This window comes from Poecile atricapillus, chromosome 4 (genome assembly GCF_030490865.1).
Source record: "Poecile atricapillus isolate bPoeAtr1 chromosome 4, bPoeAtr1.hap1, whole genome shotgun sequence".
NCBI classification, from domain to species: Eukaryota; Metazoa; Chordata; class Aves; order Passeriformes; family Paridae; genus Poecile; species Poecile atricapillus.
Window position 1 is genome coordinate 52,015,135 of NC_081252.1, and position 144,179 is coordinate 52,159,313.

The following is a 144,179-nucleotide window of genomic DNA, read 5'->3' on the forward strand; positions in this document are numbered from 1 at the left end:
CGGTTATGGAATAAAGCCCATAGTGACCATGTGACAAAGGTGATTTTCTAACTTTAGGATATGATCCTTAGTTTTGATCTGTTGTTGCAATGTCACAAATTATAAGTGACTCTTGCATAAGTAAACAAACAGGATTTTCATTTCTGTATCCTGTACAGCAAGAATACACAAAGATAAATCAAGCAGCCCAAATGAACACAGAATCATGTAACTTGTTTCATTAGGGTAGAGTGACCCCAAATATCTATGCATGGAGGAGGCATCCCAGCAAAGCTTATATATTTTCATTTTGTATTGTGTTAGTGTTCTATGTATTCCACACCTGTTTCTTCCATACCAAAATATAGCACAAAAGATAGTACAAAAGGAGTGATTAATGTTTGTCCATTGCTGGTTCAGCCTATTAACTTATCTATTTATTTGCCTGTATACACAGATTTTTTCATATGAAGCCTGTGAAAGTAGTATCTAAGCAACAGACTGAACATTTCAGCTTTGTCCTGAGGACTCTATTCAACATTTAGAAGGGAACATAAATGCAGGCAAGCTGTAATAGCTATGGGGAATTTAACCATATATTACCTGGGTTTGTGCTGAGCAGCTGTAAGCAGCGTGTGTTTTGAATGGATACTATTTCCACCTTGAGACACACTCTCCCTGTTGTTACCACTAAAGAAATTACCCCAGAGGTGCTAACCTAAAGAAATGCTAGATGGAAGATAATACTAGAAGCAAAATAACCCGGGGGGGAAAAAAATTGAAAATTAGTGTTTTACTTTGTTAGAGTCTCTGCATGTGCTTGCAGGCATATGTGAGATTTAGCAGGATTTGCTTTTCAGCTATTCAAAGAAGGCTAATAAGTTTTGAGAGCTTAACATGCTATTTGAATTCATATATTTCAGAGCTGCTGTATTTTTCCACCTGTAACTCAGTGTTTCTTGGAAGTCTTCTCACAATTTCTGTCTATTCATGCCATTCCCCTAAAACTAAAACCTGAGACAGTCTGGTCCTCAGTAGCATGGCAGATTTGGCTTTCTCACATAGAAGGGTTTTGCAGAAAAAATGAGCACTTTCAGCAAGCCATCTATAGTGAGAAAGTTATTTGGATGACCCATCTTGAACTTGTACCAATTTTGATAAATAATAAAGGGAAATATTTTGAAAGAAGACTTGAAAAGAACTATCAGTCTGATATGTGTTTTCTCTTGTTGAATTCAGTTGCCACTGTGTTTGAAGAGAATAAAAACCCTGCAGTAATTAAGCAAGCAGCAATAAAAATTCCCCATTAGTAGATCTTATCTGCATTAGAAAAGTCATACTGGTTGTATTGCATGATCCATGATTTTTGCTACAAAATGCAAGGACATCAGATGTAAATATTTCCAGTTTAGAGAAGGACTGGAATATTGTATTCAAATCCTGGCCTTAGGCTAAAGCAAACCTGAAAATTTGCAGTATTAAAGGTGAGGACATGAACTTAGTGGCTTTAAGCAAGAGTTTCTTCTACAAACAGTGGGTTTTTCTCATGAAAGAGGAGTAGTACTAGTAGTAATTTCTTTCATATTAAGTAACTCATTGAATCCCAATAGATAAGATACCAATGTCTTACTGCTGTGAAATAGAAATGGAAGATTTATTTATGAGAGAGCTCTGAAAGACTTGATGTGATGTGCTCATCTGTATTTGCAACAGGAATTGATGTCCTGGAGATTTTCACCTGATAAATTCCAAGTTGCTATATGACCCTGGGACACTGGTAATTCTCTGGATTCTGTTTTAGGCTTTAAGGTACAAATTCTTAGTTTCTACATATACTGTGAAGGACAGTACAGAAATACACGTACACTTCTGAACAGAATGTAGTTTGTTCAAAGTTTTCTGAGAGAAAAAGAACTACCAAAATTTTCATGGCCACAGTGTTACTCTTGTGTATAGGACTATACATAGAAATACATTTCTACAAAGCACAGAGTACTTAAAGATAGCTAAGAGAAATGAGATTTGGAAATTTGATCTTGAACATTTTGGCAAAGGTCTGCATATTCACTGTTCCTAATTACATCTTTGTATATATTGACAAATTTCGATTACAGCTATTCTCTCTTGCAATAATTAATACTTTTATAAAAAGGGTTTGATTCTGAATTATTGCTCATCCCTGGCTGTCCTCTTGTTCCCAGGTCAATGAAAACTATGTTGTAGTTTCAGATATGCAAAAGTAACTGTGTTACTAGTAATGCTCATTTCATTTGAAATAGATTGCAATTATTTTTGTCTTTCGAGTCCCTGTTATTATTTTCCATCCATTTGATCAGGAAGAAGAAATCCTTTAAAAGAGATGTATTAAAACTAATGATCTTAGTAGATATCCAGAGACTGTGGCCATTGTACTATGAATAAAACACTGCACTGATGAATAGTGAAGATTGATGCACCACAGAAAAAACTAGAAATGAGAGGATCCCCCAATAATCTAAAAAAATAATGCTTAAGACACCTGGCTAAAAAGTAAAAACAAAAAGTTATTAAAAGGGGAAAAAAGTATGGCAAAAAATTTAATTGGTACAATTAAAGAAAATACCAAGGAACTGAAAAAAAAAATAGGAGGAGAATTAATTGACCAAGTTTTCTTATCTTTTTGTCTTTCTGGCAACTATATGTCAACATAACATAAATAATAATATTTGAATATATATTAAATGTAACCATATAACACAATAATATTATTTATAATATATTACTAATATAATAATATAACATAAAAATATTTTAGGATTTAGAATAATTATTTTCCCATTTTTTTCATCAATAATATCCTTTTAAGAATTTTGGTTGTGGATACTTGCTGATCTTCTGTTTGCTTCTTAATGTCTTGTTTATTCTCCTGTTCCATTGCCATATTTCTTTCCTTTTTTTTTTTTTTTTGGCTGGCATCCACAGAAAATACTGCAGTATTTTTTTTATACTATCCTTGACTAAGAGAAAACAAGCTGCTGCTCTGGAGGTGGCTAGAAAGCTGGCATAATACCAGTGAATGGGATGGAACAAACTAGACTACCCAAAAACTTTTCCTAATATTGAACATCGAGGTTTTTCTGGAAGTAGTAAGAGAAAGGGAAAGATTCCAGAATACTAAAATCTGTCGTGATGTTTTAATTGTGAAGGGCTTAAGGACTCCAGGGATGTTCTATTCTAAACCACGTGCTTCACTCTGTACATTTTGCTTTTCATCATGTTTTAAATTAAATAAGATGACTGCCTTAACTACTTCAGCTTAACCCTTCCCTTTTCCTACGCAGATGAGAAGAGCTTCTGTGCCAGGGGCAAAGGCAGCCTCTCTTAAGAAGGCTTTCCTCTGGGAAAAAGCAGTGTGAGTCCTGGATCAGCACTAGAGTGCAGTGCACAAGGGTAAGGCTTCTGGCAGTACAGGTAAGGTGGAGGAAGGGCAGAGAAATTAATACCTTGGGGATTGGAGCATGTCCATGTATTTTCTTTTGTTTCTTGCTTTCCTGTCAAGCTCAGATGCTTTTTCTAAGCAGTGACTTCATGACTGTATACATGTGTGGAGGAGTCTGAGGTTTTTCTTCTTGCCCTTGTTTTATGGATCCATGGTTTGTTTAGCCTTCCAGAAAACATATTAATGTATATGGTATGTTAGGGTATGAGTATTTAATTATTTCAATTATTGTTTCCAATATTTTGAAACACACACTTCTGAATGACTGCAGACTTATCCTATATTTAATAGGAAAAAAAATATCCCCTCTTATCCAATATATCCTCTTATCTTATGTGTCAATCCCTCAGGAGACATCAAGCTCATATCTTAGCACAGGAGCCATAAGAATACATTCTAGAACCCAGCACTGACACTGGCACATTAAACAGTCTTAAAAAAAGTTTAACACACCTTCAGACACAGTAATTTGATGCTTTAGTTTTCTTCCTCCTTGGTCAGCTATCCATTCCTATGTAAATTAAATATAAACCAGCCAATTGATTAAGAACACTTATTAATAAGTACTCAAGACTAGAAAGTATGGAAAAAACCCACAACCAACCAATAAGCTAGCAGCACTTGAAAAAGTGAAGCATTCATTCCAGATATGGAGTTAGTTTGCATTGCCATTTCTAACAAATAGTACTGAGCCTTTTATTTTCATATCTTGCTGTAAGTCTTTGCCAGCCTCTATTTCCCAAATAGCTTCTGCTTCACTACATTTCCATCTGTACAGAAAGGGCACGGGCATAAACACTGATAAACAGTGAATGAAATCTTCCTTACCTCCCAGCTAAGGCAGGATACTGGCAGGCTGTATTTTTCTTTTCAGAAAGTATTATCCTAGGGATTTAGTCTTTTATTGTGATTTAAAAGGGATTTCTACCAGGAAGCTGGCAGTATCAAGTTTTTTTTGCTAGATGTGGCACTGCTTTATGATATATAGGTGTGGGATTTTTGGCTGCTGTAAAAACCTTCCTCAGAACCAAAGAAGAACCATTATCTATAACTTCACCTTTCAATCACTGCAGTAGTGATTAAATAGATAATTAGCCTTGCATTTTTCTTTGCCTGAATTCTCCTCTGATTAAGAACAAGATGGAAGATTGCCATACATGTGCCTGTATGAAAGAGGGAATGAAGAGCTGGACTTTCCTCCATGGACCAGAGAAATATCATCTGGCAGTAGTTTAATCCATCCAAAAAATGGATTTTGTGAGGATGTTATTTCCAGCATTAAATAAGCAAGAAACACTTGAGAGGTTAGAACTTCGTGCAATCCTGAGTCTGTTTTCCCCTATACCATTACTATGCTGGTAACAACAGGTAGAAATTTATCTGAGCCTGCTGCACAATTAACACAGCTATCCATCTAGAAGAAATGAAAATTCTAGATTAGCAGAACTTTAGGACAACATAGGTATAATGTGTGGTTAAGGAACTATAACTGTAGATAATAACAAATGGACTGTTTTAGAAATCAGTAGCAAGAGATGAGTCACTGAAAACAACCATTTTGCATCTCTAGTTCTGTTTTCTATAGAAGGAAATTTTCAATATGAGAACAATTCAATGAGGTACAGGTATATCACATAATCAGAATTAAGTTGTTCCACATGGTGAAAATACTGAGGAAAAAATAATTGTTCATGTTGTGTGTTAAATAAATACTATATTGTATTTAGCTAGTTTTCCTCTAAACCACAAGAATATCTATTGATGAAAAAGGGTGCACATATGTCCTAGAAAACTACCATTACATTCCTTGGAGCAATATTTTTCTATAACTAAATTAATGTCATCACAACTAAGTTTACATAATTGTTATTAACATCAATAGGAAGCTGATGCCTAAAGAGTAGATAACAGAACCCTTACACACTTATAAAAAACAGATTTGCAGCTGATTAATGAATAAAAATTATTAAACCTGCTTTTATCCTCTGATCCTATGCAACACACTTGCAAATGCATACATATAATATATGCAATATACATATAATGCAAATCTGTCCCTTGCATTCTCACAGGTCAGCATCTACTCCTCAGTTCTGAACCCTTTTGTAATGCAATATGATGGCAGAAATCTAGGAAGAAGGGTAAATAATGATCTCTTCCCTCTGTTTGCCTTTCTCTTCCAGGCTGTTCATCAGAGCTGCTGGAGTCTGGAGGTGCTTCCCCACGTGTCCTTCAGCCAGGTTCAGCCTCCAGGAGTCCCACGCTGAGCAGTGGAGGCACCTGTAGCAATGCACTCCGGAATGTGCAAGGGAGCATCTGCAAGAACAGGAAGATGGGGCAGAACTGAACTGAAAACAATGTTCAGGAATATTTTTTCCTTAGTAACTGTAACAAAGGAAAAACACACTGGGAAGAAGAAGACTGCAAGAAAAAAATGTATCCTTCAATGATAGCTGCACAAATTATAACAAGTAATTGGAAATTTAACTCTGATTTGTAATGAGAACAAAACTGTCATTGGAGAGACTAAAAATGACAGTTTTAGCAAAAGGTTTAAATTGTCTGAAAGACAGATGCCTGAACTTTGGCTGTTGTCTGCCATGACCTTACGATATAACTTGGAGGAAAACAACATAAGCACTTTAAAGGTACTATCTTAGCGCTGCCCATTTTTCAAAACCATGGTGACTATAAATCCCCACACCAAAAATCCATGTGGATCAAGCTATCCTTTGGATGTGATTTGTAGTTACTGGGAGTACATGAATCTCATGTGAACAGAACTCTGGCATGCAAACATTACTTTAGTTTTTCTGAATGTGACATTCTGCAGTTGTCCAAGAGCAGCATGCATGAAAAGCATGTGAAAATTTGACAGTGTGGGCAATGGCACTTCAGGAATTCCTACAAGATTTCTGTCTTGTACTGGTGAACCATTTGACTGTTGAAGTGGAAGAACTCAGAGGTGATCAAAATTCTTGAAGGGACAAAGAAAGCAGAAAACTCCCCACTCCCTCCATGAAATTTTGCATACCTCACTGTTTGGTAAAATACCAGACAAAGTAATCCCAAAGAGCATTAAAAGGTATCTTAGAAGGCTTTTGACTTTTCTGACTTCATATGTCATGAAGTTAGTCTATACTAAGGAAAGAGAAACTTACTTCTTCTGGGCCAACTCTCCCTTCCATGCAGGTGCAAAAGGAAGTGGAGAGACAGAGGAAGGATTTGCCCTTCTTACAACAACTTGCTCCAATTTTTTAAGCAAAGAGGCAAGAGAAAGCATTTTCACCTGCTGCTTCTAACAAATGCCTCCAGACACTTCCATAGAAAAGTGGAAAGTCCATGAAACTTAAGGAAGAGAAGACAGTAAGGGGGTAAGGCAGGGAATGACAGCAGATGAAGCTGCAGAATGGGAGAATAGGTAAGGCAGATATCAGAGGAAATGCAGAAAGGATCTTGCACATTATTTCACACATCCTTCTGTTGTGTTACCATCTTACACCAGTTATCCATCACTTGATTGATGAGTTTTATATCTGAACTCGATTGATAAATTGATATTTACCAATATTTTAAGAATGTATGCAGGATCTGCTTCTTGGACAAAATATATTCAGTTCATATTAAGTGACGTATTTGGATTTTAATTGGTTTGCCCACTCTTTCGTATAGTACAACATATGTAAAATAATTGACATTTTCATTTTTAAGTGTTTATGAAAAACAGTATTCTAAACTAGGAAAAATGAAAAAAAAAATAAGATGAAATAGTCAGAAAAAGGAAATGTAAAATGAAGTGATTTAATCACCAAATCTGGAAGACAAAGTTTTTCTACAGATTTATTGGCAAATATTAAGCCCCATGTCAAAATATTATGATGCACACAAAGCAAAGGAAACCTTTTGCAGACTTTATAGTTGGGGTCCTCCCATTAGAATGGCTAGTCCATGATTGTTGGTAACTCACTAGACACTAATTAAATTCACTCTTTAATTTTTATGAAATCCTTTTCCTGTACTATCTTAAAATTTTCCAAAATGCAGGAAACTTTGGTGAAATTAAAATAATATCTAAATATAGTTTTACTTCCTAGTTCATTATAACGTTAGTTTATACAATAAGAATAAGGAAGATGGGCCGATACATTGTAATTTTTTATCTGATTTTCTAGATTTGCATTTAATAAGATGTGCTAAATAAGTTGGACTGAAAAGGGCAATTTTTCTGTTTATGTGTTTGACTTCCACTTTGAAGAACCTGTGGATTGGCTTGGTGTGCTTTCTCCTCTTTTTTTTTTTTGTTTTTTTTCCCAAATGGTACTTTAAAAGGAGATCAGGCAAACTGGGTCAGTTAGGACTTTGAAGTACCTCAGGAAGTGCAGTACTTTATTTTCATGTAATAGCCCTTTGGATTTGTATAAAATAACCCCACTTAGTGACATGATGTTGTTTTAGATGTCTTACCTTGACAGTATTCCAGACCATACTTAAATTAATCCTGACCCTATGTTCGTAGTTTTCAAAGCCAGTTAGGTTGGGTTTTGTAAATAAACCCTCCAAGGTAGCAGGAAGCCGGTGCTTTGGCTCCTTAGTTAGCAGCTGTGCACCCAGCTGGGCGTGCTTATTATAAATGAGGACAACTCCTCAAATTTCCATTCTCGGCATGATCATGACTGGCTTCAGTCTCTGTTTCTGGACGTCACTGAAGATAAACATTAAAGGCAGTTTCATTGTTGCCTCATAAAGATTTGGTCGACATAATGTACGATAATGATATATTTCTAATCAGGCTATTTAGAATTATCAAACAAACTTTTAAAATATGAATCATAACTTGTCATTTGAATATAAATGTAACCTAACTCAGACAATTCTCTGTATAATGAGTCTATACAGTATAGCAACTGAACATGAAATTCAATATTTGCCTAAAGCATGCAGGTGATAACAAAACAATGGGACATATTTGACCCATGGAGAAAGCATTTCACTGCTCATTTGAAGAAAAAAATTGCTCGTATTTCAATCTCATTGTAAAAACAGGAAAATGAGCTCTATGGCGTTATTCACAAAATACAAAGCATTTTATTGTCTCACACCTAATTTGGAAGGTTTAAGTGACATTTAAGGAATACACAGGCCAAGTACTATTTCTTAATATGAAAATTTCATCATTAATAGATATAGATCAGATATAAACCTCTATTTAAAAAAAAAAAAGTTATTAAAAAAAACCCCTACATTTAAAACAAGTTTTTCCTAAAGTCTCTGTAGTGTGTTTTTGTAGAACTGGAGGTTTTTGTTTCAGTTGATATTTTTACGTATACAAAAAATGAGTCCTTTCCACACTCCTTTCTATTCAATTCTCTATATAGGCAATCTTTCCTTCTGCACCTCCTAGCACTTTCACTGGTTTTTTGCATGATTCATTTAGCCTTTTGTCTCACATATTTCATCCAAGGGTAACAAATCCCCTCAAGCCAACATTGGTCTAGAAAAGGCTGAGGATGGGAAAGAAAGCTATTTCATATCAGGTAAGAAACTTTATTGTTTTGCATTATTGTAACATTGAATTTGTCTACTTAGATTTATTTTCTTTTAAATTAGAGTTCTAGTTGAGATAAGCTCTAGATTTCTGAGTCAAAATCCCATCACGGTAGATGAGAATTTTACAGCTGATTTCGGGAAAGCTAGGTTTTCACTTGATTTCTTTGCTTTTTAAGTTTCTAACATATGAAGTTCTGTTCCTTTGATCTGATGTGCTGCATTCTCTTTTTCTGTTTCTACACAGTTAGTCATATAGATCAATGGAATACAAAGCTGCTTTCTTCCAAGGTGACTTCCACGCTATTGAAAGCAATCACTTTCTTCCCTACAAATATACATCCCAATGATCAGGTAGTCTCTATCAATTATTTAGGAAGTTTTACTACTCATCATCATGAAAATATACTGGTGTACTGCTGTTAGGAATATATCTGGTCCAACACATAATTTATTACCTCTCCTCAAGAGTCAGCTCTGGCTAATGTCCATTAAGTTGTATGTCCTGAGCCCATTATCATCACTGAGCTAATATAGGTAACACTAAACACAGCCATAAGAAAACTAAACTGAAAAGCTTTCAAGAAAAAAAAAAATGTACTTTGTTTCTGCCTCTTTCCAAGTGAAAGAGTTTAAAGGTGTTGAGTGTTTGGACATAATTGTTAAAAGGTAGTGTTGTGCACTCCTAGGTAGGATGCTCTGAAGTACAGATAATTTGAATTTAGCACTATCATCAAATTTTCTTTTAATGCAGTAAAAATTCTTGGATGGCAGCCAGCCTCTTTACCTCATACAAAACTAGCCTCTGTGACTACCTATGTAGTGGAAATCTAATAACATGTTACAACATAGTGCCTAAAAGATGAGCAAAATGGCTGAGAACACAATCTCCACACGTACAAAGTTTGCTCCCACTCACTGCTTGTTTGACATTACTGGTGAAGATGTGCTTTTTCTCACAGAGATAAATATAGTCCCATAGGCCAAATTCTCCTACAATTTACATGCAGTGTAAATCTCTGGTCTAACTAATTAGAATATGCTTCTTTACCCTATTGTGCCTTAGAAAAATTCTCTTTTTCTATCATACATCTTAGAAGCAAGGTATATTTCACTTCAGAAAGGTGACGTTGCTCTTGTGCATGCCAGCAAAACCTGTCATCAGCTAGGCAGACACAAATTAAACCAAGAAAAAGCATGTAACTATTCATTTAGGTCACTATTCATGTAGGTCACAGTCTGAAAAAATAATTCACAAAATTGCAGTAACTGAATTATTTTCTGTTTCCATCCCAAATTCAGTTACTGCAACAGAACTGAAGGCCTTACTTGATACTTTTTCATTATAAAAAGCTCTAAGATTATAAAAGTAGGTGACTGTTGTGAGGAAGATAGATCTTATATTCAGTTAAGGTGGTGATTTCAACTTTTTCTGATTAACATCACCTGCAAGGGGTTATGTCCTAATATTTAGCATATTAGTATATACTTTTAACCTCATAGCAGTAATTTTGCTGGGTTGACCCCAGAAGCTGAGAGAACACAGGTTGTCATGACAGATCTGAGATGCATTTGTGATATACACAAAGAATAAAAAAAAAAAGTATTAAAAAAAAGGAGTAAGACTTCAGAAATATGATTCTTCAAGTCCCAATTTCTAGCAGATGGAAAAATGAGCAACACCTATAATGTTTCATGATTTATAATGTGAAGTGCACTTCATAAAACTGTTTATGTTTAACTGTTTCTATTTTTAAAATATTAAGACAACATTTATTAGTCAAATCTAAAATTAGTTGGCCATGTTCTTAATTCTGTGTTAATACTTTATTAGTGCTGGTATTTATATTACATTTATTACCTGCTTGAAGCACTAAGTATCTTTAGTATGTTCAATAATTGAGATATCTTTGTATTCCCTAGCACCTCAAGACATTGGATTTTAATTATTAGTTCCTGAAAGGCATCGGTTTGATGCTTAACAGGACTCCCTTCTGTTTCACCTCAATTTTTGCTTTTAATTTCACCTTTATGCTTGACATCTTCCATGCTTGCTTTCTCCATATTTGTGGGATTTGACAATCTCAGCAGTATTTGTACTAAAAGTATTTTGAAACTTACGATGTAGGAAAATAGTGGCTGTGTTTTATCGCCTCATATATACTACCAGCTTCATTTCTTCCACTTGAGTGTCTCAAATCTATGACTAGGTTAAGAAAATCTCTCATTACTCCTACAGCTCTCATGACCTTTCCATATGCCTTTTAATTTACTCAGTCATTTCACACTTGAGCTCTTGTTTTGGGAGAAGGCAAAATATAGCCTATTGGTGTAACCAGTTTATTCTCTGAGACCAATTCAGATTCAACACTGAATAACACTGCAGCCTTAGGAATGACCAGGTCATGATTGTTTTTCACTCAAGTAACAAGCAAGTCAATGACTGCATGAAAACCAGCCGTGGGAGAGAATACATAAGGGATGTTTTTACTCCTCTCTGTCTTTTCTCATAGCATGGATTGCACAGCTAGAAGGAAACCCTAAAGTTTTCCTCTCCACATTGAATTTTCTAGCTCATTTAAGTTGGTATTACAACAGTTTTTTACCCTTCTCCTTTGCCACAAAGTAAAAAGGGATGAAGTGGTCCCATTCCTTATGGCTGCTGCTCATAAGGAAGACACAGGTTTCCCATTTCACAAGTTTTCATTTCACATTTCTGCTGATTTCATCTAATCTGTGTCTGTTATTTTTAATAGCCCAGATAATGTAGTCTTCAAGCTAAGTTGTGCCCATGATAGTCTACTCCACCTCATATGACTAGCTCTTTCACTCTACTATCTACTTGGTTAAACATATTTCCATTTTTATTATACTCATTTTAACATCCCTTTATTACTGAGCTTACATTATTGTCTAATAATGTCTATAAATTCACCATTATCCTGTCATATAACACATTTCCACCACAAAAAACCTGCCCAAACCCTTGCTAACATTTACTCTTTTTGTTTTCATCCTCTCCATGTATGCATTTGTTAGAGAGGCCACATTAAGGTAAGACTTCAGTTTGCTTGAATAGGGTCAGCTGACTATAAGATGTTCTTCTAACATTACAATACCTAAGAAATGGAGTTACTGATGAACTCAGATAATTTCTAGAAGTCTTTCCTAGTCAGTCCCAATACTGACTCCTGAGGAACACCACACATCCTTGGCTCCCACTTGGATTTTGAGCCTTCTACCGCAGCTCCTTGAGAGTGAGCATCCAACCAATTCCTAATCAGTCAAGCGGTCCATCCATCAAATCCACATATCTCCAGTTTAAAGACAGGAATGTCATGCAGGACAGTGTCAAATGCTTTGCACAAGTCCAGGCAGACGGTGCCAGTTTCCCTTTCCTTCTACACCAACACTGTTACCCTGCTGTAGGAGGCTGCCAGATTTGTCAGGAACAATTTGCCCTTAGTGAAGCCATGCTGGCTGTGACCAATCCCCTCATTATTTTCCAAGTGCCTTAGCACAGTTTCCAGGAGGATCTGCTCCATGATCTTGCAGGGCAAGAGAGGGTGTCACACTGTCAATAACCAGCTGGAGTGCATGGAGCTTCACCTGGGGGTGGATGAGGAGGCAGGCAATGGGTCAGGATGAAGTACAGGGCAGGGAAGGTGACTTTATCCTGGGAGCCTGCTACAGGCTGCCGGGGCCAAGACAGCTGCACAGGCAAAGGGTGGAAGCAAGGACAGGTAGTCTTGGAGGGATACAGTGAGACTGTCCTACCAGCCAGCAATGAGGTTAGGAAAGATAACATCCTGACAGAGTAAAATGTGACCAGGGCATCAAAGGCAACAAGAAAAGTTTCTATACTTATGTCAGGGATAAAAGCAAGACTAGAGACCCATCACTGCAATGACAGGTCTCAGTCACTATTCCTTCACTGCTCTTACATCCAGGACAGCATCACCCCACACTGGTTCTTCCAGTATCTGTTGCATCCCTGACACCCTTCAGAAAACTCCCCAACGCCTTCCCTTAGCAGCAGGTGCCAGGAGAGCTGCTGCCCATGACCAGAAATTCAGCTGTGCCAGGAATATTGTAGTTCTGTATCCACATATGATGCTCTAATTCAAACAGAGAAACCAGGAATATGAGACTGGGCTAGCAAATCAAATATATTATTTAATTATTTCCCAGAAACATCTTGAAACAAATTAAGGCTGCTTTATTGAGGCTGTTGTTTGGTGCAGGTTTTGCTCTTTTTTTTTTTTTTTTGTCCTTTTGACTCCAGCCAGAAACCCCTTCTTCTGAAAACTGACCTCCTTCCTGTCTCCAGCATAAATATATGTAGGATCAGTTTCAACTCATTTGGCCTTGGGCCAGCCTGGCCATTCAGGATTTCAGAACTCATACCATAATCAGGTACAGTAATTGTATTCCTCTCAGCTTTCATTTTGTGAGACCAAGTATGCCAAGCTTTTGTAGTGTCATCTTCTTTCCTTTTAAGATATAGTTATATCCTTAAAAAGTCTCCCAATTACAACGCAGAATAGTTTCAAACTGTCAATGTGGCAGTAAGGGAAAATAATGGTACAGCATTCAAACCAAAATGTCTTCAACTGTGTTATGTGTCTATTTTTTGTCTATTTTCCTGACTTTTTTTATTGTCTTCTAAAGTGTGGGTGGCAGACACCTCTATGATTTTTACTTTTTTATTTTTCCCTTATGGTCTAATACCATTCTGATAGTGATAACAATTTGATTGGCTGTAAAATCAAACACACATTGTTATTAGTACTACTGACTTTTTCATTCTCATGTGTTAATTTACCGTGCTATTCTTCAGAGCTTTGCCACTTACATATTTTTTTTCTTTTAAAGCTATCATTAATTTATCATTATAACACCTTCTGCAGCGTTCTTTTGTGAATGCAGCCCCCTGCATGACAAAGAAATTCTATCTTTGTATTCTCATTTGGTTTTGCAATGGAACATCAGGAAGAAAATATCAAGTACAAAAAGAAAGAATAAAAACATATGGAAATTACAAACAAATAATCATAATTCATTATGTTATTTTGTCTCTTGTGAATGATATGGGTAGACAGTAATCTCTAAAACATTATGAATTATTGTTTTAAGCTTTATAGAAATACTATTTTATACTAACAAAACAGCAGTATAACTGACACAGAAGCAAAGACTTAGTATAATCTCTGCTCCTGCATTGCATGTGCGTACTTTTTACATTAATCAGTACTCTCATCATAAACAATAGGGCTCTTCAGATACTGCAAAAATGTTTATATGTCCAATGCCAAAATAGTACCTCCTGTTTAGGCACCTCAGTCATATTAAATTTTGTGAATTGGGAAAGGTTTTTGAATATTTTGTTACAAATCTGGTCTTAAGTGTTTTGCATAATCAGAGCCTTGATGTGTCTTTTTCCTTTTCCACTTAGCCAACAGAAACATTGACGTACAATATGGCAAGTTAGGATATTACCAGAATAATAACTTCTCTTGGTTTTGTGTATTTAGAAACTCAAGCATAATATTAAACTGGAAAAACATTTTCTTTGAAATTTTCTCCGTAATGAAGAAGGAAAATATTGTTATGATCATCTATTCCAAATTTAGATAACCTAGAGCAAACAGGAAAAATCTATACTGAATTTAGAGAAGCCATAATTTGCATTACTGTAGGGAGTTCCTGAAATAAACACTCTGCATTCATTTCTGCGTGCTAGACTGTAGATACATACCCACTCAGACACTAAGTGCCTACTTGTCAGAACTCCTGAACACTGCGAACACAAGCTGAAACCAAAAGGAGCTGTGATTGTGTAGACTCTATCAAAATACAGGAAAATCAAAATCTTTATTCACAAAACAGAATCAGACTGTGGCTGCTCTAACACAAGTGTGTACCACTTCACCTATGTCCTCACTGCCTGAGGTTTCTATATTTCATTCAACTTAGGTTCATAAAGAAATGGCATGGCAGCGAGAGAATATGAGATTCCCTGTTCTGATGACAGCAAAAAGGTGTGTAATTGCATAAAAACAGTTGCTATGGCAAGTGACCATATTATACTTCTTAATTTCAAGGAGCCAAGTATTAATGAAATACAGGCTAACTTCATTATAAGGAAACCATAAGATACCACATACATGTATGTGTGTGTGTGTATGTATGTATATATATGTTTACCCTGTCAAACTGTTCATTTTAGCAGGCTCTGGTAAATTGCTGCTTGAGAATAAGAAAGAAATGAGCAGCTGAGCAGAACATCAATAACCAGTAGTTCTATAGAAACGACTTCACATTGATCAACATTTAAAAGACCTTTTTTTTCAAAAAGATAAATGAATGAAAGAGGAAAAAAATAGTACATTCAAATGCTAAATGCAGCCTACACTGAGAAAAGTGAGAAAAATGTCATTGTCATACTTGGAATACACTTGCATAACTGTTCAGGCTATTAGGCCTAATTAATAGCAAGTGAACAGATTCTTGCTATGGGGGTGTTTATAGGCAGAATATGTTAAATGCAGAGTTTGACACATTGAAGTTAGAATTTAGTCAGATTTAGGCTAGTGTAAATTTACATGGAAGACATTTCTGAAAAGGAGCTAAGAGCTAAATATTTTTGGAATGCTAATTCTGAGTGCAAATCTTAATGATGAAAAATAAATTGTGCACTTTTCATGGAATAAATCTAATAACATAAAATATCAAATTACTCTCATATATATCTGGATAAAAAAATGCAATTGAAATAATCTAACAAAGGTAGACTGGTTTATAACTCCTGGGGTTGTTCTTTCATTTAGTTTCACTTTGGTATTGTTAATATAGTGTAGGGAATACTCCAAACTTCTACACTATGAAAGTATAGGCATCATTTTAACTTTCATAAGTGAAAAGTGACTCTGGACCCAAAGAACTTGTCAGGTAAAGTGAATGCAGCTGTTGCCATGAATAATTCAAACAAATCACTTCAGCCACGGTATGACAGGACTGACTTCACAGTGGTAACCTCTGTAAATACTTTCAGAAAACAGATAACTTAAATATTAGTTATTCTTCCAGTCCTTGGGAAGTAAAAGTTGTTAAATTCTTTCTTGATTAACCTGGCTAACAAAACTTCTCACCAGGCCTTTTTCTTTTCCCTGAGAATGCATAATTTTTAAAACCTTAATAGCTACCTGCTAAGTCTCAAATGCAACTTAAATTAGAGCTATGAATTATTATGGACTGTAAAGTAAGTTCCCAGATTCCCAGAATCAGGCCTGCAGGCTAATTTCTTATAATTTAAGTCCCATTACTGCAACTAAATAATCTATAGTCCTAACCTAAATGTATGCAACGCTGTTTAGGTCCTGAATGTACGAATTACCACAGCACATCTACATATATGAGTTCTTCTCTTTAGCTCTGATAATTAACTACATAAATAAAAACATTTCTAAATTCTTGGAGGACAGAATTCCAATCACTTTGGAATAATAAAATGTCACATATAAATACATCTAAGGTTTGAAACAGACGAATCTTAGGGCTGGAAGGAAAGTGTGCTGAATGAGCTAATAAGGAACAAACATGACATATGTATTGAAGTGTTGACTGGTAGGTGGATGAAAAATAGACAAGCTCAAAGTCTTTAGAAAAATCAGTACTTTGGAATGATGTTTTGTTGCTAACAAAGAAACAAGACCTTAATAAGAAGAACTCTTAACAGGAAAATATTAATAACTGTGAAAATGACAGAAATGACAACCAAAAGAAAAGAAGGAATTGTGAAAGTGGCCAAGACTTGTAGGCTTACTGGGCCAGAGTACAGCAGTGTTGGAAATATGATTCTGCTGGCAGTTTTTCACACACTTGTCAATAATTTTAGTATCATTTGTTGTGCTGATGACTACTTGAAAGACAATATAATGATCTTAAATTATTATTAGGTGAATTCTGTAATTATTGCAGACCTGCTCATAATAGTCATCTGGAATTTCTTTTGAAAGAACTCTTCCTTGCTGATCTTGCAATTCAGGACAAAGGACCAAATCCCTTTGACTTCACCAAGAGTCTACCAGAAAAATTTTCTCCTTACTAGAAAAGTTCACTTTATTCCAGTTCTGGGACTACAGAATCTTTGATAATTCTTTCCCTAAGGGAGTATCTGTTATTTTACTACACATTATCCTTTACTTGGTTGTTCACTTTTATAGAGAAATAAGATTTTTTTTACAATTTAGTTTGAAAAGTGGTTACGTATCCTTTATTTCATGTTATCCAAACACCTTGTAATTGTATTAGTGAACAATTTTTCTTTTTTTTTAATCATACTCAAAAATGTCTTTAAAACAAGAAAACTCTCACTTTCACTTCTCTCCTTCTCAGAAACACTGTTTTATTTAACAATTTTACCAAATACAGTTTCACAAGAGACTGGTGTAACATAATTTATATGTAAGAAAGCTACCTTTACCTGGATAAATCAGTTCAAAACCTGGCTGAGCAGTAAGCCAGGTAAACGTATTAATTCCTGATATCCTAATTTCCATTTCAGAACTGTCTGAGCAGCAGTAAGTGCATACTTTTATCTACATGAATGTTTCATTAGAATGACCTGGTTGATCGACATGATGTTGTCCAGATGATCTTCCTGACCCTCTTCTCTGTTTTCCCCCTCTCTCAGCATGATCCTCCCAGGTTAGTCAAGATTTATCACGCAGACTGGTCAAACCAGCACACCAGCTGACTCCAGGGCAGGAAGGACTACAGTGAAAAGAAGTTTTTTATCTGAGGAACTTGTCCTGACTGTGCCCCTCCAGGATACTTCCAAAAGGATTATTGTTGCTGCTTGCCTGCTGCTTGCACCAGTGTGCCTACCTAAGGCACCAACTAACGTGAATTCTTCAGCCCAATCTCAAAACACTCCTAACAGATAAAGAAACAGACCATGACAGATTTTCACCTGCATTTTTTTTCTTTGCTTTAAGCATCATAAACGGTTACATGTCTGAAGCTTAAGGATACTTACCTATGTGCATAAAGATTTACTTTTTTCCATTGTACTGCCCTTAGACTTCACTCAAACAGCACTGCAGGATGCTGCTACAATACACAGCATGAACCTGTAAGAGGATGGTTCCTACTCCACAGAACACAAACAAGTTCTCTCTGTCCATTCTCACAACAAATTACCTTTGGAGTTCATATGGGCTATTTTCATCACCTCAAACAAAGACATTGATGGGGCTAGCACATACTTATTCACAGAAGAAACCATGAGCTGACCAAATAATATGCAGCATACAGGAGATTAGTACAGAAGTGATTGTAACTTTTGGTGTATGGATTTTTCAAGTGTCACAGTGGCTGTTGAGCCTAGGAAGAATGCAGCACAGATTCTCCCTTCCTTCACTGATAATCCTGAGAAGAAATTTCTTACTTCCATAAGTAATACATTAATATTTGTTTTATGCATGATTTCTATGCATGCTGACAAACTCTGGTCAATTCTGTGTGGCAAGTGATCTCACTGTCTTGTCAAACTATGTATTCTTAGATTAGACATCCTTGCAAACACAAGCCACCAGAGACGGTGTTTAAGATACAGTTCTGTAGCAGCTGTGGGTTTCTGGAGGGGAGAAACAAATGTGATTATCCTCTTGCTAATGGCACCGCTCTGACCACAGGAGCAGTTCAGTGCTCGTAAGTGTGGTTCTGCAGTGTCACAGCCATGCAGTACTCTGGCCTGAGTTGTCTTAGACATGGCCAAACTATTATTCTATACTACACAGAAGACAGTGGACAGGAAATCTCTTAGATATCAGCAGAAAGAGTTCATATGAGTCCTCAAGAGAAACAATATCCCTTGCAGAAATGAACAAGACAATGAAAACTGACTCCTCTCATATCCTAAGGAATGGAAGCTACAGAAATATACAGCAAATTTGTGAATAAATAATGATGCACTGCTTTCTTGCCCAGCAGTTTGAATGTTTTTTCTGGCCTTTAAGACCATTTATAACAAAATAAACAAGGAAAGAGACAAAATTTTACTTTGTTTCTTACAGTTATTTATTTCTTCAAAACTATTAATTGGTTTCAGTAAGTGGTTAAGTGGTCAAGGAGGGGCACTGCAGAAATCTTTCCTGAAATCTTTTCTGCACATTTGTTTGCATGCCTTAACTCCCACAAAATTCTCATGTTTGAAGCACAACACATCTAGTTTTGTAGGAGTCTTTTCTCAGTTTAGCCATATAGAAGCTAAAGCAGCTCTCTCTAAACACTGGTTTAGGGTTAGTCTAGAGCAAATGAAGTGAGGAAAGTAGCACCATGGACAGATTCCTTCCACCCTGAAAGAGAGACCGAGGACAGGTCAGATGAAAGTGCTGTAGGTGTGTACGTTACTGCTTTAAAGCAGAGAAGACTTCACTGGTGGTTTAAATCCCTGACCATCCAGCTTCGGATGACTGGTCATCTTGATCACAGCACACTAGTGAGGAAGTGACAGACTGCAGCTATCTGCCTGCAAACAGATGATTTTTACCCCCAGGCCTGAAGTCACTCTTGTTTAAATGAAGAACAAGTTGGGCTCCTGCCTATGTGGCACAATTAATGGTTGAACTCTCACCATTTGAAGGATCATAAAAAAACACAGCTAAAGTGTTCCCATTTATGAAACAGCCAGCTTAACAGTCACACTTAGACCTGGCACTGGTAATCAGAGAAACACAGTCAGGTTTAGGGCCTGGTTTTTACTGGCAAACACCATTGTACATCTCTCAGCCAATGCATGAGAACAAATCTGGGCTCTAATATATTCCAGCAGCACAGCCTGGAAATACATGCACCAGAAATCTGGATGCAGGTGAGCTGAGGCTCTTACTAGAAACAAATAGATTAAAATTAAAAACTATACTGCTTAAATAGAGTACAAATTGAGGTGCTTCAGAGACAAGAATCCAGACACTAATGTGTTCCAAATCAGTGTCTGTCATCTGGATCCTACAGGCAGCTGACATTTTTTTTTTCTGCTCTGAATCACCCCAATTCCACCGTCAATCTAGAGAGCGCACTTCTCTGAAAATCAAGATCCCAGGGCACCCTGCCACAGTGAAGCCTCACAAAAATCAAATAGAGCATTTGTGTCCCACCAGGACCCATTAGATTTGTGCCACCAGCACAGCTGAACGCTGGTTTCTTTTGTGCCCTCAATTAAATGCCCTCTTCGCTCATATTAAAGGCATGCTGATAGAGGGAAGATGGGGAAGAATGCTGTCATATGCATCCTGCTGGATGCTCCTCTTGGAAGGACGACCATCATTCTAGCACTGCAAGTGTCGACCGGAGTGACAGCATAACAGAGACAGACACATTTGGGGGAGGCTGGGAGATTTTCAAGGGGGGGAAAAGAAATAATTTCAAACCGAAGGCAGCCAGCCGAAGCGAGGGGAGGAGCCGGGTAGGGGCTTGGCTCTTCCCTGGGCCGAGCCTGGCAGCGCGGCAGCGCTTTGCCAAGTGGCAGCCGGCTCCGCTCGGCCAGCGCGGCTGCGGGCCCCGCGCCCCGGGCGGAGCAGGCAGCGCCGGGGGCGCCGGGCTCGGCTCGGGCCGGGCCGGGGCAGCTCGGAGCCCAGCCCAGGCCGTCCCACCGCCGGGGCAGCGAGGGGCCGCCCGGGCCGGGGTCCGGCCGCCCCGGAGGGCGGCGGAGCAGCGGCTCCGTCCAGGCGCTTCCGGGCGCGCCGGGCGGCGGGGGAAGGGGGGAAGGGGGGAAGGGGGGGAAGGAGGAGGAGGAGGAGGAGAAGGAGGAGGAGGAGGAGGAGGAGGAGGAGGAGGAAGGGAGGTGTGGGTGGAGGGGAGGGGAGGGAAGGAGGGGTGGAGGGAGGCCGGCTTTTTTAGGAGGGAGACCCTCCTTCGCGGCCGCCCGCTCGCAGCCATGGCTTTGAAGGAGGCGGGCGGCAGCATCCTGCCCATCAGCGACATGGTATCGGGGCCGTCGGGCTCGCCGTTCCCCGAGGTGGTGGAGCTGAACGTGGGGGGCCAGGTGTACGTGACGAGGCACTCCACGCTGCTCAGCGTCCCGGACAGCACGCTGGCCACCATGTTCTCCCCGTGCCGGGGCGGCCCGGCGGCGGCCCGCCAGCTGCCCAGGGACAGCCGGGCGCGCTTCTTCATCGACCGCGACGGCTTCCTCTTCAGGTACGTGCTGGATTACCTGCGGGACAAGCAGCTGGCGCTGCCCGAGCACTTCCCCGAGAAGGAACGGCTCCTGCGGGAGGCCGAGTACTTCCAGCTGGGCGACCTGGTGAAGCTGCTGTCGCCCAAGGTCACCAAGCAGAGCTCGCTCAACGACGAGGGCTGCCAGAGCGACCTGGAGGATAGCAACTCGCAGGGCAGCAGCGACCGGCTTCAGCGGGCGGCGCTGGACAAGCGCTCGGGTTTCCTCACCGTGGGCTACCGCGGCTCCTACACCACGGTGCGGGACAACCAGGCGGACGCCAAGTTCCGCCGCGTCGCCCGCATCATGGTGTGCGGCAGGATCGCCCTGGCTAAGGAGGTCTTCGGAGACACCCTCAACGAGAGCCGTGACCCCGACCGGCCCCCCGAGAAGTACACCTCCCGCTTCTACCTCAAATTCACCTACCTGGAGCAAGCCTTCGACCGGCTCTCCGAGGCGGGCTTCCACATGGTGGCTTGCAACTCCACCGGCACCGCCGCCTTCATCAACCAGTACAGGGACGACAAGATCTGGAGCAGCTACACGGAGTACATCTTCTTCAGTAAGTGCTGCCCGCGCCCCGGTGTCGTGCCCCTCGCCCTCGTTCCGGCGGGTGCATGGTGGTGCGCGCCTGAAGTACAGCTGCACCTCCAGAGCCCTTGCTGTCCCAAAGCAACATGTAGCTGGAGAGAAATGGGGGCTGCCCCGTTTCCCCTCACTCCGCTCTGTCACCGCCATGGTTCAAATTTCATTTTGTGAGTTGTGGGGGCGGGACGGGACTGCCTGAAATGCCCCGTCCGGAGCGCGGCGTGGGAGCGTTTCCCTGCACACACTCCCTGGGGCAGCCTGGGCTGATCCCGCCTTTCCGTGCCGAGGGGAGATGTAGCCCCCACGTGTCGGGGTGTCCCAGGGGAAGGGGCAGTGGTTACGGATCGGGGGGCTACGGCCTTCGGGGGTGGGGGTGATGGTGTCCCTGTCCCGCTGGGCGGGCGCGGTGCGCGGTGCGGGCGGGCACGGCCCCGGCTCCGGCGCGGAGGGTAGCGGTGCTCACCGCCAGCGAGGCGACGCAGACATCCCCGAGCAAGGAAGGGTTTTAATATTTTATCGCTGCGTTTCCTTCAAGTGAGCGCACTGCGCCTGGGCACGGTCCCCGTGAGGGAAGGGACAGCGAGGGCACAACCAACTTCCCAAGGAGCAAGAAAGAGTCTGGCTCCAAGGTGGACGAAAATTAGAAAAGAGAAAATAAACCACTCCATAGCCATTACACAGCTCCTAAGCAACTTCGCTGGTTGGCTGTGGGTAGCCTTAAAGGTTTCGGGTCACTCGCAGATAGGAAAACCGAGCGATGACGAATGAGTTTCAGTCTGGCAAAGTGTGTAGCGCTATGTAGGGCACTGGCTGAACAGCGGGTTAGGGTCATGAAACCGCAGCTGGATCGAGAACACCATCCCCTGGCAGAGATTTGTTTTTGAAAGGCAGAGGCAGTCTTAAACATTACAGATGTGTTTGAGAGTCGAGTGAGCCGGTGGAAGAGAGATGTGCTCTGCATTCACTTCTTTCGTCTCCTGCCTCTGTGGGGTTTCGTGCTCTCTGAGCAAAGAAGGCAGAGCAATTGTGAGGTGGGAGATGCAGCCTCTAACTAACTTCACTCGTAAGGCAGCTGAACAGAAGCAGCTTGTTTGCCCTGCTATCCTGGACTTAGGCAAGGTATTTAATAGAGGAGTGAAATGTGAATGGTTTTCTACTGGGAGAAGAAATTAATTAGTTTATATTGCTCTATATTGTATAGATGGTGACTTCCATTTGCCGAGTGGACTTGAGTACTCAGATCAGTCTTTGAAACTGGATTAAAACAGTTTTTGAAGATTCATTGCATGACTTATCACTGGTCATATTTCAGTAGGATATGTGAAAACTGAGCTCTAGAGGAGCTTCACATTGTCCTGGGTGGAATTCTGTCAAGTGTTTTACTTGATTATTAAACCTTCTTCCTCAGAAAATTTGACATAATTATCTTCTAAATAGTAAAATTTCCTTCTTGAGATAGTATGTACTGTTTGCTTAGAAAAAAAATTGTAGTTGCATAATTTTTTGTGTGCATTTGTGATGCTCATAATGTTTTGGGGTTTTTTTTGTGTGTGTTATGATGAGGTTGCTATATAGAATAGTCCTCTAATTCACATCAGTGTTCCAAATTAATCTGCAGTGTAATACTGGTTTATTTGGAATAATGCCAGAAATGAACTGGATGTATGTTGTGATTTTTGTTTTGGTTTTTAGTCTTCAAGCTTCTGATGTTGTGAAAAGTAAAATAGTTAATTACCTAAACTGATAGAGTTAAGTGAAGATTTATGGTTTTACTTAATTTTTTTGGGTGGGGGTTTTGTTTTACTTCTGAATATAAAAAATGGCAAAGATAAAAATAGGCTGACAAGATGTTAAGCATATTTTAATTTTGGTAGCTTGTTATACATTTAGAAACTTTTTTGTGTAACGACTTTATACCTTGTTTTATGATCAGATACATTTCTCTGAAATATAGCAAGATGAAAACAACACTTAAGAAAATCGCCAAAATGGGAAGAGAAACATGTGAAACAGTGCTTGAAGTAAATACTTTAGTTTTTTTGTTGTCTTTTTTTTTTGTCTGACTAGATGTCCAATTTTTGGAGACTGTTGATTAAACAGCACTTTATTATAATAATAATTATAATAAAGTTTGGATGGATTGTGTATGTGCTGCTACCTTGCCTGACAGCTGCACAGAATCCAGCAAAGGGAGAGTGAACCTTGGAAGCCTTGTGCTCTGCACTAAGAGTGAGAAGAGAGCTACTGGCTGTAAACTCCCCAACAGCATTAGCCAGGACCATGTTCCTTCCTTGCTCATGAGCAGAGTTTAATACACAAGGAGAAGAGCAGTCGCTTTTCAGTTTATTCTTTACCCAATGTCCCCATGAACCCCAAAAAGGAACCAGTTTTAGGTGGGAAGTTGCTGATTTCAAGAGCTCTCGTGTCCAACCCTGGACTGTGTCTTACAGGCAAAAATATCAAGATGAAAGACTTTAGGGAGCCTATTCCAGTTTTGGATGCTGCCTGAGACTTAATTTGGAGCTAGCGAAGAAGAAACCTAGTTTTATATCCCACTGGAAAAAGCTGTACCTGCATTTGCATTTGTTATTCACAGCATGTGCATCTGCAACCAACAGCAGCTGTACTATTTGTTGGTCTATAAGTCCATAGCAGTCACATAAACTTCTTTTTCACCATTTCTCCTGAGGACTGTGGACAATTCTGTTCCCTAGTAATGGTAGATAGTAAAGTGGTTGGAAACATACATGAGGATGCATTCATTCTGTCTGTTTTCTGAGGTCATAAGTGGCTGAATGAGTTTCTCCCCAAGAGCTACTAAAGAAAGACAAAGGTTTAATCTGTGGTTTGTGAAACATTTCAGGTCCGTTTCTAGATCTCTCAAACTTTGTTAAGTTTTTTGAGTTGAAATGTTCATCTATCACTTTTCTAAGAAAAATGGAAATTACTTTATATTCTTAAACATTCTGGAAGATCAAATTCACCTGGGATAGTGCATATATATTTAACTCAGTTATGAACTGCCTAATATCTAGGCATCAATGAGTAGTTACAGACTAATTCTGATGGGAGAATTGGAGGTTGTTTGACACTTTTTACCAGGAAATAATACTTCAGCCTTTGGCAACGTGTTATGACAAATACAAAACCAGATTTCCTTCTTATTATGTATCAATCCTATTAAAAAAAAAAAACTTAAGTTCTTTGCCTCTAGTGGTGTTTGAGCTATCACATATGCAATGACAGATTAATTTGTCTACACAGTACATGGCCAGAATTTAGCCTGTACCTTGCATTGGTGGCTCAGTTCTGGAAAGTGCTCATAGATCTGTTCCACATGTCCATTACAAATCCTGTTTCTGTCTCTTAATAGTCAGTTAAAGGACTGAACTTCTATGTGGTAGTGAGAAGGCTCTATTGGAGAGTACCACAAACTTTTTTTATTTTTATTTTTATTTTTTGGCCCCATTCTATATTAGCACTCTCACATTAACACACATGAGGATGACTTGGGTCAGGTTAGTGTAACATGAAATGCATATACAGTTTGGGAAGGATGCTTGAACTCTTCTACTGCTTAGTTTCACACTGCCATAGAGGATGACAGATTAATTAATTACCTGTTGATGTGCGATAGGTTATGGCCTTCACAAAAGTTGCTTCTAACTGGAGACAGGAGGCCTTGCTTCTTCCTGTGGCTGCAAGCACTGTAACATGTTTTCTGTTAGCTGACATCTTTGTGAGAAAAGGGTGAAATTTACATGTTTAATGTTTTTGAGGGAGTTTTTTTTTTGGCTTTTTTTTTGTGGTTCATGGTATCTCTCAGTACTGTTGCCTGTGCAAGATTGCCCGTGCATGCTATCACTAGTTTTTTTTTCTTCTGTAGAATCTAATTAGTCCTAATGGATTTTACTTTTAACATCTGCTATGCAATGTGACTTAGGGGTGTTGAGAGTCTGTGCTCAGCTGAAAGCTTACTGTGCTGAACTGACATCTTTATTATAAGAAGAATACAGTAATATTTCCTGAAAACTTCGACATGCTTTCTATGTTGACACTCCTGTTTCACATAGAACAGCTTCTGTTTTCCTTTTCTCTTGTTTTTGTTTGGTAACAGGTGACATTAGCATGGATTTATGGTGCTTATTTTCCACTTGAAGTCACAGCACTCTGAGATTACATTGGATGCTGTGGAAATTGTCATAAACAAGTTATAATAATTTTGTAATCAGATGGGGAATAAGCAGTTAGAAACAATGAATTTTTAGGAGGCAATATAGAATTTAGAAAAAAAAAGAAACCCAAGCCCAAACAAAATGATACCAGAAACCTCCTCCCAAAACCCACCCAACAACAACGAAACCTAACCAACGTAGATTGTGTCGTTGCATGTAAAATACTTTGAGATGTTAGTTGCTCTGTAAGTGCAAAATCCACTTCAGCATTCTACTGGGAGAGTGAGGGGTTGGTGGGCTGGCAGATAACCCTAAACTGCTCTTTTGAGGGCAGAGTGGTGGTAACCTGCAAGTGGTTACTGTGACCATGTCAAGCTGTTCTCCATCCATCCCTGCATTTTTGGTGGAGTTTATAATATGTGGAGTGTATCTGTGCTATTTTTTTTTAATCTGGAAAAAATATATGTAAGATATTGAGGAGAAAAAAGGGGACGAAGGAAAAAAAAAAAAAAAAGAAGGGTATTACATCTCTGTGACACATGGAGATAAATTTGGACAATTTACTTTGAATCTGAACCAGAGCCTGAAAGATTAGAATACAAATTTTTGGTGGGGCAGGATGATGTGAAGGAATAAATCAGTACCACAAGCATAGTGTAGAAAAGCTTCAGATTTCTAACAGTTTAAAGAACTCGAAATGTTTCTGACAGAACTATTGAGCAAAGCCCTTTAAAGAGAGGTTTTATAGGCAGTCCTTGGATTTTGGAAAACTGACGCAGAATTTTGGCATGTTCTGCTTTAGGATTTCAGCTCAACTCTTAATACAGCCTAAAGTTAAATAAACAATAGACTGCTCCTTATCTTGTCATTCTTCCAAAATACATGTTCCTGAATGCAAAGGGATGAATCAAAGTTTGCAGTAATAATTAATAATATTACTCTTATGCTGCCACTTGATATGTGTGATAATCTAGTCTACTGAAATTGGTATTCTGATGTTAGTCATCATTTCAATCAATAGACTTCATCTCAGAATTATTTTAAAATATGAGATTAAAAAGAAGTTTGAACAGATTTGACTTTTTAATAAAAAATGAAAATAACCTGCAGTCCTCTACAGCTGATATTAAGACACTGCTGCAGTGAAAAACTGTGCCAGGAACCTCTTGATTTTTTTTACACTTCAATCAAAGTATGCATAAATCAATACAATGATTTGTGCTTCCATTTTATCAATTGTCTCCAGTTTCTGGTCTTACTACAGTAAAATCATATTTTTAAGTATTGTGGAGCCTTTTTAATATTTAAAGCTGAGTGTTGAAACTGTTGTGTGATATTTTAAAAATAGAATTGGAGATTAACTAGAGATAAGAAAATCAACTGTCCTGGAAATTATATACCAGGATCAATGCTAGATAAAGAATAATCAAGAATTGATGGAAGCAGCCGTTATTTTTGACATCGGGAAATGGAAACACACTGGTTTTGTGTTATCCCACACTGGTATTTCTTGTGGATTTCTTGGGGAAAAAAGTGACAGTATTAGAAAAGCTGACTTTCCTGGATCTGTAATATTTTGCAGGAGAACCACTTCTTGGTGTCAGATCATTTCATAGATTTTCAAGGATTTTTGACAGTAGTTGCAGGGAAATGTTTATTTTTCCACAGTAAGATGAGAAAATCATATTTTATTTTTTCTTTAGTGTCAACATGAAATTCTAGTTATCTACTGTTCAAGCACAGAAGTTATGCATACAAAAGCTTTCCTTTTAATATTGTTCCAGGCAGATGATTTAAAATTAAAACATTGCTGCTAATAGAATGTGTTTTGCAAGGTTTGCTTTTGCAGTATGATATGGCTGGAATTTAACTATGGCTGGTCTCCTTTGCTGCAAGTACCACATTTGTTACACTGTGGTGAGAATTTGTGTGGCTAACAAAAATTCACTGAGATTTGCATCAAGAGGGTGTTCACTGATTGCCGCTTTATCCCTTTCTTGCCACAGTTCCACATTTAAACACAGCTCTTCAGAAATTAAAAGCTGCTCAGGCAGGTCTTTTGGGGGTGAAAAGTAAGATCCCGTGGTTGTGAGGAGAGAAGAGGCACAAGAAAGGTCCTCTTTGTGGTCCAGCTGCACACCAGCATGGCCTGGTGCAAGTGGCCAGCAGTTCTGGTGTGTTACCAGTGTAAGGCTGAGCTCAGAATAGCCAGATGGGTCAAGAAGGAAAGTGCACAGAGTGGTGTGTGTCCATCTCACCCTGCTGGGGACCGAAGCAGCTCGAGACTGATGTGGTGCTTAGCGGATCTGGCAGCAAGCTCAGCACTGCCCTGCATTGATTGTCTCAGCAACTCGGCGGGTCCCGGGTGTCACTCGTGCTGCGGGACAGGAGAACGGCACAGCCCCACTCTGCATTCACTCCCAGATTTTATTTCTGATTTTCCATCTCCCATTTTGGAGTGCTTTACTGCTAGAGTCATGTAAGAAGTCTGTTACAGAGTTAAGCTGCCCAGGGTTGTGTTTGCAGGGCTTTTCACACTACAGACTGCTCATTTGGTTGGTGGTTATTTGACTGTGGCTGAAAAAAGTTGGAGGCACTATACCAGCTAAGATCCTAACCTAACAAACCAATGTGATTTTTATATCCAAGGATGATTTTGTTTCACTTCTCCTTACAAGACCTTTATTCCCTAAACCATGTGGAGTAATAATGCCATTCAAATCATAGCTCTTTTATAAACCAAGCCACTGGAAGTCCAGTGGAAAATTCTCTAAAAAAATTACTAGGCAAATTTCATTTTGCTTTAGAAAATCGAATGCTTCATGATGGATTTCCTGGGGAGGTTGTTCACTCCAGCTTGATCAAACTGCATGTTCTTTTTCAGAAGAAGTAATTTATACTCTACTTAAAATTCATATATTGAATAAACGTTAGGAGAAAAAAGTCCTATGTGTAAAATATCATTCTCAGCCGAGATGAAGTACTTCCATTTAAATGTTTTGTATTATTTTTATTTTTTATTTTCAAGCCATTTAGCTTTTACCTCATATAAATTCAAGAATATTCAGTGAATTAATTCCTTTTGTTTTTTTTTTCTTTGACCTAAATGGAACTAATCATATATATAAGGATCAACAGTGTGTGCAACTCAGAATCAAGTTCCATTCAAAATTGCAACTTCACTGAGACTGAAGCAACAAATAACCTTATGCTAATCCCTCACATGAAGGTGAAAATTCAAACTACATGTGTGGTTATTTGGTTTCATAACTGTTTTTAGTACACAAAATCCTGTCAGAAGTTAAGCAGTGATGATTTGTAATTTTTATGGCAACTTTAGAAACCAATGCCATTCCATTTTGCTTGCATTTTATGAGACTGTGGTAAATAGACTTACCATGTTCGTTACTTTTTGGCAGCGTAGCTTCAGAAGACAAACTATAGGGTGCGTCTTGCTGTAAGGTGCAACTCCATTCATATCATCACAGCTCTAAATATTTTGGGGACTTCAACAGTAAAAATCACGGTGGTGTTGATGGGCTTCATGATTCTAGCAACAAGATGAATACAATGCTTTAAAAACTTTTATGCAAATACTATTTCTTTGTGAAATTACTTGTATCTTGTCTTCTCCAGGGCTGCTCAAAAGAGGGGATTTGCCGTCAGAGATAGGGAACAGCATGTTTGCCCATTCTTTGTGCTGTCGGGTCTGCGTGAAGACTGCTCTGAGTTACAGCTGGTACAATGATTCCCTCATCAATATCTTGCAGCTGAGAGAAGCTGGGTCAAAATGCAGTCATGCCTTGTCTCATTGTTCCCCACATGCCTGAACCCTGTGGCAGAGGCTCTGAGCAAGAGGTGCAGAGACAGGGGCTGCTGCCTCTGGGGCCCGCCACTGCCTCTGGCTTGGCTTTGTACTGCTCCAGGCACGTACCCTCCACCTGACCTGTTTTCTCTCCCTATGACATGCACGTAGCAAATGAAGCAAACTAGAGTAGCTTATAGAATAAAAAATAATAGTACTTCCTTTTGAAGGGAATGGTACAACGCTTTAAAATAAAATGCTGTGACTAACTCAATCCAGAGACAGCAATTGGGTTACAAGTGCAACTACTCACGACAACTAGTGCACTGTGGAATTCTGCACACCTCTTGAGGGGTAGAAGGTGTGGGCTGAGAAACTGGGGGGAAAAATCAATCATCATTGACTTTTATAATTGAAAGTAAATATTCCAAGTCTTTGCTTAGCATACATTCAGTTGCACTGTATTTAATACTTATAGAGATGTTCTTTTTGTATTAGCAGAAAGATACTATTCAGAAACTAAGTGTATTTTATTTTTTGTACACTAAACGTCAGATATATTTGTGTCTTTTCTCTTTCACCTTTGCTGGGTTTTACCCTTTATTAGTATTAACAAATATTCCCAAAGAGAGAAGTGCTAGTCCTCAGGGACTAGTCACATTTTGTTGTAAACAGTCTCCTGCAGCTTAAATGAGTAGAAATTGTTCGACATTTTATTGAATGTAGATGTTGAGAGGTTCTTTCAAGGATTATAACTATGTAGGTGTATTCCACAGAAATTAATAAAAGTGTCCTATCATTCCAAAAGCTTTGTATCAGTGAATCTTTTATATATGTCACAGGGATCTGTGAAACTCTTTATTTAATGATAGGAGCAAAAAGTTCCAGTATTTAATATATTCATGAGCATATAAACAATTTTTCTATGAAAGAGTTACTTTCATAACCTCTTACTAACAGTTTAATTGAGATTCTCCCTCTTTTGTTACTCAAATCATGATTAAAATTACCACACCTGCAAAACTTGGAGAGTAATGACAAATGTCCATTCTGTGGACAAAAGTATTCTCTAACACTCTGGTTCTTAATCCAAGTTTTCTCTTGTTTTCAGTTCTCATTGAAACTCATGAATACAAAATAATATGAAAATCAGCTACAGAAGGGCTGGAAGGCAGATAAATCAGTAAAACTGAGTGCCAACAATTTAATCAGTGTAGTGTGTAGATAATACAGTGCAGAAAGATTAAAACTAAACATCACTTTTTGCTAGTTTTGCTTAGTAAACACATTTTCTTTCCCTTTCTTCTCACAGTCACCCCTTTATAGGCAGTCACTCCTCAGTATTGTTCTTTTCAGATAGCTGTTGCTATTTCTGTTGTTAATGCCTACTGTGGCTTTTGAGCAGTTCTGAAACAAAGTAAAGGCATGGCTACTCTTGCCTTTCCATCTATTTTTGTCTCTTTCCAGTGTTTGGCAATATAAATATCAATCATTCTGTCCTAAAAATACCATTATACAGCTTTATACAAATGTGATCAATATTGCTGAAGCTACATGGACTTCGGGAAAAAAAAGAAAGAACAAAATAATTTAGCTATTTATGATGCAAGATAGAATGGGACTGTTGTTCAAGCAAGGTTGTTTCTGTCCTCTTCTAATTTCAAAATTTTGTTATCAAATCCCACACCTGCCTTTCTGCATGACTTATCCATTTGATGTACCCCTTCTCTGGGGAAGGAGTTTTCAGAATCTGTATTTGTAGTTAAGCCTTATCATATTTAGAGAGTAAAACAAAACTCTTTAAGGAATGGAGCTAAGACCACTGTCATTAACAATCCTGCTTGGAATTTTTACTTTGCTAGGACCCATAGACTTCAATTTTCCATGTTACCAATCCCTCAGAAAGCTGTGCTTGTTTACCTATCTTAATGTTGTCATAGCTTGCAAATATAAATTTCTCATCTTCACACAAACATCAGTTTGTTTCTGGGGATACAGGAAATGAATATAACCTCTCTAAATCTTGTAGACAGAGAGAGACACAGTCTGTGTGGTTTTGTTCCCCCCAGAACATATGGAGTAGCAGATAATGACATCCTTTGGCTTCAAAATAACCCTGTAATTATTTAGGATAGAAGGGACAAACTTTTCAGAGCTGTTTGTTATTTAGATACTTGAAGATTATTGGAATTTTTGAAGTTTTACCTCATAACCTGCAAAGTTTATAGTTGTCTAATAGTTCAGCCTCCAGTCATAACAACACTCACATTTTTATTTCTCTACTTTCAGTATTTATTTTTTCCACCTGTAGCTGAAGTAGTTTGGTGTCTAAATTCGTGGAATTATGCCCCTAAATAATTGCATCTGTGATCACATTTGATTACAGGAAGCAGAATATGCTTGTGGCAGAGGAGATTAGGTTAAATGCTCTGTCTAATCAGTTCCCCAGCGACTGTCTCCTGGCAGTGCTTCCTTCCTAAATCCCATTTCCAGGGATGCCATCAATAAAAGCTGCATGGACTGTGCAAGTCCATGTCTTCAGGAGATGCTTTTGCTTTTCTGATATGAGGGGTCAGATGTGGGCTTAGGAGCAAGGCTGAACATTGGTCACCCTTGCCAAATGCACATGTGTGAGCTTTAGGGTGGACTTGGCAAGGTGGGTGTAAGGCCATGGGGAATGGAGAGGGGAGCTGGAGAGTGTGCTGCTGCCTTGGGTCTGCCATCCCGAGGGGGACAGCTGGAATGGGTCCTGGGCAGGGTGGGGAAGCCCAGTGGGCCTTTCAGGGCTAGTACAGCCCTGGAGGTGTATATAGATACATAAAGATATAAATATATATAAACATATGCTGTATTCACTGAGGCCATGTCTGCCCTCAGTGTAAACCAGCAAATAAGCCAAGAGCTGCATCCTCCAAGGACCTCTGGCCAGGCACCATCATCACAGGTCTGCTTCAGTGCCTGAGCAATGAGTCCGGGGTGGGGCATTTTTGAAACAATTTGAAAACTTGTTGTAGCACAAAATATGTGAGCAATCCTTATTAGTGAGTTATTTTTATGCAGGAGAACCAAAGGGTTCTTGGTCAAAGGCACCAGTAAGACCAGAGTTGCATTTAATTAATGTTTTTGCAGTGGTATGACACACTGTGTTCCTGCAGCCATGCTGCTGAAGCATCTTAAATTCGATAATAATCTCAAACTTAATATAGTTAAGCTAAATATTCTTTATTTGCCTCCAAATTATGGAGGGAGAAAGCAGTTGTTATAAACAATAAGTAATCTGAAAAAAAAAAAAAGGTAAAAAAATATTTGCTTTTTGGACTATGGCAAATTGTTTCATTTACAATTAATATTAATGATAATATTAATATAATATTAATGCAAGACTTTTTGTATTGTCACACATAATGCATAAAGGTCCAAAGGAACCTGGAGTGGTTGCTTGGCTGCATTTTCTGAACACAGTAAAAATATCCTGAACATTGAGAAGATATCTTTTGGTTTTTTGAAATATTTCAATACATGGTTTTGCAATCAGGATTATCCTCTGTCATCATAGTGAGATTACTCGCAAAAATATCTAACCTTTTGAATGAACCATGTGTAATGAATCACATTTGAAAATAATAGGAGGCTAAAATTGACCTCCAAATCAATACTTTCAATCTTGAATGTGTTTTCAGAAAATCCAGTCAGGTTCAGTGAAAATTTCTATCTGCACTTTGAGTACCAGGCAAGCAGTAGGGCTAGACAAATTTGAATTTAGACTGTTGGTTTGAAAAATTTAGTTTTTCTTATCACCTCTGTGACTGGCAATAAACTGCATTTACTTCTTTCCTTCCTTACCCTGTGGTTATAGCATAGGTTCAGCAATCCAGAAACTGATATTTTATTGAAGTTCACCTTGATTTCTAGCAGTGGTTAGCTCTCATTCATTAATTTGCCCAATTAAGTCAGTTTGTAACAGTGAAAGCAATGCTAGTAAAAGCTATTTACTTTCTATTCAAGCAGTTATATAACAAGGCTATTGCAAATTACTAGACAATTACTGCTGGTCCAGAGCATGTTGGCATAATTTCTGTTCAAAAAGGTGTATGGTTTTAGACTGTGGATCAGGAAATTAAGAGTGTTAAATGTTACATGTGGTAGGCACGTAACACTCAGCCTTCAAGCTTCTTAATAGACTTAAAAGTTCCTTGATGAAAGGCAAAACATTTTCTGCATTAAGGAGGTGTTGGAACAGTCTGTGCAGTGATGCTGTGCATGTTGTGCATCCTTTGAGGCTTTCAGGACTTGTCTGGATCAAGCCCTGCTAATCTGATCCAGCCTCATAACTGACTGTGCTTTTGAGCAGGATGTTGGGCATCTCCTAAGTCATCTTGATCTCCTAAGTCATCTTGCGGTTCTCTTCTGTGATGTGATTTACCTTGACATTGGCTATTTGCAAACACAAAGGGAGAAATGAACTGCTGCAGGAAAATTAAGTAGATGCTAGAAAGCCATAAATTCTGATTGTTCTCAAAGTCAAAAACTTCAAAGCTTTAGCTTTATGCTGTCTTTTTACTTATCAGTGTGCCCTATCAGAATGGAAACTATAGCTTCGGGATAAAGTTTCTTACAGGACTTTCTGCCCCAAACTCAAAACCATAGAATGTTAAATAGGCCACAGCTAATAAAGTATCTGAAAAAGTAATCAAACTGCATATTGGATAGCACTGTGGTTGTTGATCACATGTTGCTTAAAGAAAGAACTCTCACAGTTTTAGAAAATCACCACTGTTTAAAACTTTAATCATTTTTACTGTCATTTTTTGGACAGATTCTGGTGCTATCTCTCATAAAGGTGACAGCCTGCCTTGGATTTCTTGGGGTTTTTCTCCATTTTGATGGTTTTAATCAGTGTTGAGTTTCTTTATTGTGACATATTTTTTGCTGCTGTTTTTCAGCCTCTGTATTTTTCCCCTAGCATAGCTTGAGTCAATTTATGTAGCAACTGCAAAAATGCTGAAGAGGATTATTTTGGTAGTCTTTTTTACTATTAAAAAAATAATAGTAAAGGAAATATGAACAATATGGAGTTACTAGTTAGCAATACACTGCAGACTGGATGCATAGCATAAATACAAGGTAGTTAATTATGAGGATATTTCAAAAGTTTGAATTTTTTCCTTCTTGAAATTTTAATGTAAGAATAGAACATGAGGCACTAGTAGCTAGGATTGTATATATAAAAGAATGTTGGCTATTCCTCTTGCTTTACCCACATTACTGAAAAGATTGCTGAAGTGATGTAGCTGAAGGTTCTTTGTGCTGTTAAAAATTCCCTTATGACAACAAACTAAAACAGAAATATTGCTTACTTTGACTGACACCTTATATCTATTTTTAAATATAGATACATGGTCACAGAGAAGCAGCATAATGAAAAGATCTTAAGTAAGTTCTTGTGTCAGTTGTAGGTTGTCAAAACACTCAATAATAATGAAATTTTGTCAGTTATGCCTAGTAATATGTTTTCTTCTCAAAAGTTATTCTCCTAGGTGGGGCATATAGTGTATTTCCATCACTGTTTATTGCCATGGAGGGTTTGGGCAGATTGGTACAGATATCCTTGTTATGAGCTCAGCTAGATTCACTTAGAGAACATCTGGATGTCTTGATGGTGTCAGCTAGTCTGTCCCTCTATGTTCACACTAAATCAAAAATCAAAACTTAAGTGACACGGTGTTTAAAACACTTTGGCTTGTGTTGTGTGAATTTTCAGTCGCTGATGTAGCTTGTGTTCTAAAGAGGGTTTTGTTTGGGATGATACAGAATATCCGTACCAGCCTAACATAAAACTGTCTTGCTGCAGTTCTGGAAAGAAGTTGGCAACAGTGTTACTCAAGTGTTTAAAATTCTTGATCATAACAGCAGTAATACAGAGATTACAAAAGTTGTAGAAATACTAAATATAAAGGTGCTTACAATCACTGGTCTTTATGAAGGCTCTGCAACTTTTGTAAATTTATCCTATCTATGCTCCATTGGCTCATGTCATGTGTATTTAACTTCATCTGTACAAAGCTGGTCCAAGCAAAACAGGTCAAATCCTTTTCATGTTCATTGAATAATTGTAGGTAATTTCACAGGACATAAAACAAAGGAAACTGGGGCTGCATGGACAGGAGTGTTTGGAAGGCAAGAGAAAATCTTCAGCTAGTGCACAAAGTGGCAAAACCCAAAAATTTCTAATTTTCTGGTCTTGCAGATTGCTATGTTGCAATGCTTTCCATAGAACATGATTTAGAGAATCAAGTCTTGAAACTAAATTTGCAGTAAAATATGTGGCAATTAAGAAAAAGCTGTTTTTTACCAAGAGATTCCTACCATTAAATACTGTAGAATTTTAGTTTCATAGAGTGACACCAAATGAAGCTACTGGGACTAAGGGCTCTGTTGAGTTTGTCTAACATGATGCAGTACCATCCAATGGAATCCACTGCAGCCTACCAGGTCGGGGATTTTCATTAAAAGGGAGGGTTTCTGTGCTTTACCATAAAGTGGAACGATGAATGTTATGAATATCATGAGTGAGTATTCAAAATTGATGGAAGTCAATAGAATTTCATCTGCCTTTTTGCAAATGCACTTTATCTTTTTTTTTTCCCTTTCTATTTTTCCTCTTTCTTTGTTATATCGATTTTCCACACTAGATGGCAGTGCCTTAGCACTAGTGCATGACAGGGGAATTGATCTTAATTTATCCAGGGGGGAAGAAATCCGTCTGTTTCATATTTCCTTCTACATAGATAGTTTAAAGAATTGCAGGTGGGAAACTGGACTTTGATGAGCTACATATGGATAGGCAAAGAAAAATGCAAAATTTCCCCCTCCTTTTTCTTTGTACAAATGGAAATCTATTAGAGCTGATCGAACCAGGCTTGCATTGGCTGGATGTGAGATGAACTGGGGCTTTCAGTGCTGTCCCCAAGGAATTGCATTCATAGAAACTTCAAGTGAAAAGCTTTATTGAGTTAGAGCTGAGAGTGCAGCCAGACTCTGAGCAGATTGCCTCACAGTTTTGAGCCATATGTTGTCTATACTGAGAAGTCAGTGAGAGAAAACACAGCTTCCTTCTCTTTCCAAGAAAACCAAGTGCTGGAGGGGTGGTGGTGGAGAGCTGAGAGGTGCTGGGGTGCACCTAGACATTGCTGTTTTAGTGCTGGAATACTGCCGGGGCTCGTAATTCCGCCTATGAGCTGGGATGCAATCCTGGATTCCGTGTTAGTTGAAAGACTGGAAGTTTGCTGACTTGAGATATTTTAACTAAAAGGTCGTTGGAATGAGGACTGAGGGGACACCATGATTAGAAACAAATGGGCTCTGAAAGAGTAAATGTGGCAGCAATAGGTGAAGGCTAAAAGTTGGAAGTTTGTAGGTGGACTTCAATTTTAAATTAGGAAACAATCTTCAAAATTTATGGATGAGATCCTTGAAAACAGAGGGTTATTAAAGCAAGCAGGTGTTTTTATTGTTCATATTTTCAACCTTCATGAAAGAAAACCTCCAGTTAATCTTCTGAAAGGAGTAGACAGAAGTTTTTGAAACAATTAACACCAAGAGATTCTGCAGTAAAGACAAAAGTAAAGACTTGTCATTATCAGGAGAAATGAAATACATTAAAATACAAGAGTAGGGAAAAAAAAAAAGAAGAGACCTGACATAGGATTGATTGACTGTATGAGAAAGAAAGCTGAAAGAAAGATGGTATAAAAGCATGTGAAAAAAACCCAAAAAAATTAGAAAGTCAAGAGTTGTTAAATACATTTTCTCTTTGTAAAATTTATGAAGAGTATTCTCATTGTATGGTTTGCTCAAAAATAAGATGGTTTCAAGTTTCAGTCCAATTTATACTTCACAAAGGTAAATTTGATGCAATACCTTCACCTTTTTCATTGGAGTTAAACATTTAAGAATCTGAAAGGCTCTTGCCTGAGGCTGGGAAACATACTGCCATGAATACATTTCCTTAAAGAAAATTTAACTTAACTTGGTGTCTCCTGGGACCTTACTGCATGCAGCTTCTGCCTTATTTATTCAGTTTTATTTTTTGCTATGTCCCTCCTGAATGAGCTGGAGAAAACCAAATTAAAATACAGGAAAACACATTTTCTCTTACTTTTTACTGGATCTGCCATAGCTGAAATTTCATTAATACTGCTGGAAGGAAGGCAGGACAAATAAATGTTTATCTGACTTCTACTGCAGCATTCACAGAAACCGAATATTTTTTTCAAAATATGCTGCTATTTGCTGTCATTTTTTGCATGTCACTGAAAGTGATAGTCCTGTCTATAATTTATTATATAACTCTGCCATAGCAGAAGATGCAGATGGCTTACTATAAAAATGCAATTCAAATTATATTTGATAGTACTGCTTAGATGATTTCTTGCTAGTTAGGGGGAGAAACAAATGGTTCTGAGTTGGAATTTGGTGCTGGAAAATGAGCCTCAGTCTTAGGGCAGTTATTTGGGAGGTATAAGTTGCAAGTTCTTTAAAACAGAGAGAACAAATGATTGAATATAGACTTCCCACCTCCCAGATGAGTTTTCTAACTGCCAGGTTAGATTGTCAAGGGATGTATCTATTCATTTTGTAACAGGGATTTTTTTTTCTTTCTGAATTTGAATATAAATATCTTCCCTCAGACATTTTCATAAAACAGAAACTTGCCTTCCAATTAGGCTTCTTCACATCACTAGAAAGAATGAAGCAGTTATTTGAGAAAAAATTATTTATATGGACAGTATTACGCAGAAATTTGAACTTGGAGATGTTACTTGTTGATTGTTTTTGTGTTCTCTTGTGGTTGGTTCTCTTTCGTCTTGTGGTGGATGGTAAAACTGGGATTTTCCCTTGGTACTAGGAGTTCTGGTCTTCCAGAGAACGCTGTTTTCGAGACTGGATTATAGAGAGTATTCAGAGGTGGGGAGGCCCACTGGATACCTGTAGCTATTTTCCCCTTCTTTTTTAATCAGCCATGCCCAGCACTTTTTTATTGTTCATCCAAGCTGAGGGAAGTTCACTCTAGTAGTAGATTTTTATCTTGCTCATATGTTCTGATTGAATCTGAAGAACAAGTGAATGCCAGGATACTTCAAACCACCCAAATTATTTGTTTTTACTCATAGTCATGATTTAATTGAAAGCAGGAGGTTTGTCTTCAAGAATTGGATTTTGTAAGCATAAGGATTACCCTTGTTTGTTAAATGTAAACACCTCTGATTAAAACTTCCATTTCCTAAAAAATCATTGTGCTCTTCTAGATTGTTTGCTTGGGTTTCCTCTGGCTGTGTTCCTGGAAAACACACCCAAACAGAATGCTAAGTCTGTCCAGTTTTGATTATGAGGCATTCATGAAGAAAACATTCAAGGTGTTTTCTTTAGCTAGTGCTGTTTATGGCTTTGTACTGCTGCTTCCCCTTCCCACTATTTTGTTGGCCTTCTTCTGATTCTAAAAATGTAACTTCGCCACAGGAGCAAAAGAGCTGCTACTCTTGCCAAATGAATGCTAGCCCTTCTCATTGCAGCTTTTATACCATCCTCTTGGTCAAGTGTTATGGATTGCACTTGAATTACTCCAGCCATTGCCTGGAAGATATCCTTCTGACTCACTGGACTTCGGAGAAGTATCTTAATAATAAATTCAATTTTGAATGGCTTTTCTTGTCAGATACTCTTGCAAAGTGCTCATTAAGTACTCCTGCTGTCTTTCTGCTTTTTGTCTCCTCTCCATTACTTGGACATATACAGCTTCTTTTGTTCTCTTGCCCTTACAGAATGATTTGCATTCGAAGTGGCCTTAATGAGCAGGGACATCTTTCACTAGACCAGGTTGCTCAAAGTCCCATCCAGTGTGGTCTTGGACAATTCCAGGGGTGGGGCATCCACAACTTCTCTGAGCAACATGTCCCAGTGCTTCACCGTCCACAGGGTGGAAAAATTCTCCTCAAAACCCATCCTCTTTTAATTTAAAGCTATTCCCCCTAGTCCCATCATATGTTCTTCTAGAAAGTCCCTCTCCAGCTTTCCTGAAGGTCCCCTTGAAGTACTAGAAGGTGCTATAAGGTTCCTGGAGCCTTCTCTTCTCCAGGCTGAACAGCCCAAGCTTTCTCAGCCTGTCCTTCTAGGAGAAGTGCTCCAGCCTTGTGATCAGTTTGGATCTGGACTCATTCCAACAGGCAGTAAGGCCACTAAAACCTCACTTGATGAGACACTTAAAAGTGCTTACTTTTCTTTACGTATTCTGAGTTAGATGCATGGGAGAAACAACAAGATACTCTCAAGAAGTCAAAACAACAAAAAAAAGTCTTTACTGGGAACTTAGAAAATCAGAGAACTTTGGCAAAAGCTTTTGAGCAACATTCAATCAAGTTAAAACATTCCACAAAACATTCGATTATCCTGTTCAACTTAGAAAACTTCAAGCCCATCTGACTTCAGGTTTTTTCAAAATGTTACTCAGAATTCTGAGAGGAGGTAATTAGAAAAAGACAGAGAAGGTACAGAAACGAACAAACATTGACTACCACTTGTGATTCCAGTTGTGTTCAGCTGATAGAAATTCCAGGGGGAGAGAGGATCAAGATGGACAGGATGAGGTTGGCTTTCTGGGCTCTGAATGCATGTTGCTGGGTCATGTTGGTCATACTCCTCTTCAGAGGCTTATAAATTAATTCATTATGCTTTCCACTCTGATACTGTTTTTCTTTTACATTTCTCAATTTTGGGGGTTTTTGTGTGCATTTTGGTGTTATTGTTACTGTTAATTAAAAAATCTGTTTCCTCATACAATTTCTTCTGACTGGAATACATTGTTCTACCAGCAGTTGAAGGCTGGGATTTTTTTTTTGTATTTAGTCCACTCTATCACATTTTATTTCATTTGTAGCAAAGGTAAAACCTTTAGAAGACATCAGCTTTGGTTGTTTCTTAATTGTCTTTGTCTTCTCATTTCTATCATGGCACTCATATGGAAAACAGCTGGTTTCCTTGTTGGCATTCCTTAACTGTTACTTTCTATGGTCACATGCTGGTCTAAATAAATGCAAGTTCTTTGGGTGGCACAATAGAAACAAGTAATTGGTATTTTCTTTATAAAATGCTATGCTTCCTTCTTTTTCTTTCAATTCATAGGTTTTTTAAAATAGGGTCTGAATTACATAATTTCACTGTTTATGCTTTCTTAATTTACTGCATTTATGAGTAAAGTTCTGCAGCATGCTCAGAATCATTTACTACTTTTGTTTGCTGCTGTAGATACAAATCCTCAGTCCAGCTAAAAAGACTGAGTTGTTTTTCAGAGAGAAGGTTCTGATGCAACTGGAGAAGTGAGAAACTTCTTTAATAGTCTGCAGAGCTCCGTGACTGCGTTCTGCTGGGGCATCTACAACAACAGCCAGATTAGCATTTTTCACTGCAATTTCTGTCATTTCAACTGCCCTGGGCTGTTCACAGTCAGTACACTTGGCCTGCAGCTTGTGCAGGTCCCTTGCTGATGCATAAGGACACTTCCTCATCAGATGCAGCCACTTCTCTAAAAAGTTTGAAGGGGAGATTGTGGGCAGCAAGATACCTTGGGATGTCCAAGTTGAATGTCCAAGTGAATGTTTTCCTGCTGTGCAGGCAGATGCCTGTACCATGTAAGTCAAGGCAAGTGTTTGGCCCTCTGGCTTCCCATGCAGGCTGTGGCTGCTATTGAAATCTATGTGTAGGGGCCTTTTTTGTTTATTTAGAAAATGCCTATTTCCTTCAGATGCAGGGCAGTTATGTCACTTTTTTAATGTGGAGACCTGAGGATTGACACAGCATATTTCTCAAAAGTTGGTGCATGTGATAAATTGTGGCTGGCCTTGCAGTGCATAAGTAATAAAGCTTTATGCATTTTTATTTCTTAAGACAGACACACATGCAAAAAATAGGCAAGTGATTAAATAGCAGCTAATAAAATGTTGGAGTCTGTATTTTTGTCCATTTTTTTTGTTTTTTGCAGTTTAAACTTTCTGCCTTATTCCAGAAAGGCACCAGAATTTATGTAAGTGTACTGTCTAATGGTAGGAGCAAAGTTACTGAGGTAGATGTCCTTCCTGCTGTTAGAGGCAATAACTTACAAAACTGAAATGTAATAATATCTGTGATAATATTGCTACATCATTATGTAGTGAATTTTCTTATCTTTAAAAAAGTTTCTAAGAAATGAAAGGGAAAATTTTACTCAGCTTGAAAGTTATTCATTAAAAGAATTTTAAAAGATATCCTAAAAATTAAATATCTATCAGCTATTTCTATTACTTGCACTGTATCCTGTGGACTTGATTTTCCAGTTTTAGGTGTGTAATTTTAGCATTGCCTCATTGTCATTTTAGCTTTGTGAAATTTCGTATTGAAGTGAATGTTTGTGGAAAATACTGTTTTCTACAAAGATGAGAAGAGAATCATGAAGCATTAAAATTCAAGATTAGTTGTCTGAGGGGGAAGGGAACATCATATTCAATCATGCTACTTCTTAAGAAGTCAACAACAAAAGACACAGAATATTTATCTGAAATGATCACAGCAGTGTACACAGACAGAAAGCAAAAACAGATCTGGCATTTTAATTTAAATATCCAAAATGGCTGGTCCTGTGGAACTTGTTTACCACTATTAAAATTATTCCTTTTCTTCCTTTGGAAGCTTGTAGCAGTTTGGGATGCTGCATGTTGGCATCAAACCCTGCCCTTCCCCACTTCTCTGACATTTCTACAGTGGGCAGCCTGGGGTGGTGCTGTTGCTCCTGGGATGGGCATGGGCAAAGCAAGCTGGTGGCTGAGGAGGGCTTGTGAGACACTGCTTAGAGACAAAATGTCAGGGCAGACGTAGAAGGCTGAAAACAAGAGTAGGGCAAGGTGAGAGAAAGCATTTTTATTTTCTAAATGGCTAAGAATGATTTAATTGATCAACTGCTAGTACCAAACCCAGAACACAGTGGAGTCACAAGTACATTCCTGTTGGACTTTGATGGACATGCCTGATATTTATCATTTTGGGTCTTAGTGTACTCACTTTCTTCTCTGACATTTAAAGTATCAGTGGAATTAAATCTTGTAAAATGAAACGTCCACCCTAAAACATTCTCTTCCATTAGCTTTAATCTATACCTTTTAGTACCAGTCACTATTTATTTACTGTATCAGAGAGACCAATTAAAAAATCTTTCAAAACAGCTAGAGAAAATTTGTTCAACACAATGAAGAGACAAAAGCCCAATTTCTGCATGTTCTTCCCAAATCACATTGTGGATTTTCCTCCATTCTTAAACCACATATCATCTATTTTTCTTCCTTTTTGCTTGCGTTTTAAAATCATTATATTTGAGGTGATGTTAATTTTTATTTGAAGCATTTGCTAAAAATCCTTAGGCAAGGGTTTCTGGGTTTGTACTCTGAGTGTTTAATTCTCCTTTCCCTGGCTGGAGGGCGGAGCTTGTTTCTGAGTATGATGTTTTTTTAGGAAAATAAGTAATGAATGCTACCTCACACCTCCTCTCAGTTTACAAAAGATTTTGAATCTTCCCAAAAGACTTGGCTCAGTGGTGGATTTGGCAATATAAGGTTAACTTTATGATCTTAAAGATCTTTTCCAACCAAAATGATTAAGTGATTTTTATGACATTGTTTGATTTTCTAGTAAATGAAAATGTGTGAAAAGAAAAAGCAAAAAAAACCCAAACTGCCTATTAAGTTTCCATAGTAACATGTATAGGATATTTGCAAAAGTTTGATTTTATTTCATGCTTCTGTTTTCTGGTATGAATAGATCAGTCTGGCATAATGAATTTTGCTTCATGTTTTACTGGGTTCTGACTCGTCATGGCAATACAGGCAGCAATCTGTGACGTGCAGATGAAGGCAGTTTAACTTCCCATTGTCACAGAAGTTTTATTCATCTACTGCATTTATTTAAGGGAAGAGCCTAATGAAGAGAGCTTCAATCTTTAGCTTCATGTTGTTACAGTTCTCTTATGAAAAACATAGCATAATATGTTTGAAAACCTATTTATTTTCTTTAACTATTGGTGTTGTATATCTGTGTTTCAAAACTGCTAATATTTGCTGCCATGTTGGTGATGTAAGGATGCTCCTTATTCTGTTCTCTGGAAGTGCAGTCTCTGTAAAGGAACACCTCTGGGGCTGGTACAATTCCTGCAAATACAGCAGTGAGCCACAAACCCACACATTCATGGCAGCTTAAATAGTTCTGCTGAGGAGGACTATGAAGGATTAGCTCCAACTGAGGTCTGCCAGGAATCAGTCTCAGTCTGATTCATTTTTTGCTTTAAAGAGTATGTAAATTAATGAGATACAATAATAATTTTATTTCTGTGAGCTAAAATATAATTGATCGTATCATTATAATGTGGTTTGCAAAGATTAGAGATTCTCAGGTCTTTCTAGTGTGGCTGTGTGGGAGTGGAATGATAGATATTCCTCTTATCACAGGGTAGGTCTTCCATTCTGCAGGTTAGTAGAGAATCTTAATTTTATATATAATTCTGCATCTCCTTTTATAGGAAAGCAATCGATTACCATACATAATTGGATGAGTCGGACTATTTCCTCTCTCAGTCCTCATTTAGGAATGTATTTTGTATCTTAAGACCAAGGGTAAAGATAAAATTACAGATTTCCTCTAGTTACCCATTGAGAGACCTTTAGCTGTTTCTGTTCTCTCTGTGCACCTTCCAGTTTTACTAGTTGGCTTGTAGGAAAGTAAGATGCAAGTGTGGGAGCAATGTTCCAGATTCTAAAGAGCTAATCTTTTGCATTAGTAAGTAAATGTACATCATCCTATATCAATTTGAATGTACATCTGCACGAATTTGAGAACTATCACTGTGTTCACTATCACTACTTTGTTGGTTAGAAAACACTTTAAAATGCCCAGCCTTCGCTTTAGTCAATTTGTTCTTTTTAAGTGCTGCTACTGCTTCAGTTTACATAGGTCTTCTTCCATTAAAAGAAAAATCAGATATTTTATGTGTTTTGGTTTGCTATGATGCACAAGATACAATTTTGTCATGTGGTACTATTTGATTCATCTGATCTCTAGTGGATTTATTTTCTGCATCTGATTCTGTTTAACTGTTCATTTTCTGAAGAAAGAGAGAACTGTATAGATTACATTTAATGAGGTTTTTATTGTTGCTGTGGCTTTTACACATTTTGGGATAATATTCATTATTTTTACAACGCCAGATCATGCAGACATTATTTTATCTGGTGAAGACAGTCAGGTTTTTCACATGCCTTGTTTTCTTCAGATGAGAAGTTTCTTGTCATTAGAGCAGCAATCAGTTCACTTGGTAGTAGTATTACATTTCACCCCATTACATTTCACCCCATTACATTTCACACTACTTTGATTCTTTCATGATCTTCTGGTCCTAGCTTATTAACTCGTCTGAACCCTCTATTGTTGGGAAGGTTTTTCTTCATCTCTTCTGTTTCTGTGTGATTTTTCTAGTCTACAAGCTGCTGTGTCTTTTTACCACTATGTTGCAACCATGCTGCAACCCTCACAACCTTGAGATACAGGACAGTGTGGCCAGGTAAATGCAAAGAAGCTCTCTCTTTTTTTTTTTTTCTTTTTTTTTTAATATAAGATTCACAGAATCACAGCATCATTTAAGTTGTAGAAGACCTCCAAGATAATTGAACCCAACCTTTGACTGACTACTACTTTGTCAACTAGACCATGGTACTAAGTGCCACATCCAGTCATTTCTTGAACACCTGCAGGGATGGTGACTACACCACATCCCTGGACAGTCCATTCCAATCCTTAACAACCCTTTTTGTTAAGAAATTTATCTTGATGTCCAACCTGAACCTCCCCTGGCTCAACCTGAGGCCATGTCCTCTCATCCTATTGCTGGCTGCCTGGGAGACGAGACCAACCCCCACCTGGTTACAATCTCCTTTCAGGGAGTTGTAGAGAGTGATCAGATCTCCTGTGAGCCTCCTTTACTCCAGGCTAAACCCCCCCAGCTCCTTCAGCTGCTCCTCACAAGCCTTGTGCTCCAGACCCTTCCCCAGTTCTGTTGCCCTTCTCTGGACACGCTCCAGCCCCTCAATGTCCTTCCTGTGGTGAGGGGCCCAGAACTGGACATAGGATTTGAGGTGTGGCCTCCCTGCTGCTGGGTACAGGAGGACAATCCCTGCCCTGCTCCTGCTGGCCACACTATTGCTGACACAGACCAGGACACCATTGGCCTTCTTGGCCACCTGGGCACAGCTGGCTCATGATCAGCAGCTCTCAGCCAGCACCCCCAGGCCCATTCCTGACAAGCAGCTTTCCAGCCACTCTTCCCCCAGCCTTTAGCACTGCAGGGGGTTGTTGTGACTCAGGTGCAGGACCCAGCACTTCTGTTTCTATAAACTATTTTTTAACATGTGGTTTTAGTGGCTGCTTGAGTGGGATAGTCCAGATACTTTTTCATATTGCTTTAGATCCACTGTTGTTTGTCATACCATGCAGATATTTTGACAGTCAGCCTTCACTGGGGATTTTTTGAATTATTTTTATAAGGATGTAAATGTAATTGTTAAATAATTGTTAAACAGCCATAGGCTTTGTGTTGGGGAATACATTTAAGAATAACTTTGGGATATTTTATATATATATATATATATATATATATATATATATATATATATATGTGTGTGTGTATGTGTGTGCATATAAACATATATATATATATCTGATCTCAACACCTAAGATTACAAAAGAAATTTGTGAGGAAGGGTTCTGTGAAAGGCAACAGAAAATCACTGACTGGCATTTTTTGGTTGTGCAGCAAAACATCAATATAACACACAGGCTCTACTTTCAGTGCTGTGTTTATTCCATCAGCATATAACACTGACAGGTGTGACAGCTGACATTCTCATTAATCTCACTTTATTTTATGTAGAATTAAAAGGAAATGTAGATAAGAGCTGCTGACTATGGGATTTCGGAAGTTTCTTTTTGACTGTTCTGGTGCATTAGCTTCTGAGCACTCTGTACCTATAAAATCTCCTTGCTCTTTGAAATTGCCAGAGCAGCTATAAGAACAATGCAAAAGACACTTAAAAAAAAAACAAAAACAAAAACAAAACCTCCAGACAACTAAATACTGTAAAAGAAAATTCCTTACAATCAAACACAAAACAAATATTTTTCAAATTTTGAGTGCAGTTTCTTTTTATTCCTTGGGAAACAGTTTTCTATTTTGATTTTTTTTTTTCATTAGACCAGCCCCCTGATCTTGTATCCCAAGTGTTAACAGAAGGTAAGTGAAGCCATGATGAATGCCAGAATGAACTAATGAACTTATTCTAAGCTGAGAATAAAGCACAGCAGAACACTCACTGTCATTTATCACAACTTCCTAATTGACAATTATGTTAGTTATGGAAATCTTACAATAAGTATTTTTTTTTTCAAGATAATTCCTTGTTTATACAATTTGGAAAAATCTCACAACTGGGCACAGTGGCCTGCTATGCATCTGTGCTACATTTGATTTTTAGTCTGTTACCAAATAATGTGTATTTTGTCAAAAAGAGAGCCTCTTACCTTGGTGCATACTAAGAGGTGTGGAATGCTTATGCAGGGATTAGTGCTGTTCTAAGTGGAACAAATAGCTGTCAGGCTTTTGCCCTTTTCTAGTCAAAACAGTGTCTCTTGTGTTCTAAGAATCTAGAAGGTGCTTAATATTGTTACTAATACTTCTTTTTTTTATATAGAGGTCTCTTTAATTAATTTTTTTTTTAAAAAGGTGGGCTATAGAATCATAGAATAGTTTGGGTTGGAAAGGATCTTTTAGAGGACATCTACTCCAACCCACCTGTAATTGCAGGGACATCTTCAACCAAATCAGGTTGCTCAGAGCCTGTCCAACCTGACCTGGAATGTTTCCAGGGGACTGGGCATCCAGAAATCTTTCTTATCTCTGATCACATTTGACCCTTCTTCAGTGTAAAACAATTACCCTTGTCCTATTGCAACAGCCCCTCCTAAAAGCTTATCTATGACACCATAATAAATCATCCAAATCATGGAATCTCAATATAAGCAGAACACCGACACAAGGGTTTCCCCAGGTATTTGGTTTTTTTAAATTTTTATACACTTACTTTTCTATTACTGGTAACTAAGAATATTGAAACATACCATTAAAACGTGCCTTGAATAATTTGTTACTTTCATGCTTTTTGTGATTTAATATTTGCTGCTCTGTGGATAATTTTGTCCCTTAGATTAATATGAAATTACCTTAATTATATCTTGAACTCTACTTTTTCCTTTTACTTGATACTAAAGATATCCATTAGAAAGGGATGCTACAATTCTGACAAAAATTAAGCAACAAATTTGATACCTGCTGTGGGTGTTCAGAAAACTGCTCCCAGCTGTGATATTAATATTGCATTGTTTATCAGGAAGGTAACTTGCAGGGTTATTTCAAGTTAAAGGCCAGGGTTATCTCCCACTGAGATAACAGCAGCATATTTCTTTGTAGAAAATTACTGGTCTAATTATGTTTTTAACTGTGCTTTTAACTATGGTAGCCATACAACTACATACATTAGAGTTAAAATTATTTTACATTATATATTTGGCTCCAAATTGTCGTGGATACAAATATATTTTTAATTTTTTACATATTTTACATATTTTACATATTTTTTACATATTTTTTACATATTGGATATTGTTACTGAATTTTATTGTAGTGATTCAAGAAAATTAGCTGCATAGAATTCTTGAACATTTGAATGTTTTAAAAGCAAAGTATGCATTTTTTGTGGGTTAAAGAATGGTACTAATTACATTATTTTTTAAACATTATTAATTTGAAGGGGAAGTTATAAACTTAGCATGTGTTAGAGTGCAGTAAGTACTTTAGGTTGTAGTCTGTCAGAATTCTACATTTCCCAGGAGTAAATAAAAACATTAAAAGACTATTTAGTCAAATTGGCAGAAACTTCAGCAGCAGTCTGCAGTCATGTTGTGTGTTTCATAGTGGTTCCCAAAGTTTGTAGTAAAAATGTTTCTAGATCCTATGATAGAAGCTAAACAGGCTGATAGCAATGTGTGTCATCAGAGACAATGGAAAGTGCAAATGCTATGAGAAGGTAAAAACAAGCAATTAGTCTTATTTCTCTTGGTGAGTATTAGTAATAATATTTTCAGACTTGTTTCAACTCACAGTTGAAGATTTTAATGCACTTTAAATGATTTAGTGCTCGTATAATCTCCAGAACATGTGAGATTATAATTTCCTTTACATAAAGTGTAATACAATCAGAGAATAAAATACAAATCTGCAAAGCATTTTTAAGGGCTACACTAAGCATGTGAGAAACTAGAAATTGTAGTGCTTTTCAGAATCAAACCACAGGTGTGGAATTACATGAATAAATTTAAGTGTTTGAAACAGAAAAAAAAAGGAAAGAAGAAAAATACTTTTAGTCTTTTCAGTGTAAACTAGTTCTCCATGCTGAGCTTTTGTAAAAAATCAAAAACTAACTATAGCAAAATGACAGGCTAAAGCCACATCCATAATACTGGGTAAAGTCATTATGAGAAGTGTTATCTTAGCTGAACAAGCAGCTAATACACTGAAGATTTCAAGCACTTGAACCTCATTCAGTAAATGGCATATGGCAAGGAAAATCTTCCCTTCACTTGTTATAGCCACTGTTAGAGGTGGCATGTTTAATAAAAGGGCTGAGCCCATCCAGATACAGTCACCTCTTGATTATCCAAGGAAAAAATCTCTCAGACTCAGGGTTCAGTGTGCCGTTGATGTGGAGAAACTGGAGCTGACTCTGCAGGAGCTGGTTTCATTTCAGGAGTGCAGGCATGGCCAGGCTGAGCACACAGGATGTTCTTGACTGTTCGCTGGGTGCCAGCTGGAGGATTTTCCCACTCCACACTGATCAGCAACACTGCCCTATTCCTGCTGCACCCTTGCAGTGTGTTCTTCTGACCAAATTTTACATTTGTCTTGCATTATATGTGAGTTTGAGTTACCCAGGTTATCCTACCCCTTCAGAGTCTGAGAGTGCATAATGAAGACCTGATGGTTGCCTGCTGTTTTTTCTTTTTATATACCAATTTGCTATGAAACTGTATTAAAAGTAGAAATGAAATAAAAAATGTTGATTTCAAAGTTATAACTCACATGTGACTTTAAAATTAGGCTTACTGCTGTGTTTTAGTGATAGGATTCATTATCTCTTCTAGATTCAAAAAGATATTCCTACTACCATCTTCTTATGCATTTTATTTGCCTTAGACTTTTGGAACATGGTGAATTTAAAGCATTCCTGCAGTGTAGTTCTTCTGCCCAAAATTAATGACTGTCCACTCCAGAACTTTGTGTGGAGTAGATGCACTCTGCAATAAATAGGAAGTATTGTGAGATTTAAATTTTGTATGGTTTTATTCACCTCTTTTTCACAATAAGTCCCATTTTGTGATATTTCCATATCTCCATTCAGAATTGAAAACTTCTCTTCAGTTATTTTCAATGCTTCACCATAGCATGCAGTGTATTCTGGAGTGCCAATTGTACACATATGTTCACATATGTAATTTTTGGCTGTGAACTATTTTTAAGACTAACAGAAGGTGTCATTGGCACTGTCAGACCAATTAATTCTCAACCACAAAATCCAGTCTGTGTGTTGTGAGTTGGAATTCTATTTATAGACTAAAATAGACACAGTCATTTGGGAGTAGTCTAATGGAAATCTACTTATGAGAAGTACTTATATTGCTGTTGAATGAAACTGTGTATTTTACTAATAATATATAGATTTTGAACTATCTTTTTGCTAAGGCAAACATTTCAAATGCTTAGCATGGCCATTTATGTTTGAGTAATTAAAGTATAATCCAGCATCTAAGATCTAACCAAGTTCATGTAAAAAGCTTTGCATTTTTTTATTACTTTCATGATGGAAAGTGTTTCAAAACACTGCACAGGATGACTTTACCTTTGGAATCTTTCATACTCTTTCTGTGAAATGTCTATAATTGAATTCTTGGTCAATCAAAGGCATGATGTCTATAATCATATGATGCCATTTGTTTCATCAATATCATCAACTGCCTCACAGAGAAATATGAAAGTGTAATATTACAATCAGTGAAATCATGTGAAGTACGCATCTGAAAGGTTAAAATCTACATTCTCATTATTTCTGGGGAGTAGGTGAGCAAGAAAAAAAAAGAGGGATCATTTTGAAAAGTAATCTTTTCCTCTGGCCTTTAGTTCCACACAATATGCTAAAATGATAGCAGCTTTTGAAATACCAAGCACATTTTTCTTTGAAAGATTTCCAACTTTTTCATCTAATATGTAATATCAAGCTTGTGTTGAAATGGAAATGAGCTGGTATCAGTATTTTTGCTTATTAGTCCACCTGTACTTCAACCCACCTGCATATGTCCCTCTGGACTTGGCTATAATGTGCAAGCTGGTCTTTTTGTTCCAAAGCCAGGGCGTTTTCTTATTAATATATGTAACTGTTCTGGTGATATATTCCCAAAGGCTTTGAAAAGCCTTCCCCTGTGTCTTTGAGCCAAATGGAAAATGTAATACTTCCAGAAAAATTTTAAAAGCTTTGATGTTGCTAATAGCACCATAGGTAGGATTTGTTTTTGAAGCATATGGCAATAAAGATAAGTAGGTGTTTCCTATTTAAATCTTCAGTTTTCAGGATTCCTCATTAACAGCATACAACCACAAGTAAAGTTTCTGCCCTTATAATTCCCTGTTTGTCTTTGATTTCCTAGATGCTTCCACTGGGATCTTTAGCAAATTACTATATATAAAATGGACAATAGAGTGAATGTACAGATAGTTCTGAGAGCACTTCTGTAGTAATTCTCACTCATACAGCTCCTCAGATTTTACACTTCTGACTCTGCTTCACAGCAGAACATGCTCTGCTCATTTTTCCCATGCTACTTTAGGCTGTTGAAGTTGTGACCTATTTTCACACTTGTTTCAAGCAGCTTTAGTATAAATAATAAGTTCACTTTAACTGTGTGTTCACAAAGATTGTCTCTTGCTGAGTAGCACTGAGTTGTTGAATCATCATCCTTCTCAGGCACAACCAGCTGCCTTTCATCTATGCCCGTTTGTTTAATCTGCCTTTTCTCTTCCATCCCTGTTTACAGTCTGTCAGCATTAGTGACTCCTCTTCTAGCTTCAGCCTTTCCATTCCCCTGTGTTGTTGGTAAATTTTTTTTTGCTATGTTTTATACCTTCCTGTGCTCTTCCCTCCCATTAAGATCAATTTCCAAGCACTGTCCTCGACAGTCCCCATCCAGCATGAGTATTTGCAGCTTCTTCTGTTGCCTGTATATGTCTCTTGTAAGATGGGAAATTAGATGCAATTAAAATTCACATGAGCCAAGTGCTACATTTGATCATTATGCAGCTGCTTCAGACAAGACCAAACAGGCTAATTTTACTGTACACAAGATGTACTTGAGAGATCTAGGCATCCATCTCGAGTAATACCTCATCCTTTAGAAGCACCAAAATGCAGAAGCAGCTACGAGCCTGTAAAATTTGCCCAAAACACATAGAAAGCAAGAGTGAAGCTCTCTGTCTCAGTGATTATGTAGTGAGGGTTGCACTGTGTTCTTACTGATCATCTTCACTTTTAGAACACTGCCCTAGCAGACTGGTGAGCTCCACACCATGAAGATGTCACCAGAAGTGTACAGAACATGGCCAAGCTTATAGGAATAGGAGAAACAGGATAGAGAAAGAGGAGGGACAAGGCAGGGTTGAATAAGAACTCTGAGGACCCTGAACCATTTTTCCAATCTTTAGAAGCAGCCCAGATAAAATTAATGAAGATATAAATTTTATCAAAAGCTACCATCAATAGCAAGCCTTCCAAACAATGACTTTCATTCCTTATTTCTTGCACTTGCTCTCTGTACTCATATCTTCACTTGTACTTGCAACTTCTCAACCCTGCTACAGGGTTCTGCACAGATGACTTGATTTGTGATTGTTGTTTCTGTCTGCTTAGGCGTGCAATAATCCTCTGCCTGCCAGCAGCTGGTAAAGAGAGATGCATTCAACTCTGCTCCTCCCTCCTGGCTCTGAAACTATATGGGGCTGAAAACTGTATCTCTCACCAGTGCTCGTTTGGCAGAGGCCCCTTACTGAAAGAAAAGCATGTGGTGGGACTAGGAAGAGACAACATTCTCGCCATCCTTGCCCTGAGTATTCCCACGCTCAACACAAGTACAGAAGAAGGATACAAATCATCTGGGCAGTCTTTCATTCCTCTAAACAAAATTAGGTGAAGAAATTAAGCTCCCTATAATCCTTTCCCTGCCCTCCTAGATTATTTGAAACTTGTAGTACACATGCTGACAGGTTTTCTGCAGCAGTGAGACTCAAATCTCCCCATCTCTTGCCTGTCTCTTAGCCAAGTCCTTGTCCATTGATGACACTGTCTCTGCAGCAGCTCCACAGAGCTTTTTCACTACAGCAACCTGATGATTAACCCATATGCAGTGAGGCTCAAACACATGGTAATCCCAAGCTCTACACCACCACTGAGATGGTCAGCAACTGTACAATTATTCACAGCATGAAAAAATATACCTGGTATGTACCAGGTATGTGTAACTTCCCATTTCCTGCCTCTACTGCACTGGCTGTCTATGAGGTTTCTGGGACAATCTTTAAATCCAGGTTTTACTCTTTCATCTCTGTTTGTATTATCTCCCTAAAAGCTGTATAAACTTCCATTCTATTCACCAAAATTGTATTCTCTCATACATACACATTCCTTCACATTATATGAAATACCCGTCTCTACAACATGGACATATCTGCAATATATCTACCTCCCTCAACTGGGCAAGTTTTCTGGGAGACTGCAAGTCCCCCTGCACTGCAAGCACAGTGGCACTGTGGCACTTTCTTGAGTAACAAGATTAAGGAGGGCTGGGCTGTGAATGGGGCTGCTTGATGGTGGAATAAAATCCCACACATTCAGCAGAGACATAGGTGCAGTCTGTGTTGTAGTACTGCTGCTCAGATATTGTCTTTACCCAGCTATGGGATCTAACAGGTCTTCTTGGCTGGTCTCCCTCGGCAGTTCTTTGTAAGGCACTTTTAACTGTCTACATCATTTATTCAGCCTGATTGATGATGTTAGCTTAAATGACTGAGATTCCTAGCAAAGTCCTCAAATTCATTAGAAATGACGGTCTGCTGCTGGATGTGACAGGACCTAGTAACTTGTTAGTCACACCAGACAAAGAGCAGAAACTGCTGCAGTAGTTTGTGATCTTGACTCATTTCAAGTAAGAGTCTGCTACAGCCTGGGTGTTCTTTTTTGAAAAGCACAGAGGCATCAATACAGATTTGAGACAACAGCTTCTTGGATAGCATCTCATGTGTCACACAGAGTAATCAGTCAAGCGATTCACTCATTTAACCCTTTCTCCTGGATATTCTTTAGATACAGAAGTTTTGGGGTATGGTGTAGCATGGCTAATGTTGTCCAACAACCATCTCTTCAAGAATATAGTGACATGACTTCTCTTCTGAATAATTTTTCAAACAGTTTTTTTCTCTCATTATTCAGGAAGAACATGTTCTGGTGGTGGCTATGTGATGGTCATTACTAGGACTTGATTGGCCAAGGAGGGAAATGAGTATCCAGACTTGCTACAGGGGGAATGGCACAATCCAGCAGCATTTTGCAGTGGCACATCACAAGCATGGTGATTGAAGTACTGCACAGAGGAAGTGCAGACCCACAACATGTGGTTGAAGGAATCACCAGTGTTGCAGCATTCAGAGATTCTTCAGAGCTCAGCAGTGGAAACAGCAGTACCCTTATCAGTTTGCTGAATTTCAGTGGAACTGAAATATCCAGTCAGTGACAGAGGATGTAGTCATAAATGTCTGGACAGAAAAGTGGGTATGATTTTATCTTGTATCTTATTCTTCCATACATCAGGTACAATAAGTGCCTATAATGGCAAACATGGCCAGTTGAAAGAGCAGCACGTTTTGTTTTGGGAACAATCTGTCTTGTTTCAAAATTATTCTTGAATTCAGAGAATTCTGAAATCAAATTCCATGGTACAGAAACACTTATATTGAGTTGCTCAATGTATCTCAGGTATGTTGGTCCAATTTCCAAGCACTCTATTTCAGGGACTGGAGGAGCTTGTTATGCTATGAATGCTTGCAGGACTGCTGCTTCCTTCTCCAAGGAGCGGTGGCACACTCCTGCTGGTTCTGCTCATTCTTCTGCAGGATTATACCCTTCCTGCCAGTGCCCCAGAGCTGTGTTTGTGGAGGGGGACATGTCTTGTGAAGAAGCCAGCAGAAAACAAGCATGACTTCTGGTGGTTAGTAGTATGAGCAAACTCACCTTCACAGCAAAGAGCTGTGTGTGATAGAATATCTTCATAGGCCAGTAGCAATATTTTGCATATGCAGTAATGGCATCTTACCTGAGTATTTATACCCCATATAATTTAAGTGGCCTTTTATGCATCCATAAAATTCTCTGCCTTCTGCCTTTAATTCCATGACTATGTAGGAATCTGGTGTCTTTTTCAGAGAGAAAATCAACAAGTCCGATATGAGCACTATTGATATTGCCTCTTTCTTTGCATTTGTCAATATTGAGATTTTTCTCAAGCTTTCTTTCTTTAGTCATTGCATTTCTATAGAAACCAAACCGACAGCTTGACGTAGCAAGTGCTGACTTAGGTTATTACACTTTGTCCTTTTTACTGTTCGTTTACCCAGTTGCCAGCTACCAGCCTCTCTGGTTTTATGACCATATGTCATTTCTTTGCACTTATGGTATTTCTGGCACTGAAGAGAGAGATTTTTTGCAATAAATAAATTTGCTGGTTACTAATTGCCTTTTATAATTCTTGAAACTTTACAGTATTTATATATTTATATAAATTACTGAAAAAAAATTAATGTTGTTTATATTAATTACACTGCTTTTTTTAGATGCTTAGCTAACAACACCAGTAGGTTACTGCTATAGCTGGACACATACTCTGCATGAAAAATAACATTACAGAATTAAACAAGATACAAAGTACACCTGAGGTTGCACACAATGTCACCTTAAGTGTATCACAAACTGCTATCCTTAGGATAAATTACACAAATGTTAAGTCTTGCCTTTGGTGTTTCAAAACTACACCCTGCTCCTAAATATCAGTATTTTGATATTGATAAGACATTGCACATTGCACACTGGAAGACATTGCACATGCTTTGTTGAATTGTTGCTACAGAAAGCAGTTTATTCGACCTGGAAATCACATACTTATGACTGTTTGGAAATGCTCCAAAACAGTCAGTGGCCTTTTCCTTTGAGAAGACTGAACTCAAGGTACTTGGCTGTTTTTACTTGCTTATGTATGAAATAACAGTCCTAGTTGGGAATAGCTAATGGTTTCTGTTTCCAAGAGGTATATAATAAATAAAAAGGTTCTTGTATGGAATGTATGAGATACCTGAGGAAATTTGAAAAACATCAGTGCTTAGATGACTCAAAAATTAATTTAACTCATGGTTTAGAAAACCTGAAAAACTTTAGAAAACTTGAACCAAGGCTGTTCAATTCTATAGTAGCTTCAGATTTGAGATGTAAGTTCTAGTGATAACAGTGTCACTAAAAACCAATTTACTAAATTGTTTCAACAAGAGTTTCTGTTGCCTTCACAAACTATTTTTATAAAGATTTACTTTTCATTCTATTTACTCAAATGCTGTATTGTTTTAGTACTGCTACATCTATCTTTTTCACTTGTGACCTTTTATACAATGTTTTTCAAAATGTAAGTATGAACCAGCAGAATAGGGAGAGAAATGGAAAGTATAAAGGAACTCAAAAGTTCAAAGCTTTCACAGAATGCCTTAAGGTTCTTGAGCTCTTTCAAGTAGAAAAGTATGAGGAAAATTAATTACTTGCTGGTGAAAAAACATAATTAAGAAATAATAATGAATAACACAATGTAAAAAATCTAAACAAAAGTTATACTATATTAATATCTAAAATGTGTAACCAGAAACAATTTTTCAACCACACCCCAATATTTTTTTTTTTTTTTTAGGTACACAGATACAATTTTTATTAATTGAAAATAAAGATTTCCAAGTGAAAATTGGTGTCTTTGGAGCTGTGATAGTGTTGCATTTAGATCACATTTCATGTAAGACCTTCTTCACCTGTAATTTCAAACCATCTCCAGGAGAGAAACACATCCTCACACATAATGATGATTTGGGAAGACAAATGCTGTCACTCCAAACATTCATTCTTCCTCCTCCTTTCCCCTGCTTTGTACAGTGAGCATGATGTCACATGGTCTGGAACATCCCTCTGGTCAGTTTGGGTCACCTGTCCTGGCTCTGTCTCCTCTCAGGCACCCCCAGTCCCCTCACCAGTGTGGCCATATGAAAAACAGAAAAGGTCTTGGCTCTGTGTAAGCCCTGCCCAGCAATAACAAAACCATCTCTGTGTTGTCAACCCTGTGCTTAGCACCAATTCAAAACACAGCCCCACTCCAGTCACTGTGAGGAAAATTAACTCTACCCCATCCAAAACCAGCACAATCTATTCTAAGACAGTGACATGATCTCCTTTCGTGTTACCTTGATTTCAACTGGGGCTAAGTCATGCTCTCAAAATTAAAACTTCATCTGAATAAAGACTGTAATTTTTTAATAGGTCTAAAATGTTTTTAAGAGGTGATATGAAGCAAATTATAGTGTTGCAATACAAAATGAACTGTTTAATCATTTATAAGAAACAGAGTTTGAAAGTACCAAAATTAAGGTCTGCTGACAGAAGGTGTCATGTAGTAAAATGAAGAACACATTACTACATAAGCCTTAAAGCTTATGCTACAAAAGGGAGAGGCATGAAGAATAGGTAAGATCAATGTCAAATAGAAAATACCCAGATGAATTCTGATGATCTTATAATGGTACATACTCTACTGGTATATAAATGTGCAAAAATATTTGGCTGTTAATATCTGAAATACAGATGCTGGTATACCAAAGCATGGGGCCTGAAAATAGATGTCTGGATGCACTTTGGGAAATAATTTTGCAAGCTATGTATTTTCCCTAGAATGTAATACATCTTGCCCAAAAGAAACTTGAGCAGGAAAAGGCAGACAATTTTGTTAGCAAATGATGAAACTATTCGTTTTAAAGTCAGCATTAAACTTTACCTATCTAAAATACTTTTAAAGTAACTATTATTCACAGATCCTTTGTAATATCTTTATGACTTGATCATTAAATTTTAAAATATGATAATGTTTTATGTTTAAAGCAGAAGAAACTTGGAGACACCAAAGAATGTCACTTGGTGTCCTGAAAAAAAGCTGAGAAAATAATTTATTATTTATCTTCAGGATTTTTTTTATTTCTCCTTCATGAATACTTCACATAGAACACATTTCCACTATCAAAATTCAGGTGTTTATAATTGGGTTAGGCTTAAGTTCATAATTTTGAGCCAGTATGCTTTTTTTTTTCTTAACTATTATTGAATTTACAAATGCTTGACACATTTGGACTGATAGGATATTTTTGACCCTTAATTGTGACTCTGGGCACCCCTATTCTAAAAGAAATAAGAATAAACAATTTTTTATTTTCTTTTTTTGTGGACATTAGCATCTCAGTCTTTAGTTGTCTCTGTAATTTCCTGTCTGGAGTTCTGAGGACCCCTGCTACTAAAATTCTGTCATTGAAGAATGCTCATGTATAATAGAATATATAATAATTTTCCCTTAAAATGAAATACTGTCAGGTTTGTGACAATGAAAAGGAGTGTCAAATGTAGATGTTTATAAACTTCAAATAAGTTTGTTTATTAATCAATGACAACGTGAAAAGTAGAAGGGAAATAATAATACTCAAAGGATGGAGATTGAAGTGCTTTTATAGAATGCAGGAGAAATGGAATTTCCCACCCTCAGGTTTTCTTCACCTTATGAAAGATAATCTATGGCCTAAGATATTTATTGTTAAAGAGAAATTATGGTGATTGAAGTCTTGTGGTTGTACATAATCATCTGACCTTGAGAATGAGAAACAGTCGCCAAGTTCTAAAGAATTTTGCTATGTACTTCAAGTTTTAAATGGCACTAAGATGGTGAAGGACATTAACATCATTTGCATAAGAAAAAAAATTTATAACCCTTTCTGCATTTGATTGTAAAAATGTTTTTTAACCCTAGCCTTATGTACATAGTTATGTAAATTTTATGTATCTTTTTTCAGACACCTACTTTTACTTAAAGGACTATGCACAGTGTTTGTTCCTGTCCTGTGTTTCCACCAGTACCGACTATTTCTTTCTTCTTAACTACCAATAAAAGATTGATTTTTACTTGTTTGCTTCTGAATGCTCAGGGGCAAAGTGGAAAATAATTTTATCTTGCTTCAGCTAGCTGAAAATCCCTGCCTTCTGGGGTAGCCCATCTGTGCTGGAAGGCTTGCCCAGACCAGTAGTTTGCACTTTATGCTTTAATGATGAATGCAGCAGCAGCTCTTGCAAGGACCATTGTAACATAATCTAACCTGGTGTTCTTCAACATGTTGATTTGAAAACATCAAATACACCGTACTACTGGTGATCTGAAATAACGGTAACATGCAGAGCATTTGCTCCTTTGTGAAATGCCCTTCACTGAAAACTAAACCTATCTTGAAAGAGCGAGCTCTGGAAAAAGAAATCAAAGTGACTTTTGAAGAATTAGCTCTATGAAGCAAGTTAAGCAAGATGTCCCCTCTCACAGTTTAAAGACATTTTCCTATGAAAAGTGCATACCTTGGCAATTGGATTCAGATGAGAAGATACTAAAATGCAGAATCGTAGAATGTTAAGGGGTTGGAATGAACCTTAAAGGTCATCCACTCTCCTCCTGCCTTTGCAGCTACAGGAAAAGAAGTCAACAAGTTACTTTTGGTCAGATAGCTGAAAAAGTTGAAATAGCTCTTTCCACTCTTTATTTGCCTTGGTCGTGCTTATGAGAGTGTGATGAAGATGGTAGCAGTGTTTTATCCCAGCTCTCTGGTTACCAGCAGTTCCCTTGGGATCTTGGAGCTCTCTGTTGTGCTCCTGCTAGGTGTGAGGTGACATCATGCAAACATTACTATGGGGGACTGCAACTGACTGTCAGAAACTTCTCTGAACTCTCTTTTGGTACTGAGCACAGTTAGTTTCACAGCTGGTTTAAATGAATAAAAGAAATAAAAACTTATTATTGAAGAAGTTTACAGGCTTGAAATATATCTTATATTACTATAGTAAGGTATTAACATGTGCATGTCCACGTGCGTGCGTATTTGCCCTGCTATTGAAAACTTGTTGTCTCTGAGTACTTAGCTCATGAGATTGCATGCAAAAGCCCCATTTATGACTCTGATTCCTTTATTCTTTGGACTACTGTAACTTTACATTTGATTTGTTTATTTGCATGTTGTGCTTAATATTGTCAGAACAATGCAATTTTTAACCAAACATTTTCTTTGATGTAGGTGACAGATTATTCCATCACTAAAGAAATATTCAGTGCTTTATATTCCTTCTGTTTTCAGTAGCCTGCTTTTGCTATGCGTTCTGTAACTAAAACCATAATGTTGTCGGCCTAATTATTCCATGTACCTCTTTCCATTTGCTCTAATTTTTAAATTAAAGCACACGGAAACTTTGCTTTTCTAGGATTTTGTGACACCTCATTTCTTGTCCTGAGAGCCAAATTCACACTGTGAATAAGCTTATCTGCCAATAGTGAATTGCCTATCTTTCTATCTTGACTGTGTTTTCTGGCTTAATTGCTGTGAGTCAGCAGTAGGAAATTAGAAACATGCTCCATAATGAACGGAAGCTGTTTGTGAATATAGCCTTTTTCCAGCTCAGAGCGTTTGCAAGTATAAGTTGATTTTTATGCTTTATTTTATAGGGCCATGCTTTTTTTCTTTTTTTTTTTTTTCATTTTCAGAACTTAATAGCTTGTCATATGTGAGAGGTCAAAATGAGGCAAGAGTTGTAATCTGTGAATAATCAGCCAAATGATGTTATATTTTGAAGTCTCTGAGATTTGTAAACATGAGCTGTAATTCTGAAAATCTGATTATTTTCATGTCCAGCTTTCCCATGTGAAGTGTTCTTGTGCAGTTTTGGAAAGGATGCCTTGTTATCCCATGTAGTCAGAGTGATCTTCCCAGACAAAGTTCCTATTCCAAAAATAATAAGTGATACATTACTTTATATGGTGACGCACTGGTTTATATCACAAGTATTAAATGGATGATTCAGATGTGATCCTGAAGATTTATGCACACAATAAACTTTAAGCATTGGAGTAAATTTAAATTTTCACATAAATCATCCCAGGATTAAATCATAAGTGCTGATTGCCAGGTGACAAAAGTGTTGTACATGGTAAACGATATTTAATCATATGCCACCCCTTGATTTTTTTCCATGATTAGGGCAAAAACTCTGATATTACCTTAAAATCTTCCTTCTTTTCTCTTTTTATACTTAAATTTTGTGTGTCAAAGACTGAGAGTCAAAGCCATTTGAATTTATTTGGTATGTTTTCACTCTAATTTAAAATCTGAAAGCTTTACATATTCAAAAAGACAAAATGAACAGGTACGTATATTTACCTCACATCTGCAGCTCGCAGGAAGTGGTTCTTACCAGGTGGTTATGCTAAGCATAGAAATAGGGTTTTTAGAAAAAAATGGATGAGAATATTGCACAATACTACACATAATAATAAGCTGCATTCTGTTCATCTTGGACATTTTATTGTCTACGAGTAAAATGTGTAAATGTAGAAATGCCTCTTTTGGGATATTGTTGGGTAAGGAATACTTATGGAATGTTGGATTTTTGAGCTATAAAGTCAATACAAGGGTTTTTCTGGCTGCTTCCTTTGGTAATTTCAGTCTTTTGTGTCCCAGTTTTTCCATCTGTCCCAGTTTTTCCATCAGTAAAGTTGCTGAACAGATTCTGATTATTGTCAAGGAGTGTTTTGACATCTATTTATGAGATGATGTCTTTAGAAGCCACATACTAACTAAACTCATGTATGTTTGCTATAACATACATGAATATATCTCCTTTTTAAAAAACCAAGAAATGTAACATTTTACCTACCCTAAATTCTATGGCAGTTTCTTTGATTTACCAAGAATCCTCATAGCCCACACCATTTTGGTATTTCTCCAAAAATTACAATGAAACTCCTGGGTTCCCCTTAGAATTCAGAATTTAAGCTTTTTTAGTTGTTGTTGTTGTTGTTGTTGGCACTATTATTATTATTATCATTATTACCATTTTATTTTAAAGTGGTTACTGGCTTTTGAAAGAAAGAAATGATTGACAAGTTCACCTCAGTAGGATGAAACAAAGGCAATAAATCCTTTTCCCTTCTTCCTTTCAAGACTTTAATGCCAATGTTATGATTGTGGACTTATTTTTTTGAATGTCAGTGCTTGGAGTTAGTGTTATTTAAATATTCTTTGTCTCCCTGGACTAGCCATTAAATACAGTTCACCTTTGTGGACTTATGTGCCCTTATGTTTAATAAAGGAGATAGAACATAAGAGTACAGCTATTGACTAAAATATACTAGAATAGCTAAATCATTTATGGACACTGTATGAAGACTTGAAATATTCCGTAATGTTTCAATAATCCAAAATGGGCAAACCGCTGTGGAAGAACAGTAGTTATTAGGGAGTAGATACACCCTCAGGGAGAAAATCTTCAAGTTTACTAGAACAGATGAGGAGGCGTGTGTTCAGTGATGTCTTTCATTCTGTAGAATTGGCAAACTCTGTCTTAAGTTGCAACAAAGGTAGTAAAAAATTAGAGCTGCGCTTTTTGGCTTTTTTTCTGAAAAATTGTCAGGTTATTAACCTTTCTTAGTGCTACAGTTCTGTGCCTTTCAGCCTCCCCCTGCTTTTTTGGCAATGTAGTGAGCTGTGAGTAATACCAGCTACCTGTCACCCACTGCAAATCTTGGTGAAATTATGCTGGGTTGCTTAAAAGTAATAAGAGGTAAAATTTAGCTACAGGCATATTTTTCTCTTCTGTGTCTCTTCCTTCTCATTTTGCTTCTGGCTTTCCTCTCTACGGGGGTGGATAACCTACTTGTAGTTTAGTATTTATCCAAGAGGTCAGTGTTGGAAAGTTCAAGCAATCTGCCCCAAGCTGAAACAGTAAACCCTGCTGTGATTTTTTTTAATTCTTACTAAACTGAAAGTTACTTGGAAAGCAACCATATTCATATGGCTTCTGAAACTCAGGGGCTTCAGGAAGGCATGCATGCACATGGAAACACAATTGGATATATAGAGAGAACAGTATTAAGAAGACTTCTTGGAAAGGAAATCTAAAGCTTAAAAAATGGCATTCTAGAAACCCTACTTAAAATCAAAGCCATTGCACACAATCCGATGAAAGAGCACAGAGGAACTCAAGTTGTCACAAACTTATGAGATGAATGAAAAATGCAGAAAAACCAGCAGGTTCTGAAGCCAAAATAGGACTTTTCCAAATTAGTTAAAATTTATTTGAATGTTCTGTTAATGTCACAGCTGAATGAATCAGCTCATTTCATTCTAAAGGCAAATGTGAAAATAAACTGAAATCTCCAGATTCACAATGCTGCTCCTCCCATTTTTACCAAGATGAATGGAACCCAGTCTCCTTCTCATGGCAGCTTTAGTGCCATATTCAGTGCTTTGTAATGACATGTGGTGATATGAATCCTCTTACTCCAGCTGAGCTTCCCATCAAAGCATTTACTGTTTCACTGTTTGTCCTTGCCTCAGTCAAAATGCATCCATTTGGTTCTACTGCTCTTAATTGGTTTCTTTGACCTTCATTTGCCTGCAAGTACCACAAATTCAGCTTTTTTTGGTGAACATGTGGAAGACTGAAACATTAAAAGAAAAAGCTGGTTTAATTTGCTGGCAATTAATATTAGGTTATTCATGCATGTAATAGATTGCTCTTTTTTTTTTCCTTCGGACTAATTATAAAGATCTATTTTAGCTTCAAAGTCTAGAGCATCTTCATAGACACTGAGTTCACATCCTCACAGGCAGTGTTCAGCAGTGCTGAAGGAATGGTCTCAAGGCTTCCCTGGAACCTCTTGGAAAACTTTAATGGAAAGAGAATGTATATTCTGTTCCATTTCTGTGTAGGTATGTTTCTAACTTGAGAACTAGTCAGCATACACCAGAGCTGGGTGATGAGTAATGAACAAGACATATAGTACTTTGGAAAGTCTTCCGGACACTAAAAAGAATAAAATTCCATCTGCTGTCCTCTGATAGCAGGCCTTTGGGAATTATTTCAGAATAAAATACTAACATCATGGACAACACAAATACAGTGTACCTATCTAATGTATCATAAAGAAGCATCATTCACTTCTTTAGAAAAATTGTAGCAAAAGGCAATGGCTTTATTATAAAACAGTGTTAATAATAACCGTAAGTGTAGTAAGATTAAATGGCATATGAGATTTTTCATTTTTGTTAAAGAAATGTTTGTCTTGTGTTGAGGAGCTCTGTAGTAAGGTTGCTTTCATTGGGACATGATTTAATAGGCATTACTGGCTGGTACTATTACATATATTTTTTAATTTCTTTTTAATGTATAAGTTTTTAGCCTGCTGGTTGCTGCTAAACTTTGCATCTATAAATGTAACAAGAATCTGTTTCAATTGAATGATTCATTTACAGGAAAATATATGTTCTTTTTTACAATCTTTTTCTAATGCATACTTGTAATTTCAAGATCTATAGAAATATTGCAAAGAACTTGTTGCAACCCTAATTGAAAAAGGGTTATTTTTGTGGCCATTTTAGATAGTCAAGGTATCCTACATGGTAACCAAAGAATTTTCTTTAACAGAACTTTCCAATCTTACTGCAAGTTACAGTACAAGTAAAAACTAAATTTAAAAATTAAATTTCTATTAATATAAAAAAGGATTACCCATAAAATCACGTACTTCATTCCTTGGTCATCACTTATTTAGAATGCACTGCAAGTGTTTTTTTACAAGGAACTGCAAACAATCCTATGCACATACTTTTATGTCTATTTTAGCAGGCGTTGCAAGTGGAGACAATGATGAATCAAGAAAAAGCTGATTTTGTAGTTTCCTCCTCAGGATGGTCCACAATGACTTTATCTTTCTTCACATAATGAGTTCACTTGCTTTTTTTTTTAGATTTTAGTGAATTTGTAGTGTCTTGTACTTAGAATTCTTTTCCTTTACTGTACGATTTTGCAATTTCAGGGGAAAATAACTATTGTAGAAAATGCATATTTCTGGGAAGGGAAGAAGGGGAAAGGTGGGAAAAGTCCTACAAGAATGCTCAGATGCTGGGAGACAGTAGATGACTGAGACTGAAGTTTGCACACAGGGAACAGATAATTATCATGGTGTCTTCATAGTCTTGTGTTAGAATATAAAGCTTGTACATTAATTGGGAACACTAAATCTGCAGCCCAGAGCTATGGCTGGACACTGTCACCAATAGATGATGGGACACATGAGGTGTTTGTTACCAGAGCACTCATGAGCACTTTCTTTTCTGCTATGGATGTCTTGTTAGCATTCTGAAATCCGGAAGATTGAACTGATTGATTTACAAGTGGATGGGTCAGTCAAAATACATGAAGGATTATGATTTCTAAACCAAATTTGGTAGGAAACCAAATAGTTGTATATGAAATTAATGGGAATTAATGGGAAACTGATGATGTTTGCTGGTTATATAACACACTATAACATATGTATTTCTTACCTACTCTGGAACCTTGTAAAAAAAACAAAACAAATAACTGATAAATGAATTACAGGGAAGTTACGGGTGTTCAGTAGCAGTGTAACCGGTCATTTTTTAAATATTGCATATAATAACCTGTTAGTTTATTAGAGTACTAGAGTGTTGTCTTTGTAGCAGGAACTATATCCCCTTCACTGTTTACTTAATTCTCAGAGCATTAGGGCCTAAACCCTAGGGTTCAGAGCCATTACTCTTCAGTGCTGTAGTGGCATATTAGCAGTGTAAGTCTGTTTTAGTGGCCATGTCATCATGCCTTCACAGCTGACAGAATACCAGTTTAACACCAGATCTGTCCTTCTAACCTCAGGAGTGCTGAGGACTTTACCTCAATAGCTGTGAATAATTTAAAGTTGCTGACAGCTATCATAATTTAGAGGGATGAATCCTGTTCCTACCAAAGCAAATGTGAGAATTCATGGAAACCTTTTCAGATGCTCTGTAAAAGCTTAAGTGAGTTTCATGTGTAGAATGAGAGAAAAAAAAATACATTTAGTATTAGCTTCATCTTATTCTCTTGTAATTATGCAAAATCTCTTTTGTATCAAAACATCGTTAAACTTTTAATCATATGTAATAAGGTGTTCAAAACAAATCATGCTAGGAATGGAAGTTGTTTCATCTCTATGGAAAAAAAGATCTGTAGAGAAAGCTTGATTGGATGGGAAAACATTGTACATAGTCATAAGTTGCTTGCAAAAGTAAATTTTAAGTCAAATTCCTTTATCACTCCATCTCACTGAATTCTGCATGAGAGCTCTTGGGAGGCTTTTTGAATATAGAGTTCTCCTACGGCAGAAGTGGCTCAGAAACATTTTGTACCGAGCAGTGTTGGCCTGTTGGGCAAACACACTGATGATGTGTCTGGGAACAGCCTCTCCCGAGACTTGTCCGTTTGCTTGTATCTGCTTCCCAGCATCTGTGGCCCAGGGTGGATGATGAGTTTATTATGATTTTGTGAGATGGGAAAGAGGAAATACAGAAAGAATGTAATAAGAAGAAATATAAATGCAAAAACCTCCTGATCTTTTTCGTCTTCATAGCTTCAGGTCACAGTATTTGATAACCTGCTGTGACATATACCGTAGATTGGAGAAATGTTGAGCTGCCACAAGAAAGGAGACATACGCCAAGGGACGTGTAAACACCTAGGCAGAGAGGGAGGTATTCAGCTGGAAACTGTCTGCTACCATGATTGCATTTAATGGAATCTAAAACTAGTATTTCTTTAACTTGGAAAATAAAAAACAGACTTGACTTTTAGGGACAAAGTGCACACCAAATATTTCATTTAAATATCATTAGATAAAGTATGTTAATAGCAGAATTGCACATTAGCAGCACAGTTTTAATTCCTCAGGTGCAATTAAGGGGAATTAATCTGCTTTGTATTTGAGGCCAAGACAAATGAAGCAACTTCAGTTTTAATAATTGATTTGGTATTGTTAAGGAAATATTTCCCCCCATGTTTTGATCTCCAGTGTATTAGAGAATAAAGAGAATGGAAATACAAAAATTAAACAGCTGTTCTTAACAGGCAGAAAGGAAAAGAGAAGCCAGTTGGGCAGTCCCATTCTCCACTGTGTCACCATGGATTTAGTCCATGGAAGTAGCTTTCCTGGTCATAGCCACATAGCAGTTACTGAGACTTAGAGTCCTTTACTAGAATGCTCCTTTAAGAATTCACTGGAGCTTTTGAGTTCATTATCTTCTTCAGCTGACAGTAGTGCTATATATTTTTAATGGTATAGAATCAACCCATGATATAACTGACAGTGGAAGTCTTTCTGGTGCTGCACCTCAAATACAAACACACCAAAGTAATATGGCCAGAGGCTCAGCTGAAGGAAATCACTAAAATTACTGTCTATTCTTGAAAAAGAAGTGAAAATACTGTCTATTCTGAAAAAGAGTATGAAAGGGCAGCATTAACCTTCTTTGTAGTTCTTAGTAAATGAGAAGTAATTAAAGGGTGATACATAGAAACCTCTGGGATGCACAGGGATTAGTTATGTGGTTAGAGATATAAGTAAAATTTAAAACACCTCCATAAATTAAAGTTTTACTGTTGTGATTTTTGTGTCAAAATATTAATTATATATAATTACAAAGAAAATTTTAATTTGCATGTGAAAATTCTTGGAACTTGAGAATATTTTTTTAGAATGTTTGTTGTTTAAAATTCATATCAAAATCACATTACTTGTTTCTGTTATTCACTACACAGGGGAGGTCTATACAGGGGAATATGCACATCTTAAACCTTAATTTCAGGATGCATTTTTTTAGGTACCTCTTGAAAACCATTCTGTTTTCTGTTTTCTGATCCTTTATTTCATTACTGATTCTAAGAATTATGCCAAAAATAAGGACCAAAAACAGTCCAGGCAGTCTGTTCTTTATTTTTTTTCCCAGCAAAAGTATATCCAGCTAAATTGTCTGAATCATGAAAAAAATTAACACATTTGGGGAAAAATGGTTTATTGTTTCAAAAGAGGCTTACCTGCATTTGCAATGCATGTTTTTTCTATTGAATATTTAGCTCTGTGGTTTCAGCCACCCAAAGTGTCAATCTACTCTGCCTGTGAGAGTAAAAGCAGGAGGTAGCATTTTTCCCTGCTCTCAGCCAGATATGGCTCTGTTCATTCCCAACAGAGTTCTACTTGTTCCATTACACATTTAGTTTGTTCCTTGTATGGTTCAACTACTATTCTTCTGAGGGTCTGAGATAATTTTGTAATCAGCTTATTATGCATTTTTTTTTTCTCTATAGTACAGTTTTCATTCATTCTTCCTTAAAGTTTTTTCCATAGCTGACAGATGCTATGTGATTGTGAGATTAATTAATAAAAACATTGCCCTAAAATAGCATCCCAAAGTGCCTTGCTCTCTCTTTCTGGGCTGTATTACACTTTGCTTTATTTTCTCCTTGTCTTTTAAGTCTTTCTATTCATTGTAAAAATTCATATAATCAAATTATTTTTGACATATGAATGTGATACAGATGCAAGAGTCCATTCAGAAACAAATGTACATTTTCGCTTTTCTTACTTAGAAAGGTTTGAATATTTGTGGGTTTTCACTCTAGTCCCATATGAGGAAAAAAGCTGCCCTATTACCAGTTTCAGTAAATTTTTGATGAATCTTTTGTGTAGGCAGTCCCAGAACCTCTGTCCTAAAAATGCCAAACCTGTTTTTACTCGTTGTCATGGGAGGGTTTTTTGTTGATCTGAGCTGTCTCATTTGCCTTGAGGGTAAATACTATGCTAATATTTAGAAGTGGTGAGTTCCCCCTTATTTCAGTTAGTCAGAAACCAAGAAATTGCCTCTTTCCTCATCTTAAAAATTTCCCTGTTTTAGTGTACCTGGAAATTTACTCTTTCTGATTCCTTTACAGAGGAACAAGCTAAAGAGGAAAGTCAGACATATTTACACTTGACTGTTACAAGGAACAGTATTTTAACAAACCAAGTGTGTAGGTTTACTTCCCTTTTTTCTTTAGATTCCTTTGGAAAAATCCATGTCCTTTCAGTGACCTCAGGAAGGCACAGAGCGCAGATTATACCCACCTTAAGGAACATCTGCTGAAAGAGACCAGAAAATTGACTTCCTTTTGCCTTTCCAAGTATTCTTCAAACAGTCCAGAAACTTCTCTCAGGGCAAAAATGTGGAAAGAACAGCTGTATTATCCAGTGTTGGAGTTGCTGTTCTTCCCAGATGGGTGCACAAGAGGAGCTAGGAGGTTTTATTCCCTTCTGCAGCCCTATGCAGCTAGGCATCATCTGACCCTTGATTGCTTTTTGAAACCTATGTGTAATGCAAATTTCTCAGCTGCCACATTTTTATTTGAAATACTGATGTGTGTCTCCTGAAACATCTAAAATCAACAGGCAATACAAGGTTGTACTAAAAGAAAAGAAAAATCTAGAAGCAATAAAATGGTGTCATCATCAATGCATCTTTCCCCACAAATTTTCTGATTACTTGTAATGTCAGTCAGGCAGTCTTGGTCTCAGATTGCTCACAGTTCTTAAAAAAGGATTAATCATTGTTACCTATGTATAAAATTATCCGCATGATAAATAATTTCTTGATGGGACTTTCCATGTTCTCTCTCCATAGTCGTATTTTCTGCTTCAGAAACAGGGAGAAGATTGTAAAACTGAATGGAGGAGACCTTGCTGGATTAAAAATGTAAAATACATCCAATATGTGGCTAAGGTTTAAAAAATTATTGGAGTTTCAGGTATTTATTATTTAAATATGAGCTACAAACAACATGACAAAGCTGTTTCTTAAACAGACATCAATATGGTAGCATCATCATAGCTGCAAATAATTTTCTCCTGTCATCCTAACTTCCTGACATTTCACATGCTCCCAAACCTCTCCAAGTACCTATTTTTGATCCATTCAAGAAGGAAAGAGAAACTTTGTTACTTTACAGCCTTTTAGATTGTATTGATTTATACAAAACATAAATTCATTAAAAATTATAAAGATTGCCCTGAGGTGAGCTTTCTTAGATGTTTGTGACAAGTATTGGTAGGGACAAAATGTGACTATGAATAGCTATATAATTGACAGGTTCCAAAAATAGCTTTATGTGAAGAATAAATAATATAGCTTAAAGTTATTTTTTTGTCTCTATGAGTACTTCTACCCTATTAAGAATTGAGAATAGTATTTTGTGTAAACATGGTAATAACAGCTATTTTTTTTCTGTTATATCATTGACGAACTAATAGTCCATGAATATCCAAGTAATCTCAGACATTATGACATTGAAATCTAACTTTCCAGAATTTGGGATGTTACACAATTACACATCAATTTCTGGCAGGTACGAGATATTTATTGGCCTTTTTTTTATGGAAAGAGGATTATTTCAGAGATTCATTTGAAAGTACTTGTCTTGTAAAGAATTTTCTAAGTAGAGAACAGAAAAGGAAATGAGTAGATTTAAATCAAGTGAATTGTAAGGAAAGATTTCCTTCCTGACAAATGTACTGTCCATTTTTGACTCTTCTCTTGAACAAAGATTTCTGTAAGAGCTACAGAAGATATAATCCTTCATTATTTAAATTCAAGTAGTTGTTCCTTGAATGGATCCTGAATTTTCAGCAAGTTCAGGTCTCTGAAGTGGCATAAAATAGTAATATTTGTGGCTCTGCTGTTGGGTTGCTTCCTGTCCCATAAAGACTATTCTATGACTTGAATGTTTTTTTCCATTTTTATTTTTAAATCAATAGAACAGTCAGAACAGTGGTTTATAATTGATGCTTATGTCCTGAAGACTTCACTCTATTCAAATTTAGGACTGGTATTTCAATATTTAAAAAACCCTCCAAGTAACTGATTGATCAAAATTGCAGAACTAAGGTTTAAATATAACTATACCGAAAATACCAGTACTATAAACAAATGTTTCTAAATGCCTGTCATGGTAATTTCAAAATGGAGTTCAAACTTAAGATGTAATTGAAGTTATATCTTTTGACTATATATTAATTTTTAAATCGACTTCATGTGACTTTTCCTATTATCACAATGTTATTTCCTAAACATCATTTTAATGAAAAAAAAGTATATTACTGTTCAGATCTTTTAATACTTTTCCTATATATATGAGATGAAGGAATGTTCTTTTTAATTCTCATTTATGTTGCTAGATCTGTAATATAGTTCAGGCATGACATTTCCTCACCTGATAGAACAGAAGATTTACTTTTCATTGAAGTGTTATTCATAAGCAAATTGACTAAATCCTTTATTGACCTTCCTTTTAAATTTATTTTTGAGATTTCAGAAGCTTTAAAGAGTTGCAGCTCATTCTTATCTTTCAAGGTCAGATATATCTGACCTTTATTCTGTTTCACATTACTTTTAATTTTTTAATCAAAGAATTCCTTATAGTGATACTGCTTTAACTTTTGCATCCCATCAGTCAAAAGTAATACCTGCAAACTGTATTGATAAGAAAGCAGAGGTCATCCCACAAAATAAATTTGTTCACGTTCATATTATTATTAAGATGATCTAGTGCAGTGTTTTTATATTCTGCTTTTTCAGAATGAAGTGAGGTTCGAAATAACTGTCCTGAAATAACCTGACATCCAAGAGTTGCTTAATCATACCTTACATTCCTAAGACAGTCCAACATTAGATTACTGATGTTAATTTTTCAAATTACTACCCACAGTTAAATTCCTTGATTGTTTTTTAGAGGGTGCAGAATTCTGACAGACAATATTTTGATGAATCTTCATTTGAAAACTGTGATTTTCTGCATAACAGTGAAGCCCATTCCAAAGTATTCCATTTCCTCCGTAGCTTTTGACGAGAATCAAGTTATAAAATTTTGTGTATTTGCTCTTCCACCTTTCCTTGTTAGCAGTACAAAAGTGGGTAATACAGAGTGAATAAAAGGAATTGGGATCAATAAATCAGGCATTAATTTCACTGCAGTTACCTCTTCTGCTGTTGTCTGTTGCACTAGTTTTGACTCAATCTGCACATACTCTCTGATGAGCCTTTATTTTTGGCCAGTAACTCCTTGTAGTTGTTAGCATTAGTTCAATTCTCATTCTGCATTACAGTTTTGTTCCACACACAGAACAAAACTTTGGTTCCAGGTTAGGAAAAAAGTGTATTTTCAAACTCCTCTCCTCTGACTTTGTATCTATAACCACCCTTTCAATGCATTCTATTCACATCATTATTGTTATTGTCTTTTGATTAAATTCAAAAGCAGTACTCATTTCCCCATGGCTGCTTGTTCATCCCCAGGCATCCTCAAGCTGTTACAGCTATGTGTTACTGAGAATGGGAAGCTGAAAGCCAGTCTGCTGCTGGGTATTGAACCCAGCAGGTGAAATCTTCCAGGATGTTGAAATGAAACAAAGTCCAATTCAGTATTTAGTTATTGTGACAGGGATTTAATTCAGCCTACTTTAGTTTTGTGCATGACAAGAAGCAGTCTTGCTTTGGTCTTGGGTCTGAACTCAGAATAGTGACCTTAGGAGTGTTCGGTAGCCAGAGAGAATTTTTGGGATGAAGCTTGGGGTGGAAGTAGTTCCACTGTGCTCAAGTCCCATTTTAGATGTCCACTTTGATGGAATAGAAAAACTGAAGCCAGTCCAACTCAATCATTATGCATGTATAAGCACACTTTAAAACATTCTATTTGCAGGTGAGAAACAAGTACAAACAAGTGTCAGCTCACTGGAAACAGGGAAATGGCAAACAGCAGATCCAGGCATATTAGGGGTTTCTGAGAATGGTCATTGTGATTGTCATCCAAGCCCTCCACATCTGATGCTTTCTAGAATATAGAGCAGCAGTGTCCTCAGGTTTGTTCCTGAACACCCTGAAGGTGAACCTTTGTATTGCTGTTTCTGCAGGTGAGATTGGATCCCTGCTAACTGCTTGCAGAAGCCAACTTGTTGTGGTAAATTAAGTTTGTTTCGATAGTGGCCATTTGTGATGGTAGCCCAAATTAATCTGATTATAGGCTGACTTCTCAACATGCCCTTACCAAACCTGCCTGCTTCTAGAGGTTGTTGACTCAAGTATCCATTTAGCTACACATCAAATCAGTAGTGGGAAAGGATTAACTCTGGAAAGACATTTCAGTTCACAAGTAAGCTTAGTGCAATAGCGGAGCTTTTGGAACCTAATCCTTGCAGACACAGGTTTAAAAATGACTCAAGGGAAAGCCTTGGAATTGTTTATAAAACAGATACTGAAAATCATCTGCTTTGTTTTAAGAGCACAGTTGCTGATTTTTTAAAATTCTTTGAAATTCAGCCTGATGGTTCCTGGAATTACTTGCAAATGAATTCTACTGTGGTTTAGTATCATCAGTGGGAAGAGGAGTGTGAAGCTGAGCAAATCTCTTGCCATCTGGAATGTCACCCAAGCACCTGATAGTTCCATTCTGAGTCCCCTCAGGAAGCTTACAATTATATAAAATGTTTAATCAAAGCTGTTATGCCAAGTATAACTGCAAAGCTGACATCAACATAGGAAAAGTTAAATGGCTCCATATGAGCTGTTCTTTTCACTAGAATTTTTGAAAGACAGGAAGAAAAGAGAATGCCAACTTTGCTTCCTTTATCTGTGAGTTACCAAAACCACCCTTTTAATAAACAGTGTCCTTTAGCTCTACAATATTATTGTCCCTTTTTTTAATTGCAGAATTAATGCCCTTATATGTATGGCTTTGTGTCATTAAAACTGAATGTTTTTTCAGTTGCTTAAGACATGCTAATTTCTCTAGTCTAACAGTTAATTGGGCAAAGGTGCCTTAAATCCAACTGTATTAATGTGCATATTTTTATGTTTTTATTTAAAGTTTTTTAACAAAAAAGACTGACACATTAGAAGCAGTGATTAAGAAATGAACACATCTGATGAGCGGTCTTCATGTAATCTGTATTTTAATAGAAAAATAATATTTGGGTATTAGAAATATTGTATCAGAATTGAGAGATGAGAAAAAAATCCCATTTGTTAAAGAAGTTCTATGTAAAACATAATTTAAAAGTATTTGTTAATTTTTTTTTTTTAATTTAAGTCTATGTACGGTGAATTTGTATTTATAAAACTGTTGGAATGTAGGCCTTGGGAACAATATTTTTTCATAAAAGCAAGTGATATTTTTGATAAATTTAGTTGGAAAGTGGTTTTCATAAACAGCTTTTCACTAAAACTCAGTTTAAAAAATTATTTTTGCAAAATAATAAATTAAAAAATATTTTTGAACTTCACTTTTTTAAAGAAAAAAATTAACTGTAGATTTCCAAAGCAAAATATAAATTAGTCAAGAAAAATACTAGCATAAAAGAAGTGATCTTATGGATTATTGTTATTTATGAAATGGAATTCTATGAAGCATTCAACTTCACAACATAGATTCTTCAGATTATTTAAAAATTACTACCACTTAAGTGAAAATAATTCAGGAAAAATCTGAATCTTTTAAATACTTGCTAAAATAACTGTAAAATATAGAATATGTTTTCTGCATTTTTCCTTATTTTTGTTTGCAGTGTGTGTCACAAAATGTTATAGTGTTGAAGACTTCATCCTCCAGAGCAAGACTGAAAATGCTGAAAAGCTTTTATGTCCAGTAATAGATAAATTTCAGCTAACCTTTTCAAAGAACTAATTATTTATATAGCTGTTTAAATAATTGCCTTTATTCAAATTTAAAATACATCATCAAATGGTGGTGTTACCAGCTGAAGCTTTGTCTGCTGTGTTATATCAAATAATTGTTAAAATATGGGTATGAGAAATTCCAGTTCAGGATAATGAAGCTTCTCTGGTGCTTTATTGCATTGTTACACACTTTGGCATTGGCAATGATTTTAAAGATGTGAGAAAGGAGTATAGATCTCATGTTCTCGAGGTCACTAAGGAAGCTACAGATTCCTTAAAGCTAAAGCTTTATTATGCTAACAAAGTTAATAGACCATTGTGACTCTGAAAAATATCAGGATATGCTTAAAGGACCTAAGTAGAGATAAATTCATAATCCCAGAGGTCCCACAGAAAAGGTTCAAATACCTCAGCACCATCTGACACTTCTACAGTTTCAGTTCCTTTTGTTGCCTTAAGGCATCCAGCCTGGCTTTGTGAGAGTACGGAGCTCACAGAATGTTGTAGGTATTGGTTGTGCAGGAACCTCCCAAGGTCATCGAGTTCAGCCTGCTGCCTGAAGCAGGACAGTCACCGACCGCACAGGAGGGCAGCCAGCTTTGTTTATCTGAGTCTTGAAAACCACAAAGGAAAGGGTTTCACAACTTCTCTGAGTAGTGTGTGCACTGTGAAAGTTTCTCCCAGTGTCCAGCCTGAATCTCCCAATGTATTGCTACAAGATTACATCATGTTATTGCATTATCTGTCTCTATCGGGAAGAGTTTTGTTCCATCACATGGATACCTACCCATCATAGCTATGGGGTTAAAAGATCTCTTCTCCTTTCCAGGCAGGTATTGCTAAAATCCTTTCTCTCCAATAACTAGCAGTGAAGGCATAGCACCATGACTGACTTTTGTAATTCCTTGAAGGAAGGCAGAGAAGGCAGAGAAAGAATTCATACAGAGTGCAGAGGAGATGCAGTAGTGACTCTGTTTTGTGAAATATCTTTACATATATATATGTACATATACATATACATATACATATATATATATATATATATATGTCAGGGAAGCTTGATTTGTCTTGGGCAGCAAGGAAATCTTCACCTTTATTGACAGACAGTTTGGTTCAAGGGGGAAAGAGGCTGGCTAGATCCCCACCATGTGGTGGATGAATGGTGCCATCTTAGCAAATTTTGTACAGGATATTGACATGAAATTGTTTAAGTCTTTACTCAGCTCCCTGGGAAATTACATTGGCCTAATTAGAGGTATACCAGATCTTCGGTTACCACCATGCCTTTCTACATACCCCAATTTCTTTGATCAGGAGGCTGAAATTTCTGTTAAGCTAGTTGAATAGCAGGCTTATCCTGCTGCTTTAAGGGTTACTTTTATTTCAGTCAGTGTGAACTCCAAAGACAAACAACTTTCAGAGCAGCTGGAGAAGGTACATTAGGTACACCTGTACTAAAAAGGAAGAGGGCTGCATGAACAGGCTTTCAAAGAAACCTATACACACCAAAGGTATGTTAGCACTTACCTGTCATGAAGCTATATTTGAGAGGTACTAATATTAATAGAAGCTTTTAACTGCCAAGAATTTGAAACATTAAGCTAGTTAATTAGAAGACACAGAACAAAATAAAAAATATGTTTGTGTTTCAAGTGCTAAAGCTTGTGCAGGAAAAGTGAAAAATCTCAAAAAACTTCTCTGGTTCTCTGTGGTTCTCTGTGTCATTGTTTTTTAAATGTAAAGCACCTGATTGCCATGCTAAAAAAAAATAAATGCTATTATTTCTCCCTTTCATGTCTCTGTGCCATTTCAGAAAGTCTCCAAAGACTTGTGAAGTGACCCATTCACCTTAATGAGATACTGCCAGGCAATGAGAACAACTCAGGGGTGTGGATACCAACAGAAACCTGGGATGTCTCATGGCTTCATTTCAGTCGGTCATTTTCCCTACTTTAGTTTCATCTCTTATGAAACTTGCTGGTAATTAGAGCATAAAACTTTATATTTAGATAAACAGTTGGGCAACATAACATTATTTCTTCTGCTGTTTTAATGTTTTATAAGACTGTTGCGTGTCTGTGCGTGCATTGGAGACAGGAAAAAGAATTTGATTTATTTACCATTAAAAAGTAAAATAAAACACTTGGGAGAATGTTCCTCTGTATTGCACAAAAAATCATGAAGAAATTAGTGGGAAAATCAGAATTTAAGCTACTCCATTTTCACTTGCATGGTATTTTTTTACAGCATCTTTTTGCTGACATTTACACAAGATGATGTGAGCACTGTAAGAGGCTCTAAATGTTTTCATTAGTAAGAAAACTTCAGTCACTAGAAACACCTCAACTTAAAACTGAGCTATGTTTGCAGACTGTCCCATCTTCTTTACTGAGTGTTTTTGTTCTTGAAGTTTCTATCTTTCCATTCTCTTTTTTATTATGCTGTTAATAACTATTTCCTCCTAATAGGCAATTATTTTTTATTTGTGAGATACTAGAAATATGCTAGGCAATCACTAAAGTGATTTTATATCTGTCTCTAACTACTTTCATTTCCAGTGCCCTTTCTTTTAACTATAATTTTAATCCTTCTCATTTAGCTCTACCACCTGCAATTGATTCCTTGAATTTTATTCAATTTACTTCATAGCCTTATCATATTCCTTGACAGTCCTTTGTATAAAACATGCTGTCATTTAAATTATGAATGATTCTATTGCTTCTTTGTAGCACTTTTCTGAGTTTTACAGGGTACACCTTCAGGTAAAATAAGTTTGACCTTCTTTCATGTGATCAAAGAGCAAGCAAGACTTTAACTGGAATTAAGATCAGCTTCATCTCTAATGCTGCCAATGGCAAGGTTACACTGTTTGAATTGTTCCTTAAAAAATAAGGTCAAAAAAGTCAGTTTCTGAGTCCAATATTGAATATTGAAAACTATTTTCTAGAGAGCTATGGTGATTGAAGCAATTATAAGGAATTATTTGTTTATTTATATATGTTTAAGGAAATAATATGAAATAAACTAAACGTCTCTGCCAGGCATTCATTTTCACTTAATCCTGCCAATTGATGGTGGTAGGGGTTGGATCAGCTTTTCTAGACACGCTGAATTCAGTCCTGTAAAGACACACACGGGAGGTCATGGCATCAGTTGGGGTTTTTGAAGCATTTAAACCCTTTCATTGTTGAAAAATGGTCATGTACCTATTTGATTCATATTTAGCACACCACTGCCATTTGTTTCAAGAGATTCAAGGACTTCTTAAGCAGTTCCTAGCTAAGCAAGCAGTTGTGATTACTATTCACTTTATTTAGTCAATTGAACAAGACTTGGAAATTGGGGTTTATTTATGAGGATTTTGCTGTCATAAACTTCAGACCCTGATAAGAACTTGAATTCATCTAAAATTTCCTTGGAAGTTTTTGGAAATCCAGAGCCATATGGTATGGACTGAAAAGCTTGAAAATCTTTAGGCTATGATTTTTAAGCAATGTATAGCTTTTAAAAATTAAAAAATTACACAGTTCTATTCCATCGTATTAAGAATCAATTACTCTTCCAAGCTTGTCCCAAACTGGACACAGAAAATAGTGGTCCTCTTTTATCTTTTGCCTCCACTGTGTACATTTCTTAGGGAAAATCCCAAATTTTCAAGAATGCATCTTGCCTTGTATTCATGAAATGTTTTGCAATTTCAATATGATGTCATCACATGGAAGAGGTTTAAAACAAGTTATATAGGAAATCTTACCAAAAAGGAAATGCAGTTTTAACAAAGGCTATCAGAGGTGAAGCTTTTTTAATAAAATGAAGTAGTGTTAATCCTCATATTACAGAGAAAATTATTTAAGTATTCTCCCACTTTAGCATACAAATATTTGAAAATGCATTACAACCCACACTGAACACTGTATAAAAAATAAACCTTCAGAAGTAGTTAACACATTAAAAATATAACTCTTTAGGCCAAAAACTTCTAAAATCCCTGGGGGTTTTTCCATTTTAAGTATTAAGAGATTTTTCATTGCATGAAAGAATTCTTCTTTCAGGCCATCTGTCCCTATTGCTTTTTTGGGGTTGAGTTGGCATCTAGATTAGCATTTTTGCTCCTTTTATTAGGATTTTAAAATTTATTTGTCTTCTGGTTCCAGTAGATAAAGATAGAACTTTTCTAAAAATCATACTGTTTTTTCAGGGGTGTTCATAAATCTTGTAAAATTTAGAGAAAACTACTAAGACTTTGGTGAAATAAAGCATATGAAGACTTTAGGGTTAACATCTTTGTCTCCGTCTATAGCTTTTGCTGCTGTTCAGTTGGGACTTCTTAATCTTCTGTGAAGAAATACTCACATAACTCCTCTGACAGAAAAATCTTTACCACTGTGTATTTTGGTAGTGGAAATTGTACAGGTAGAGGTGCTGATTTCCAGAAGCTGTTCAAAGGCAGGTGGTGGTGACTCAGGTACCTGAGATGAGTAGAAGCTTGAGGCCCCTGCAAGATGCATTAAAGAGCCTCTAGTCTGCACACCCTATTGCAGGTGATCTCTGTACCAGGGTAATTTCCTCTCTGAGGCCAGAGGTGGTAGATTTCAGGCTGATGCACATGTAACCAGTCCAAGTTTTGAGCAAGCTCTGATCCAGACATCGCTCAGAGTTTGGCATTGCAACGGGTGCTGGGCCTGGTTTAACAGGAATGCACACTCTTCCAGCAAAGCTCTTTATTTGGGGCGTGTGCTCCTCTCATGCCACAGCTTCCTGCCTGGTTTTGTCTCAAAACACAGGTGGCAGGTGCTGTGAGTGAGTGTGTGTGTGTGTGTGTACGTGTGAGAGTGTGACTGTGCGTGCGCACACAACCGTGCATCCACAGGAAATTTCCCAGTCTATCATTAGTGGTTCTTGAGGTTCTTGATCTCTTACAGGGAGGGTTCACATGAGAAAATTGGCCAAGTCGTATTGTGTATTGAAAATCTAATGGTGTATTTCTGTATTAACTAATTTATAGTGCTTTGGCTTTGCTGGAGGCCTGCAGATTCCAATAGTTGGGGGGATTTTTTGCCTTCATTACATGCAATGAACTCCAGAATCATCCATTCAGGAGTTATGGATATGGTCCTGTCTATGTTTCACTTAATGCCCATTTTATTTTAATAGTTTGAGACTTTTGCTTGATTTTTTGTTCTTTCTCTTCAGGAAATTCTTTCCTTGTGTGTATATATTGTTCCTATAAAATGTTTTTTCTCTCATGCCACAGCAGAGGATGTGAGATATTTCTCATTCCACTTGTAATAAAAATCCTTTTCAGACAGAAATCACAGGCCCAACAGTTCTAACAAAATCATGCACTCTGTTAATCTTCCTCCTTAGAATGAAGTTGCTAAAAAATTGTCATAATATTATCTGGTGAGAGATAAAAAGGGCTGTTGTTAATTGAACTCTATGATTAAAGTACCTGTAACCATCAGGGCTTTTAACTATTAATAAAAAATGGCAAGACTTTATGAAGTTTGCCACTTAATTACTTTTTCTATACCTTCTGTAAATTATTATTATATAAATTATATTATAAATATATAATATATAATATATAATATATAATATATAATATATAATATATTATATATTATATATTATATATTATATATTATATATAATATATAAAATACTCATTGTATATATAATACACATTATATAGAATATATAATCTATATAATATAGATTATATATAATATAATTATATCTTAATTAATAATTTTATTAATAATTATAGTAATAATAGTAATAATAATGGTAATAATTTATAGGAAGAATTAAAATACATTTCTTGAGCTGGTAAAATGACATAACTGCTTGATTATGTGAATATTGCCTTAGAATTCAATTTTTTAAACATAATTTGAACATGTGTTGACTGAATTCCTTAAGGGGCGGTAGCAGCAGTAGGCATTCATGAAGACTGATTTAGGAGAGAAGATGTGTTGGTGTAACAGTGAAAGACTGTTCTGTGTTTGGGGTTGAAGTACAGTGGGTATCAGGAAAATGAAGTTGAGAGAGACCCTGGAAACACTGTTTCAGACCTGTCTACCAAGTACTCGATCATTTTGGGGTATAAATTGTACATCATAATTTCCTTATTTAAATATTATTTAGGAAAAAAATAATCAATTTGTCATTTGCTCTTCAAAACCTGCCCATACAAACTAGAATTAATGATTTTTTTTTTTTTTTTTCAAAAGACAGTTTATTTTACTGCCTGATCTGAGAGGATGCTTCATTACTGCTTGAATAATAAGAACCAATTTCAGTAGTGCTGGGTTGGGGTGGACAAATAGCTGTTCTTTCTGAATGAATTCTTTAGAGAAAGTCAGCCTAAAACATTAATAAAAGTGAATTATTCATATTTTATGGTTTTTATTTACTTATGATAATTTAAACATTCTTTGTCCATCAATTTTCATCCCAAAAGGGTAAATCAGTTTTGAATTAGTGTGTTTTGATAAGAATATAAAACTTAATGTACCATCCTACCAAACACTGCTTCTTGAGAGTTAAATCTCTCTGACAGCTCTTTTGCTCCTGACTGCAATGCAAGTTGGAATTTACTTCAGAAAGTGTCATTTCAGAGACTTCAACCTAACTACTCCTTCATTTATCAGCACTCTGAAGTCAATAGTTGTCTCTTCTACACCAGAAGGAAGAGCAAGAGGAAATTCTGGATAAATTAAATTTTTTTTCCTGCCTCTCAAACTGAAGTTGTTGAAATGATGCTGCAAGATTTATATCTCTCCTCATTGCTCTAGTAAACTTAACACCTTCAATGCCTTCTTCCAGAAATAGGATTTATTTCTTTTGCTTGCCCTGGCAGCAAGACAGGGCTTGTAGCTGTGAGGTTCACAGCATTATTCAAGGAATACTGGTGTGAGAGTGGGCTCAGCTCTACATGTAATTAAATGTCTAGTGGAATAGGATCTTGGTAGCTTTAAGGTAACTAAGTTGAATTGTGCCTCTACACCACAGTGCAGTCACTACTAACTGGTATTGATCTCTAATGGAGGCTTTTCCATAACCTTGCAGTGTTTAGCATCACCTGTATGTTAGGCAAAGTTGCTTGAGTCAGCCTGACAGCTCAGTCTATAGGTCACACTTGCTATTAGGTTACATCAGGTAGAAGAGGTGGGTTTTTTGGGGGTTTTGTTTGTTTGTTTGTTTGTTTGTTTGTTTGTTTTATTCACATGTGTGTATATTTGCAAATATAGCTAAAGAAACATATGTTCTCCTGTTCTGGAGAGATTGTTCTGTGACTGGAGCTCATGGGATTCAAAGAACAGGGAATTTAGAATTTGAAGCTATGTGCGGAAAATTCAAACTCTCTTTTAGGTATTGCATTAATAACCTGATTTTGAAGAAGGCAAAGTATATTTTGCTCTCACTTGTAGCCACTCTTCAGGAAGAGATTCAGTACTTCTTTCCCATTTGTGTTCTTATTTCCTGACAGCTTATTTGCTGCAGGTGAACTCTGGTAACTGGTGAAATAGTGGGGAGGAAGGGAATTAAGCATTTTGGTGACTCCAAAAAGCATAAGATTATTGAGCTTAATTTCTCAATCATTGCTGTGGTCTAGAAGGTGACTGATGTTCTCTGACTCTTCATTAACAAATCCTATCATGTCCATCTGCTATCAAGGACAAGCATATGGACAAGCATATTTCTTTTTCTTGAGAGGCTGATAAAGCTTCTCTGTTGGGATGACATGGTTGTCAGGTGAGGGAAAGGTTGTATTTCACTGTTTCATCAAATAGGCTGAAAATACTTCTGTATCTAAATGGAAAGGGAAAATATATGATTGCCACTTCTGATTACTGGCACAACATAGTGGCAGGAATGAAATAGATAAGTGTGTATGAGTGAGATCATTTTCAAATAATTTTCAATTGCTTTGTTTTATATAGAAGTGAAATAATTATTGAAATAATTATTTTCAGAATATGCCTCTAGGATATGTTGATGCTTTTCATGCTACTGAGTTCAGTTGTTATAATAAAGGACTTAGTATTTTTGCCATTTGAGTCCAATCAAATTTTATTATTTTGCTGTTTTCAACATCTAGAAAATAACTTGTAACTGTAAAATTCCTGAGGAGGAGACCATATTATTATTACTAGACACTAGATTTTTATTTTTTTGTTTCATAGATAGCATTCACTGTAAAATTCAGTAATTTAAGCTCACTGGGATTCATTCTAGAAGTTTCTATTATCAGACAGTATATCAGCCCCTTAGAGGAGATTTAGTTATTGCTATCATTAAATCTTACTTTTTCTGGGTTTATGCTGTGAGGAATGGAGATTTCTTACTTCTTGCACTTAGCAGTTTTTTAAGCAAAGACTGTTGCTTTCTTTCCCACAGTTTGCTACAGTGGGAATTTTTTTGCCTCAATGCATCAACCAGGATGTGCTAAACAGACCTCACATCCGCTAGACCTGGAATTAGTGTCTTCCAGCTGAAAATTTCTCCTATTTGTGCTTATCTCAAGTTCCTGCTGTCGTGGCTTATCTTATGGCAAGTTCCTCTTGTGGCCTTGGCAGCATTTTGAGACAGACAGCTGTGATTTTTAAGTACTTGGAACCTTGTATATAGAAATTTGGAGTCATGGTCCGCATGATTTGTGTCATCCACCCTAAAAAACCTCCTTCAGGTTTCCTGTAACCTACAATTAAAAAAAAATAAATAAATTCTTTAAACTTTAAAATCTTCTGAACTTCAGAATGTACTAACTTTCAGAATTCCTTAGCTTTTAATAGAAGGATGACTACTGGCAAATTGATAACTCATATCTACAAAACTCGAATCAGTATTCAGTCACAAATCACCAACTTTATGCCACACATGGTTAGTATCAATTTCTCATCATGGAATTTGTCTGGATGCTGATACCAGTTAGGTAGAAAAAAATGAATGCATATGCATCCCAAAGGAAAAGCACTTTCCTTCTGAACACTTATAGGTGTTAAATTTAGCTTCATTAAGAGATACTCATATTATCTGGATGAACAGTCAATGAATAAAAGAAACGAGCTGCTATGTGTAGCATTCATAATATTTCCAATAGGCACTGAATTCAGAGTCACTTGTTTTCCATTTTTTAAATAGATGTTTATTGCCCTTGTTCATCTGTTAGTAAATAAATCACTTTTCTTCACAGTGTAGTAGTAATGCCATATAGGCCGTGATGCAGTGACACATGGTATGATAGATAGCAAAAATAGATATCTAAACCAGAGATATTTTGAATTCTTTTCTGAAGAAGAAATTTCTGATGAAACACAGAAATGTAGGGGTGGGAAAATATGTAACCTTCCTCATCTTTGTATTTATCAGTCATGGCTGTTACAAATGGTTTAATTTTTGATAGAAGTGACAATTCAGAAGAAGTTTTTCTCTATAACTATTAGTTAGTAGAAGTATCAATGTATTTTACTTCTTCATCTGAAGGTAAGTGTAAGGAAAGCACAGGTGATGGGGAGTATACTAATAGAAGTACAGAAAACTTGGAAGTAACCTCTGACCCTGTATATGAAGTTGTAAAGGTCTTGAGGTACAAGTATATAATAACTTACTACAAGACTCCTAAATCTTCTACCCTTTCCCATGTTCTGTACTGGAAATGGAGGCTAAAATAACCTGCTTCTCCCTGGTCTCCCCAAAAGTAACATACATTAATTGTAAAGTTTGATGAATTTCCAGAAGCCCAACAAATGGCAAGAAGCTGCTGTTTTGGTGGCCATCTATGCTGTGACTCTCCATGAGAAAGTAGTCAGTAAAGCTCTCATCTTTTTCCCCTGTCCAAGCTCTTACACTAATGCCAGCTCTGGGTGCACCTTTGGCACTGGGAATGCGAAGGCTCTGTGTCTGTGGCCCTGCTGCCTGCCAAGGGTGGCCCTGATGCAGCCTGGAAGCCTCTGCATGCCGCTGGTTTTCGCTGCAAGCCTGTAGCAGCACGATAATCCTCATTGTGTGATCCAGATCTGGCTAGACACAGGGGTGGTGAGCACCCACCCTCCTCTCACAACAAAGCCCTTTCTAAAAAGAGTTTCAGTAAGTCACATTTGAACCAGAAGGTCATTGGGATGCATTAACTGTGATTGTGTGATTCAAGTTTGGGTAGCTTTGACAGCTCTTCCTTGAGACTTTTATGGTTTTTCACATGGCTCTCTCTAGAAGGATCCTGTGCAAAACTCTTGATTGAGAAAATGTAATAACAAGTTATAATCAATTTTGGAAAGTTTTTTTGTATGATACTTTTAGATGATTCCCATCCTATGTAAGAAAAGTAGTGCCCTCCCTGTACCTTTACTGCTCAGTTCAAAGCATCTAAAATTTCTTGCCACAGTGATACAGAATTTTGGCAACATGGGTAAAAGCAGTATAATATTATTTCAATTGTGTATTTTGAAATTAATTAAATTGAATTGTGAAACTAATTAAAGAGCAGGAATTAGAATAAAATCTATTAATGACTGCATCTTCACAGTCCCCAATTAACCACCTATTGTTTCCTGTAATATCAAGAGATTAAAAAAAAATTCTTTCTATTTTGAAAAAGGAAGTAGCAAGCTTCTTCCATGCCTGAATGCCCAGGATACATACTGAACACTGCCCAGCTGCACAGCCCTGTGAGAGTGCTGTGTGTTGTGGTGGGCTTCCCCCATACTAGAAAGACGTGGACATACTGGAGACACAAAAATTATTAAAGGCTTAGAGCATGTGTCACATAGGAAGACTTGGAGAGAGCTGGGACTGTTTCATCCGAAAAATTAAAAGCTCATGAGGGCACTTATCAGTGTGTATTAATATCTTTGGAAAAAAGTAAAGAAGATGGAACCAGATCCTTCCAAGTGGTGCACAGTGACAGGATAAGGACAACGAGCACAATTGGGAGTAGAAGGAATTCTGTTTAAACATACAAAACCCCCTTGTGGGTGTGTTTGAACACTGAAATAGGCTGCCCTGAGAGGTTGTGGAGTCCCCATCCTGGGAGATACTCAAAACTTGACTGGGCAACTTGCTGTAGTTGATCTTGGTTTGAGTGGGAGTTTGGATTGGGTCATCCCCAGAGATCCATTCTAACCTTAGCAATCCTCTGTATTTACTTCAGTCTTCCCAGGGATTATGAAGGTAAACTATGGGTTAGCTAGACAGCTCTGGGTCAGACAGACACACTTTTCATTCAGTGTTGAGTTTTTTTGTAGCATAGACAGCTTTTTTTCCATTACCACCAAATGCTTTAAAGGTACCAGCACAAGTGATGTGGGAGGTAGATGCTGTTCATTCTCCAAATACAGACTCAGTGTCAGAAAACACCAAATAAGCTTTATTTTGGGTAGTTTCTATGATTATTAAAAGATTGCATGTGTGTATCAACAGAAATAGATGAGCAATTTTGGGTAACCATCACCAAAGTGCTTCCTCAGCTGGGTTACTCTATTCAGTATTGATCAGGTCTGATGCTGTTTGTTTTCATTTCTTTCTTCTACACAAACAAATCAAAATTTAAATGCCAAATTCTCCCCTGAATAACCAATTTCCACTAGACATATGACTTGTAATGATTTTTTAAAAAAAATTAATGTACAGGATGGTTTGCAAGAATCAAATTATACTTAATTCTTGTTCTGTAGCTTGTCAAGAAAATTTCAGTGCAAGGTTGTTGCAGGAAACAAAGACTGATTGGGGTGAGAATTTGATGTTCTTTTCTCAAAATTTATAAAGCAAATTATTTATTTTACAAAATGTGATAGTATTAGTAGGCCTTAATAACACAAAAACACACCAGCAAACCTAGGTTACTGAGCATATTTCTAAACTGAGAAAATATCAAGCACTCTGTCACAGCAAGGTCAATTCTTCTAAAGTGGAATTAGTTAATCTAACAAATCTTTAAGTTATTGCCAAAAATATCCTATCTCTATATATTCTACATGAGTCTAAGGATGTGGCTGCATGTCTGGGTTGCAGATACAAAGTGATTTTGAGAGTCCTTTTAGTAAAGAATTTGAACAGTAAGTGCATTAGTACTGCCAGAAGGCTATGATCTAACATCTAAATTACATTCTAAAAGGTAATAATAAAAAAAATTCCTACAAATAAATTTAAACCTTTCTCAAATGTTTATCCAATAGGGAATCCTCACCAATTTTTACCAAGAAATTTATTGAAAAAATAGATGTTTAGCAGACCTTATTTATCAGAAAATGTCAGAAAAAGGCTCCAGTCTTCCAAACCCTGCACAATACCAAAGAAATCTTTGAGCAAATTTCCCCTTGCTGTGTGGACCTGGATGTTGTCACAGTAATAGTGCATTTAAATACAGCAAATATGCAGAGTTTGCATGGATATGCTACCATTTCTAAAAACTGAAAATAAAAAGGACATCACCAAATTATTAAAAAACAAAATGAAGAATGAGCTGCTGAAGGCATAGTGGATCTTGGAAACTCTTTATCTCCCACAAGACAGGGTCTACACAGGGCAGTGGAGCACATCTCCAGCAAGTGCTGATGAAGCTTGTCTGGTGCCAGAAGTGATACACTTGATGTGTGTTAGTACTGCCCTGGTGCTCAGGTGCAGCTCTGAAAATATGCCACAGATAATTCTTGATGTAATGTGTTAGCTGTCGGTAACTTGGATGGTCTCAAACAGAAGAGTAACACAGAGCCAGTGTTTTGTACCTAAGTTAAGAAAATAAATCCTTACTCTTGGCTATCTACCTACCTACCACTAACTTAATTTCATAGAATATTAATATGCAGTTAAAAATGGCAAGCACAAAGTAATGGTTAAATCTACAAACACTTGGAGTACTTTTCCTCTCTCTTCCTTTATACTATAAAATTTCAAAAGGGCAGATTAGAAGCAGAGGTTTCAAAAAAGATACAATTTTTTCCTGAAAGCCAAAAATCATTGAAGCTTGGTCTTCAACCTTCCACTCTCATGAGTCCCATTCTATTTGTAATATACAAACTAAATGCCTGTCTCAAGGCATAATGCAAACTGTCATAGCATCACTTTTGAATAAAAGAAGACTATTTACTACTTTTTACACATGACAAGAGAAGGTCTGTCCTGTGGGAAATTGCAGGTTGTGTCAGTTCTATCCAAGTTTCATCCAATCAATTTTAAATAAGTAGAATTGACAACTGTTGTGATAAGGTTTCAAAAACAAAACAAAACATTTTAAAAAATCAGTTGTTACTTACTGAGCAAATCTGAACATATGCTGTCTTGCATTGTCTTATTTCTATCGTGCCTTGGCCTGCACCAAAAATTAATCCAAAACCTCCTCTTCTTTTGCTTCATATGCTCTGTATTTCAGGTACTTTTAAAGTTTTTTAAAATGTCACATGCTTTTTTCAGACATCTTTTTAATGAAGAACTGAGAAGTGCCATGAAAAAAATAAAATCCCATCATCAATCTCAGCAAAGAAAGCATAGTTTTTATTCTGAAAGATGCATTAAATTCTGTCATATTTTTGCTCTTCACTGCTGCAAGAACTATTGCTTTTATTTTCTCATCGTCATCTCCCCTTTTCCTGTTCGGTTTTGTGTGCTCAGCCAAGGTGTGTTGCACTGTCTGCTCTTCTGCCCTGATCCTGCAAATGTGGCCACCAGTTCATTTGCATTTCATTTTCCATGCACACCCTGTGAACTGTAGGCTTTAATCCAGCTGATGGAGTGTAGAGGGTCAGTTCCATGGAGCCCTGTTGAACGCAGGGTGAAGCTGCAGTGTCCACGTGCTGCACAATAATTGTTACCAGTTTTCAGAATGGGGCTGTGAATAACCAGCACAGTTTTCCAGTCTAGTGCTTCCTTTCATTTGAGTCTTAATATTTTTTTATGATATCAATAAGTGAGATCATAATTAAAACCTGAGTAGATCAACAGGACCTTTGTGTAATCTCTTAATCCTGTACCAATATTAGACATTGCTCTCCTTTTCAAATCCTCTGTTTAACATGTCTGAGCTAGTTCTGAATTTACTCTAAAGATTAGCCTTGCTACACCAACCTATGAGTGTTTCCCAGCAGTCAGTTGACTTCTTTCTCAATTCATCTTCTACATGATTTATTGCTTGCTGAGAGAGCCTAATTAAATCTAATGGACTGCTGGTATACATCTATTGGAATATTGACATTTTATCACCAATTAGGCTGTATTCCTTATCTTATTGTGCTCTTAGCCGGCTTTATATCACTTTACTTTACAGGATTAGGAAATGCTTCTTCCTCTGTTTTTTAACATATTTGTTTTCAATTAAGGTGTTGAGGTGTTTTATTTGGAAAATAGAAGCTCTGCATGTCAGAAGATAAGTACAGGGCGTAAAGATGTATGTAATTGGAAGGCATAATCATCTTAAATATGCTTCTCCTTTGCTTCATTTGTATTCTCTCTTTTTCCAAAATACATCCCACATTTGATAAATTAAGCTCCTGTATGCAAATCTACTTTCAAGCTAGAATTGCTTTCTTTGTTCTAAGCAATTTTGCAACAGGAAACTCTGAATGATTTCAGCTGTAATATCTTGCTAAAATGTAATGCACATGTGTTGCATTTGGAAATATATCTGGAGAAATGACTGTCCCCTCACTTGTCCTGCGCGTCTTGTACCAGTAGGTATCTTTAGACTTCAGAAGGGTGGCTCTGTGGCACACTGCAGCACTGAAGGCATGGGGGGCTGTTGTGGAAAGCTTAACCCAGTGTCAGAGCTACTGTAGGGCTGTGTAATGCCTGTTAGCTCTCTGTCTCTGCAGCTGGTCATTAGCAAAAAACAGCAGCAAGCAGGTACAGGCAGAAATGCTTGTCCAACACCAATTAGATTGTGTGGTTTTGATCCCTCATGAACTATTTCTTAGGCTTCTCAACAAAGTAGAGGAGAGCTAAGCAGAAGTGAGTGCTGAGTCGGTTTTGGCCATCTGTACTGCATTCCTTGTACCAATTTAAAAAAATCCCAAGCTGTTTCTCAGACAGAAGGTCCCCATTTATACACTAAACATCTCTTCATCCAAAACCATTGTTGCCATGTCATCTGACCTTGTGAGAATAGAACCCTGACCCACACTGTCTTTAAAGCTGTGCCCAAACACTGTCTGAAAAAGAGCTTGTAGGCATTGTATATCACTGTTCAGGGAACACTGCCAAAAGGTACAGTGTCTGGCCAGTCCTTGACCAGTAGAGTTTTCCATGAGCTTTCCTGTATTTATTAATATGTATTTTTCTGTAGAGGTTTTCTTTGCACAGTTCAGCCTTATGCTACAATTCAAAGATTTCATTAAAGTATTCCATTAATTTAGGTTGTAGGCTGAAGAAAATCCACACTGTGCTGAGTAGTGAATGTGGGACTGGGCTACATAAAATTTTGAAAAAGAAAAATAAGTCCAAATGGATATTTTCAACAGTTATAATAGCACTGCTATCAGTAAAATCAATGAAAACTACTTTACGTGGGCACCATCTTGTATACTATATCTAGTGTCCCAATACAAGTCATAATAGATAATCTAACAAGAGCTTTCCATAGTGTATGATATGTTGTTGCATTTATGTCGTGTTTTCTGCACACACTGTGTTGCTATTTAATTAGGTGCTATACCTATCTACATTTTCTCTTAATTGTCAGTAAGCATTAATGATGAAATTATAGATAATAAAAAGTCATCATATTAAATATATTCTGTTGTGGGTAGAGTACTTGCTACATATAAGGAAACCGGCTCACCGAGAATGTTACCTATGAACCACAGGATTATTGAGCAAAACAGCTTCTGAAATATTAATTAAAAGGCTGCACTGTTGTTTACATTAGCTACATGGTAGCTCAGTGATAGAAGGAACATCTCTGATCTACAATGTCAGAACCAAAAAAAAGTGATATGTATTAATGCAACACTGAAATGTTTTATTAATACGTTTGGTTATCAGGCTGTGAATTGAGGTACCAGAGGTGCCAGCACATTCTTTTCTTTACTGTTTCAGGGGGCAGTGACCTCTTCCAGAAGTGCAAAGAGAACAGCAGAGAGTTTAAACTTTAGATCTTTTGTCCCACTTCAGCAAAATCTATCAGAGAATGTCTGCCCTTGCTGCTTATATATGTCCCTTGAATTCTGCTCCTGTTGACAACCACTTGTGTTGGTGTATGCCAGGAATCTGCCTTATAAATATATTACAAGAGATATATTGCTTTGGCTTCCAGAGGGACTTTAAGTTTCCCTCCTGGAATCATAGCACAGGTGTATAAATGTATGTTTTTCAAGAGGAATGTGGAAGAAACCTTAAATGTTCTTCAATGGACAAATATTTAGGGTCTGGTGGCAGTGAATATTCTATTTAGTTGCTTCTGAGACCTTCAAAGGAGAAAAGTGTGTTACTAGTTGTCCCAAAAGTAAACACAGTATACTATTTTTTCTAAACACAGTAGCTGATACTTAATGCAGATAAACTAAGGAAACAGGTTATTAACATAACCCCAAAAGATTTTCATTTCTAAAACAATGAAGGTTTTCATATGTATGTGAATTGACTTCATAACTGTAGCACTAATGACTCTGGATTACCATTATTTGTTTTTGTTTGAGACTTATAGGCAGCTCTATGTAAATTGTAGTGATGATGAAAATTAAATATACATTAAAAATAACGTTACTGAATAAATCTAGCATAATAATTAGCCTGCTTCATAATACATTATTATTCTCATAATGGTTGAGCAACTTGTATCACAGATGCATTCAAGGAAGTGCAACAGCAGTGGAGATAGCAGCATAAACATCATGCTCCACTGCCTGCCCTGTGCTAAAGAAATTACAGTGTGGGAGGAAGGAACATAACATTGCAACTGCTGAGACTGACAGCCAAGTAAGTGATGAAGTCTTATGAAATCAACAGCATGTTGGGTACATACTCTCCAATTATGATGACAGGGTTTCACTAAAAGGTGGACCTGCTATCATTACACATAAACAGACTTGATAAGACAGTTTCCAAAAGATCAAGAGCAGCATATAGTTTTAAATAGATAATAAAAGTTCTTTGAATCTACCAGATCTTCTAGCACGGTCTCATCCTGTCTCCTACCAGTATAAAGTTTGTGCAATATTTTTCTTTGCTTTGGATTATTATTCTCATCTACCTCCAAAACATTTTGCAGCCTTTTCTTGACAGAATGGTACACTGTCTTGATTCCACTTGCTCTTCTGAGAGCTTGGCTGTTAATCACCATGTTTGTAGCACCATGTATACATACAATGCATGTGCTACTTCCAGCTGTAGAGCAAATTCCTGGGAATACCTGCTGGGTGGGGAGTTTTTGTTTGTTTTTCTGGGCAGAATGCAGGATTTATACAATTTTGGGTTTTCTATAATCAACCAGCTTCATTGTGAGTCATGACAGAAAGCAGGATGCATTCATTTTTCTGTAAGCTGGTTCATTGCACTGTTATATAGTCTGGGCAAAGGGAGGAGAGGTTGCTTCTGTCTGGTGCCCTCACTGGGAGTACTGAGAGTGGACGTGTGCTGCAAAGCTGCTAAGTGTGCAACTCCCAAAAAGAAAATCTGTCAGCCCACAGCACAAACAATTCAAGGAAAACCTGGTTTTGATTTTGTTCTTCTCTTTCACCTTAATTTATCAAAAGATTTTGAGAAGTACCTCTAAGGAAATTATCTTTGCAGAACCAACCCAAAGCTGCAGCTAATTTGGGGATCTCATCACAGATGTGGCTGGAAGGTGATTCCCAATTTACTGAATTTGTACTATCCCAAGCAACCATAGGTGTATAAACTTATCAAACTGCAAAACCTTGTTGTTCTGGCTTGTTAGAAAGCTTCTGAACTCATAATTGGTTAAAATCAGCCTATTTTTGTACCAACACTGTCATTTCTCTTTGCATTGCCTTTTCTTCTTTTGGGCTTTCAAATTAAAAAAAAGTATTAAAAAAAGAGGAAAAAAGCTAGAAGCACTTTCTTTGGTTTGAATTGTCTTTCATAAGTGTGAGAAGCCATAATTAAAGACAGTTTTCTGGGTCAGGTCTTACCTGTACCTTGCAGAGCAGTACAGTTTTTCCTTCTGGGTATTCCTCACTTGTTATGTTCTGGAATTGCATACAACTTCTTCTTTAATGACTGTATTACTTTGTTCAGGGGAACGGTCATCAATTAGCACAACCAATTCTTCGCTCTCCTTTTGTTTCCACTCAGATGCTTAAAGAAGGAATTCTTGTTGATAATTTCCAAGATGCATTTTTTTACCATTACCTTTCATCCTGTTTCTATTATTTAGGTCTTCAGCACCCCCTCATTTTCAGTAAGATTTTTTCCTCTGTAATATCTTACAACTTTGTCTTGTCACCTTTCTTCAGCATGCTTCTTTGCAAGGGCATTACTACCGATATTAAATAAGACTCATGTCAAGTACGATTCTGAACAAAAGAACCCACTTTTCTTTCAGCTCAATGATTCAGTTTTCATCTTCACCTCCCATGTGGTCAAGTCTGTGGCCACCTTTGTATTCCTGTATCAGTACTCTTCTTGTCTGGCTTTTTGTAGATCATTACTGCACAAGTTTCACAATACTTTTCAGATGAGTGAGAAATTGTGCTGATATCCTAGCAAAATATTTATTGCTCAAAATTCATCTTTTCATGCAGCTGCGGATTCTATTCCTATCAAAGTATTTATAGCACATCCAGTACCAAAGTCCAAGAAACTGGTGGCAAGCTGAAAAAACATGTTTACAAATAAACCCCCTCAGAGGGGTTACTGCGTTTAAACACGGAAAGTTTTTCCTTCATGTGTGTAGCTTTGCAAAGCACTTACGGATTCTTCATACATAAATGCTCAGAAAAGTAAGGAATTATTTGCATTGAGTCTTGTGTAAAACAGAAAGAAAGTTCAATTGAATAATGAAATATCTCAAGTAGTTTTGTTTGATGATTGTTTATACAAAGCTGCACATAGGGTAGTATTCATTTTACAATCAGAGTTAAAGTAAGTTCTTTCAAAAAACACTTCAATAATAACATAAAAGCAAAATGAAGAGAGTTTAAATTCTTTGGTCTATCTGGTATTTTTAAGCTACATGATAAAATTTGTTAGTACCATTTTACAGCACAGAGAAGAACTCTGCCACTTTTTTCTGTACAGCCCCAACTGAGGAACAGCTTTTTTCTCCTTTGCTTAGTGACATTTCCTTTTCGGTTATTAAAAATAGAAAAGGACAGCTGCATACTTGCATGTGCATTAACTTCATAAATTGTTAATCCTGAAAAGACATGCTGCTCACAGAGGGGGTAAGTTTTATGCTGCAGACTGCCATTCAGTGACTATCACTCTTTCTTATGTTTGAAGTCATGCACATCAGACAATACTTGCTTGTCTGTAAATTGAACCCATTCTCAGGGTGTCCCTTGACACAAGCAAGAGTTTCATTTATTTCTGAAAAACGTCTCATTTATTTTTGAAAAAATAAGAAACATAACTGACATGGTTGTCTAGCTTGTGTCCCTGAGCAGAAGGGAGTGGGAAGCAGGTTTGCAGTGTGTCTTGAAGGTCAGCATGGATGCTTCTCCTTAGAGAGTGCTACCTCCCATCCCTTCCCTGCCAGCTCTTGCCCTGGGTCATGCTGTCCTGACACATCGAGCCATGTGCCAAACATGGGCAGGATGTCTGGCCGCAGCCCTCTTGTGGTCAGCACTGCAGTGCACATCTTTGCAGGGAGCAGGTTTGCATTCTCCTACATGGATGTTCATCAAAGCAGGGTTGCACAGGCACCCCCCAGTGTCATTAGGAACCTGCAGTGGCAGACAGGGCAAAAAAGGAGCATGGCACACTCTTGTAGATACTTATGTACCAGTTAAAGAATTTTTGTGTGGATTTCATCTAGTTTTTTTTTTTGTTGTTAGCTTTGTCTCTGATCAGCTACTGCATATACCATTTCCTAACCTCTTTCACTCATTCACTTCCCAGCTGCAAGCTTTTGCTTGTACTTGATCATTAAATTGAAATGTTTGATGTGCTTAGTAAAGTCTTTATCAAAGAAACATGAGGAGGATAAACCTTGAAATCTTTCATTGCTTACATGACAGGAGAGTGGCAAATATCTCTAAGCTGTATTCCAGCTAAGGTAAAACTGAAATCCACATCAAAAAGAGAAGATTTAGGCATATGCGGTTGAACTTAGATAGCTAAGTGCAGCATGTCATCCTAAGAAACTCAACTCAGCTATCACTTCACTCTGGAAGCACTTGCAATCTTTAGCAGAGTTTCCTGGTTTCCAGGCTTTCAGCTGTCCTTGTGTGTGTGCCTGGACTGCTTACTGAGATTGTTCCACAAGAAGAAAATAATTCATCATCTAAAAATGATGAATCCTTTTCTAACAGCTATCTTTTAAAAAACATATCTAAATAAAGAAACTATAAAAATGAGCTGAAAGGGCAACAGAAAAGTTCTAGTACAGAATATTATCTTAACAGTTTTGCAATGATGACCATGAAAACATTTCCAAGTTTTTCGAAACCAAGAGGTTTTAGCAGATGCTAAAAGAGAGCTGAGAACCTCCTGGTCCAGCTGTAGCATTGCTGAATATAGGAGCATGTCTGTCTTGCACATATTCAGGTTAATGTATAGGAATAAAAGAGACAATAGAAGCTGACCTGTGTTCTTACATGTGAGCATGATGGAAGCCCAGAGCACCTTCCTCAGCACTGCTGGCATGAAGCTGGATTCACAGCAGCATAACTGTGTTCAGAATCTGAGCCATGCTATAAGAGATGTAACTGTATGAGTACCAGAACTAAAATTCTCATTATTGAGTGCAACAATAGCAGTAGGAAGCAAAGAAAAGTGATGATTGTGAAATAATTGCCTGCCTCTACTTACTGAGGAAATAAGTGTCATTTTTGTTATATGGATATATTATATAATGTTTTGCCATTAGTAGCAATGTATTTCTATATTTATACTTCTAGTACTGCATCTGTATTAATGATAGATGCTGCATAATCCAGATACCCTTATTCTAACTGCCTTATCATACACATTAAAATTACTCTAATTTTTTGTTCCTTTCTGCCTTCTATTTTTTTTCATATAAAGACATTGAAATAGCTTCAGACAAACATCATAAAAAGTATCTGTGGAATTATTGTTTCAGTTGTGTCACAGACTACTATAAAATGATGTAAGATGTGGAAAATATATTTGAAGCACTAGTTGTGTTCACAAAAAAAACCACTTAATATTTTTTCAGTGAAAAATCTATGTTTCATCAAAAGCTAAAGTATTTTAAGTACATAGATTTGAATTAATTTTTTCCTAAAATAAGAAAGATAGTTTTAAGAATATAAACAGATGATTTTCTAAAGGTGTTGAAAGTTATTAATTAACTTCAATTTTATTTTTTTTTTCTTTTAACTTACATGGATTTCCCCATTTATTTTACATTATTTTATAAAAATACATGTAGCTCACTTGCTGGAATGAAAAAAAAAAAAAAATCTTAAAACTAAAGACAGAAGTCAAAACCCACCCTGAGCAAGAGAAGAAACAATTGTCCTCTAGACCCTAACATATTTTTAAAAATTCAGTATCTCAACTATGATTAGATAAATGAACCCCCTGTGTTTTCTGTTTTCTTATTATCAGCATCTACAGAGGAGTGTAACTTATAGACAATATCACTGATAGTAGGTTGAAAAGTACAGTCAAAAAAGGTATTACGTTTTCTGTGAAGAATGGTCTTTGTTTTAATACCAGGAGCAGTGGATGGTATTTGTGTCAGAAAACAGTTCATGACTGGTTCATAAAGTCCCCATTTAAAGAAACAGAACTTATAGCCAAGATTGTGCCTTTTAATTCACGTGAGTACAATGAGCCAAAGCACACCCAGCTAGTGCAATGGAATAGCGCCGTAGTGCAGGCATCAGTCCCACTTTGTGGATCCCTTAAGCTTGGTTCTGTGGAAATAAAAGTATATATCAAAGTTTTTCTTCTGTCTCTAAAAGTCCCTGCCAGTGGGAATGTCCCATCTGTGACCTTGCCTGGAATACAGGCAGCTCTAAAGCTCTGCTGCTGGTGCATGCTAAGCATGACACAAAAGCGAGATCTGAAATATGCAAGTTACAGTACCTTGTGAGAAGAATGTAGGACTCTATATCAGCATATTCCTCTTCCTTTCATCGATCTTTGTTTACACTTTTTAAGTCTAATTAAAAAAAAATTGGAAGGGAATATTTAATAAACTTTTGACAAGAGTGAAAATCAAAGTCAATCAGAACGATCCTCAAGAACTGAACTCGTAATTCTTGGGCTTTCATTCATCTTTTCCACTCAAGATTTTGATTTCCTTTGCTCTCCTAAATTTGTCAATGCACAGTAATACTGTGACGTACCACACACATTAGCAGACCAGAAATAGTAGTAAGAATATAAAGGGGGACATCTTCTACAGTCACATGAGATAAAACTGTTACCTAGTTTATGGTTTAGATTTTAATTTCTCTTGGTCCAGTTGTACTATACTGTACCTCTAACTACAAAATAAATTTGGAATTTATTTTGGAAGAAACTAGCGCAATTTAATCTAATAAACTATTAGTATCCAGTTGACATATAATATTTTCAGCAGCAGATCTTGAAGCTTTTTACAAAAGGGATAACTTATATTTTGCAGGTGGAGACACTCAGGGAGTGAGACAGAAGAACCCTGACTTAAATATTGACATTGAAAAGCAACGAAAATTACATTTTCAGGCAAAACACCAATTTGTTCAAAGTAACTGCCTTGAATTTGAAAGCTCAATATACAGCTGAATAAGAAAGATACACTACCACTGGTAAAGGTTGGTTAAAATATTTTAGCTTATCAGGGGATCAAAATAGAGAAAAAAAAATATGTAGGAAGCAAAATGTTACAGTAGATGAAGACTAAGGCCATTTAATATAGCAAGAGAGGAGTATTTTGATCTGGGGTTCCTTTCTGGGGAATACTAAAGATGAGAAGGGCACAGATATCCCTTTCCCTGATTAATCACTGTACAGATTGCACTTGGAAATCTGTGTCACTGAAGTTACATTGCTCGCCCCTCTCAGTCCAAACGCACATACACTGGTCTTCTTTCTCACCTCTGGATGGTGACAGAGAGGAAGTACCACTTCAACTGTCATCACAAACAGATTTCAGATTGGTTTGCTGTGTTGCTTGACTATTTCCCAAGAATAATTAATTTAATAAATTCAGCCTCTAGAGTTTATCTGTTTATGTGTTTATTTATATAGCCATAATACTTTGTTTATATGCATATATAATACTTTAACATAAAAATTATTTACAAAGTATTTTGCTTTCTGTAGAGGAAAAATGAGGTGTCCTGTGCAAAGTGAATTAATTTTCCCTTACATATTGAGTAGACTATTGTTTGGTTTTTTTTCTTAAATATATACCATATAAATAATTTTTGTTTTCTGCATGTATATTCATATTTTCCTAGCTTTGAATGAATGTTTTGAATTACTCCATGAGGGTGATCTAGGAATTTGGATGTAAAAAAAGTGAGTTGTTATTACTGGCATGTGTTTGCATAGCTTAGGATGGAATTCCCCATACATGTAATTTTGTGTTACTTTATTTTTCATGTACCAGACTTTAATGATAAAACAGGTGTATGGCACCACATTAGTTGAAATGTATGTCTCAAATATGCTTCATGCTGCATATGCTGAATTGAGAAGACAGAAAGACCTCACTGATGACCAGCATTACTCAAGAAAGCTTTCAGCAAACATTTCTGGTCTTTTCACAGAATTCTTGCAGATTAAGAATTTTCTGTTATACAAGAGACCATCAAAGAAGGGTATAAACTTTAAAAATATGATCTTGAGTATATTTTGAATTGCTTTGCTCTTAATGCTTGAACCCTTAGGGTAATTCACTGTGAACTCTTACCCAATTCATATATTCACTGCTAGTTCTTGGCAACCAAAAGTTACTGTGTGTGCATTTCCCATTGTTTTGCACTTGCTTATTGCCTTTTTTCATTCAGTATCAGCCACCAAGGTGGTTGATGTCTGAAATATTGCTTTAGTATGAGACTTTTTCTAAGGCCAAAGCCAGTGCATGGTTTTTTGACAACTTCCTACTAGCATGTTTTAGACACATTTTCTAAAGTCACATTAATTTATTTTGCATGCCAGTAGAAAAGAAAAAAAAGAAAATTGAAAGAGCTGGAAGGAAAAAATGAAGATTTCCTATTTTTTTTAAAGCATCTGACAGTGTAATTGACAAAGAAAAGTTATGAGATGATCCTCAGAAAAACAGAAATAAAAATTATCAAGGAAAACTGCTACTATCTGAAATTGAATGGAGAAGCAAGCCACAAACATGATGGTTGATCCTGTCTTTTCTTTCCTTTTGCTGATACTGTTAGAACAAAGTAGCTGAGGCCACTGACAATCCTTAAAGAGGAGAGTTTGCACCAATAAGTTATGAATAAACTTTCCTTCAAAGAAACTATCAAAGCAAATATTCCTGAAAATTTGTGATGGTCACTCTCCTTCTGCTTTAACTCATGCTGGAGCTTGTAAAAGAAGCAGTGATTTTGGACATGACTGAATCCCTGAAGTTCCACTGAAATATGTTTCTGACTCGTTTCTGTCCTTATTTGAGATGGCATTTTTTACATTCCATGTACCCTTTTATTGAAAGTAAACTGTTTGATGGGGGCATTATTAAGTCCATATATTTAACATGTGTGTGTGTCAGGAGAAAGCAAGTAATTGCTTCATGCATGTTTCAAATTGCTGTAAACCATCACTGAGAAGCACAATCCTTTCCAGTCAGTACGCTTTCACATCCCTCCCTCCAGTGCCTCTTGTTCTGGCACAAACATTTATATGGCCACATAGGGAGCTACGTCTGACAGCTGAGAATTTAAAATAAATTTAGGAAAAAAGAAATGAGTGGCTCAAAGAGGTGTGTTGCTTATCTGAGTGGAAAGAGATTCAGCTTCACGTTGCCTAGAAGTCTGATAAGGGCTTTGCCGAACACAGACATGGTGGCTAAGAGACTATTTCACACTTGAGCAGATGCCCAACCAATATTAATATTTACAAAGCAGAATGCAGCAGCCAGTAATGTGGTTGACTACAGACTGAAATGCCCGATTGACCAACAGATAAATGCGTTCTTAGAAGGGAAGGTGAGAAAGGGGAATGATAATAGCTGGCAACCTCAGAGGGACCCCCAGGGAATGGGGGCCTATATCAGGGATAAACAGGGATATAGAAGTCAGTATCCCTCCCCAGCTCAACAGCTACTTTCTGTGAATGTCATCTGAGGATACCAAATAGAATAGGAAATAAAACTGAAAATCTAAACCCACAGGTTAAGCAGTCATTTATAGTTGTCCTGTGAATCATGTGAGGGAGATGCATTTGGGGTGTGTTTCTGTAATGTGAAGTGATTGTCTTTCTTTTTGTCACTTCTGCCCTTTTAGAGATTTTGCAAGTATGCTGTTAGCTTGTAACTCAAGCCTGCATCTGAGGTGAAGAAAGTTATTTAGAAAGAACAGTTTAAAAATACTGAACATTCTTAGCACTGAAATTCTCTGGTACTGTCCAGTATCCGAGGTGTTGAAAGAATAAGTAGGTACGTCTGCTTTTAGCTACAAGGGTTAGAGTAGAAGATGGAAGATGGGTCTGTGTAATGGAACTCTCTTCCAGTGAACAGCATTAACAAAGTAAACTTTCTGCCAGCACTAGTTAGGGGAAAGAAGCACCAAAATTTCAAGGGAATTTACAAGAGCAACATGATCAAATATCCTGCCTTTGATCATTCCCCTAACTCCTTTTTGTGGTATCACTAGATAAGTCTTACTGACATTCAAAGGCCAAATTTATAATTTGATGGCATTTAATATCAATTAACTATTTCAGGGAAAATGCTGCATCTAATAGGTAACTAAAAAGCATTTCTCATGGTCAGAACAAAATATTTTAGTTCTTAACTGATAACCAGTCAAAAATAATGAGTTAAAAAAGATCAGAGCTAAGCGTTAACTAACTACAGTTTATAAATGGATGACAAGCACATCTGCCAGATGTTGCCAAGATGTTACTGAAATAAAGCAATTGGGCCTATTCACTGTAACAAGTAAAGTTATGAAAAGCATGCTTTTTATAAAAGCATTATTTGTCATGTATAATAGTGCATTCATTTCTGAGATTCTCCTTCAAGCATCAAAATTATTTTAAGTACCTACATTTTCAGATCTTGGGCAGGGGAAAAATATTTTTATAGGTGGAGAGAGAGAAAAAAATCAACCATTCTACATGTAAAATACTTTTATATCAAATTACTTTCATTCTAAAATAGCCAAATAACTCAGTCATACTGCTGCTAGTACAATATTTGTATTTTATTGCTATTGCTCTGCTGTTAGTGGAGAGTGATATAGCACATGACCACCACTGAAGAATGTGATGATTTAACAGAATGTAACATGGAAAATGTGAACCATCTGGTTGACTCTGGAAGTTTGTGTTTCCTGCTAGGAAATTGGCTGGTGACTTTGCAATATTTCTTTAGCTAGGATAGACTTCTTAATTTTGCTTCTAGGATTTTGCAGAAGATTGTGCAATCTGTTTGCTAAACAGTGCTCTTTTCAAGGGTAATCAGGAGGTTTGACATCTTTGGCTGCAAAATACTGACCTAGTGATATAATCCAGAAATGGCTAAATCTGTCATGCATTATACTTGGTGTGTGGATGTTGGCATTATTGGTGGTTTCCTGACTTTGCATATTCTGCTACAGATTCAGCTTGTCTTATCTATTCCAAACTTTTCATTTTCTTCTTGTATGTCCAGTAGTGCACTAATGTCATAGCCATCTCTAACTTCACAAATAAAAATAGCATCTTTAATACTGGACTCTGTTTGCAGTTGGATATGAAAACCAGTGGTCTTTCCTGTCATCTTTAGCTTATCTGCCTAGAAAAGACACTTTGCTGAATTTTTTCAGAATTTTCAGATTAATGTATTACATAAAAAACTCTGGTCTCTTCATTGTTTTTACTGGAATGCAGCAAATTGCCTAGGTCAGAATTTCCCTCTCTCCCTCCTAATTAAGTACTGTTTGGCTTAGCACAAAACTGAGCTGGAAAAGTAACAAATGAAAGAATGTGTGTTGGTTATTTGTTCAAAACAAGATTCAGGTGAAATATCTAATTAATTCAAGCTGGGCACAGATTATTTATTATTTATTATTCCGTCATTCCATATAACAAAAATAGTCCCCTCTCTATATATTAATTGGTCTTTTTATGTCATGAATAATGTTAATATTTAAAATACAGCTTGACTAGAAAGGAGCAAAGAAATTTTGCTCATTGATTTATTTCATTCATTCTACTGCACCCTTTCTAGAAGTTAGTTTAACATCAGGTGGTAGTAAATGTGGCAGTAAAATATTTTTATGTTGTTGTGTTCTTTTTTTTTTACTTTTGAGACAAAGCACTTATCACTTACAGGCATGTGGCCCTAATCTGAAAGATGAATTGGTTCATTCCCTTCAAGTACCACATAACCATTCACACACCATCAAGCTTAACACTATTAAAGGGTAATTTCCCCTGTGGGAGCTATGCCCAATACAGATGCTGTCACTACAGTGTCTTTTTATCTTTTCATGGCAGGTAAGGAGATTTAAATAAGAAGCTTCATCAAGAGTGCAGTCACAGACATTTCCTTCCTTTTGAAATAACCATGAAATAGAAAATAAACTCTGCTAAAAAATCCTAGTACTCTGAAACATTACCAAGAAGACTTCAGTGTACAGTTCACACTCTGAAATTTTGTGTTAGAATCAAAGCATGTGAGATGCCTCATGGGCTTGGCAGTAGAGGACAGGAAATATTGTGGGATAATTTGCATGTCCTATTAAATTCTGAATATAGTAAAGCAGTTCCAAGTAATCAAGGAGTATATTTTGCTTCCATCTCTTATAATCATCACAATTTCTTTTTAATTTTCTCATAATTTCTTTATTATTATGAGTTCTATATTCTATCAAACATGACAATTAAGTCTGTGATGAAGTTCTCTTTAGAACATAATATTCATATGTTTTTGCTCCAATATTTGGACTAAAGTTCTATCTGCAGTAATTTTGCCTGGTTTCATCTAAAGATGAATTGTCTAGGGATGCCAATAAAAATATGCTTTCTGAGTAAAGTACTGAAAAGTTATAGAAATCATTCTATTTTTTTCCTATTTTCCCCCCTTTTTTTCTTTTCTTTTTTTCTTCTTTTAGAAGAGACAGTATTTTTTTACCCTACTTCCTCCATTAAATTGGTTTTCTGATAAGGTCTTTTTTTTTTTCATTCACACGAGAATGAACAGGTTTTATTATTTTTTAATTAATTTTGTGTAACTTAAGGTCACAGAGTATGTTGTCTTTGACTTAAATAGGATCAACATTTATGTCTAAAACTTTCTTTAAAATTTTTGCAGTTTTGGACTCACAGCTCAAAATCATCTTATTAGTGAAGCCAAACCAATTTACATGCCCTGTAGATGTGGATTTGAAGTTTTGACAGAACATAGGGCATGTTTACAAACGGTTTTGATAAAGTATGAGTAACCTAAGTGCTATTCTTCATGTCAGGGAAGCCCTGCTGAGATTCACAAGCCTCTCCGTGGCCGTTTCGTTTGCAGGCCAACATGCTTGGCTTTCTTAAATCAGATAAAATTCAGGTTCTGCTCAGAGTACTGAAGCTGATGCATCAGCAGTGCTGGCCTTTTACCCAAGAGGTCAGAACTTAGCACAGTAGTAAGTCAAAGGCTCACAGATACTAATTCTCCCTTCTGCCTAAAGGAAGTTAACTTACTTCTTCCAAATGAATATTTTACCCTGTAGTAATTGAAGGTGAAAGAGACATTATTTTCAGGTTTTTGAAGCTCTTCTTCTTTGCACTGACTATTGCCAAGACCCATTTGGGTCAAAAAACATGAAAGTGAGAGCATGTGGATAACCATAGCAATGTGTCACTCATCTCAAAGGAGGAAGAAAATAGGAAAGACTGAACTTCAATCCTCCTTTCTCAAAAATACTTTGCTGTTATATACTTGATCTTTGGATCAAGCCTTTAATTCAAGAAGCATTTTGAAATTTTGTACCAGATGAAACCAAATTTGGAAACTGAATGATTTTTTTTTTTCACTTGAAGCAATTTAATGCCACACAGCATAAGGACTCCTACACAAAATTTTATTCCACAGAAATTTCTATGCTGAGCTCTTCAATTTTTCCCATAAGTGCAAGCTGTTTAGAGAAGAGCTTGTCAAGAGCATTTAGATATTTCTCACACTATATATTCAGTTATTAGTATTGTTTATTTGGTATGTTCATAATGGATTAATTTCATCCATGGCCAGAGGGACAGCTAAAGTGTCCCTCTGTTAATTCATGTGTAGGCCTGCATATTAACCTTAAAACAGACATTTAATGAGACGTGGCCTTCCTTCTCCCCTCCTTCACCGTTCCCCAGAACTAAGATGTAAATTGTGATTACTAATATGAGTAGTGAAGTTTTCTTGACAAACTCTATGGAGTGAAACCCACATAAACTCTTACTGCTAGGTCCAAGGAATGGGTTTAGCTTTGATTTTTGATAAACAGGACAGAGTCAGGAGGTGCCTTGTAAATTTGCCAGCCATAGAGGTACAGTTTTAACCTACAGATCTAGTGGTAAGAGTCCAGCAGAGTCCTGTGCAGGTCTCGAAGTGAATTCTTGTGTTGAGCTGAACTCTTAAGAACAGGATTTTCTCCTAAAACTGGAAATACTATTAATATGCCACTGGAAATGTCAGGGGTTTAGAGCTATCCTTTCAGAGCTCTTAAAAGTAATCTTTTTTATAAATAAAGTGAAATTAGACATAAAAGGTAATCATTTACCATTGAAGTGTGATATTAAGTACTCAAACTTATGGTAATGAAAGTGTTCCCACAGTAGCCATTATCTGTCATCAGATTTCACAGGTGACTTCTCTCTAAGTTTAGTGTAATATTTCCAGTCTTGGTGAAAGATAATAAAAAACTACATATATTAGATAAGTAAGTTATCAGTAAGATTAGACAAGTATATTTTTTTGTAATTGTATATTAATTTTAATTAATTTTACTTAGATTTTAAATATTAAATCATAAAACACTAGGTTTCGTCTTACATTCCCTCTGTCTATAAGGTAATTTTGAGAGAGCAGGTGGAGAAAAAGTTCATTCAGGAGTTTAACATCTCTGTGTTCCAGGCTAAAGGTCCAGTGTAGCCTCTCAAAATAAGGACTTTTCTCTATGTGAAACAATGTGGAAAAAATTGCATTTTAAGCAGTCATGTGCAACTGCAACTAATATTGTTGAATTAGATAGAATTTCTTCTGCAGATACAAATAATAAATTTTGTTCTCATTGCTATTATGTTCCTGAACCATACAATGTAATGTCAGTTTAAAACAGTGTTGCCCTCATATTTTTATTTTTTATTAAATCTACTAGAAACATGACATTTATTTACTGTTTCAGTATTTTATGTCATAATTTTGTTAACAATTTTTCTGCAATTTTTGGAAGATGTTCTTGAAAGAAAAAATATTCTTAAAGATGTTTAATAAATATAAAATATACAAAATGCTTATTTCATATGCAAGAGTTAGTTTTGTTTATAGATATATAATTTCAGATGAACTGATTTAATTAATTGGATTATTTCATTAATTCAATGGACTGTGTCAAGTAGAGCTGAGTTTGGGTTTTTAAGTGTATTTGAAGAAACAGGAAAGTATGGAGACAAAATACCCTCAAGAACTTTGTTTTCACTAAAATTACATCACAGAAAGACTCAAGATTTTGTGTTCGTTGGTTTGATTTTTTTAATTGGTTTAGGTTTTTACTTAAATCAACAAACAGGCTTTATTTTATAGTGCTCACAAGGGAATTCATAAAACTCAAATCAGTTCACAAATATTCTTTTATGCATATTTTCTGAAACAACAGTAAAAGATAGCATTTTCAGCAGATTGCATCCTTCTTGATTGAGGTGGTGCATATTGAACACATATAAAGTGTTGGTTATGTTTTTTTCCCAAATGACCATCTTTATATCAGCTCAACTCTTATCTACATGTCTTGCATCCAGCTATAGCCATTGTACTCCAGAGCTAAGATTTTCCATTATTCATTTCAACACAATAGTTACTAAAATAGCTAACTGCAGCAGTCTGTGCATATGTTCACAACTTTTTACATTTTGCAGTGAATATAAACTGAATTATAAACCAAAAAATTATCTTTGAGACACTGTAGAAATAAAGTAGCTGAGTGAGGAAATTAATACACTCATCTGACATTCTGCATACAGGAATCCAGGTATTTGACCAAAGAAAGAGGAGAATCCTAAAGTATTATTTGGGTAGAAAGGGACCTTTAAAGGCCATCTAGTCCAATCCCACTGGGTTACTGGCTGGGGTTAAACCATGACACCACCATAGCAGAGGTGATGAGTAAGCCCAGGTAAAGGGCTAGCTCACTTTCTAACTTTCTATGAGAGATGTAGCCAAATAAGAGTGTTAAAGGAAAAATAAGTGGGAAATTCAATGTCTACTGGAACTGCATGGAGGAGAAGTGCTACCTGGGAGCTGTTTGGAGAAGTGGGCAGTGGAGAGGGCAGCTGTACATATCTTTGCAGAGGAGAATGAGTTGGAGAGGACTGAGATGCAGTGACTCACTTCAGACTCTCCAAGTTGGGGAACCAGCAGCTGGTGGAGGTCCTGGAACAGGCAGGAACAGGAGAGATGGGTTGAAAGTCAGTGATTTTTTTTTTTTTAGTGTTACATGTAGACTTGGCATTGTTAGGTTAGCAGTTAGACTTATCTTAAAGGTTTTTTCCAACCTAAATTATCCTATGATTCAATGTGCACAGTAGTGCAAATATAGTAGACTGAAATACTTGAATGTCTTTGGTATTATTGCGGAATGGCTGAGGGGGTACAGTGAAAAGTGTGGCAGCACAAAGGGCAATAAGGAGATGTTTTTTGATTTAGAAATGTATCTAAATTTATCCAATAATCCCTGATGTTGAAAATTAAACAAATCTTTTGTAGATCATTTTGTATATAATTTAAAATTCTACTGGGTTTCAGCAGGGAGAAAATACTGTGAGGAAAACCTCCCCTCTAGCAGAACTGTTGCTTCTGTTAATAACACACTACTGAAAAAGCAGTGCAGAGGCATATAAAGAATTCTTTGTGAGGGAGGATTTGTTAATTTTTAAAAGGAGAGGTGTGGGAGAAACTTGTGTTTTGATTAAAGTCACTGTGAATTTAGGTGATTCAGTGGAGCATACAGAGCTCAGTACTGTAAGAAAGTGAACCTCAGGGCTGTGATCCAAAAAAGCATTTAAATACCTGCCTATTGTCATGCTCCTGAATAATCTTATAGCAGGAAATGCATCTTTTTATATTCTTGAAGGTATATTTCAGTGTGCTTTTCTGAAATAGATCCTTAGTACATTGTGGGTTTGAGCCCATGTGAAGCAAGGAGTACCAATAAAGAACTAAGTACAAAGCAACCAACAAGAGATAACATCTTGATATATGAAGCTGCAGCAAAAGAAATAGGCAGGAAAGAGACTTGAAGACTACTGAGTACTGCAAACAAAAAGCTTTAGTTTCTTAGTCATAGAGTGTGTTGTTATATTTGAAGAAGCCAAGATTGTAAACTAGATTAGATATTGATGTTAATCATGTTACTGAAAATCGGAGTAACAATACTGAAATCACTGTCTGATTAACTACTCAGCTTTATAATTGCATGCTGCAAAGCCAGAGTAGTTCCATAATGCCAGCTGACTCGCAATTTAGCATATTCATATAATCACTTGAGGTATGAAATGAAATGCTAGATACAACAATAGAAGGAAGGCATGTAAATCTATTTAAGAAGGTGATCATACTTGTGAAAGAGAAAGAGGAGGGAAATCGCTGCAGCCATGTGTTAAATATTTGGGTTGAATATAATGAAGTAGAAAATTGCTTCTGTTTTTTAGTGCGCATAATGTAAGTACAAGCCCTGTAGGATTGTTGTCTCTCTTTGGCTCTTGATTATTCATGGGTTTCTCTAGATGGACTACAAAAATGGGACACAGCATCCTGGGATGCTGGGTAAAACAAAAGAAAAGCAGGTTGTTGAATGCTGCTATTGTTAGACTAATCTTTATTTTCCTTTGTGTATTGCTTTATTTTGTTTTCCTCTGTCTCATATAAAATACTGCAATCTTCTTATGTTCCTTTTAGTCACAGAACTGCACTGTCAAAAAGACAACCGGGGTCTTCATATTGCTTCTGCATTCTTTGTAATTGCATTTCTAATTTGTAATTCCGAACAACAAAATGCTAAGTGAATCGAAAATCTTGCAACTCTGTTCCAGTGACCCAAGGTAGAACTATCATACTCTTAGTTTTGATACTGGCAAAGGCTGGTGCTGGTGTTGTCTGGATAAACTGTAGGGATAATCTAGTTTTCATAAGATATTTAGATACACAACCTCTTTGGATGCTTTCAGGATTTGTAGCAAACACACAACTGCCACTGGATCCCCTCTCTACATTTCCATTTAGATCCTTAAACATCTTTGAAATTTTTCTCTTTGGTCCAGTCCAACACTCCTTAAACTCCATTGATATTTCTGTCTTCTTTAGATAGTGTACTAAATTAAGATTGTGACGTTAATATGATGTCAGCATAGCATCATTTCACTTTACAGCTGGAGTTTTGAAATAAATCTTCAAAACTGAAAATGCTTGTACAGATTTAGTGGCTACCACTTAATTTCACATTCATATTCTGCTTAAGACTTCAAAGCAAAAATGATATATGGAGGGAATAAGAGCCTAGGTCTGATTTTCAGGCATGTGATTGCTGAGTTGTGCCTGCCAAGAGGGTGGTGGTCATGGCAGAATGCCTCTTTACCCATAACTTCATAACCTCCTTTTCCCTGCCAGGCTGTGCAGTAGGAGGTGTACAGCTGAATTCTGAGCTTGCACCAAGTCTGGGTAACAACTGACAGTAAGAAGTGCAGTGAAATCATTACAGGATAAAAAAACCCCAAAACCCTAAAGACTCTGACACCAGTGAGCAATCTCTCTGTTATCCTAAGTTTAATAATCCTTCTTCTGTCTGGGGCTTCTGCAGAGCTGACATCTGCAGAGTACAGTATCAGTAGACTGTTCAGAGAAGGTGAATTGAGAGCTTCCAAAAATAAAATCTAAGTCCTTAGAATATTTTTATTCAAGTGAAGAGCTTGCAAATTGTACAGTAGTATCTCGTTCAAACAACAAAATCTAATTTGTCATAATATACTTGTTGCCGTGTAGTAGCAAACCAGTTCATTTAAATTTGTGTGCAAAGATTTCCAGTGCAGGTAATCTGTGAGCATCATGCATGCTTCATTACCTGGATTCTGAGGCAGGCAGTGAAGTTATTCTTGCTGTAAACATTTTTAGGAGTGAGAATTTTGAGGCCCAGACCTTCAATTTGTGTACCAGTTGGGGATAGTTTTGTTACCTACAAGGAAATGACATCAACTTTTGCAAGCTGAGACTCTGAATTGTGTTTTTCTAAATGGTATCTGATCAGTTTTCTGTGTAAAGCAGTGCTTGCTTAACACTTTTTCTCTCCTGCTTTATATTAGGGCCCCCCCAGCGAACCGTTTCCCCCAAACAAGACCACGAGGAAAGGAAGCACGACAAAGTTTTGGACAAAGGCAGTGAAAGTGGGACTTCCTGTAATGAGCTGTCCACCTCAAGCTGTGACAGCCACTCGGAAGCGAGCACCCCTCAAGAAAATGCCACCAGCACTCAGCCATCCACAGCCCACCAGCCAAATACTCTGACGTTGGATCGTCCGTCTAAGAAGGCCCCCGTGCAGTGGATGCCACCACCAGACAAACGCAGGAACAGTGAACTATTTCAAACTCTCATTAGCAAGTCCAGAGAAACAAATCTTTCCAAAAAGAAGGTCTGTGAGAAGCTGAGTGTTGAGGAAGAAATGAGAAAATGTATTCAAGATTTTAAAAAAATCCACATTCCAGATTACTTTCCAGAGCGCAAACGTCCCTGGCAGTCTGAACTCTTACAGAAATATGGGTTATAGTAATCAACTCTTTCCTGACGTATCTCTGAGGCATTCGATGTTACATTGCCTCTAACTTACTGATGTCCTCCTCCTGGCCAACTCTGCCACCAGAGCTATTCCTGCTGCTTATTTCTTTCTGTGAACAGTGGATGTTGGATAGTACATGTTTTTCTTTAAAAATATATATATAAAAAGATAGAAACTTAAAAAATGCAAAAGGTGTCTCATCTAAACCACTTCATATTAGCAAAGAAAAAAATTGCATGGTCAAGAAAGATGGTTTTCAAACCACAGTCAGTTGAGCTTCATTATTGTTTTGGAACTTAACAAATAAAAATCTCAATCATCAGTTAACACTTCATTTTATGTCACCATTAAAAATGACTCAGACTTGCTAAGGATGAAGACAAGCAGGGTTTAAAATTTAATTGAACTGGTTTTGGAACTAATTCCCAACATTCTCTCAATGTTAATGCAATAAAGCAAATACCTATTTTGCATGAGCACAATATTACAAATAAATCACACAAGAACAAGAGGTTATCTGTTGCTTGGAGAATTACTTGTTTGATACCAAGCCTATAAACGTAAAATGTCTAAGGGATTGAATTTACTTTGTTCTGGATCTGTGATTTTTTTGTGTGTACAGTGTTCTGTATGTAAGGATGGTGTAAATATGCCTTATATTGTTTTATTATTGCACCAACAACGTTCATCTATTAGTGCTTGTCAGGATTATTTCTGTGAAATGCAAATTTATGGCAGATTGTGAAAACTGGTTTGATGGTCTGAAAGTTTTTGTTATGTTAGTCGCTAAAAATGGAGAAAAATAAAAGAGACTTTAATGTATTTATTAAAAGAACCATCTGGTAGATTTTCTTGGCTGTTGTTATCGCCTCTCCTTTTTAAATAGAACCAAGCAAGTTTTTACTCTTTGTTCAATATTTTCATAACTAGTCTGCTGGAAAAAAACAAAACAAAACAAAAACATATTTCAAGAGTGGGAAAAAAACATTTAGGGTAGTCTGCTTAATTGGAACTGCCATACAGACCCTAAGAGAAAGAGAGTTATGCTAAGAAGCAGCAGAGGATGAACTAAAAATTTGAGTAGTTTTAGTAGCAGAGAGGAAAGCAGTTCCAATCTGACAAGTTCACAAAAATCAGCTTAGAAATAGAAGATTTAAAATACCACAGCAGAGTGTGCTACATTTACAAATGAAAAGTTTCTGTGAATAGTCAGCTCTGTATGGCAAACCTGTTATCTCAACCCAGACATGGGAAAATAAATTCCTTTCTCATTACAGGAACACCAAGAAGATGACTGTGGTTCAGACAGCCACAGCTGAAATGGGTAAGGACTGCTGGGGTTCACAAAAAGCTGCTGAGTTCTTACAGATTTCAAAGTATTACTGTGAGCACACAAATGTACACATACACATTTAGAAAGGTTAATCTCCATACATGGTCTGTAGCACTAACTGCACAGTTGTGTCAGAAGACATGTTTTACATCTATGCAAATTTTAAACGGTTTAGCTGAAGAAAAGAGGACTTGTATTATAATTTCCAGGATTATTCCTGATACCTGTATTTCTTTTTTGGTCCTCTAAAAGGCCACTTTAAGAAACTTCTAATAGTTTTTTAGAAGCAACTTAATTCAGTGATTCTTCTCTTAACCTATCTAGAACTAGTTGTTCTCCTATTCAGTTAATTAGTTGGCTTCAACATATTTTAACAACATTTTAATAAATTGAAGGACTGTAACTGGGATAAGTCTAGTCTGAACTGATGCAGACCAGTATGAGATCATTTGGCATCTCAGGTTTGCTTTTAAGTTCCTTGCTTGCTTCTTTTTGGCCCAAAAGACCCATTCTTTCTGTGGAAAGTTTAATGCTTCTTAGACAAGTTTAGCATTTACTTTCTGCCTTTTCTAATATTTGGCCTCCTAGTCTTTACCTGATGAAATTTACAACTGTTTAACTATGACTTATCCCCCAGTGGATACAATTCTAGTTTTACTTAGTCCAAAGTTAGACTAATACTAAGACCTTTGTCTCCATCTAGGATTATACATTTTAGATGCAGACAGCATCTTGAGCATTCCTAGTAAATCTTCCTGTTGAATTTGGAGGTTTGTTTTGTCTGCCTAGTTATTGTCAGTATTCCAGGAAGTAACTGCCTGAGGTATGCTTAGGTGATTTTTTGACCAGGTTTTTTTTTTTTAATTTGTCAGTATATAAATATTTTTATGAGCTGTTTTTTTTCTTTTATTATACTGTTTTTCTCAAAACATATTGATTCATTCTTGAGGGGAACAAAGTATTATGTTGATACGTATTTTAATACATGAATACTGTAAGATTTTTGATAACCACTTTCCATGTGTTCATGAGGCATGCGAGTGATGTGGCAGATGAATGACATTACAGTTACTTGGCAACCACAGTGGCATCTTAAGATAAAGTGATTTGATTTTGGAATTAGACAGTTTACACTGTCTTTCTTTCAGAGTGAAAAATTCCAATGTGTTGTAGTCAGAGAGAGAAGGGAGAAACCACAAGTCATGTGAATCCCTCAGTTGTATTCTCTAATTCCTGTCACACTTTCTATCCATTTCACCCAGCTGGAGCTCCAACTCTGTCTGTATAGCTATTACTCTACAGTTTTCAGACAATTAAGGAGAACACAAACTGAGACTTCAGTGGAACAGGAGAGCTTGTGGGTTTGAGATGGCTACGCTTGGTTGGAAACACCCAGGTATTACAAGAAAATTGTATATTAGAAGCACTTGGAGGGTTGATTGTTTCCTATTGTCTTACATTCTTCTTCTTTTCCCATTATAGCTGCATTTCTTCTTTTATTTTCGTCTTCTTTTTCACTTCTTTCCAGCTATTCACTTTGTTACGCACAGGAATAATCTGCCTTTTATTGGGATTCAGCAATGGCGATCAGAACACTAAATATCCACTCCATTTGAAGCTTAATGAAGATCATGTTTTTGTGAAAAAAACCAACAAAACAAATCCAAATACTGATAATGGTCAACCCTCAATTATAATCATAGAATGGTTTAAGTTGGAAGGGACCTTTTAAAGGTCATCTAGTCCAACCCTCCTGCAATAATCACAGACATCTTCAACCAAATCAGGTTGCTTGGAGACCTGTTCCAGAGTCTCACCATCCTCATCATAAAAAGTATCTTACTCATGACTAGTCTGAATCTACTATCTTAGTTTAAAACCATTAAGCCTTTTACTTTCACAACAGGCCCTGCTAAAAGTTCATCCACATCTTTCTTATAATCCTGTATTTTCTTATTATCTTATCAGTGTCTCTCCAGTTCAGAGAGAGGGGGATGTTGTGGGGACTGTAGCAAAGGCCTTACATAAGTAGAGATCTGTAGATCTGTGGCTCTTCCTTGTCCACTGATGCAGTCACTCCATCACAGAAGACCACTGGATTGTTCAGGAAGGACTTCCCCTTGGTGAGGTGTGCTGGCTGGCTGCCATAGCACAGCTTCTAAGAGGATCTGTTCCATGATCTTCCTGGATACAGAGGTGAGGCTGACAGGTCAGTAGTTCCCAGTGTCTTCCATTCTATCCTTTTCAAAGATGGGTGCAAATTTTGTTTAGTGTAATTAAAGACTAGGCAGGTATTAGTGAAATAAAAAATTTAAAAATTTTTGCAATTTAAAAATTCTATGCAAAAATTTTGCATAAAAATTTAGTGGTAGGTTTAAGTAATAATTGCTTTGATAAAATTTATTTTAAAATTTAAAAAAGGAAAAAATACAAAGTAATTTAACATGTTAATTAAGCAGTTATTCTATCTAAATCAATACAATTCCTTACATTATGGTCTTATTGAGAATTCAACATGGAATACATATCCCTTTATGTTTTTCTAATGAGTGTAATTCTTAATATTTAACATATACAGAAATACAGAATGGTATAGTCTAGATTAAACATTTAAAACTGATAAGAAAACAAAACAACTTCCTTGATAAATAATCTCCCAGTTAAGGTAATATTTCATGAGAGTAATGAATTCAAATATGATGCCAAAGTAATGTTGTTATTATTGCCCATATTTATTCACTAAACAAATGAATTTTAAGCCTTCATCATAGATATTACATACACCAATTTTTACTCTTCTAACTGCATGATGGGGACTAGAAATACAGTTTTGCCGTACAGTGATGTTTACACTTTAAAATGTGTGAACAAACATCAGAATGACAGGTTATTACTGAAGGATTATTTCTTTAACAAAAATTTTTAAGTCTTAGACTAGTTGAAATTAATTCTAAAATAGAATTTTAGAATTTACTTTGATTTCCATTGAATGAATAAAATACGATAAATTGCATAAAAAGCATAATTTTATGGCCTCCTGTAAAAAAAATAGTGCTTATGCAATATCGTTTGACTTGCTAATGTTGTCTTTGTTCAAGTAATGATATTTAAAAATATACTTCCTGCTGGAGGTGGAAAACCCAAATTAGTAACAAGAGGGCAATGTTGGGTTCCATTTACAAGTGACTCATGTCCTGAACCAGGCTCTTTGGGATGCTCAGAAATTATCAAGAAATCTTCAGGTTTCTGCAGGATCGCACCACTGGTGCAATCATTATGATGGTGTGGCTCATCATAAAAATAACATTCACACATTACTTCAGCTTATATATTACAGGCCAGCAAGTAGCTTCTCATTTTCCAAGATCTGTTATCTAGAAGAGATTTCATATTTTCCACTCTGCCCCTCTCTTTTTCATTGTTACCATGGACATCCATACACTGTTATACAAGAACATATCAGTTCCTTGCCTGAAGACACATATTCAAGTTCAGAAGAGACTAGACTGTGCTGGAAACTGGTAGGGGAAGCTGAACACACTGGCAGTGTTACTGGTTTGAATAACTTCAGCACTGCTGGCAAGAAGTTGCCATGAAGCACAAACTGGAAGGCAAAGTCACATTGCCCTACAGCTTGTGCTCTCTTTCAGACTGTCAGGTGGACATTCCTTTAGCAAAGACCAGTCCTGCAGTGAAACAAGCCACAAGGACATTATTCACTGATAAATGAACCAGTGATGCTGTCAGTGTCCTGTTGGCCACCTACACCTGTTGTGTCTTGGCACTGCAGCTAAATTGGACCCCCCAGTTCAGAGATGGTGGTGCGGGGCTGCACGGGGCTGGTGCAGGTGAGAGCTGTGAGAGCTCCTCCTCACACCATACACCCATTCATGGGGATATACAGCTTGCTGGGGCTGCTGTACTGGGTACTTGCCTTCATGCCACAACACCTTGCATGGCTATTTAAAGTGGGATTCTTGTTTTATTCTGGTGGATCATTACTGTTTGCACAGAAAACAACCATTCACTGGGACCAAATCCCACTATTCTTATGTGCAGAACCATGGCAGAAGATGGCAATCTCTTCTGCTTTAGCACACCCTTCTTTGAAATTTGGCTTGTGACAGGATGAAATGGGGTGCTGAGAAAACAGAGTACAAATGGTGCCCAGAAGAGAAACTCAGCACCGACAGTGTTCCCATCTGTTTGGAGCCTGGCACCCTGGCAATCCTCAGCTGCAGGCATTAGACTGTGTAAGGCACTTTGGGGAAAAGCACAAATGGACTCAATACAGTTAGTGATGAATATAACAGAAAAAGATTTTGAGAATTTTCTCATCCCCTAAGGACCCTTCCTCCTCTTACTGGGCCATCTCCTCTCCTCAGATAATAAGGAAAAGGAATTATGAAAAGCAATAATAGACCAGATGGATATAGTGGGAATATCCATGTTTCTATGTTGTATTGCCTTTTAAAATTTGTTTCTTCACCATGTTAATGTTACTTTATGCTCTTTTATACACATAAAAGAGAAATGTAGAAATAGCTTGATGGAATTAGTTCCAAGACCCTAGTTCATATAATCCTTCACAGACATATTAGATGAAATCCTAGCAGTGAGCATGTTAAGTGTTTCAATTACAGTGCAGTGTAATTTTTAGCAAGAAGTCACCCCAAAACAGATGCGTACCAGTAACAAGAAGTAAATTAAATTTACATAAAAGGAAAGGAAATTATAAATAGGCAATAAGTAATCTTTCCAGATTCCAAAGCAGCATTTTATTCTGAAATACTATCACTTTACCTCTTATCTGCTTCGCATGCATGTAACTCATTATCTTAATGCTGATCAATTGATAATGTGCTCCAAATTTGGATTCCTCCTGATATATTGCTGAAAGATTGTTTTCTTCATAAATATATACTCTACACAGTAAATGTAAAGTTTTGACAGCAGGCAGCACCTGATTGAATATTTTTCATCTCTACTGGATTTCTAGTTTGTCCTAGGAGGAATTGTGAAAACTATCAATCAATGACCCTTAAAAGCTTTATTCCCTGTTTCTCTTTCTATTTAGGTGAATTGTGTGTTTCATATGGTGTCATTTTTCCGTTGAAGGTAACAATTGATTCAATGCAGCACAAAATAGTCACTGTCAGTGTGGCCCTGAATTGTTCTGATTTACACCTACCCCTGATTTAAATTACATTAGTAAGTTTCTGACACCAGCAGTTTAGGTGACTGCTGAGTGATTGAACACCTGCCACACAGTTGTGAAATGAGCTTAAAGAAGTCGGGGATAAAAGTAGTCCTCCATGCCACTGTGGATTTGGAGGCATCCCAAAGGATTGAAAGCCCCAGCCTCTTCAGGAGCTGTCATGTGATGCTTCTATCTCTGTAGCAGGAGAGATGAGGGATGAGGCATGATTGTGTATCCTTTGAAAAGGGCAAGCTTGCTTTCACCATCTTGCAGAACTTACACCAATCTTCAAGAAAAAAGTTGGTCTTTCACAAGTTTTATTATGCCAGTCTTGAATATCCTCCTGGAAAAATTAAAGAGCTCCTTCTTGCAATCTGATGAAAATGTAGGCTGGACTTCTATTTTTGTCATTAAAGTCACTAAATTTATGTGAACAGTTACCTGAAGCTGCTGTGGCAATTTAAGGACTGGTGTTTCAAATATGTCTCATAACTTTTCTCAAACTTCTTTCAACTGTTCAATAGTGCTTTGGGAAAGAGGATGCACATATTCTAGTTTTGGTCAGTAATGAAAGGACTGGAAAAAATGATTATTCCCTTCCTGCAATGTGTTGGGGTGTTTCCATATATAGAATTATGAATTGATTTTACATTGCAAATTATGTCACTTTTTTCTTTCCTGATTTTATTTCCCCCCATTGCTTTTTCCTGGAAATATACAGCCCAGATTTTCAATTATTTCTAACCAGGCCACTTTCTTCAAATGCTCAGTCATATTTTACTTTTCTCTGTGTTTCTAATTACCTTTGAGTCTGTCTTTTTTTTTTATCAAATTTCATGAACATCCCATTTACTTTAACTTTCAGAAGATGGCAAACAAAACTTATGAAAGAGATCCTCAAAGGCACACAGAGATCCCAAATTCCCTGTGGCATTTACTGGGACTTGAGCATGCAACTCTTTTCTTTCTGAAAAACTCGTGTTATCTCTGCAGTGATCCCAGTGCCCTTCCCCTCATCTCAGTAAGACCTCTCATCATCTTTAACCATGGCTTCCTACTTCCACTCCAAATCAATTTGAATTAATTTTACGAGTAAGCTTTCTTGACATTGAAATCAGGAATTATTATGCTGTCCCATTCCTTTCACCCACTAATTCTGTAGTGCACTTGAATAATGAATCAAGTTTGTCTGAAAAGAGCTATGTTTTAATACTCATTGTGAGCCTGTCTTATTCCTACACAGTGGTAAACAGCAATTGTCTGAGCCAATCTGTGATAGGCATCTCAGCAGGAGGCAAATAATGATGCTGCTCACTCAGATACAGAAATGAGAAGAACTCTTACATATACAAGATTTCAATAAATTGGCTGTACATCAGTGTTTCTGAAAAGCTACAGAAATTTTCCAATCTTCTGTGTCCCTCTGTAAGTTTTCATACATAGTGAAACTGTCATGGAGGAAAGAGGGAAATTAAGTCAAGAACTGGATAAAAAAAATCTTCTCAATGGCTTTGAAAGTGATCTGAGTGGTTTTCTCCCATATTCAAGTACCTGGGTAGCAATGAAATCTTTATGTGCTTTAAATTCATCATCCCCACATGACTACCTTGATGATGTGCTGATGGCCATCCTGTGAACTAAGGCTCCCAGATCACTGAATTGTTCCCAGCTAGTGCTCAGGAGCTGAGATCCTGCTTGAATTCATAGCAGACATCAAGGGCTTCATCTCCAGAGCCACATCAATGCCCCACCTTAGGAAGCACAGACGTTGTTAAGTTAGCTGTTAAGATGGATCATGCCTTAACAATGGTGCAAGAGCAATATACTCCCACAAATATGTTTTTGGGATGTGTGCTACATTCCGTCATGATCTTGACTGCAGAAAATTTCAGCAAAACTGCAATATTATGCAAGGCCTGTGTCCAGAATTTTATCTTGTATTTACTGAAACCATTAAATGATCAAAGGATTCTTTTCAGCTGGTAAGACACCAGGGTCTTAAGCTGTCACATGCTTATACGATTCTCCAGCTGATGCTTTCTCACAGATCTGAAGATGTGTCATTTTCTTTGGGTTCCTCAGTCACCCACAGATATTCAATAAGAGTGACAATTTATGCAGTAGATGTGTGCTGATTTACTTAATATCCCAGAATACCTGTCATGATTTACTTTTATATTTGTTTTGCATGAGCTGTATGTTTAACGCTCTACAGTTAAGCATAAAGGCTTGTCTCCTGCCCCAAGAAAATTGAAAATGGCAAAACAAGAACTGGGACCATTGAAATGAATGTAACATGAATGCAAAGAGATTGTAATTCCTATTTGTATTCCTTAAAATATTTCTGTTTAAATTTTATTACAGTGTGGGGTATAATCACAATCTCTTCATATTCTTTTGTTTTTATATGAGTGAAACCCGCTGTGAATTAAGTCATGTCTAGAGCATGCTTTTTTCTGCACCAAATCTTCCTAATTACCCATCTTCTTTTTTGACACCTTCATATTTGTAAGACTTATCAAATTACTTTGCTCCATTGTTTGCTCATCAACTGTGTGATCAACTAATTTAAAAATCATATCATGAGAATGCAATGACTTTTTTTTTTTGAAAAAAAGTTCTCATGTACAACCAGTTTCCCTACAGAAGATTCTGGTTGGTGTGTGACAGATGAGAAATTTTATCATGTGCCACTCAGCAGGAAAGCTCCTGAATGGCCAATGTTTGAGTGCTAGCAGTGCAGAACAATATTCTGATGCAGCTAGTAGCCAGGGAATCTTAGATCATGGAAGAGGAGTAGATGGAAGAACACCATGTTCCTCAGAAAGACTAGTTAAACAATTTTAAGAAGGAACATAAAAGCTCATCTACCTGTAAGAATGGAGACCCAGACATTTCCAGAGGTTCAAAGCAGAGTCTCTCCACCTTAATGCCACACATCTGAATTCTCCAAGTCCATTCATCAGGCAGAAGTACAGGGGTAGGTGGCTGGAGATGCACTTTTCTGCTTTGTAACAGATGTTCCACCCAAAGTTTCACAAAAGAAAAACTTGAAGAGGTGCTGCCCAGACTCTGTAGAAGGCGGTTGTCTAAAACTCTTTGCTGACCCATCATTGCCATTAATTATTTCAGCACAACATTTCAAGTCCACTTACATTACCCAGCTGCAATGCTGCATGATAGAAAAGGTGCATGCTCCTCTTCAGAGAATAACCCTATCTTTGCCTTCTGTGCTGTTCTGTATGCAATTCAGGTGGGGAAAATGAGCTCCTTTTTTTGAAAGATTTTTGAAAGAAAGAACCATTTCTGGCAGTAGGGATATTTTCTGTCAGTGCCAGAGTGTATTTTCTCTAAATCATCACAGCAAATTCCTATTTTCTTTCTCATTTGACAGGCTCTGTCTCCTACACTGCACAGCATTGCTAAAAGCATTGCTTCCACGGGGATTCTCAGTTTATTGGACACCACTGGAAAAGAGAGAGCAGCTACTGCTGTTCTCCCCATCACAGGAGAAAGTACTTACAGCCTTCACCTCCTCTCAGTCTCTCTCTTTACCTCTTATGTCTTATAAGGCTGAATGAAGCCAACTGCGTAATCTGCAGATTCAGCATGGAATTTGGGTTATTTGTTTACTGGTTTGTGTTTTTTCCCCTCTGTTAGCTTTCTTCTAGAGACACCAGCTGCAAATCTGGGCTGGAAGCCAACTTTGTCTCTCCTTGAATAAAAATAAGACAGAGCTAGTGGGAAGTGTGGAGAGGGCAGCAGAAGATCACACAGCAATTTATGTCAGCCATGCAGTGAACCCCCAAGATGCAGCGAGCTGCGAGGTGCTGCCCCAGAGGAGGAGCCCTGAATAACACCCATGGAGACACAGGCACTTGCAGATACACAGCCCCTTGCCAAGCAGAGCCCAGGTGGTGATGGCAATAAACTGATTTCAGCTTTTCCTGAACTTACAGGGAGCAGAGCTGCAGGATGAGTGGGTTTACAGCCCCTGCACCAGCTGGGTCTGGGCTCTCCCTGCCCACCACAGAGCCTGCGTGAGACAGTGGCTGAGGAGCATCCTTGAGGGAGCAGAAGCAGGCACAGTGTGCTCAGAGACCAGGATTTCCCTAAGCTGTGGTGGGGGTCATCAGCATGTTCACTGTGGGGAAGCCAGGAACCCCTCTGTGCTATTTGTGAGAAGCTGCAAAAAGGAGCTTAGACTGAAGTCAAGGCCATGAAAAAATACAGTGGCTTCTCAGTAAGGTGGTGATGAGACTGTAATGGGAAACAGTAATTTCTTCCCTTACAAAGCTGTGGAGGATAAAAATATGCCTTCCAAAGGAAATAGAGTTGAATAGTAGAGAAAGGAAGAGAGGCATTTCTGAGTGCTGCCAGCCTTGTCTGGTCCGGAAAACTTTCTCATTAAACCACCATTTTACAGAACTAGTAACTTCTTCCCAGCACAGACCTTGCCTTTCCCAGAGGCTCAGGGTGCTGTCTTCACCATCTACCTTTTGACCACGTTTGGCATTGCAATTGGGGACAGATTCATGATGGGGAACAGCTGCTCAGCTCTAGCATCACTAACTGAGCCATCCCTGGCAGCACAAAAGCTGTGTCATTCACCTCATAAAAAAAAAAAAAAAAAAAAGAAGTAGGCTCTCAGGGAAATCCAGAGCAGCAAAGCAGTTTCAAGATGTGACAGATGTGACTGTCCACATGTTCTGCTGGATGAGCTGTGGATGGTTCCTGTCTACAAGACCTGGGGTGTGAGTGTTTGGTGTATACTCAGGTTGCAGCTTTTGTGTATGTAGGTGATGATGGATGGACAGATACCTGAAGGTATAAAGCAGGTGATATACAGTTTGACAGAAGTTTAGGATGTGTGGATTGTAAGCAAATCTTACAATCCCTGTCTGAGGGCTGATGTCCTGGCCTCTGTCTGTCTCCATCCCCAGGGAGGTGCACACTGCTCAGGGCCAGGCCTGTCCCTGTATCCTGGTTGCTCTGCTCCCTGGCTGGGATGCTGGGACAAGTCCTGGCTGCCCATTCCTGCACTGCTCCCAGGGAACCATCATGGTTCCTAACAGAGGGTATGCATACAACAGCTGTTCAACTAGATATGTTCTTAGGAAGAGAATCGGGATTGGAATACTAAAGTAGTAAAAAAAAATATAAAGGAATATTCACAAAATGTACGAACAACAACGTCTGTGTCATCACAGTTGTAGTTGATTAAAAGTAATCTCTTTCCTGTAAGTTTTCTATATTTTTCAGGTGAAGGAACACAAGCTGTGCAAATATCTGCATTGGACAGTTCTGCTTACTGGTCATTCCTACTTCCTTGCGTTAGAAACAGCTCATAATAATTTTGTTTGGGACAAATAGGTTATGTGCTTCAACTAATACAGGACAGCAATGAAGCTTTAACTCTGTATTGGAAGCAATCACCCACAAAATATTCACTTCTTCCAGAATACAATAGTCCAGAGGATGATAAAATGTCAGCATACTTCTGGAAATACCTGTTTGTCAGAGAAACAAACAAAAAAAACCCCTGCTTCTCTGCTCCCCTCCCCTTCAATTTATGTAACTGCTAAGACTGATTTTTTAAAGCAATGGAGTTGGTAAAAGAAAATAATACAGGCCTTAGAAAGTCTTATCAACAGGGAGAACATTAGGTATGTCCCTAGGGTTATGGAGAAAAAAACGTATTCCTGTTGTAATAAATGAACAGTTTAGCAAACAAAATATAGTGTATATACACATAATGAGATCTAAATCCTAGAACCAGCATTTGTCATTCACTGCCCATTTGCTTTTCTACTCACAAAATCTTGTATCTTTGCTCATTTAGAAACTGCCATTACAGCTGTCCCTTCTATCAATAGAGAGGTCTTTAAAACTGGAAACAAAGCATCTTACACCCCTATTAGGCCTCTTTTACTGTCATTCCTTGTGAAGAACCTTAGTGCAAATGAGAATCTGGCACCTTTCTCTTCATAAACACTGACATTTATTAGCAAGTTAAGATAGGAGGAGTCCTTTTGATGAGTAGCATAGAAGATAATTAATTAGAGTTGTAATTCAGCAGAAAAGTGTTAATTTAAACTTCAGAAGAATTATAAAACTTAATGAATTGACCTGGAATCTGCTGAAATTTCTAGCAACTTCCTAATTTCCCTAAATTAAATGACCTAAAACCATGATCAGACATTAAAAAAATTGAATTTGTTGATCTTACCTGTGAGCAGGCAGTAAATAAAAAACTGGAAGGATTGATAATAGATATGTGTTCTGAGAGAAAGAATATGCCTATCTACAGAAAATAAAAATAATTTATTTAATAATCCCTAGCTAATGAAGATTGCCATTTTAACTCTGTTTCCATTAATTTCTAGGAAGACCCAGAGGCTTCAGCAGGGGAGCTTCAAATAACATTTTAAATGAAGGAGTTCCCAATATAAGCACATAAATCAGAAAATGCCAAGTGGGCAGCTTTCTTTTGGCTGCTCTGCTTCCCTGCCTCACTTAACTCCTGTCTCTTTTGCTCTGTGCATGCTGGTCTGGAAAGCAGTCAGTCGGCTGTCACAGGTTCTTGAAGACATGGGCTGATGAACGTGCTCCATGTAGAGTGCTTCTGACCTTCAGACTGTAATATGTTCTCTAGATGTTTATTTTTTAGACTTCCCTAACCTCACACCACATCTGTAAAAGCAGGGACATTCACTTTAATGGACTATGTAGCTGGTGTAGCTGAACCTGAGAGCACACACAGAAGTCTTATGCAAGGTTCTGATAACCAAAAAAATTTCCAAAATCAAAAAAGCTTATTAAAACAGAACCACAAACAGAAATTAAAAAAAAAAACAAGAATATGTTCTGCAGCTCAGCTTTGAGGAGTCCAACTTCACTCCCCATTTGCTGCTATAAGTGCTGATGGATGCCATGGGGCAGCAAAAGGGAATTTGGGCGGGTGTGTAAGTACTGTGGGCAGGCTTAATCATTCCATATGTTTGTTTATTTTATCATTTCCTCACCACATATGGCTAAAGCACAATATTCAGCCTTTACAGGAGGCAAAAAGAGCTGTATTCGTAGCATCCTTGTGGCTGCCATTCATACTGGATAAAATGCAAGAGGTTGATTTAAACACTGCCACGCCCCCCCAACCGCACAACGTGTCCTGTAGCTAGTCATGCAATATTCTGATTCTCATTCTTTTCTATGTGAAACTTTAGAGGTTAACTGAAACTTTAGTGGATATGCTGAAATAATTTTCATTAGTGTCTGAAACATCAGAAGTGTCTATTTCCTCATCCTGATCAAAAGTAAACTGACTGCTCCCAAAATGCCAGCATTTTTCTTTTTCATTGCCATTCTCACTCTTCTGAAATCATGGCATGTGTTCACCACAGCAGTGAGTGCTGCCAAATGGCATAAGATCACTGGCACTACAGGGATAAAACTGTATGCAAATCTAAGGGATTGGAAAAGCTGCTTAGAGGCTCAGGTGGCTTTATCCAGTAAAAGCTAAAGCAAAGAAATCCTGCAATACTGCTTGGTAGGGACCTGGGCATCCTAGGGCGGAAATGCTGCAAACACTCTGAGTCAGTGCTGAAATTCTGGGCAAGTTGCGGTGTTTGTCAGAATCAGAAAGTCTTCTGACTAATTGAGGATTGATTCTAAACCTTTACTTCTCTTTCATTATTATGCACTGCAAGATCATACTACAAACATTAGCATCCCGTTATTGGTTCATAATGTGGTGCCATTACTCTGTCCCAGCTGAAATTACCACTGTAATGGCTGTTGGCTTCCAATAACCTACCCCAATGTGAGATTCCACAAGGGAGATACAGTTTATGTGAGGTACCACTAAAAATGTCCCATAATATGCATGAAAGACCAAATAATGCATAAAAGATTGAGCACCATCTGAATGCAGACCTTTTGCATGCTGCAACAGATGTTTTCTTTCATGCTGCCCAGAAAGGACATATCCTGGGGATTGTTTTAACACAAATATATATAATTGTCTCTATAAACATTTGTTGGTGCCATTTGTGGTCTCTGTTTTCACATTGACTTCTCTGTAGTTTGCACTGGGATGTGAATACATGGGAAAATGTACAACTCAGCCTTTAGAGTGCAAAGACATGCAGGTATCATCCATGGAGCTGTTCTCTTGCCTCCTGTCACATGCCAAGGATCAGTGTGATCTCAGTCACCTGTATGCAATTAAATTCAGTTCCTGTTGCCTGCAGTGTTTTCTCTGTCTGACACCAAAATATTGGAGTTCCCTCCTGTCCAGTGCTCACATCAGTCCTTACAACAGATGTGCTGTGCTAAATAAACACCACACACACTCCATTTCCCAACCAGCTCCTCTAAGGCTGTCATCGTTTATTTGGGACTTTGCCTTTTTTCAGTGTTTTAATTATAATTCTCTGTTCCTATTTTTCTCCATTTGCAGTTGCCATCATGCTTTAACTAAACTTTGATTGAATAATCCTAAAAATATATCCGGAAGGGTAAACCATATTTTAAAGCAAAAGATAACATATCGCTCTAAAAGGGATATGCAATTCAGACTAGCACTTCTTTTCACACTATTTATTTTTTCATATATAGAATATAGGCAACTAGCCAATCTATCTGGGGAAAACTTCCATTTATTTTTTCTTTTACCCCTCTCCCTCTGTGATTTGCATCTTACAGTCAATAACTCTTTTACTCCCACATCATATGTCCTGTCAGCTTTCTTTCCTATGATTTTAAATGAAAAGGCAGACTTCTCTTTTAAATCTATGCATGGTTTTTCATATTAGTTGATGCAAAACCCTATAGCATTTTTACTTTTCAGAAAACTTCTCTCTCATTAAAAATCCACTTCTTTGCCATCCATCATATTAAAAAACTTGCATACTTCATAGTGTTAGGTACTTTTTCCATTAACAGCAGTAAAATGCAGGCAGACGTTCTCTGCTTTTTCTTGGTTATTCCTATATGAGGAAGTATTATATATATATATATATATATGAGAAAGTATGCTACCAAAAAGCTCTGGTAAGGATTGGGGACTGTTCCCACTAATACCCATAGGATAAACCTCTAATCTTTGACTAAAAGTTAGACTGTGGGCATGTGAATGAAGGAGTATAAAGAGCCTACTAATGCAAATTGTGTTCTCCATTTCTAAAAGGAGGATTAAGAGTTTCCCGTGAATGCATCCTGACATACTGCAGTTAGTGAGTACTTTAACAGTGAATCTTCTTAATTACCATGGGGACTCTAGCAGATAGACAGATATTTTATATATTTGTGTTTCCCCTTGTTTAGCAATAATATCTGAATTTGGTGATGCTCTTTCTTGCTAGCTTTAACATTATCAAAACGACATATCCTTATTTATTTGGCAGATTTCTAATAATGTGGTATGAAACATTGCTATGAAGTCAATATTTTTTTTGTTATTGCATTCAGGAAGTGGTAGTTTTTCATACATAGGGTGAGTGGGCTCTGACTGGAATAGCAATTTGTGTTTCAATGGACAACAGCTAGCTTGTGCCATATTAAAATCAAAATTAAAAAATGGAATATGAATGTAACAGAAACACAAGCCTTTTACTGTAGCAAAATCATGTTACTGTCTTACAGGCCCTTTTATCTAAAATGATATGAAATTAGAATTTAATTATATTTCTTATGAGCTTGAGCACATTTATGTTAGAAATTACTTAACTTTCAAAAGGTCTCTGGAAGGAAGCAAAATGATTGAGGGAATATATTTCTTTTTTCTTTGTGATTAACAGTCATTAATAAAATAGAATCAATCTGATTAATGAGCCATTGTCTTGGCAAATTTCTTTTCTGTTCTGTAAGAGAAAGACTGAGGAAGAACTGTGAAAAAGGTTATTAAGACAGCACAAGCTTCAATAATGAGACTAGGCAAACTCTGTGTCACTTCTGATAGAACAAATGAACAAGAGACAAAAATTCTTTGTAAAGACAATTTACCAAAAAAAAAGGCTGTAGACTAAGATTTCAAACGAAGACCTTCAGGAATTAAATCTGACCTTAAGGTATCACGTGACTCAGAGATTCCAAGATTAATGATCTCTCCCTTTCAAATTACAAATTTAGCCAAATACTTTCTAAGTTAATTTTTTTTTTGCAGCGTATTGAAATTAGTGGGGACAACCACAGTAACCTTTGTATGTTTTACATCAGATCTTTGCCTTCTAATAAGACTTTGACAATTTAGATAACAAGTACTGGTGAAACAACAATAGCTTTAGATGGGAATGACTTATCTTCTTTGAAAATAACTTTCAACAAGAAGCCAAGTTTCTCTCTTTATTACTTTTTTTTGTACTAAGGCTGATAGAAAATGGCATCCTGATTTGATATGACAGTATTTGAGCTGTCATTTTTCTGCAGGACTCAGGCTACTCTGAAATCAAAATAATGGAATCATTAGTACAGAGGATCTGCTTGGTACTGGTGTCTCCAATTATCTGGAAAATTAGCTGGGTCTTCACAGCTAAGACTGCAGCCAGGGTCCCGTTAGCTCTACTGATTTCCATTTACTCATGATTTCAAGTCATTTACTGAAACATCTTCAAGAACGGAGATCTCCTTGTTTTCAACTTTTTGAAATTCTTTATCTTCAGTCCAAGCCTTCTTTTCCTGTCCTAGGACCAATGTTATTTCATAATAAGCATCCAATTGTAATCTTTTACTTCTGAGAGATGCACAAGAGTATATATTTCACCTGAATATCTGGTTCTGAATTTTATCTAAAATTGTTCATCTGCTATGATATAAGAAAAACTTGACTTCAAGTGTCCTACTGCACATGAAGAACATCTGCTCTGTTGTCAGCTATTTCCTACATCAGATACTCAAATGCATTTTTATTCAAAATAGTAATTTTTTTAGTGGTAAATACTGGCAAAGGCTAGGGAGTTCTGGCTTTTTTTAATATTGGAAAGTAATTAAACTAAAAGTAAAAAATATAATGATTTTAAGACACAGTAAAATAGATTCTACTGACTGAACAATGCAGCTCCAAAAAAGAGGGAATTCTCTAGAAAAAAATAATTACAGACCTGGGTGTCGTGCATTTTGCCACAAGAGTTTCTTCCCCAACCTTCCATAAGCCATTTGCCCAGGATGTCAGAAAGTTTCTTAGATTGCGTTATATATTTCTGCAGGGCTTGAAAACTCTGTCTCTTCTTTCTCTTTTTTTTTTTTTTCCCCTAGAGAGCCACCTTACATAAGATTACAATAAAACCCTTAATTATCTACAGCCTACAGTGCATTAGGAAAATTCACCTTAAGAAAGTACTGCAGGTAAAAGCCTCTTTTTCTTAACCTGAGAGAGAGTTAAGAGAGCAGTACCAAAAAAAAAAAAAAAAAAAAAAAAAAAAAAAGAAGAAAAAGAAACAAACACATTAGATCTGTCATTCTTAATGCTTTGAACTTTTTCCTGATGTAAACTTGCATGCTTTTGAGCCAAAGCTAGAAACTGCCTGTGTTCCTGGCCTTGTGAGGTCAACTTTTAACGGTTTCAGCATGGATATATGGGCAAAATGAGCTCATCATAAGGCAGCAGCAAAAAAGTTTCAGTTTCATGATCTGTCAGTGGAAGAAAAACTTCACCTATTCAAGTTTTAAGCCAGAGAAAATAATTCAAACTTGCATATTTTAGGTAATGCTGTTAAGGTAAAGAAAAATAGCCTGAAGACACTAAAATTAAAGTACATAAAACAAGATGCAACTTCTTTGCTTAAAGGTATAAGGCTGATCTTTTCCTAGATTATTTTGGCTATAATACTCTATTGTATTATTTTATTATTATTCTTTAATTTTCCTGTAGAGAGATCTCAGTTTGAACAACTGGTGAATTCTAGAGTATTTTTTTCCAAGTATAATTTTTCTAAAATGGATATTTTATCTTAGTATAAAAGAATTTATTTGTGAAATACCATTTGTGAAGCATATTTTTCTGATTTTAATTCTTTGGTCTACCTAATACAGTACTTTTACCCAAAAAGAAGAAAGAAATTGAGAAATTTAACAATAATATTGGAAGAAAATTGAGATGGTGGTTTGTGGAAAATCTTGTCTTTCTTATGCAATCAATTCACTTGACACTTCTGGATGTAGAATTTAGTAAAGCCAAGTATAAGGTAAATAAATAATAACAAAATAAACCAAAAAATAATAAACCCAAAATATTATAAAAATTGAAGCTTAACTTTCTGTTCCAGAAGCCTGTTAAGAACATAGCACAGAAGTCACCTATTACATTATCTATCAAAGTGGTTATATTGAAGGAAAGATATTAAAAGTTTCACACCAATCAGTGCAAAGATAGTAATTTGCAGTTACACCAGGTATTAAAAAAAAAATTATAAACACCTTTGCTAGTCTTGTCTGTATGAATACTATTTTTTCTTAAGATTGGTGTCACATCTGGGTGATTAAATAATTTTTTTTAAATCTGTATTTTTTAGTAAATATTCATTATGCCTGAAGTTTTGAAATTTTGAATAGAATTTTTTTTTAGATGGGAGTTTCTTGCTTCTGAGCTGAGAATGTTGTTCCTAGAAATACTTCTTTTCCCCATCTTCCCAACTCTCTCTTCATCATGGACACATACATGCACTTGTTGTCTCACAGAACAGCAGCAGAACTACATCTGACATTGGATTTTCTTTTTATACCACCTGAAAAAACATTTGAAATGTACTATATGTAAGTTTCTGAATGCTCTTCATTGTCTCCTGAATTCACCATGATAGCTATGTTTATATTTGTATTATATATATATCTTCAGAAGTACTAAGAGAAGCTAAATCACTTCCAAGAGCCTTGAGTTCCCTGGTTTAGAAAGTAATGTACTGCTTAAATATTTTTTAAAGCAAATGCTTTGACCACATCACATTTAGGAAAACAGGCTGCAACCATCCAAAACTAAGAGTCATGAAGAACCTGAGAACATGAAAAGATGGTCTAAAGGAAAGGGTTTCCAAGGTCTAAAGGTGATGACCACAGGCAAAGTGATCCAGATCAGCGCTAACACACCTGAAGCTGCTCTTGGTCCCCAAGAAGGGAGGCATTTTTCATGGGAGATGCTTCAGGAGCCTGTGGAAGGACTGGCTACTGTTAACTTGCAGGTTCCCATTTGAGTGCACTCATTGTTACTTGTACTGAGATGCTGGCCTGTTTGGATCAGGAATGCTTCCAACGGGAAGGATTGCTCAAGGCTCAAGGGGGGTGCAGCATAGAAATGATGTTGTGGTAGGGATGCAGAACAACTGAAAAATTGCCATTGGCCTTTGTGCTCTGCCCAGGTGAGCAACAGAGAGCAAGCCCAGCTCCCTCCAAAGTGTCCAAACAGAGGAAGGGCAAGAGGATGCATTCTGCATGTGGCATTTCCTGAATGCTCATCTGCTCTGAACTGAGAGTAAAATCTTTCTGATTATACTTGCAGAAGCTGACGTGCAGAGATGATAAGTTATTATTCTTCTGCTCCTCTGCACGTGAGAAATCAATACTGATGCAGATGCTGGCAGAGGTGTACAAGGGATGGCAGGTTTTCAGCAGAGGGATGCTCTGGTTGAAGTACCTTTATTACCTCAGGTCTTTCCTTGGAAATAAAGGAGCAGGTAATAATACTTGAATCAAAAGCAACTTGGAAGCAACTGCATGTTTTCTGAACCCACAAAACCTAATGTGGGAGATAAGACGTTCTGAGGAATAAATAATCTTGTTAATTGGCCAGCCCCTTCCATGGGCAAGATAGAGGCTTTCCAGAAGGAATTATATTAAAACCTACTTTGAAGGACAGTTTTGGGCTTTGGCTGTGCATGACATGCTCTCAGCAAATCACTTCAGGAAACTGCCTTGTCATTTGGGGACACTTATGCAGACCCCCTGCAGAGATTAGAAAGCCTCTATATTGAAAACCCTGGTTTAGAGCTAGTCCAAGAAAGATAGAAAAGAATAAATTTGAATTTTATATATATGTCTGTTTATTTATTTATTTGTATATAAATATATACTTCAGTTTTGGTCAGCCATATGCCTCAGTCATTCACAGTGCTACTCCTTTCTATCAGAACCCCCAAATTCTGCTTCTTTGCGCCATTCTCCTCTAGGGTGACCACCATGTACCTACCCATGCATTTGGACCTCCTCCCTGCCATGCCCCCACCTGCTTGCTGAAAAGGCAAAGGGAAATATCTGTTTGGGACCTCAAGGAGAGGTGCTCTCAGCCAGGTGCTGAAGTTTTACTTAACCATATGTAACTTTTTGTTTTAGATGGCTAAAGAGTTACTAGAGGCCCCTTAAATTCTGTGTTTGTGTCTGTCCTGCCAAAAGTGTTTTTATCAGAAATTTTCCTTGGGATGACTCTACTACCTAGTTTTGAAAGGTGAAACACATATTTTTGTTAATCTGGGAAATTTTTTTTCCCAATTTCTGTTACTATCTTGAGCAAATCTAGAAATTTGGGACTCAAGAGGTGAACAAGCAAAAGAACACTCCCTGATCACTATTGCTACAACATATTTGCCTAATAAACAGCATTTGTGAGGAATAGAATACATGGCCACTGGGAATGCCCTCATTTTTGGAATGGTTCTGACATTATAACAGTAATCTGGTATGAACCATAACCATTAAAATGTCAAGGAACTAACTGTCTTTGGAGGGCTGTGAGGGTAGATTTATTTTACCTGTTTTCCACACAGCAGATCAGAAGAAACAAAAATCCACCAGCTCTAAGAAGATTCATGGGATAAATGCAGCTCAGAGTACTTGCAGAATTCCTAACATTATCAAAAAAAGTTAGAGCCATCCTTCAAAGAGTACTTTTTTTTTGTATATTTTTTAATCCTTAATATCCACAGTACATGGCTTAATATTTTTGTTAAAATTAAGAAAAATACACACACACACACATGTATATGTTAAACATACTATGTTTAACTCTAGTGACCATTATTGTAGATTTCTGATACAACAAATCTAAGGTTTCAATGTACAGTTCACTGAGATAGAAAAGATTATATTATGTCCTGAAGAAACTTTGTTATTTAAATTGCTATTAATTGTGCCCTTTGCTCCATGTATTTATAACAAAAATATAATATCCTCAGTGCTGATTATTCTCATTTTAGAAATATATTTTTATAACTAAATTTTAATATATTCTGGCATCTTGAGTATCTTACATTCTACACTATGTATGAACAGCTCAACAGGGTCACAACTAAACATATCCAGTCTGATGCCCTGTGCTGGAAAATGGTTAGAAATAGGTGCCTCAGGAAACAGCGTAGGAAAAGAGCATCCTCATCCTCATACCTCCTCCCACAACTGAGTCTTGGCAGCTGTGGGATTCCCTGGCCTAAGTGAAAGATCATTATGTTTAACAGGGGCTCATACATCTATTCTCCAAGACAACCCATTAAACAATTAATATATATCTATATATAGTTCTGCAACATCCTATAGCAACACACTTCCAAACACGGATAAGTTAATTTAGAAGCTGTATCTGTGGTCCTGATTTAGGCACCTTGGCTCCCTTTTGCAAAATGCAAAAAAAATTAAGGAATAGGCCCTCTTTTGCATCCAGGATTTCTATCCATGTCTCTGCTTCTGTCAAATTGGAAGGGTGCAGTTCCTCTCCCAAGCCCTGAGGACTTGTGATAACAGGAAGGGAGAGGCATCTCAACACCTTAGGCTAGGAGGTGGCCAAGATCCTTTCAGGTTTACGAGATTATGAGGGGTCTCTTGACAGTTTTGTTATAATAGACAAGAGTCTCTGAGGCCCTAATACCAAATCACTGGCATCTGGAATGAGGAGGGGGGAAAAGAAGATGCCTGTAAAAAAAGGCCGTAATAAACCAGAAAGATGATGCTGTGTGGAAAGGGCCAAACCATGGAGCAAGTCCAGAGAACAGCCACCAAGGTGAATAGAGATAGATAAAGGCACAATTAGGTAGGTGATGTAAGGTATGAAGGAAAGCATGCTAAACTGAAAGTGTTATTAGATGTGCAGAACTGAATTAGTCACAAAAGGAAATAATGCTATGCAAGTCATCAAAAGGCAAATTAATTTTGTAAATTCATTAGACTACACTGGAGGAAGGGGTGCTCCAGTAATGGGGAGTTGGTTGATTTTTTTTGGCCTTTTTTTCAAATGTTGAGACATCTGTTTTTAGTTCATGACTTGCTTTGAAATTTGTATTTATAGCAAGCCTTTCCCATTCAGTTTTTTGGTTTTTGTTTAGTTTAGTTTTTGTTTAGTTTTTGTTTTGTTTTTGTGGGGTTTTTTACTCTTTTTAATCTATAATTTTAATTGGACATGCAATAACATAAAATAAAACATAAATTATTGCAAAAGGTGTGAAGGGATAAACTAAAACAAGCTAGCCATCTAAAATACACAGAAGATAAGGGTAGCTTCAAAAATTTCCTAAAAGGACTGGGGACTTTTCACTGTAATGAGTCTTCCAGTATCAGTGACAATTCTGCATCTCAACTAGAGAGTAAAAATAGACCACTTAGTGTTCATCTTTCTTCTCATCAAGATTCACATAAACAAACAAGAAAACAACAATTGAATCCATTGTAAATCTTATATAGAATCTACACCTTTGTTAAGCAAGCTGCAAAGGAAAGTCAATTTAAGATAGGTTTAAGAAAAGTAATTAAATTGAAGATGTGGCTTCTAATTAAGATGTATAGTATATTAGTGACTTAATTTCTCAGGTTATTAATTGCTATAAAATAAATGTCTATATGATTCAACCTTTCAAGCTTCTGGCTTTAATGGCAATTCAAAGCCCTTGACATTTCTATAATGTGCTCAGTGCTACAGAGGATCAAGTTCCTAAAAGGAAAGAAAGCATTTTTTCCATTTTACTTAAGGTCAAAGTAATGAACATCCAACTTCTCAGAGACATGTCAAATGTACTTATGGATGTATAAAACCATAGTGTCATCTTCCACTACAATTAAACCAGTGTTGCAGAAAAATCCCTTGTAGATTCCTACTGGTTTGGATCAAGTTTTGTGTCCATTTGTCTATCTAAGAAATCCTGCAGAAATTAGTATGTTCATTTTGATGACCAAGAATTTCTGAATTAGGTCATGATGCTCTATGTGACTGTTTTACATCTTAGTCTTAATATAATCTTGGCCCAATCTGGTTTTATATATAAGTGTAATTGGGAGCAGCTCCAATGAGCTTGATAGTTACACCTTTAAAAAGTTTGCATAAAATATACTTGAATTTGAACTATTTATCTTTATGTTTGGCTTTCTCTGTGAATTTCTTGTGGCCAAAACTTGCCTCTGAAAATTAATATATGTTTTCAAATGACTTCCATTGGAGCAGGATTGGACCATTGAAAAACCCTCCCCAATGATGTTCATACTCCAGTAAACTCCATCAGTAAAACTAATTTTATTCTAAAGACTTATAACACAGCATTTAGGTAGGAAAAAAGTGCCATCAATCACTTGGTGTTATCCCACAGACAACGCTACACGCATCGGTGATGTGCTCAGAAGGCAAGACCCAGATGAATTATTTGTTTGTTGGGTTTTTTCACTTTATAAACTAAAATGTTGCAGAGTTATAAAACACTATGTAGCTATCATTTTTACTGTTAAACTCAGGCATATAAAATGACCTTTAAGGAAAACAGAAAGACTAAACAACAAAGGAAAAATTTGGATAATTACACAGGGAAACGTATAAAACCAACCTTACAAGAATAAAATTTAGTATGATAGACTTATGATTAAAAACCAAGCATTAAACTTTAACTTATGTCTTGTGTCTATAGACTGACATTGTTAATAAAATGTTGTTTGTATAAAATAGAAAGAATACTGTTTATCTTATTGCATAATTTGGGTTTTTATTAACAGAAATTGAGTGACTCAAGGTTTAAAAGAAACATGCTAAAGGGAATATAATTGATAATGACTCTTAATATATTGTCTTTCCTGAGAAGGGCGAGTCACCTTGGCTACCTAATTTTCTGAATTCATTAAACATATCTTTAAATGATCAAGAGCCATCTTTAAAATATCTTAAAATCATCAGAAAACAATTATTTTCTGAATTATTCTCAGCAACCAGAATGGCCATTGTCCATTCACTCACTATCTGTCAAGTAATACAGATTATGTGAAGTTCTGAAGACATGGCTGAAAATGGAAATCATACAAGATAGTGTATAGTAATAAGCATACTAAAATTAACTGAATGAAAACAACACTTAATGAATTAAAAATAGCAGAAAAAGTTCATTTTTTTATGTTAATTATTTTCTGCCTAGGTTCTGAAATAATTAAAATTATCTCTTTTACTTTTACATTATTTATCTTGACATAGTGTGTTGACTGTGCTGTTTATGAATGTAATGTCCTGAAAGGTAATAATATTAGAAATTAAATCTAGAAGAGATGGGCACACCTTTTATTGTAACCAATGCAGTAGAATTTTATCAAGCAGTTCCTGCATACAGCTCAAGAAGTTGCATATTATTATCTACAGAAAGACTTAATACTGATTTAAGAATTCAAAGTAATGATAAAGCCATGTTATTCCTTGCAACAATGTTATTAGTTAGGGTAGGAAAAAGCTTTTTTTTTTTAATGAAACAGAAAAAAAATCTTATTAATATGCATGCAGATTAGGGCTAGTTAAGCCATTCTTATAAGCTGAGACATTTAAAGACTAGAGATGATCATTATTGTTGAACTTGTTGAACAGACTATAGTAATTTTCATTTTCTCTTATAATAACATCAAGTTTGAATAGGTCTGCATTTTATATTATGTTGTATTACTCTGGAAATTATTCTCATTTGTGCCCAGTGAACTTCATAAGGTAATACGGACAGAATTTCATTCTGTTCCATTCGCGTTCATGTCATAAAAGAGAACCAATCCACCAGAATCAGTTCACCTACATTTTTCCCTCAGAGAATTAAGTCTTGATGAGGCAGGTGTAAGTAAAAGGAAATTAAGGTCTCCTTTCACTTCAGTCTTTTCAACGTGTTTTTGTTATATTCAGCCACAGCCAGTGAGAATTTTCTTCAGCAGCTCTGAAGAACAGAATTGTCTTTGTAACTCCAGCAAAATTATTCTTTTCATGTAACAAAAATAGCATCCCACTTCCTTTCTTCTCTTCAGGCCTTGTTTATTTACAACTTAAATGTCAGTAACTGCTATAACTTAACCTTTGGCAGGGTTTTAATGGACTTGAAATGAAACAGCGAGATTTTAATTGGCCTCTGAGTGAAGTAGCGCTGGGCACTGCACAGCTGAGCTGCTGTGGAGCCTGCGTAGGAGAACGGCATTCCATTTGGATGTTTGCAACAACCTACTGTGGGCTGTGCATCTGCAATACATTATTGATCAAACAGCTGTTATAAATAGGAGCATCGAGTTTTGCTACCAGCACCAACCCTCAGATCTCTGAAAGCTAAGATGCAGTTAATGCATTCATATAGAAAACATAAACTAAGAGTAGGAAACTGCCCAGAAACAACAGTGTAAGAAAAAAATAAAAATCACCAAGATAAAACCCACTAAGAATTATAGTATTTATTAGATTAGATAGTTTTCATGACCTATGTGCTTCTCCCCAGCATGCCCTTCTTCTGTCAACATTCAAAACCTCATTACAATTTTGCCATAACAACTCAGTTCTCAGTTTGATCAGAGGAAGAAAATCATATGATTCCACTAAATCTTCTGACAGTTCTGCTGTCAGGGCTGTCAGGCTGGGTTAGATACTTTACACTAAATGAAGCAGAATACGGTAGTATAGAACGGCCTGTAAGCGTCTCTTCACAACAATTATTTATCTACTTTTGCTTCAAGTATGCACTTGCATTGTCAGATGATGCAAGATTATTGATGTTTCTTATTATTTATTGTTGGTATTATTGCCACCATGCCTTGGAGTGGCCACGGACTATGATCTAATTCTTTTTTTTTCTACTGAACTTTTTAGGTGGATAATGTGTCCGCTTTTTGGAAAATTGCGTCACAGCCTCTTTTTTATGGTTGTGAAGGACTACAAAGAGGATAGACTGATTTTTATCCATGAAAAAGCTAAACTTCTCTGCCTCTATCATTCTGCACATTTGCAGAGACACTAACTTTGGACAAGCCAGAATTCCCTCAGAGCCTTGCTGCAGAACAGTAATATTCACAGAAATATCAAATACAGCCAAGGAAAAAGGAAGTATTAGACTTCCAATATTTTTATCTTCATATTGGAAAAATTCTTTCTGCCATAGGAAGTATTTATATTTTGTATATAAATACCTACATAAGCCTATCATAGTTACTGGTTATTTTTCCTTCCAAGTAGTCATTACAGTACCACAAGTAAAGCTTTATTTTTTGAGCTGATCTTCCTTGATGAGGGCTAAAGTGCTATTAATGTTCAATAAATACATTCAAAATAACAGAAGACTGAATTAAAAAGAAACAGAAGATATAGTTCTAAAAGGGCTGTTTGAAAGAAAATGAGCATTTTGTCCATGTATCCATGGATATCCACTTTGAAAAACAAAATGAAGGAAATCTGTCAAATACAGAAAAAAAACCCCAAAAAACAGGTAGGAAAGTGAAAAAGATCTTCAGATGAAGTTATAAGATATGTTTTGATATAATCAGATATGTTAAAATAATATATTAAATATTAGTAAATTGTCCAAATCTGTTTAACAACTTGAGAACTCTGTTGCTTCAGCAGGGAAACTTCAGGACCATCTGAAAAGAGGTGCAAGATGAAGAGAATGGAAAACTTCCTGTGTTCTGGACATTGGAATGATATGTGGAATGCAAAGGAAACATGAGATACCTGGAAGTAAGGACATCTGCCTTGTGAGGATAAATTGTTAACACAAAAAAACCCAAAAAACCACATAAAAATAATATTACATATTAACATAACATAGAATACATTAATACATAGAAATAATTAAGATAATAATAACTTATAAATAAATGCCCAGGCACACTAATGATCCAGAGATAACAAAAGATGGATCTCTCAAGTCAGTGACTGACAGGGCCTTGGAGGAACCACTCAAGCACAGCTTGGAAAATTTTTGGCCAGGCTTTGTAAGTGATAAAAAAGGGAAAACTATTGTGGGTCTTATGAGAACAAGACACTAAAATCCCTCTAAGGAAGTATTTCCCATCTTTATTTATTTTATTTATTTATTTTTAGACAAGCTACAAAATATATTACACTGAGATAAATCCTGACTTCACAGAAACATCACTTGGCTTGTTTCTTTGGTAAGGCACAGAGTCTGTGTAATACAGCACTTACAAGTAAAACCAAATAGGCAGAAACTAGAAACAATTTCATTGATCCAACAGTGGTTATCTTTGCTGAGAACACAATTGTTTCATTATAAATCATAATATGTAAGGCTTCTTTGTAATTAAAGAATATTTTTATTTTCCTAGGTCGGTGACTTGATGGAAAAGTTGTACTCTTCTCAAGGAAATTATCTGCTTTAGGGAATGCCTTCAAATATATCAGAATGGAGGGATCATTACCTTGTCTGTGGCTCATTTGCAATATAATCTCATTTTGGCTCCAACCATCACTGAATGGTAATGGATATTGATCAGTTGTTTTAGCAGTGAAATAACAGCTTCAATTTAATGACTGTGTAATAACATTATAATGGCTGAAACTGTGAGCTGAAAATGTTCATTATTTCACAAGCTATACAAGGCAGCATTAGACCTTTTAATGTCTTTTTGTATGATTTAATTGTGCACCAGGTTGTACTTTTATACATGGAACAACAACAGTACACAAAGGATTACAGTGTTTTTTTAATGTAAAATATTTACAACTTATGCAAATAGAGCTGATGACATTTCCATTTTTATTTCTAGACACCTACCTAATTTTAAATAAACTTAAAGCATTTAATTTCCTCTCAGCAGTACAAGACATTGTACTGTACTCAGCAGAAGCAAATGTGTCTGTGTCCTTTCAATTGACATGCTTGCTTCCAGCCAAAGCACAGCTAACCACTGGATTAGAAAAATTAAAGAGAACTATCAGACATGCTAAAAATCAGTCTCCAAATTTACCAGATCAGACAAGCTGACATAAAGTGGAAGTCTTTTTTTAGTGCACTAATGTACCAAGCTTCATTAATCACAATTTGCAGATGTGCTACAAAGCACCTTCTCATGTTTCTTGTTTTTTCACAAGATTTCTTTAATTTCATCCTTTCCTAGTTGCACTTCTTGGAACCATATCCAATATATTTTTCACCTCTGAAAAATGCCAGCATTTTTGAAGAGGTTTAAACTCAGTTATTACTTTGACAAGTTTCCACCATGTAAATTACTACTTTATTTAAATAAGAACTTTTTTCTTTTCTTTTTTTTTTTTTTTTGCACATAACTTCATGCATTTAAAAAAAATTCCGTTCAGCATCGGAAAAGAAAATACCAAATTGTTGACTAATCAACTAAAATAGTGACAAATAAAAAGCTGTGAATTTATACCAAGTATTATCTCTTCCATTATTTATGTATTTGGAGACAAACATTTTGCTTCATTTAGAAAGTACAAAAGTAAGTCTTATCTTCAAAAAACTCGGAATACTACCATGCAGTATTATTTGAAAAAAAAAAAAAATTGCTGAAAGGGAGCCATGCAAAATATTTGAGTCTAATTTAATCTTTAAAATATTACCCTGAAAAAATATGAAAAAGATAAGAACTTTTTTATAGTTGAATAAGCAAATGTAGTTTATTTGTAGAGTTACTCAAATATTTGAGGAAATCTGCAAATTTTTTTGAGAATGAAAAATGTTTGAAACTCATAATGAGGTGAAGTGAGCTTCCTTAGCCTTATGCTTGAGTGCATCTCCCAGCTTCCTGGCAGTTTTTATAGAAGCATACAGCTCCATCTTCATAAAGCTAATTGGAGGTTTAGAACCAAGGTTTCAAACTTATGTGACCATTTTAAAAATTGTTATGGCTTTAAATTTATCCTGATTTGAAAGCATAATTTTCTAGGAAAATATCTACATCTAAATTTTCACTTTTCCTCACAACTTTATTCCATAACATGTTCTGCTTGTCAAATACTCATGAAACAGCTCAGAAGAGAAAGCAAGAGCACATTTTAGAAGAATTTTGAGGATGAAAAGACCAAACTTATCTTACTTTTTTCATCAGCATGTACACATAATGCTTTCTAGCCCGTGCTATAAAATGTGCTATCAAAACTCACCACCACTCTGGAAGTGGAGAGTAGATATATTATCAATCACATCAGACATTAGTATGCTACAAATGCCATCTCCTGCAAAATTGGTTTGACATACACAATTATCTGTCTAGATGCATTGAGTGTACCAGAATCTTCTGTTATCAGAAATAAGGCTACTTTCCATTTGCTTTCCTGACCCCTATAAGGATTAAATCTTTCTTGGATGCTTTGAATTTCCAGGGGATTGCAAGTCTGACAGGGCATTTATCTTTAGTATTCTTCTATGCTATTATTATTCTTCATTTGATTTTACTACTAACTCTGTGTGTTGTTCACAGTCTCTTTGAGCCCAAAGTGCAAAAAATTGATCCAGTTTATTTTGGAGCATGAGACTAATTTAACAGGTTATATCCATTTTTTTATGTGTTCCAGAATACCTTCTTTTGAACAGCTAAAGCACTTACATTCCTAACACACAGGCATCAGAAGTGCACATAGAACTTTTCATTTCAATAACTCGAGCAGAAAAATACAGTTTATTCGTATATTCGTAAACCATATCTATAGCTTGAAACTTTAGCTTTAAGTTGTACATCTTAAAGAGTAGAAACTGAGTTTTTGTAATTCATTGCCTTTCATGTTTAAGACATGATTTTATATTTGTCATCCCAGGAAAACACAATTAACTGTCTGTATTTAGTAACTTGATATTTATCCCACCTCAGTAGATTCCAGACAGGGTTTGCTTGCAACCATTCTGATTTCAGACATCAGTGTAGTAGTAACAGCTCATTTTAGCAGGTGGCACAGCCTTCCTTAAATATATTCAGGCTCCCTGGCAAAATGTATTCATAAATTAACTCTATGAACCTCGCTTTCACATACTGATCAGTTCATACTTTAATTTCACACATTGATGAGTGCTGCATGAGTAAGTGTAAAATGCTTCTAAAAATAGGTGGGGAGGATAAACAGGACAGGAAAGCATCTCGTTAACTGCAAGTGAAGGCCAAACTCACAGCAGCTAGGAATCTGGTGTCTGTCTGGTAAAAGCAATGTATTAAATGCAACTAATAAGACTTCAGTACTTCATCTGTAACTTCTGGTTTTGATCAGTCTGAGTATCCTGTTTGGACACTTGTGGCTGGGTTCTTTCCCCCCTTGGACTGAGACTGATGAGAGAGAGGCAGTTTTCTCTTGTTTGGACGTGACTGTTTATTCTTCTTATGTCTATATTACATGTCTACAGGTACAAGGAGCTACATGCAGTAAGATAAAAAGATGCAAAATGGCTAACAAAGATCTTCTTCAAGGTTTTTTTTATATGTTCATTTACCCAATTAAAAATTCCAAGTAAATAATTTTTCTTAGTGACCCAATGACCCAACACCTGTGTGCTGCACTGTGGCATTTTCTACTCAATCACCTACTACTACCCAAAAACCTCTAGAAGAAGAAAATGAAGAAAGAAGAAGGAAAAAGAGACAACACTCTAAATCCTCCATCTTGTCTTCTGCTCTCTAAACTTGTTTAAACTCCAAACTTTAACGTTTTCACCCAGTGACTTAAGAAAACTCTCTAATTTGCACTCACACTCTTAGTTTTTCTATTTAACTTTAGCAGTTGTTTTCACAGTGTTATATGAAATTCATTGTTTTCTTGGATGTCAGAGACAGGTATCAGAGATAAGGGCACACACTCTGTGCCTCTGACTCCAACATCTGAGGTTCTATGAATGATCACAGCCTTGTGATAATGAATCATGTCTTAGAACAGAGCATACTTCCTGACCTCTATTGTTATTATTTAATATTTTATGTGCTCGTTGTTTGAGGTCTTTGATTTGCTCTCTACTATGATTGTATTGTACTAGTAACTTAATATGGTTACTTAATACTAGTAACCTTAATATGGTTGTATTGTACTATTGTATTAATAAACTTATAAATAACTGTGTAGTAACTGCTTGTGTTATTAATGTATTTAGGAGCCAATGATCAACATTATGACTAGCCAAGAGCATTTAATAAATCTATTTTTGTCAAAATATAATAAACACAGTCTATTGCTGTAAGTTAAAAGCAGGGCTACAAGCTTTGCCTCCCTGGGCAGCTGAGCAGATCACTTTTTCTGTGGACAGCTGCATCATCTAAACTCAGAGAAACTGGTCAGTGCTGAGGCACATGAGCAGTCAAGGCCTAACCCTCATGGAATAGCAGCAATTTTTCTTATAAACAAACAAACAAAAGAAACCTAAATACAAAAAACACAATAAAATGTCTAGAAGAAAATTTCAGGTAGAAAATAAGCTGGTGGTCCAAGTATGTTCTTGTTTTTAGGGAGAATAGCTAAATGAATCTAGCTTTTACAAGTATAGCCTTCATCGTGATGCTTTTATTTTATATTATATAATAAATAACTTTTAGATATATATGAAAGCAGTAATGATGACAAGGGGGGGTCACTTGTCACTAGATAAGTGATAACCTTATATTTATCATTCTAAACTTCTTTTTCTTGGTGTAAAGATTTTTCCATTTGGCATTCTCATGGGAGTGAATGGACAAAATATATTCAGAATTGTCTTTTTTTTTTTTTTTAACTTTAACTTTTTTAACTTTAACTTGTATTTTCTGTTCATTGTTGTTCCTGGGTTTAATTTTTGGAAAATAATTATTCACCATTGTGTCAGGTACTCACTTTACTCATTTTGTTCAATGTTTTCTCCTTGTTTTTTAAGAATCAAAATTCTCAGAGAAACCTATGAAATTTTACATGTAAAACTGAAGTAAAAAAGCAGCTCCAAATATCTGCTTAAATAGTTCTCCACTTTGCACTGCAGAGGGAAGTTCAATTTATTAATATTAATCTACTGTGCCTGTTAAAAGTACTGGTTTAAACATTCTTATTCATGGATTCCAAAATGCATTTTAAAATAGCTCAGCTTTTTTTTCAGTGATGGAGCTCAGCTCCCAGTGCTTGGGTATCTTTATCCCCTTCCCTTCCACTTTCATGCTTATGCTCCTCAGCAGTCCTCTATCTCTGACCTGCTGCTATAAAGCCACTGTCACTTGTCTTCTTCCTTCTCAGGTGAACAAGTTGAGTGGTGCCTGTACTTGCAACACTTAGTCAGTTCCTCTGGTTGCACTAAAAAGAAAAGCAGTGCAACAGATCCTCCCTTGATACAAAAGAAAAGAATGTGTTGTGCTGCCTCGCTACTGTCTTAATCCCAAATGAAGCACAGTGGATGAATATTTTGTTCAGAAACCAGAGGGTGTCTAATAGGCACTTGTTTAGGAAAACAGGTGATCATCTTGAAAAAGAAATTAAAACTAAAGTGCTAAAACTACTCACTTTGTTCCCATGATGTACATGTATCTGTATTGAAAACAAGTAGTTAGAACAAACAAACAGGATGTATTTTGATTTAGCAATGTTTGTTTTTCTCTAATGCAAAATTTTAGTCAGTGGTCTAATTATTGCGCTTCTCAGTCTTTTAGAATTTTTTAGACACTGTATAATTTGCTTGTTTTACAAAAAGACAAGTGTTACAGCAAAATAAGAAAAAAATGCAGTTGTTGTGTATATATGAGCATGCAAGAGGCTCCCACAGTAGCTGTTACATATAGGCTGTCTTTTATAGCCTTAATTATATCGTCACTGGAAAATCAGTTGCTGTGTATCTAAATTCATTTGCACACATAATGTTTTTCACCCCTGAGGAGTAATACAGCATATAACTACATCTGAAAACTAAACTAGTGAAATTTATGTCATGCCGGTGTTTATTTTGTTGTAAAATTGACTTTCAACAAGCAATCCAATATCCAGTGAAGGGCTCTGATCAGGCAGGCTTATAATATCATTAAATGCTGCATTTGTTAATGGCTGCAAATATTTCCTTTCTTAATACTTAAGGGTGTCAAAAAGCTTCTCCATGGCAGTAGAAATGAGCTACAAATGAAAGCATATATAGGTCAGTAAAGTAATTCAACCATTGCTCTTCTTCTTTCAACTGAAAGAAAAATGTCAGCAAGGACAAAAAAGTGACAGGGAGATCACAGAGACCATTCAGCCTGGTGGACATCAATCTTTGGAATAATTTTCTGAAGGAACTGATAGAGA

The 144,179-nt window shown here is 36.7% G+C and overlaps 1 protein-coding gene across 1 annotated transcript; it reads left to right on the plus strand.

Annotated features, from left to right (window-relative positions):
• The first annotated feature begins 20,916 nt into the window (after positions 1-20,916).
• Positions 20,917-111,072, plus strand: KCTD8 (potassium channel tetramerization domain containing 8). Its single transcript, XM_058838037.1, has 2 exons — positions 20,917-21,786; positions 109,756-111,072. The coding sequence occupies exons 1-2, from the start codon at positions 20,943-20,945 to the stop codon at positions 110,214-110,216; spliced, it is 1,305 nt and encodes a 434-aa protein (XP_058694020.1). The 5' UTR covers positions 20,917-20,942; the 3' UTR covers positions 110,217-111,072.
• Positions 111,073-144,179: the final 33,107 nt, after the last annotated feature.

Coding starts and splice junctions, on each gene's coding strand:
- KCTD8 (XM_058838037.1), top strand. CDS start 20,943: ATGGCTTTGAAGGAGGCGGGCGGCAGCATCCTGCCCATCAGCGACATG. Junction 21,787..109,755: donor CACGGAGTACATCTTCTTCA/GTAAGTGCTGCC, acceptor GCTTTATATTAG/GGCCCCCCCAGCGAACCGTT.